The 144,179-nt window shown below is 47.7% G+C and overlaps 1 protein-coding gene across 2 annotated transcripts; it reads left to right on the plus strand.

Annotated features, from left to right (window-relative positions):
- Positions 1–51,321: 51,321 nt before the first annotated feature.
- TSEN15 (tRNA splicing endonuclease subunit 15) lies at positions 51,322–105,327 on the plus strand. Of its 2 annotated transcripts, XM_075322016.1 has the most exons (5): positions 51,322–51,536; positions 51,754–51,949; positions 63,702–63,786; positions 71,836–71,971; positions 104,773–105,327. In XM_075322016.1, the coding sequence occupies exons 2-5, from the start codon at positions 51,863–51,865 to the stop codon at positions 104,975–104,977; spliced, it is 513 nt and encodes a 170-aa protein (XP_075178131.1). In that variant the 5' UTR covers positions 51,322–51,536; positions 51,754–51,862; the 3' UTR covers positions 104,978–105,327. The 2 variants fall into 2 exon arrangements, with proteins under 2 accessions (XP_075178131.1, XP_075178130.1); XM_075322015.1 differs by lacking the exon at positions 51,322–51,536 and having other exon boundaries at positions 51,695–51,949.
- Positions 105,328–144,179: the final 38,852 nt, after the last annotated feature.

The following is a 144,179-nucleotide window of genomic DNA, read 5'->3' on the forward strand; positions in this document are numbered from 1 at the left end:
TGTGGATGAAGAAGTGGTGGAAGCGGTCAACCGTGAGCCAGAACCAGTGCCAGTGCCCAGGGATGAACCTGTGCCCAGCTCCCCTATGCCTCCGCCTGTCCCACATGATAGCAGGGAGGAGGAACCGGTTGTTCCCTCTACCCCACTGCCCAGTCCTACTGACACCGGACCCCGGAGGTCCACCCGTTCCAACCTAGGTAGACCCCCACTTAGGTACAGGGAGACCGTCCTTTAAAAAGGGGATCGGGAAGTCAGTGTGTGTTTGTTTGAAAAAGTTGCAAATGATAAGAGAAGATGAAACCGAGAAGTAACCTGATTGTCTAACCGTGATTTGAAAACCGGCCGTTGCCGACACCGTTGTCCCCGTGGGGACCGTTTAAAAAGTTGCATGGAGGACTTTCCATGGACAAGCCCGTGAACTTGCAGGGCAACCACAGACGTTAGCGGCTTGTAAATAAGTTGTTTTACCATTACCGTTTCCGCAGTTGCCGCCTCCGGAGAGGCAGGTTGGAGGGAGGGCCCTCAGCAGTGCAGGCTGGGGCCCAGCCACCACAGGAACCGGTGGCTACCCTCTGGAGGGGAAGGACAGATCCCGCTCGGGTAACTTGTGCTGGATTTGGGTCAAGGGGTGCTGCCTGGGTTTTAGGGGCAGCATCAGGGCCAGGTTGCTTGGGTGGGAGAGAGCGGAAACCGTAACCGTAAACCGTTAGTAACGTTTAAGAAATGTGCCTCCCGTTGTGGGATGTTGTCATAAATTGTATGTGTGTTATTCTTTTTACCTTTTTCAGAAAATAAAACCGGTGTTGGACGGGCAGCCCGCGGACGGTCTGCATTTTTCTAAGGGGGAATGTGACGCCCTGGGCAAGCCAGGGGTCACAGGTCATCACACCACCACACCCTACACCCCAGTTGGGAACATCAAGGCTACCAAAATCCTTGTTGCCTTCCTCCAGGGGCTGGTGTTCACACCAGGGGGTGGGCCAGGCGGTTTGCTCCGCCCACCGAGGAGTTCACAGCCCTGGAGGCGGGAGAACCAGGCAGTTCAAGTTAGGGGAGTGAAGTAGAACGAAGGAGTAGTGAGCTAAGGAGAAAAGCTGAAGTGACAGAAAAAGTGAGAGTAGTAAAGCCTGAAGTTGGTCCGGCTGTGTGCCCGGACAGTGACAGCAAGGTCAGCAGACGGCGGTGACAGTCTGGAGGGGGACTGCTCGGAGGTTGCTGGAAGGACCGCGGACGGGTAGTGACCCGGCGGTCTGGAGCAGTATACGAAGAACAGTCAGCACCAGGGCAGGGGCCTCTCAGACCCCGGCAAGGCTAGGAGTCGCCGTAAATTTGCCAAATCCGTCAGTGAAGAGGACGTCTGTCTCCAAACAACCAAGTCCCGATTGAAGACCACAGTCCGACCGTTACAGAGAGACACCGCCACCGCCAGGGCACCAGTTTCTCAGGGCCAGCGTCTGCGGGCAAAGTAGGGCTCCTCCGGCCCATATCCAAGCCGGGGAGCGGGTTACCGGTGGGAACCCATCGCAACCATTATCAACATAGGTGCAGGACAGAGGGACCGTCACCGTCACCTACTGGGGAAAGCAAGTGCAGCCGTCCGTGGGAACCGTCTTTCCAGCCGTGTGTTTTACCGAGAACTGTGTCATCGTCTCAGGCTGAGTGAGTACCACAGTGCCGCAAGGCACAGCGCTGCCCCCGCGTCCCTGCGCCCACCAAGCCCTGCATCTCCCACTTCATCACTGGGCCCCGGGATCACCAACCCCTACCCACGGAGGGGCAACACAACAACTGGCTGCTCCATACCATCCCTCCCGGGATCCCCATACAAAGCAGCGGTGGTGTCAACAAATCACCACAACCGTGGGTGGCGTCACGGACAATAAACAATCCCCACACCCAAAAACCCCCTTTCACTCATGGGCGAAGAGCGCCGTTCGAGTCCCCGGGATCCGGCCCATCGCTCGAGCCACCGAGCAGCGGCAGGCCGCAGCAGCCGCGGCAGCCGGACCCGAGCAGCAGTGGGAGAGCGCGGCGTCCCCTCCTACGCCCGCGACAGGGTGCATGGTCCAGTGAATCCACCTCCTGGGCCTACCAGTCCTCCCTGCCCTGACATATTGATCAGGCCATGGATCCCGCTGGAGCACAAACGTCTGAGCTGGCTGAACTACGCCAGGAACTGGTGCAACAGCGTGAAACCTTACACCGCATACTGAAGTTCCTGACGTCTGTGGACCACCGGTTGTACACATTACAGACCGCCGCCTCGTCTCAGTCCACGCAGCAAACTGTGTCTGGATCCGAACCTGTTGTCTCCGCAGCCTCGCAACTTCGCCTCGCTGCTCTGCCTTGGTATGCCGGGGACCCCAAGAACTGCCGGGGGTTTTTGAACCAGTGCTCGCTGCACGTCAAATTACTCCCGCACCTCTTCGCTTCCGACCAAGCCAAGATAGCCTTTGTGATGTCCCACCTGGAAGGCGAGGCGTTGGCATGGATAAATCCGTTGTGGGAGAACGAGGATCCGGTGACCACCGACATCCGGGAATTCCTTCAGGCTTTTAGAAGTACCTTCGATGAACCAGGACGTACTACCGTGGTTACCTCTTCGCTCCTCCGGCTATGCCAAGGGACCCTAACGGTTGGCTAGTACGCCATCCAGTTCCGTACGCTTGCCTCCGAGCTAGGCTGGAACAATGAGGCATTGACTGCCGCCTTCTGGGAGGGGCTCTCCGGTCGCATCAAGGACGAATTAGCCGGTCGTGATGTTCCCCGTACCTTGGATGCTTTAGTATCACTAGCTACCCGGATTGATCTCCGTTTTCAAGAGCGAACCAAGGATGTATCTCGGGAAAAACGACCAATCCGTCACATCTCCATTCCGCAGAGGTCTACCGTTCCCCCGCCATTGCCGTCCTACGATACCGCTTCCGAACCCATGCAAATCGACCGACTGAGCCTAGCTGAACAACGCCAAGCAGAGCGACTTACCCGGGGCCTGTGTTTCTATTGTGGAAGCGGTACACATCTGCTTCGATCTTGCCCGGAGAGACCAGGTAGACCCCAAGTGCAAGGGATGGTGGGAACCGCCACCCTTGGTACCGGAATCCCTTCAGTACCGGTTACACAGACTGTCCAGGTCACGACCGAGAAGACCCAGTTCACGGCAGAGGCTCACATTGATTCGGGAGCAGCGGGTAATTTCATTCTACAAGCTACAGGTGACCGTTATCGAATACCGGTCATCCTGCTTGCTAAACCCCTTTGGTTCGCCTCCGTGGACGGAAAACCACTATACGAACCCGTCCGGTACACCACCGAACCCGTGAGACTCTGTCTTGGTGCCCTGCACACTGAGACTATTGCTTTGTACGTCATCCCGAGAATGACTCCCGCGCTCCTGCTGGGTCTGCCCTGGCTACAACTCCATGACCCTGACATCAGTTGGCACTCTGGCACAATCACTCGTTAGAGTCCGTTGTGTCAGGATAACTGTCTACAGCCTGTTCCTCGGTCCCTGTCACCTGGGCCTGTCATGTCGCAACAGGAGAAAGAAGTGACGACGCAGTCCAGCGCCGTTCCGCAACTCCTGTCTCTTGTACCTGTGGTGCCACCAGAACAAGAAGAGGAGACGACGCAGTCCAGCGTCGTACCACAACTCCTGTCGCCTGAGTCCTTAGCACCACCGGGCCCTGAGGAAGAAACGACGCAGTCTAGCGTCACTTCACCGTCCCTGGCTATTGAGACTTCGATGTCACCGGCTACTGAGGATGAGACAATGTCCTGTACCCAGTCCGAGACGCCCGATCCGGTCGTTCACGACCCCGGTCCTACTTCTGTCTGTCCTCCGCTTCCCGTTGCCCCCTTTGCCACTGCTGGTAGATCTTCGGCTAAGCGTCATGCGGCCAAGAAGGCGGTACGGGGTCAGCGGTCCTTCCCCGCCTTTGCGTTGGGTCCTGGTCCGGTGACTCGATCCGGGGTGCCCCTGGGGTACTGCGCACGGAGGGGGGGGGCATAGAGAGGGGGGTACTGTCACGCTCCAGATGCATCGGCACCGATCCTTACCCGCTGATCCGGTCGCACCATCCCGGCACCGCTCCGTACCCACTGATCCGGCCTCACCGTCATTGCACTGCTCCTTAACCACTGATCCAGTCCACGTGTCCACCGGTCATGGCTGCCGCTCCCGCTCGTGCTCTCCTGTGTCCTGCTCCTGGTCTTATGAGTCTGACTCTGAGTCTTAGCCACATGGTTCTGTATAGGACCAGGCCGCGCCCACTCTCCTGGTCTTATAGGCCCAGCACACCTGAAGAAGGAAATGACATAGGGCTGTGCTGGGCATATAAGACTTGCCTTTCCATGTGGGCGGGGCCTGATCAACGTGTCTTGAAGCCTTGTCTTTTGAGCTAGGTCCTCAGGTCCCCTTGTACTGTGTCCTGTTACCTGTATCAGCATTCTGTACCGTCTTAAAGAACTCCGTGACCCTGGTGACCTGGTTATACCTGTCCCTGCCACGCCAGTGCTCCGGCTGCCGTGTACCCTGCCCTCCGGTGGGGTGCATGGTCCAGTGGATCCACCTCCTGGGCCTACCAGTCCTCCCTGCCCTGACACTAGCAAACACTGAGTAAACTTAGTGGCATCCTAAACGTGGCTGTTGGACTTCTGTATTGTCCCACTAGTGCAAAGATATTTGCAGCACGTCTGCCTGCATTGCACACTCAAACTCATTGTTACTAAGCCATTATACTAGCAAACACTGAGTAAACTTAGTGGCATCCTAAACGTGGCTGTTGGACTTCTGTATTGTCCCACTAGTGCAAAGATATTTGCAGCACATCTGCCTGCATTGCACACTCAAACTCATTGTTACTAAGCCATTATACTAGCAAACACTGAGTAAACTTAGTGGCATCCTAAACGTGGCTGTTGGACTTCTGTATTGTCCCACTAGTGCAAAGATATTTGCAGCACATCTGCCTGCATTGCACACTCAAACTCATTGTTACTAAGCCATTATACTAGCAAACACTGAGTAAACTTAGTGGCATCCTAAACGTGGCTGTTGGACTTCTGTATTGTCCCACTAGTGCAAAGATATTTGCAGCACGTCTGCCTGCATTGCACACTCAAACTCATTGTTACTAAGGCTAAGTTCACACATCCTGTGTTTTCAATCCGTCAGGTCCGTCAGCAACGGATCAGTCATTTTCAAGATGTCAACTGATGCAACTGATGTGTTTTTCACAGGATTCCTTTCACAGGAATCCTGTGAAAAAACGGATCAGTTGCGTCCGTTACATCCGCTGTGCATCCGTTTTTTGACGGATCAGTCATGATCCGTCTGTGTTTGGGACAGCCCAGTGGGCGTGCCAAGCATGCTGGGCATGCTCAGTAGAGCATGACGGAATCCTGCACTGGATTCCGTTGTAAGACGGATTACGACGGAATCCAGCACCATAGACATGCATTACAAGCTTGACGGATGGCGACGGATTCCTGCGCGGCGCGTTAATTTTGACGGCCCGAAAAACGTTACATTCTGCGTTGCTACCCGCTCGGCGGTCAGTCAAAAACGACGGACCGCGACGCAGCGGATGCAACGCAGGGTCATCAGTCGCAATCCGTCGCTAATAGAAGTCTATGGGGAAATACAGGATTCCTGCAAAATATTTTGCAGGTTACCGTAATTCCCCAAGGCGACGGATTGTGACTGATGCAAAACACAGGATGTGTGAACTTAGCCTAAGCCATTATACTAGCAAACACTGAGTAAACTTAGTGGCATCCTAAAAGTGGCTGTTGGACTTCTGTATTGTCCCACTAGTGCAAAGATATTTGCAGCACGTCTGCCTGCATTGCACACTCAAACTCATTGTTACTAAGCCATTATACTAGCAAACACTGAGTAAACTTAGTGGCATCCTAAACGTGGCTGTTGGACTTCTGTATTGTCCCACTGGTGCAAACCTATGTGCAGCACCTCTGAATTGCACACTCAAACTCATTGTTACTAAGCCATTATACTAGCAAACACTGAGTAAACTTAGTGGCATCCTAAACGTGGCTGTTGGACTTCTGTATTGTCCCACTAGTGCAAAGATATTTGCAGCACATCTGCCTGCATTGCACACTCAAACTCATTGTTACTAAGCCATTATACTAGCAAACACTGAGTAAACTTAGTGGCATCCTAAACGTGGCTGTTGGACTTCTGTATTGTCCCACTAGTGCAAAGATATTTGCAGCACATCTGCCTGCATTGCACACTCAAACTCATTGTTACTAAGCCATTATACTAGCAAACACTGAGTAAACTTAGTGGCATCCTAAACGTGGCTGTTGGACTTCTGTATTGTCCCACTAGTGCAAAGATATTTGCAGCACGTCTGCCTGCATTGCACACTCAAACTCATTGTTACTAAGGCTAAGTTCACACATCCTGTGTTTTCAATCCGTCAGGTCCGTCAGCAACGGATCAGTCATTTTCAAGATGTCAACTGATGCAACTGATGTGTTTTTCACAGGATTCCTTTCACAGGAATCCTGTGAAAAAACGGATCAGTTGCGTCCGTTACATCCGCTGTGCATCCGTTTTTTGACGGATCAGTCATGATCCGTCTGTGTTTGGGACAGCCCAGTGGGCGTGCCAAGCATGCTGGGCATGCTCAGTAGAGCATGACGGAATCCTGCACTGGATTCCGTTGTAAGACGGATTACGACGGAATCCAGCACCATAGACATGCATTACAAGCTTGACGGATGGCGACGGATTCCTGCGCGGCGCGTTAATTTTGACGGCCCGAAAAACGTTACATTCTGCGTTGCTACCCGCTCGGCGGTCAGTCAAAAACGACGGACCGCGACGCAGCGGATGCAACGCAGGGTCATCAGTCGCAATCCGTCGCTAATAGAAGTCTATGGGGAAATACAGGATTCCTGCAAAATATTTTGCAGGTTACCGTAATTCCCCAAGGCGACGGATTGTGACTGATGCAAAACACAGGATGTGTGAACTTAGCCTAAGCCATTATACTAGCAAACACTGAGTAAACTTAGTGGCATCCTAAAAGTGGCTGTTGGACTTCTGTATTGTCCCACTAGTGCAAAGATATTTGCAGCACGTCTGCCTGCATTGCACACTCAAACTCATTGTTACTAAGCCATTATACTAGCAAACACTGAGTAAACTTAGTGGCATCCTAAACGTGGCTGTTGGACTTCTGTATTGTCCCACTGGTGCAAACCTATGTGCAGCACCTCTGAATTGCACACTCAAACTCATTGTTACTAAGCCATTATACTAGCAAACACTGCTGCCAGTTTAAGGGCCGTAGTTGCATTGTCAGGGATAATTATTGTTGTTTATTCTGCTGTTAATAAAGCTAGACCACCGCTGCAATCTACACCATCTCTCAATTTTTACTACCACATTTTAAGGCACAATCTTGTCGCAATCAAAATGAGTGGCAAAATGACAGATGCTGGTGGAAAGGGGAAGAGGCGTGTTGGAAAAGGAAAAAAAGGGTTTGTCCGTGGGGAAGGTGGCAAAGCTCCTTTAACATCTGCTGAAGATAGACCATCTTCCAGCAAAAGTAAGATGTCTACTACTTTCCGTGGACGTGCTCCCTTTTTTACGGACAAGAACAACTGGAACAAAAGGTAGATGATGGCCAAAAAAGGAAAATGCTTGAATGGATCTCAAGTGGTCCAACAAGTGCCCTATCCGCCACCTCAACTACCGCATCCAAAAAAGACCAGTCCTCTGAATTGTCAGCCCAATCACACTTGCATTCTCACAGCTCTGAAGTCTCCATCCGCCCTGCACAGTATTGTGGAACAGAGATGGCTGAGTCTGCAGAGCTGTTCAGTCACACTATAGCCTGGGAATCAGAGGTCTGCTCCCAAGCTACATTGAGTACAGACCAGGAAATGGTCTGCAGAGATGCCCAGAACCTTTGTGACTCAGATTCAGGCCGTGATGACCAAGTTACTGAGCATAATGTTGACCCTTATTCACAAACTGAAACACCTGTGGTAATAGACAATGAGGAACATACTGATGACGATGAGACGCAGATACCAGATTGGGATGACAACTTAAATATTCGGTCAGGGCAAGAAGAGGCTCGGTCTGAGGGTGAGGGGAGTGCAAACACAACAATTGATGAGGAAGTTCTAGATCCCACGTACTGTCAACCCACAGTCAGGCCCTCGAGGAGGTCAACAGAGACGGTCGAGGAGGATGCAACTGACGACGAAGTTACCTTCCGCCTTCCTGGACAGAGTCGGAGTACTGGTGGCACGTCTACAACTGCATCCTAAGCCACCACTGTGCCTCTGAGCACTAGTCGGGGTGGATCAGCAGGTTGCATGCCCTCTAAGCCTTGCCTAGCCTGGTCCTTTTTTGACATAGCAAAAGATCGCCCAAATTATGTGATCTGTAAAATTTGTCATGATTCTGTTAGTAGAGGGCAAAACCTCAGCAGTTTGACAACTTCTTCCATGAATCGTCACATGAATAAATATCATATGTCCCAGTGGGAAGCTCACCGTGCTGCAATGCGGCCTAGCGGAGCGAACCATCCACCGCCTGCCCCTTCCAGTGCATCCGCGCGCTCTTCATCTTCTAGGACTGTGGGGACAGCTGTCACACCTGGTTTTCCACGCACAACTTCCACCACTGTAACCGCAACAGGCAGTTTGCTTGGTAGGTCATCAGTTGGTTTGGAAGGAGAAACAAGTACGTGTGTATAGCTCTCTCAAACATCGATAGCACCAACGTTGGATGAAGGCGACATCATGTCTACACCTGCACTTTCCTCACAAAGCTGCATTTTTCCAGGGACACCCTACTCAACACCGTCTACACACAGCAGCCAGATCTCTGTCCCTCAGATGTGGACAAATAAAAGGCCATTTCCTGCGACCCATGACAAAGCTAAGAGGTTGACTTTATCCCTCTGTAAGCTCTTGGCTACCGAAATGCTGCCTTTCCGCCTGGTGGACACACAGGATTTTAGAGACCTTATGTCTGTCGCTGTGCCCCAGTACCAGATGCCCAGTCGCCACTACTTCTCTAAGAAAGGTGTGCCCGCGCTACACCAGCATGTCGCACACAACATCACCGCTTCCTTGAGAAACTCTTTGTGTGAACGGGTGCATTTCACCACCGATACTTGGACAAGTAAGCATGGACAGGGACGTTACATGTCGCTGACTGGGCACTGGGTAACTATGGTGATAGATGGTGAAGGGTCTGCTGCACAAGTCTTGCCGTCCCCACGACTTGTGTGTCAATCCTCTGTCTGTCCAAGTTCCGCCACTGCTTCTGCATCCTCCACCTCATCTGGGTCCTCCACCTCCGCCCCAAGCCTGCCTGGTCAGGCCACCAGCGTTCGCACTGCGCAGAAGGAATCACGCACCCCTCATTACTATGCTGGCAGCAGAGCGCAACGGCATCAGGCGGTCTTTAGCTTGACATGTCTTGGAAATAGGAGTCACACAGTGGCTGAGTTGTGGTCAGCTCTGCAGACTGAGTTTAATAAATGGTTGTCTCCACTCAACCTGCAGCCTGGTAAGGCCGGGTGCTACAATGCTGCAAACCTGGGTGCGGCCCTTCGCCTGGGCAAGGTGGAACACGTGCCTTGTATGGCTCACGTGTTGAACCTTGTTGTCCATCAATTTTTAACACACTATCCCGGCCTAGATGGCCTTCTGACCAGGGTACGAAAACTGTCTGCTCACCTCCGCCGTTCAACCGCCGCAGCTAAGCGACTTGCATCGCTCCAGAAGTCTTTCGGCCTGCCGGTTCATCGCCTGAAATGCGATGTGGCGACACGCTGGAATTCGACTCTCCACATGTTACAGCGCCTGTGGCAGCACCGCTGAGCCCTGGTGCAATACGTCATGATGTATAGCCTGGGCCAACGAGATGCAGAGGTGGGGCAGATCACCCTGATGGAGTGGTCTCAGATCAAGGACCTATGCACCCTTCTGCACAGTTTCGACATGGCGACGAATATGTTTAGCGCTGACAATGCCATTATCAGCATGACAATTCCAGTCATTTACATGCTGGAGCACACGCTAAACACTATTCGGAGTCAGGGGGTGGGACAACAGGAAGGGGAGGAACTACAGGAGGATTCATATGCGCAAGACACAACAACATCACCAAGGTCCAGACGTTCATCATCACCAACGCGGCAGGCATGGGACCATGGGGGACAGGGATCAACAAGGGCGCATGGTAGCAGGCGAAATGTTGAGGAAGGTGCAGGAGAACATGAAGAAATGGAGGACGAACTGTCCATGGACATGGAAGTCTCAGCGGATGAGGGAGACCTTGGTCAAATTTCAGTTGAAAGAGGTTGGGGGAGATGTCAGAGGAAGAAAAAACGGTTAGCACCTCTATGCCACAAACACAGCGTGGACTTGGTCCGCATGGCTGCGCAAGACACATGAGCGCCTTCTTGCTGCACTACCTCCAACATGACCCTCGTATTGTCAAAATTAGAAGTGATGATGACTATTGGCTTGCCACACTATTAGATCCCCGGTACAAGTCCAAATTTTGTGACATAATTCCAGCCATAGAAAGGGACGCACGTATGCAGGAGTATCAGCAGAAGCTGTTATTCGAGCTTAGCTCGGCTTTTCCACCAAACAACCGTGCAGGTGCAGGGAGTGAATCTCCCAGTTGTAACTTGACAAACATGGGACGGTCTCGTCATCTTCAACAGTCTACCCGTACCAGTAGCACCGTATCTGGTGCTGGTAACAGCAATTTTATGGAATCTTTTCATAATTTTTTTAGACCCTCCTTTGCAAGGCCACCAGAGACAACAAGTCTGACACATAGTCAACGGCTAGAGAGGATGATACAGGAGTATCTGCAAATGAACATCGATGCTATGACTTTGCAAATGGAGCCTTGCTCATTTTGGGCTTCAAATCTTGAAAAATGGCCAGAGCTCTCAACTTACGCCTTGGAGATTTTGTCGTGTCCAGCTGCCAGCGTTGTCTCTGAACGTGTCTTCAGTGCTGCTGGGTGTGTGCTGACAGATAAGCGCACGCGTCTGTCAAGTGACAATGTGGACAGACTGACGTTCATCAAAATGAACAAGTCATGGATCCACAAGGAATTTATTACCCCTGTGTCATCCTGGGGAGAGTAAATGCTTGTGGATTTGGAATGTGCTTGATGTAAATCTAGCTGTGAAGTGTACAACTGGGGCACAAGTGCTGCCACTGATGGAGTTTCTGTGTGGCCCAATTTTTGGAAAAAAGGGAGACTCCGCTTGGAGTAACCCTTGCTTACATTGTTTTTAAAAATGATCCAAGATGCACAGAGCTGGGATCAGGAAAGACTTTGCTACCTACCCCGGTGTCATGCTGGGGACGGTTAATTATGGCGTATTTTTGAATGTGCTTGATGCAAATCTAGCTGTGAAGTGTACAACTGGGGCACAACTGCTGCCACTGAAGGGGTGGGTGTGTGTGTGGCCCAATTTTTGGAAAAAAGGGAGACTCCGCTTGGAGTCACCTTGCGGTGTTTTACATGATTTTAGAAGGGCATGACATGCCTATATCTGTGTCTCCTCCTCTTTTTCCTTGTCCAGCTCTTTTGTTTTCGCATGAGTATATGTCCTTGTCACTTTCCCATGTGTTTGTGTTGTGTTGTGAGTTGTTTGTCACCTTTTGGACAACTTTGAGGGTGTTTTCTAGGTGTTTTTATGTGTTTGTGATTGCCTGCCATTGTTTCCTATGCAGTTCGAGTTCGGTTCGTCGAACGTTCGCCGAACTGAACTCGAACGAGACCTTCGTTCGACGAACCGAACTCGAGCCGAACCACGACCGGTTCGCTCATCTCTAATAATTAGTCAAATGGGGAGGTAGAAAACAAATATGATCAATAAGATATAGTAGTCATTACCTGGCCCGATATATGCTCTCTCCAGACACCCTACGTGCGTTTCGACGTGCAGTCTTTTTCCAAAGGAGAAAGTAATGATGAACCTTTAAAATTGCCACTCTTAAATAATGCATTCCGATAGGACCTTTGAATCATGTGACGCTAATACAGACGTCACTTCCTGTTGGCGCATAGCAACGCCGACGCTTCCATCGTCACTGCCGGTGGGGGCGTCACCAAGATGTGAGTGACGTGCACTGAAACAATGCACCTCCACAGTCTCAGTAAAGAGGAAGTGAGCTGGATAGACTAGGGACTTGTCAGCACGCATGCGCACAAGTGCTGTCTGAGGAGTTACCATATTCAATGTAATATAAGATAAACCAAATCATATGAAGTAGAAGTGAATCAAACAAAGTAAATTAATTATATTTAAAGGAGTTGTCCGACATTAGCTTAACAAAAATTTTTGAGTTTATCTGTGCTGTATTGTCATATAAATCACACCTACATTGTTATTTTTTGTTTTCTAACTTTTGTTCCTTTTGAATTATCCCTTTATTCTCTGCAGCTCTTGTTTACATTCAGATTCAGCAAACATGACCACTTCCTGTGCAAAACCTCAGTCAGAGCTGGCACCGCCCGGCCTCAGTGTCCAGCCCCGCCCCCTGCCTGCCCCCGGCACACACATTCCCTGTCAGTATTCTTCCCCAGCACCTGACCTGGTATCACTACAGCATTGCAAATAACAGCCCCACATCGGGCTCTGCACCGCACACGCACACATATGGCTCTGCACCGCACACGTATGCTCTGCACCGCACACATATGGCTCTGTACCGCACACATATAGCTCTGTACCGCACACGCACACATATGGCTCTGCACCGCACACATATGGCTCTGCACCGCACACGCACACATATGGCTCTGCACCGCACACGCACACATATGGCTCTGTACCGCACACACACACATATGGCTCTGCACCGCACACGCACACATATGGCTCTGCACTGCACACGCACACATATGGCTCTGTACCGCACACGCACACATATGGCTCTGCACACGCACACATATGGTTCTGCACACGGAGACATATGGTTCTGCACCGCACACGCATGGTTCTGCACCGCACACGCATGGCTCTGCACCGCACACGCACACATATGGCTCTGCTCCGCACACGCACACATATGGCTCTGCACCGCACACGCACACATATGGCTCTGCACCGCACACATATGGCTCTGTACCGCACACGCACACATATGGCTACGCACACGCACACATATGGCTCTGCACACGCACACATATGGCTCTGCACCACACACGCACACATATGGCTCTGCACTGGACACATATGGCTCTGCACCACACACATATGGCTCTGTACCGCACACGCACACATATGGCTCTGCACACGCACACATATGGCTCTGCACACGCACACTTATGGCTCTGCACACGCACACTTATGGCTCTGTACCGCACACGCACACATATGTCTCTGCACACGCACACATATGGCTCTGCACACGCACACATATGGCTCTGCACACGCACACGCACACATATGGCTCTGCACCGCACACATATGGCTCTGTACCGCACACGCACACATATGGCTCTGCACCGCACACATATGGCTCTGCACACGCACACATGGCTCTGTACCGCACACGCACACATATGGCTCTGCATACGCACACATATGGCTCTGCACACGCACACATATGGCTCTGCACACGCACACATATGGCTCTGTATCGCACACGTACACATATGGCATTGCACACGCACACATATGGCTCTGCACACACGCACACATATGGCTCTGCACCGCACACGCACACATATGACTCTGCACCGCACACATATGGCTCTGCACACGCACACATATGGCTCTGCACACGCACACATATGGCTCTGCACACGCACACATATGGCTCTGTACCGCACACGCACACATATGGCTCTGCAGACGCACACATATGGCTCTGCACACGCACACATATGGCTCTGCACCGCACACGCACACATATGGCTCTGCACCGCACACATATGGCTCTGTACCGCACACGCACACATATGGCTCTGCACCGCACACGCACACATATGGCTCTGTACCGCACACATATGGCTCTGCACCGCACACATATGGCTCTGCACCGCACACGCAAACATATGGCTCTGCACCGCACACGCACACATATGGCTGTGCACCGCACACGCACACATATGGCTGTGCACCGCACACGCACACATATGGCTCCGCACACGCACACATATGGCTCTGCACCGCACACATATGGCTCTGCACCGCACACGCACACATATGGCTCTGCACCGCACACGCACACATATGGCTCTGCACCGCACACACACACACACATATGGCTCTGCACTGCACATGCACACATATGGCTCTGCACACGCACACATATGGCTCTGCACACGCACACATATGGCTCTGCACACGCACACATATGGCTCTGTACCGCACACGCACACATATGGCTCTGCACACGCACACATATGGCTCTGCACACACACACATATGGTTCTGCACCGCACACGCATGGCTCTGCACCGCACACGCATGGCTCTGCACCGCACACATATGGCTCTGCTCCGCACACGCACACATATGGCTCTGCACCGCACACGCACACATATGGCTCTGTACCGCACACGCACACATATGGCTACGCACACGCACACATATGGCTCTGCACCGCACACATATGGCTCTGCACCGCATACATATGGCTCTGTACCGCACACATATGGCTCTGTACCGCACACATATGGCACTGCACACGCACACATATGGCTCTGCACACGCACACATATGGCTCTGCACACGCACACATATGGCTCTGCACACGCACACATATGGCTCTGTACTGCACACGCACACATATGTCTCTGCACACGCACACACACACATGTCTCTGCACATGCACACATATGGCTCTGCACCGCACACGCACACATATGGCTCTGCACCGCACAAGCACACATATGGCTCTGCACACGCACACATATGGCTCTGCACCCGCACACATATGGCTCTGCACCCGCACACATATGGCTCTGCACACGCACACATATGGCTCTGCACACGCACACATATGGCTCTGCACACGCACACATAGGGAACACATGTAGGGAGTACATCTCACCTGTCCTCGGTCCCCGCCGCTCCTGCACGTTCGCCAGCTGTCTGTGCTCTGGACATATCAGCACAGTAGTGACGTCACCGCTGTCCTGAATAGAGCACAGACAGCGGGACAGTGATGAGAAGCAGCGCTGCACTGCTTCTCATCAGCACTTTCAAATGTACCGGCATCGGTGATCTGTGATGCCGGTACATTTGAATGTGTGATCCTGAGCAGGGGGCCCGGTGCTGGCGCTGACACCACGGCAGCCGCCGCCAGGCCCCGCCCCCAGGTCACGGACCCCACAGCAGTGCAGGGGGAGGTTACTGGAGAGTAAAAGAGGTGCGGGGGAATAATTCACGCAATGGGATTTTTAGTTGAATAAGGTGCCGGTGGTCTCTACTTACCCTGACCGGTGAGCTACTATTACTATTATTATTATCATTCTTTCTACTAAGTTTGATCAGTTCACCTCTCCCACGACTAGAGGATGATATTATAACTTGCATTCCTCCCTCCCACGGCTATATTTTACCAAAATTGCTGGTCATGATACCATTTCCCTGTGACCGCTTACTCTCCCATGACTATCAGGGACTATGAATTTTTGATTCTATTGCCATATCTTAAACATCTTGGCTTACTCTATATTTCATATGTTCACCTCTCCCACAGCTACTGGCGGCCTATATATTGTATCATTTCATCATATTGTATGCCCCCCTTGACACATTGGTAGTTGTTTTTAACTTTTATTTTTTGTCTCATTACTGTTTTGTGTGTGTCTTTTCTTCAATAAACTATTTATTTTGCATATACACTCGATTATTCTCCTTTGTTGTATTCTACTACGAGTGGTGCATATATTCCGCCAGCGCAAGTGTGCTGGCGGAGTATCTACCATATGGCTCATTTTTTGGGATATGCCCTCATAAGAATTATAACATGTATAGTGTCCATAAAATGTGCACATGTGACTAAAAAAAAGATTGTAGAAACCTAATAATACAAACAGTGCATAATACAGATAGCTATGTTAAATTCAGCTAGAGTGTAAATGTATGAGTGAAATAAATAGTGAACATGTGTATATACCAAATCCCAACACATGTTCACTATTTATTTCACTCATACATTTACACTACAGCTGAATTTAACATACCGGTAGTTATCTGTATTACGCACTCTTTGTATTATTAGGTATTTACAACGGTTTTTAAATCACTGTTACGCACATAGTATGGACACTAAACACATTATAATTCTTTAGGTACCGTATTTTTCGGACTATAAGACACACTTTTTTCCCCAAAATGTTGGGAGAAAGTGGGGGGGTGCGTCATATAGTCTGAATGTAGGGCTGCAGGGAATGAGGGTCATCGGCGACACGAGCAGGCTGTAGCAGCGCCTGCCAAGACCACGTGGGCCTGCTCATTTCATATGTACGCCCATCCTCCCACCCATCATCTCTCAGCGCTGAAGCCGGCACTGACAGGTGGGCGGGATGATGGGCGGGGGGGTGCACACATAACAATCACCCCTGGCAACTACAGCCTGGAGTGATCATGTGTGGCTATATTCACTGCCCCCCGTGCATCATCATCAGCGCGGGGGCAGGGAATAAGTGCGGTATACTCACTGGCCACTGATCCCTGCAGCATCACGATGCCCTCCTGTCTGCCGGCCAGCTGATCTGTGTAGGGAACGGTGAGCACAGCGATGACATCATCCCTGTGCGCACTGCTAATCTCAACACAGGTCAGCAGCTAGACAGGAGGACGAGCGATGCTGAAGGGGAACGGTGACGGCTCCACACGGGTCAGTGGCACTGCTGCCGGCACAGAGAGGAAGACGATCAATGCTGCAGGGAGTGAGGAAAGGTGAGTATAAAAGTTTATTTTTTTCTGTGGCATAAGATACAGGCCATATAGCAGGATGGGGTATATAGCAGGATGAGAGCATATACCAGGATGGGGGTATATTCTGAGCAGGATGGGGGTATATAGCAGGATGGGGGTATATAGCAGCATGGGGGTATATAGCGGGATGGGGGCATTTATCAGGATGGGGGCTATACCATGGATAGGGACATATCACCAAAAAAAGAGAGAGCCGAACAAGGGGTCATGAAAAATTAATTATCTTTATTCATATACATAAAAAGAGCATAGTAAATATTTCATGCAAATATTAAAAAACACGACTGTTGACTAGAGAAAGAAGAAGACGGCAACGAAACGTGCGCGCGTCGGGGTGGGTGTCACTCTACCTCTCTGGAAACAGTGCTGCACAACCTGTTAGGTAAATACCCTATTGTTATGTATACTCTCTGGTGCCGATTCTGACACTTCATATATCTCCTTGGATGAATTGCCCACTGGTTGTTGTTAGGCTATGTGCGCACGTTGCGTACAGTCACTGCAGAATTTTCTGCAGCCATCTGAAGAGCACATCAAATCGCTGCAGAAAATGTCCGTAGAAAAAAAAAAAAAAAAGCCGATTCCATGCGCTCTGCCTGCAGCTCCTGCAATAGACAGAGCAGGGGCTGCCAGCAAAGCGCACGGAAGAAGTGACATGTCACTTCTTAGAACGCAGCGCTTCGGGCAGCAGCCGAAGCGCTGCGCTCTAATATGCCACGTGCGCACGGCCCCTGCACAATCTCCATAGACTGTGCAGGGGACGCAGGACGCATGCAGTTACGCTGCGCTACAAAGCGCAGCGTAACTGCATGAATTACGCACACGTGCGCACATAGCCTTACTCTGAGCAGTCTTTCCTCTGCCTATATCTGCATAGGATGTTTGGGTGATTTGCTTTGGGTGAGTCACTCTGTTTTTTTTTTTCTCTGCTGACTGCAGTTAAATATACTCCGTGGTATGACCTCTGACCACGTTTTCATAATATATGAGTTTATTTTTGAGATTTTCTGACATGTACTTTGTGATTCACCCCTGTACTTCACCCTCATCCTTTTATTAAATTATATTGATATTGATATTTATATGCAGATCAATTTGTGACCCCCTTTTCTCTAGTCAACAGTCGTGTTTTTTAATATTTGCATGAGATATTTACTATGCTCTTTTTATGTATATGAATAAAGATAATTAATTTTTCATGACCCCTTGTTCGGCTCTCTCTTTTTTTGGTGATATATATGATAAATCCGAATGGTCCTTATGGTCCAAGGTACCCCCACACCTGCTATAACTTTTTGACAGTAACTATTGTCATATATATATATATATATATATATCTGTTGGTGTGGTACGGGTTATTTTCTTATTATTGGTGTTCAGGGATAGGGACATATATACAAGGATATACAAGGATACAAGGATCCCCAGATCATATACAATGCAGGAGGATCATTACCAGGATGGGGTACCTTAGTAGAGAATTTGGGGACATTACCCCCATAACAGTGTCAGCAGTAGATCCTTGCCCCATAACAGTGTGTCATGACCACATTTTTTGCTTAAAGTGTTATTTTCCTATTTTCCTCTAAAACCAGAAGTGGGTCTTATGGTCCGGTGCGTCTTATAGTCCGAAAAATACGGTATGTATTATTATAATTTTCACTATTTGGTATATACACACAGTGTAAGCACATATCATGAGTTATATATATGTATCACTGATATTGTATACATTTGATTAGTATATGTAGACAATTTTTTGGTACATATTTCTGTCACATTTATAATTATTTTGGTTATACACATAGCGCACAAATATATATATTTTTATATATACAATTAGTTTCACACATGACATTGGACACTTATCACTTTGGTAATTATTTTATATCCATATAATAATTTTTAAATTCTTATATTAATATAGATTTAAAGATATACACATATGCACTATACTTTGCTTAGTATTTTAATAAATTTATCACTAGTCGTCTTAGGCTATGTGCGCACTAGAAAAAGGATTTTTCTCAAGAAATTTCTTGAGAAATTTCTTGAGAGTGAAGGATTAGCACACCTGCGTTAAAAAAACGCACCAATAACGCACCGAAAAACGTATGCGTTTATACCGTGTGTAATGTTGCGCCCTGCAACGTGGGGGTTTCACTCGCTTGCAGCGGTGTGAGGTAGCTTCAGCAACACACGTACACGGTCTCTTCATAGAAATTCTGGCAGTTTATTTAAAAACACTCAGCATAAACTGCCCTCAAACATAAACAATAAGTCCATAATGGAAGTTTAGCAACTTCCCCACTCTCTGGCACCTGCCAGCGTACAACTCTTGCCAAGGTTCCTTCCAGCACCCAGGGCCCTCTGCAGACCCCTGTCTGTCTCTCCTCCTGGAGAGATTCGGCCCTACAGCCCTGGCCTGGCTTGGCCGCACTCACCTCAGACTCTATATCAGAGCCTTGTGATCAGCCTCCATGCAGGCTGATACACCCAAAGCTCCTGGCTCTGCTCTCACTTGTTTCCAGTCCACACCCTGGACATCTAGAGCCAGTCTCTCTCTAGACTGCCCTAGACACACTTCATGCAGAACTCTCCCCTAGCACACACGCTGGAAGTCTAGAGCTAGTCTCTAACTAGACTGCCCTAGGCACACTCTACCCAGGTTCAGAGACAGGATTGCTTTAACCCCTGGAGCCACACCCACAGGTGGTAAGGAGTGTGTAATCAGCATCACACACCCTTCCATGGCTCTGCATGTAATGCAATCCTGTGGAACCACAAGTCCCAGCCAGCTTCACATTGCAGAGCACCCACGCTTCTGCAAAACATAACGGCCCTTTGTAATACAGCCGGTTGATACCTCACATACCCTCCCCCTCTGTTCAAACCCGTAGGGGAGAACACTTGCCAATGACCTGGGGCCGCGAGACAGGGCATCCCCGCTGCCATGCCCCACCAGTTGAGAGGGCCGTCCAAGAGCAGTAGCCCCTGAGGCATCGCCCGACACTGTCACCAAACCCTGTCTGGTCAACCTAGGGTTAAAGGACGTCCCATTTCCAGACCGTTCTCTCCCTGACCCCCTCCCAGGGTCACCGTAGTAGAGAGACATGTCCCCAGTCAAACCTACAGTCTTGTCCGAACCTAGGCTCTCGAGTACCCCCAAGGCTACTGTCGGGAACTCTAAGCTCATAGCGGCCACTATCTACAGTACATCGTAGGTTACCACTCTGTCGGCGATTCCTTTTATCGCGCGTCTGAACTACTGGACCGACACGCCATCTTCCACTTCTTTCCCCTGAACAACGGGTGGAAGACGACTGCTGTCCCCCACACAGTTGGCGAAGCTGCTCCTTAATTTTCAGGTTTTCTTGCCACAACCGCTCCATGTCACGTACATGGTGTACCCGATATCCCAGAAGGCTTCGAATGTTTCCAAGACTCTCTACAGTCCCGACACAGACAAACGGAACCATACCAGCTTCCCTGGGTATCCTGCTCTCATTAGCAGCAGGGATTCTTAATCTCACCAATCCTGATTTATTCACCATGTCTTGCATGACTCGTCCGGTTCTTCCAATGACTCTCCCCACCAGAGCCCGGGGTACTTGGACAATATCTTCCGTCAGACTCTGCGCTTTCCTTTTATACTCTAGCTGTCTAGTGGCTTCTTCCTTTTGCAGTTGGACCTGCCACTTCATACGAACACATCTGAAGTGCATGTCCTTTAGAATAGCCACCCGCTGCCCAGTAATTTCACTGGTGGACAATATCACTAACTGTTCAGCCCCTGGGGTACAGTAGACCTCACACGCTTCCACAGCTCTCTTAAATTCGTCATGCATGCACCCGGTGGCACACGCTTCTCTTAAGTCCTCAGGTATATCCACCATGCACTTGACTACAGAAGTCTCATTCATCCCTGCCACATGCTTGTCAAGTTTAGCTTCCAAAGTCAGCTCTCTTTGGGCCTCCCCTGCTTCAACATGTTTGGTCAGGATTGACACTCGCTGCTCCATCTGCTCCAAGGCTCCCTGGGACTTGGACTGGTACTCTGCCAAGCGACTTCGGAGCTCAGCCACTTCTTTCTCCAGCTCCCTTACTCGACTCTCAGTAGGCTGCCTAAGAAGTATCTCTTGTTGCAGATGGTCTTTGCTCATCCTCTTGAATGAGTCTTCACTTGCGGACCTCTCTGGTCTACGACACACTATTTCTGAGGCTTCTTCCAACTCAGCTTCAGAACATTTGGGTTTCTTACTCTTCTTACCCACGACCTTCTCTATATCCTCCATCGTAGTTTTACCAAGCAGGTCAGGCAGGCTCCCAGTCCTGGATGAGACCTTTGCTCCAGACTTCACCTCCTCAGAGGCTCTCTTCACTTCAGCGCCAGCTGTTTCTTGGGTCTTCACTGCATTATCTTCACCTTCCTCTGGGGTCTCTGCAGTGCCACCCTCAGCCTGGGTGTCACACCCTTCAACATGGCACTCTGTTCCTTTTAGAGTTTTGGGGCTAAATTCGCTGTCATCCACCCCAGCACTTGGTAGTTCACCAGTCTGCTCACCACGACTGTTGGGGATTATTCCTTCCCCCACACTCTCTAGGATTCCATTTCCTATACCACTCTCGCCTGACAGACTATCAACTTCACACTTTGAAATCACGGGGACCACCACCATTACGTCCTTGGTTGGCTCCTTCTCTGCACTTGCAGCCCGCTGATTTCTGTCGTCACAATGTGTCAGTTCAATCTCTGATTCCTCAGTCTTTTGTAGGATATCACCGTCTGAATCCACCGTAGCAGGTGTTATTAGCACCATGTCTTCATTAACCAGGCATGTCACTTTCTCTGCACCCTCAGACGGCCTACACTGTGCCCCCTCTCGGCGCTTATTACGTCTTCGGCGTCGGGAGGAAGTTTTGCCCTTCTCGCTCATCTGTACCACACTGTACTCGTTTGTCACTTTTCTAGAGTCAGTGTCTTTACTGGAGTCATCATCACTCCCCCTGGTATCCTGGACTATCATGTCCCCACTTAACCAGATATCTGCCTCCCTTTCTGGAGCTACCCCGTTTTTAACGGTCACACTATCGGTTATTCCCTCAGTCCTTATGTCACTAAGTTTTGTCCGTCCATCATTTTCTTTGGTCACCCCTAACTTAGGACAGTCAATTTTAGGAGGCGCTATCTCCTCCTTACCACACATAACTGCACAACAAGGACCCCTTTTCACCTCCCAATGTGGTGGGGTTTCCTTTGGGCTGTTCCAGCTCTTACACAAGCAACCGTATACGTCCCCCTGCTTCCACAAGTGCACAAATAATTTAGAGTCCCAACCTATAATAATTGGGTGCAGTAAATCTGAGACTACTCCAACATCATGAGAACCACTGTCCCAGGCTGTCTTAATGACCACGCTGGAGACCGGGTATCCTGTCTCATTATTGTGGGTGCAGCCGACGTGGATCTTCCTTCCAGGAATCAAGTTGACATGAGAAGTGGCCCTCACCAGGGTCACCAAGCTCCTTGAGTCTACGACCCCTGTTACAGATTCCCCATCCACTTCCACGGAACACAGACGTGGCTTCTCGTCGGATGGGTGGTCTATATTGCAAACAGGACACTTGTGGCATGAACACTGTTGTCCCTGGCTACAGTCCATCTGTGCCACTTCACCCTTGGATTTGGGATGCTCCGCACCCTTTTGGGGGACCACCCCTTTATGGGACTCCACCCCCTTATGGGCAACCACCCCTTTATGGGCAACCACCCCCTTATGGGCAACCACCCCTTTATGGGCAACCACCCCCTTATGGGCAACTATTCCCTTCTGGGACTCCGCCCCCTTTTGCGGTTTCCATGCAATGTCCTTAGCCCCCAGTTCACACCGTTTGCCCTTGTCTCCCTGGGCACCCAGTGTCCATACTGGCCCCCGAAGGGTACGCTCAAACTGGTCCATGGCTGTGACATCGCTACACACTGACAGCTCCTGCTTTCCCTGGACCAGGAACTGGTACAGCTCCTCCACAACGTCCGCAGGGACCATTCCCTCTTTTTGGCTTTTAGCCCCCACTGCTGTCACTGGACCTCCAGGCACATGCTGTTGGTGCTGCTAGCTCTTCAGCAGCTGGATCAGGACCCCCTCCATGCTGTAACGAAAAAGAGGCACAGGAGGGGCGCTCCAATGGGTAATACCCGGTGGTCAAAGACAGGGGGGGGGGGTTAGAGAACCACTAACCTTTCCGGGTTGTACCGCCCGTACAACCAGGATCTCCAGCCTGTGGTGTATCACTGCTCACCAAGCAGGGCCTTGCAATTCCGGCTGGCCTGGAACCTCCAGTCGCTGGACTCTCGCCACTGCAGCACGGGTCCCCAACGACCTGCTAATTCACCGCCAGGTGCTTGAGAGCGCTGTCCCTGTTCGTGGACCCGCCGATCCACCGCCAGCTGCTTGAGTGCGCAGACAATTTTCGTGGACCCGCCGATCCACCGCAAGCAGTCCGTATCCACAGGAATATGTCCTAGGCCGTTGCCCCTAGCAACCAGGCTGCGTTGCCCCTAGCAACCAGACCGCATGCCCGCATTCGAGACACCATATGTAACGTTGCGCCCTGCAACGTGGGGGTTTCACTCGCTTGCAGCGGTGTGAGGTAGCTTCAGCAACACACGTACACGGTCTCTTCATAGAAATTCTGGCAGTTTATTTAAAAACACTCAGCATAAACTGCCCTCAAACATAAACAATAAGTCCATAATGGAAGTTTAGCAACTTCCCCACTCTCTGGCACCTGCCAGCGTACAACTCTAGCCAAGGTTCCTTCCAGCACCCAGGGCCCTCTGCAGACCCCTGTCTGTCTCTCCTCCTGGAGAGATTCGGCCCTACAGCCCTGGCCTGGCTGCACTCACCTCAGACTCAATATCAGAGCCTTGTGATCAGCCTCCACTCAGGCTGATACACCCAGAGCTCCCGGCTCTGCTCTCACTTGTTTCCAGTCCACACCCTGGACATCTAGAGCCAGTCTCTCTCTAGACTGCCCTAGACACACTTCATGCAGAACTCTCCCCTAGCACACACGCTGGAAGTCTAGAGCTAGTCTCTAACTAGACTGCCCTAGGCACACTCTACCCAGGTTCAGAGACAGGATTGCTTTAACCCCTGGAGCCACACCCACAGGTGGTAAGGAGTGTGTAATCAGCATCACACACCCTTCCATGGCTCTGCATGTAATGCAATCCTGTGGAACCACAGGTCCCAGCCAGCTTCACATTGCAGAGCACCCACGCTTCTGCAAAACATAACGGCCCTTTGTAATACAGCCGGTTGATACCTCACACGTGTTTTTGGTGCGTTTTTTTGCAGATTGGTCCCTGCGTTTTTTAATGCTTTAATAGCAATAAATAATATAGATAGATAATTGATAGATAGATAGATGCATAGACAGACAGATAGATAATGGCTAGATAGAAAGATGGATAAATAAATAAAAAAAAAACCTAAAAAAAAAAAAACCGACGTGGGGTCCCCCATATGTTTTGTAGCCAGCTAGGGTAAAGCAGACGGCTGCAGCCTTCAGACCACAGCTGGCAGCTTTACCTTGACTGGTAATCCAAAACAGAGGGCACCCCACGCTGTTATTTTACATTAAATAATTTAAAACAAAAAACGTGGGGTCCCGCCCAAATTGGATCACCAGCCAAGGTAAAGCGGACAGCTGTGGCCTGGTATTCAGACTAGGGAGGTCCACCGGTATTGGACACTCCCCAGCCTAAAAATAGGCCACAGCCCCCCCAGTAGTGGTGCATCCATTAGACGTGCCAATCCTGGCGCTTTTCCCCAGCTCATCCCATTGCCCTGTTTCGGTGGCAAACGGAGTAATATATGGGGTTGATACCAGATTTGTATTGTCACCTGGCATGAAGCCCTGGGGTTAGTGATCTCACACGTCTATCAGATACCTGACATCACAAACCAAGTCAGTAAGAAAAAAAAAATAGACAACAAAAAAAGTTTTATTTGAAAAAACACTCCCCAAAACATTCCCTCTTTCACCATTTTATTGAAAAGAACAATCACATCCGGGTCCGGCGTAATCCAATAAGGGGGTTCCACGACGATCCATACCATAGTTACTGTCCCAGTCAATGAAGAATAGAATGTTCCTCGTTGGCTGGGAGAGTAGTGCAGTGACCTGAGCTAACATCAATAGGTCAGCCCAGGTCACTGCAGGGGATGACGAGCGCTGCTGTCAGGAGGTTAGATGATATCATTACCTGCTGTCACGATCTCCTGCACTCCTGACGTCAGCACTGTCACTGACTTCTATTGCCGCCGCAGTATCGTGAGAGCCCATGACGTCACCGCTAGTGACAGTCTCGGGCCACCAGCGAGACGTGACGTGAGAACGCAGCGGACAATGGAAGGCAGTGACAGCGCTGACGTCAGAAGTACAGGAGATCGTCACAGCATTTAATGATCTCATCTAACCTCCTGACAGCAGCGCTCGTTATCCCTGCAGCTGCCCGCACTGCAGTGTGAGAAGCTGCTGATACTACAGTGTGGGCAGCCGCGGGGCTGGCAGGGAATGGGACACAGACTGCACGGGCACCCGACGGAGGTCACACGGAAGTGCTTCCATGCGGCTTCAAGGGATTGAGTGTGATATGTGTGTGTGTTTACTCTTTGCTTAGCTTCCTCTTCCTGTCATAATGACATCACTTCCCTGCTGCAAAACGCAGGGCAGTGATGAACATTATGTCCCGAAAACCGTGAAATAACGCAGGAAAACGCAATGAAACACAAAAAAATTGCTACCTGCGTTATTCCCTGCGTGATTTTATGATTACATTACAGTTAATGGAGTGAATAACGCAGTTAGCTGCAGAAAAGAAGTGACATGCACATTCTTTTTCTCAAGAAAATCTACTGAATTTTCTTAAGAAAAAAACGCATTGTGCGCACAAGCTAATTTTTTTTGCCATAGGTTTTGCTGGGAAATGTCTGCAGAAAGGTACAACCATTTTCTCAAGAAATGTCTGCAGCAAAAACGCAGGAAAAAATGCAGTTAAAAACGCAGTGTGTGAACATAGCCTTACTGATAGATACAGATTTTCAATTTTTATTCATCCTTTTAATTCCTTTTTATTTTTTTTCATTTTTCATTTTATTTCATATATTTGCACATAGTTCAGCACTTTAATAGTTGCCATATTTATACAATTTGGTGTACGTATTTATATATACACTTGTATTATTATGGATGTTTATAAATATGATGAGTCTTTTATTCTGTATTATTTATATGTTATTTTGATAATTTAGGTATGGCTATTGTGCAATATCCACCTCTATTGAGTATTATTCCCTTACCTTACTAAAAATAATTAATTTACTTTGTTTGGTTCCTTTCAACTTCATTATATATGATTTGGTTTACCTTATATTACATTGAATATGGTAACTCTTCAGACAGCATGTGTGCGCATGCGTGCTAACAAGTGCCTCGTCTATGCAGCTGACGGCATCTTTACTGAGACTGTAGCGGTGCTACAGTCAATGCACGTCAATGCACGTGGTTCAATGCACGTCACTCACATCTTGGTGATGCCCTCACCAGCAGTGATGATGGATGCGTCGGCATTGCTATGCGCCAACAGGAAGTGACGTCTGTATTAGTGTCACATGATTCAAAGGTCCTATCAGCGGTCGGTCTGCATTATTTAAGAGCGGCAATTTTAAAGGTCCGTCATTACTTTCTCCCTTGGAAAAAGACTACACGTCGAAACGCGCGTAGGGTGTCTGGACAGAGCACATATTGGGCCAGGTAACGACTACTTTATCTTATTGATCCTATTTGTTTTCTACCTCCCCGTATGACTAATTATACATTGATGAGCAGTACACTTTAACCTGTTGTGTGGATTGGATGGTGATTCTACCTTTATTATTGATACGTTACTTTATTGCCCTTAGCTGTATATGTGCACACTCTGTAGTGGTGGCAATAATATTCATATTTTCCGTTGTCTGGTCCATTTGCAGAGTTATGGAGGTTTCATGAATATATATCTGGTGGCAGTATTACCCCATTTACTACTCACACTTGGTTATGTAATTCTATGTATTATGGGGTTTTTCTGTTTCATTATGATTTTGTTCATTCATAACGATTCCATGTGATGTTGTTATTTCTATGGATTTTTTCATCTGTCAATTTATGCCTGCCCTTTTATATTCTTTTGTCCTTACTTTTTCCACTCCTGATTTCATGTCCACTTAATAATTTTTTAATTATATTATTAATTAGCAATTAACCTATTAGTCAAGATGTTTTCAGGCCCATTTTTTCAATATGAGTTTCACTTGAATGTTGCAGAAACCCCCCAGATGGGAAGAGGCATGTGGAAACTAAATTAGTCATTCCTGATGGAAATAGCTGTGAGACAGTCTTTTGAGGATTTTCTTCAGGGCTGGGGGCCGTTGGTGGATCTCTGTAAGGCTATGTGCGCACGTTGCGTAAATACATGCAGTTACGCTGCGCTTTGTAGCGCAGCGTAACTGCATGCGTCCTGCGTCCCCTGCACAGTCTATGGAGATTGTGCAGGAGCCGTGCGCACGTGGCATATTAGAACGCAGCGCTTTGGCTGCTGCCCGAATCGCTGCATTCTAAGAAGTGACATGTCACTTCTTCCGTGCGCTTTGCCGGGAGCTCCTGCTCTGTCTATGGCAGGAGCTGCAGGCAGAGCGCATGGAATCGGCTTTTTTTTTTCTCTACGGACATTTTCTGCAGCGATTTGAAGCGCACGTGTGCTCTTCAGATCGCTGCAGAAATTTCTGCAGGGCTAGTACGCAAGGTGCGCACATAGCCTAATAGTGAGTCTCAGTGGTGGGAAATGTTTAAGCGCCAGGTGGCGAGGTTCTTCCGACAGCTCTCCAACCTTAGAAGCCTGAACAGGGATCATCTGTATCACAGAATCATTAGTATAAATAATACAAATTTTATTGAATGCATTGATGCCTCGGTTTTCATTGATAATCTGAATACAATCAATGAAAACCGAAATTGACTAAAACCGAAGCAATTATTTCCATAGGAATCAATGTAAATCCAACTAATTCGTTTTAGATACTCTAAAATACATAAAAAACCCCCCCACATTTTATAGGGAATAACGATAGTGTTTAATACTGAAAACAATAAAAAAATGAATATAAAAGGAATAGTAAATGTATATAAAACACAAATACATTTCATCTTACATTTCTTACATAGAATTTGAAACTGACAAGCAGGGTGACACTCACATAATGCCACATAGAGCCGGAGAATGCATGGATCACCCTTTGTAGCAAAAATAGCAGCATCGTCACATGGGTATACAGACAAAAACAAATGAAAATTGAGGCAAATTTTTAGTGTAAACAAATCAACGAAAACGGAAAACAACGATAACTGATGTCAACAAGGTATGACTGCATATTAAAAATACAAAAACACAGACCATTATAAAATAAGATAAGATCTCTGGGTGTGTTGAGATGCATGGATATTGAATAGAAAAATGGCACATATCCATTATATCAATATATATTAATGAAATTTAGAAAGATGTAATAGAATACAATTAAATACATGGATGCATGAAAATCCAATAAGATTGTCCCTGTGATATCACACATCTGCTATGGGATCGCAGAATAAGTATACATAGTATTCAAAAGTATTTATATAAGCACAGTTTAAATATATTACTGGTGGCTCTATGCTTACTAATGAGGTGTTAATCCAATCCCTTTAGCATTCACACAACAGAATTTACATAGTAGAACACCCAAATGCCATGGTATTCTATTACATCCTTCTAAATTTCACTGATATATAGGATATGTTCCATTTTTTTATTCGATGTCCATGCCCCTCAAGACACCAAGAGATCTTATTTTATAATTGTCTGTGTGTTTTTGTATTTTTAATATATTCAATAAAATTTGTAACAAGACACAAGTCCAGACAATTATCATTCAAAACTTTAGCTGGTAAAATTACCAAGAAAATTACAATCAACAAAAGTATAAACCACATTTAAAAAGCGAAAACATATAAGCTGCAGGGCTATCGTCTCTTCTTCTGAGCTGCTTGGTGGACAGGTTGCTCAGCTTTCGGTGGCCATGCTTGTTCCTGGTCTTCCCCTACAAGTGGATTCTGAAGTCCAGGAGGCTGCCGAGGGTCAGTCTTCCCGCCCTGCAGCTCCTCTTCATTTGCAAAGGGATCAGAATTCCTTGGCGTTATGTTGCCTTCAGTTCAGGAAAGCAAAGAGGAAAAAATGTGATGTACTAACAAGAAATATAAAAATCATACATGAAGTATCAAGAAACACTGCAAGCTGCACAGAAAATGACCCACATTAAGTGTTGCAGCGTTAAAGAGCATGGAAAGCACATGACATAAAAAATCTGTTACACTGCTGCTCACCATTATTAGCACCCCTTCATCTTTTTATAGATTGTACAATATCTTCAGAAATAAATGGAAATGTGCAAAAGTTATATACTCAGGACTTTTCAATTAGTGATCCAAAGTAATACAACCCCTGGCAAAAATTATGGACTCATCTGGCTCTGAGGATATTCATTCAGTTGTTTACTTTTGTTTAAAAAAAGCAGATCACAGACATGGCACAAAACTAAAGTCATTTCAAATGGCAACTTTAAGCTTGGCTTTAAGAAACACTAAAAAAATCATGAAAATATAATGTGCTAGCCAGTAACTGTTACTTTTCAAGACCAAACGGGGAAAAAATTATGGAATCACTCAATTATGAGGAAAAAGTCATGGAATCACCCTGTAAATTTTCATTCCCAAAACTAACACCTGCATCAAATAAGATCTGCTCGTTAGTCTGCATCTAAAAAGGAGTGATCACACCTTGGAGAGCTGTTGCACCAAGTGGACTGACATGAACCATGGCTCCAACACGAGAGATGTCAATTGAAACAAAGTAGAGGATTATCAAACTCTTAAAGAGGGTAAATCTTGTAGATCCAAGATGGCCGCCGTCACTACTGGACGTGTGTGAGGGAACTCCTGGTATTGCAGACTCAATCCACCCCATCCATCCTCTGCAGAGCTCCCTCGATCATCCCGTCCCTCTTCCACATCATCAGGACACCTGGGGGACCCCAGTGGTGAGATTTTGGCCCCCTTTCCTCAGCTGTAATCATCTGGAGGGCCACCCCAGGACCAGTCTGCGGCTGGAGACTCTCTTGTTGCCCTTCCCCAGAGACTGCAGAGGGAACTGATCAGGCAGAAGGAGCCTACACCATTCAAATCGGCAACCCACAACCCGGTAAGCCACAACCCCCATACCTGGCGTGTGAAGTCCTGGGAAGAGAAGCTGCCATTTTAAGAGAAATTGGGTCTGCCCCTGGTGTCTGCAGTGAAGTGATCAGGTGGTTTGGCCTCCCAAGTGGTATAAGCCTCCCTGGTCTAAAGGCAGCCTGTTGTGTCTGATCTCTGCAGCATCCAGGCATAAAGCCAGTGGAGGGGAGAGATCTGAGGCCCAGCAGAGCTGTCAGAGCTGGAGGACTGCTCACTCGGGGGCTGTCTCAGAAGCCGGCAGTCAGTGGAGAGACTTCAGTGTGCTCCCCTGGATGTGAGATATTCTCCCTGCATCGGGCACAGATGTTGCCATGTGCCTGACAGAGTAAACATAATAAACAGCTCTGGTAGAGCAAAGTCAAAGTTACAGCTGCAATAATCTCTTAAGGTACTGTCACACATAACGAGATTGCTAGCGAGATCGCAGCTGAGTCACGGTTTATGTGACCCAGTAGCGATCCCATTAGCGATCTTGTTATGTGTGACACCTACCAGCGATCAGGCCCCTGCTGTGAGATCTCTAGTCGTTGCAGAATGGATCAGGCCATTTTCTTCAAAGGCGATGTCCTGCTGGGCAGGACACATCGCTGTGCTTGACACTGTGTGACAGGGTCACAGTGACTGCTGAGATAGTTATACAGGTCGCTCCTGCGACCTGTGTTATTCCTGCATCGCTGGTAAGATCTGACTGTGTGACATCTCACCTGCGACCTCCCAGCGACTTACCTGCGATCCCTATCAGGTCGCATCGTTTTCGGGATCGCTGGTAAGGCTAAGTTCACACATCCTGTGTTTTCAATCCGTCAGGTCCGTCAGCAACGGATCAGTCATTTTCAAGATGTCAACTGATGCAACTGATGTGTTTTTCACAGGATTCCTTTCACAGGAATCCTGTGAAAAAACGGATCAGTTGCGTCCGTTACATCCGCTGTGCGTCCGTTTTTTGACGGATCAGTCATGATCCGTCTGTGTTTGGGACAGCCCAGTGGGCGTGCCAAGCATGCTGGGCATGCTCAGTAGAGCATGACGGAATCCTGCGCTGGATTCCGTTGTAAGACGGATTACGACGGAATCCAGCACCATAGACATGCATTACAAGCTTGACGGATGGCGACGGATTCCTGCGCGGCGCGTTAATTTTGAAGGCCCGAAAAACGTTACATTCTGCGTTGCTCCCCGCTCGGCGGTCAGTCAAAAACGACGGACCGCGACGCAGCGGATGCAACGCAGGGTCATCAGTCGCAATCCGTCGCTAATAGAAGTCTATGGGGAAATACAGGATTCCTGCAAAATATTTTGCAGGTTACCGTAATTCCCCAAGGCGACGGATTGTGACTGATGCAAAACACAGGATGTGTGAACTTAGCCTAAGTCGTTGTGTGTGTGACTGGGCCTTTAAGGCCACAAACTAAAACATTATCTCCCCTGGATCTTTGTTCCAGGTGAATGTGAAAAACCTGTGCAGATTGCTCTGCTGCAGACCCCTGCAGGGCTCAGTAAACAGAGATAAGGTGTTGCTTTTTGTTTTTTTTTCCCCCTATCAAGAGTCAATAAAGCATTATAGTGGTCAAATTTGCTAATTCCTGGTGCAAACTCAGCATTGAAACTGCATCTTACCATCCAGTGGCCATTTTATGTACTGCATCTCAAGGATTAATCCTTTACTTTATCAAACTAGAATGCTGATCATCACTATTAACTTTTTGTGGCTTCCAGTTCCGGCTGGCTATGTGAGGACTCACAAGTTATGTCCCTCACCCTTCGCTAATACCGTACTACATTCCAGAGCTCAATATACCTAACGGCTTGCTGCAGTACATGAGACCAGAGGTGTATTATTCTTTGATCCCTGACATCTTCATTTATGGAACGTTACCTTCTCCGTAGTGGGCAGAAGCATCACCCAACTTCACGTAAATCTGCTCCAGGAGTCGTCCCTAAGATGACGCCATTACCGCCACAGGAGGATCAAAATTTACACAATGATGTTAGTGAAGAGATTGTTTCACCATCAAAATCGCCTTTATACTCTACAATCACGGATATTGAGGTTGACAGCTCCTCAGCTGGAGGCACGTGTATCAACTATTGAGGACGACTCTTGCAGTGACCATAAAAAATTGATGGCCCTTTCCAAAGGGAATACCATTTTGAAGGACCGCATAGAAGACCTTGAGAATCGCTCCCGCAGGAGCAATCTACGCCTCGTGGGCCTACCAGAATCTTTCCAACAGAAGGACCTAAAAATGCTGCGTGAGAATGACCTCCCAAAAGCTTTACACTTGCCCGAAAGCAGAAAAGTTGAGAGTCCACAGGGTGGCCCCCCCCCTCCAGCTACTTCAGATAAACAGGCCTCCCGGAGGCCACGCCAAGTCATCATGAAGTACTTGGACTTTAACGACAAATCAGATATCATACAGGCGTATAGAAAGCAGAGACAACCTCTGATATTGTGTGGTCATAAAATCCTTCCTTTTGAAGATTTCTCTCCTGAGGTGTCCAGAAAGCGAAAGCCTTCAGCCCTATCTGCACAAGGATGATATCCGTTTTCAATTAAGATATCCTGCAGTCTTGATAATAAAGGGAAACAATTGCTCTTTCCACACCTTCACATCTCTAGAAAAGGCGGACATATTTACAAAGCAGCTCCTTACACCTGAAAGACCCGGAAAGTGAGTCTCACCTTCTCCAGGAGGGCAACAATCGTCATTACTCAAAGAATCCAATTGAACTCTCAGGCCAAAGCTCTCCAAAAGAGCAAAGGCTGAGTGTGCGACAAACAAAAGGTAGCAAGTGACTTTCATAGTCTTATACTTAAGTCTGGTTTCCTACTTATTATAAAACCAATATGCCCCCCCTCAAAAAGAAGAGAGGGGAAAAGGGAAAAAAAGATAAAGAATGTAGAAAATCATATCTCCCTTTCTCAGCTATTGAGCTGCAATATTAGACAAGGGCGAGGGGAATGAGGGACTTTCTCTTGCAGAGTCGGGTAGAAGTGAAGCCCATGATTCTTTTTTTCCTAGCGAGGTGGAGTCGGAAACTCCAACTCCTGCTAGGGGATTTGTTTTTGATTGTTTTGTTGAATATATGTCGTGAAGGTTTATTATCTTTAGATAAGTTCCTTTCTGTTTTTAACAGCCATCTCATATTTGTTTATATGATATTGCCCCTCACTGGTCGTCACAGGTTGGGTTCGAATCTATATGTCCATGCAATTAGAGCTCCTTCTTTAGAGACCGATTATGATAATTGTTACATGGAATGTCAAGGGGTTGCGTTCCCCCCAAAAACGCATGAAAGTTCTCAGACAATTGAAAAAAAATTGTTTAAAAGAACAGAGAGTCCTCAGTGGTTGATACCTTTTAATGGCTAACTGAAAAGATGGTAATAATTGCAAGCTTTCGAGACTACTCAGGTCTTGCAATTATTACCATCTTTTCAGTTAGCCATTAAAAGGTATCAACCACTGAGGACTCTCTGTTCTTTTAAACAATTTTTTTTATCTCTACTGGCTAACACGGTACAAAGATATATTTTACTTGTATCAGACAATTGAAACGCTTTAAGCCAGATATTGCCCTTTTGCAACAAACTCATCTTCTTGAAACTGATTTTATTAGGATGCGTAGGCTGTGGGTGGGCAATGTCTATGGCTCCTCATCAGTGCTCAGAAAAGCAGGTGTTCTGATCCTAATAAGCATTTTACACATCAGGTAATCGATTGATACAATTAACACTATCCACGCCGAATGGTGGCATTTCTTTATATAATGTATACACCCCTAATGTAGTCAATAAGTCTTTTTTTAAACAAATAGAAACCACATTACTTCATGACCCCACATCCCATAAGATAGTAGGAGGGGATTTTAATTCAGTTGTCTCTGTTCCTGAAGATAGAAAGAACATGGCAACCCATCCGCAAATAACCACAACCCATGACAGGGTCTTTCCCCCAATGCTATCCTCATGTAACTTGGCCGACTCCTGGAGATTTCTCCATGCAAGTGATAGGGAGTATACGCACTACTCGCACGCTAATAATGCCTGGTATCGTATAGATTATCTGTTGATCTCCCCGCCTCTGCTATCCAAACTAATGCGCGCGAATATAGATGACATTGTCATATTGGACCACTCCCCATTGATAATGGAATTAGCAAACTCACACCCCAAAGGTCAGGAGTTCCTGTGGAGATTCCCTAATTATAGATGAGTCTTTCATCTTTTCCCTTAAAACATGGTGGCAAGAATTTCTAAAAGATAATGAGATACACCAAAATAATCCTTCTCTACTTTGGGAAACAGCTAAGGTAGTTTTGCGGGGAAAGATTATGGCACATGTTTTCGCCCACAAAAAAATTACCATGGAAAAATATGGGGACCTGTCTGCCGAACTTAATCAAGCTTACACCAACTTCTTATTGAATCCTTTTCCCACAAATAAAGACACCTGGGTGCTGAAACAGTCTGAATTCAATCTTTATAATAAGATAAGACCTGGCTCAACTATCGTTAGTCTTAGGTGCTCTGGAGAAAAACAATAGACACTCCAAGTATACTCCGGCACACTAACAAGTAATAATTGAAAATACCGAATGGTGCTGAAAAAATTATTTTATTGTGATGTATTTTTTGAAAACATTGTCCCAGGTTTTAACCCTATCCGGGTCTTTCTCAAGGACTTTTGTCTATCAATACAAGGAATATTGTACAAGGAGCACCACAAAAGAGATGATTCCATACCTCCCAACTTTTAAAGAAGGGAAAGAGGGACAAAGTTTGCGGCGCACAACGCGTGCCGTGGCAATTTGTAGGCCACGCCCCTAACCACACCCATTTTACAAACGGCCACACCCATATCCACTCCCCATCTACACCCATCCAGCAAACTGAAACTGTAGAAGCTGTCCGTAATCGCTCTGAGCCACCACAGATCAGCAATGTGCAGAACAGGCAGGGAGTTAACTACAGGGTGTGCAGGCGGCTAGGACCCAGGAGGAAAGCTGAACAGGGTGTGCAGGCAGCTAGGACCCAGGAGGAGAGCTGAACAAGGTGTGCAGGCAGCTAGGACCCAGGAGGAGAGCTGAACAGGGTGTGCAGGCAGCTAGGACCCAGGAGGAGGGCTGAACAGGGTGTGCAGGCAGCTAGGACCCAGGAGAAGAGCTGAACAGGGTGTGCAGGCAGCTAGGACCCAGGAGAAGAGCTGAACAGGGTGTGCAGGCAGCTAGGACCCAGGAGGAGAGCTGAACAGGGTGTGCAGGCAGCTAGGACCCAGGAAGAGAACTAAACAGGGTGTGCAGACAGCTAGGACCCAGGAGGAGGGCTGAACAGGGTGTGCAGGCAGCTAGGACCCAGGAGGAGAGCTGAACAGGGTGTGCAGGCAGATAGGACCCAGGAGGAGAGCTGAACAGGGTGTGCAGGAAGCTAGGACCCAGGAGAAGAGCTGAACAGGGTGTGCAGGCAGCTAGGACCCAGGAGGAGAGCTGAACAGGGTGTGCAGGCAGCTAGGACCCAGGAGGAGGGCTGAACAGGGTGTGCAGGCAGCTAGGACCCAGGAGGAGGGCTGAACAGGGTGTGCAGCTAAGGGTATGTTCACACATCAGGTTTTTGCTGTGCGGCACAATCCGGCGCCTTGCGGGAAAAACGCATCTGTTTTTTTTTGCCGCCGGGTGTGGTTTTTCCTCATAGACTTTTATTAGCGCCGGATTGTGCTGTATGTACTTGCGTTTGATCCGGTTTTTGCCTGATGCTGCAAAAATCGTCACTCCGGCGGCCGCACAGGACGCAGAGAGGAACGTTTTTTGCCAGCGGCAAAAAAATGCCTAGCGCCGGGTGCGGCATGGTGCATAATGAAAGTCTATGCGAGCTGGATACGGTGTCATGCTTCAAATGCCGGAAGCATGTACCGTATCCGGTTTTTACTTCTGAGCATGCCCAGAAGTGATATAAATTCATTGCTTGTCAGAAAATCAATCTCTCACTCTCTCTCAAACTCTCTCACTCACTGACTGACTCATTCACTCACTCTCACCCACTCACCATCATCGGCGCAGGGCTGCACGGCTGTCGCAAAGCTCCGACGGCTTCTCCTGATTTGAAAATGCCGGCCGCTCATTATTCAATCTCGTATTCCCTGCTTTCCCCGCACACCGGCGCCTATGATTAGTTGCAGGCAGACACGCCCCCACGCTGAGTGACAGCTGTCTCACTGCAACCAATCACAGCCGCCGGTGGGCGGGTCTATATTGTGCAGTAAAATAAATAAATAATTACAAGAAAAACGGCGTGCGGTTCCCCCCCAATATTGATACCAGCCAAGATAAAGCCACACGGCTGAAGGCTGGTATTCTCAGGATGGGGAGCTTTACGTTATGGGGAGCCCCCAGCCTAAAAATATCAGCCAGCAGCCGCCCGGAATTGCCGCATCCATTACATGCGACAGTCCCGGGACTCTACCCGGCTCTTCCCGAATTGCCCTGGTGCGGTGGCAATCGGGGTAATAAGGGGTTAATCATGGCAGGCGTCTATGAGACACCCCCAATGATTAACCTGTAAGTGAAAGTAAATAAACACATACACCCAACAAAATCCTTTATTTGGAATAAAAGACAAAAAAACACCCTCTTTCACCATTTTATTAAAATCAGCAAATACCCCTCCAGGTCCGACGGAATCCACAGAGGTCCCGCGACGCTCTCAGATCTACTACATGAAGCTGACAGGAACGGCAGTAGAACACCGCCTCTCTCAGCTCCACGCAGCAACTGAAGGGAGTCGCGCTGTCAGCGGTGACGTCACTGAGGTAATGCCGGGTTGTGTGCGGTGAAGATGCATGCAGGGTAGTGCCTGCATGTGTGGTGATGATGTGTGCTGGGTAGTGCCGGCGTGTGCGGTGATGATGCATGCGGTAGTACAGGGGTGTGTGGTAATGATGCGTGCTGGGTAGTGCCGGCGTGTGTGATGATGCGTGCTGGGTAGTGCCTGCGTGTGCGGTGATGATGCATGCTGGGTAGTGCCGGCGTGTGCGGTGATGATGCGTGCGGTAGTGCAGGGGTGTGCGGTGATGATGCGTGCTGGGTAGTGCCGGCGTCTGCGGTGATGATGCGTGCTGGGTAGTGCCGGCGTGTGCGGTGATGATGCGTGCTGGGTAGTGTCGGCGTGTGCGGTGATGATGCGTGCTGGGTAGTGCCGGCGTGTGCGGTGATGAAGCGTGCTGGGTAGTGCCGGCGTGTGCGGTGATGATGCGTGCTGGGTAGTGCTGGCGTGTGCGGTGATGATGCGTGCGGTAGTGCAGGGGTGTGCGGTGATGATGCATGCTGGGTAGTGCCTGCGTGTGCGGTGATGATGCGTGCTGGGTAGTGCCGGCGTGTGCGGTGATGATGCGTGCTGGGTAGTGCCGGCGTGTGCGGTGATGATGCGTGCTGGGTAGTGCCTGCGTGTGCGGTGATGATGCGTGCTGGGTAGTGCCTGCGTGTGCGGTGATGATGCGTGCTGGGTAGTGCCTGCGTGTGCGGTGATGATGCGTGCTGGGTAGTGCCTGCGTGTGCGGTGATGATGCGTGCGGTAGTGCCTGCGTGTGCGGTGATGATGCGTGCGGTAGTGCCTGCGTGTGCGGTGATGATGCGTGCTGGGTAGTGCCGGCGTGTGCGATGATGATGCGTGCTGGGTAGTGCCGGCGTGTGCGGTGATGATGCGTGCTGGGTAGTGCCGGCGTGTGCGGTGATGATGCGTGCGGTAGTGCAGGGGTGTGCGGTGATGATGCGTGCTGGGTAGTGCCGGCGTGTGCGGTGATGATGCGTGCTGGGTAGTGCCGGCGTGTGCGGTGATGATGCGTGCTCGGTAGTGCCTGCGTGTGCGGTGATGATGCGTGCTGGGTAGTGCTTGCGTGTGCAGTGATGATGCGTGCTGGGTAGTGCCTGTGTGTGCAGTGATGATGCGTGCTGGGTAGTGCCAGCGTGTGCGGTGATGATGCGTGCTGGATAGTGCCGGCGTGTGCGGTGATGATGCGTGCTGGGTAGTGCCTGCGTGTGCGGTGATGATGCGTGCGGTAGTGCCTGCGTGTGCGGTGATGATGCGTGCGGTAGTGCCTGCGTGTGCGGTGATGATGCGTGCTGGGTAGTGCCGGCGTGTGCGATGATGATGCGTGCTGGGTAGTGCCGGCGTGTGCGGTGATGATGCGTGCTGGGTAGTGCCGGCGTGTGCGGTGATGATGCGTGCGGTAGTGCAGGGGTGTGCGGTGATGATGCGTGCTGGGTAGTGTCGGCGTGTGCGGTGATGATGCGTGCTGGGTAGTGCCGGCGTGTGCGGTGATGATGCGTGCTCGGTAGTGCCTGCGTGTGCGGTGATGATGCGTGCTGGGTAGTGCTTGCGTGTGCAGTGATGATGCGTGCTGGGTAGTGCCTGTGTGTGCAGTGATGATGCGTGCTGGGTAGTGCCAGCGTGTGCGGTGATGATGCGTGCTGGATAGTGCCGGCGTGTGCGGTGATGATGCGTGCTGGGTAGTGCCTGCGTGTGCGGTGATGATGTGTGCTGGGTAGTGCCGGCGTGTGCAGTGATGATGTGTGCTGGGTAGTGCCTGCGTGTGCGGTGATGATGCGTGCTGGGTAGTGCCGGCGTGTGCGGTGATGATGTGTGCTGGGTAGTGCCTGCGTGTGCGGTGATGATGCGTGCTGGGTAGTGCCGGCGTGTGCGGTGATGATGTGTGCTGGGTAGTGCCTGCGTGTGTGGTGATGATGCGTGCTGGGTAGTGCTGGCGTGTGCGGTGATGATGCGTGCGAGGTAGTGCCTGCGTGTGGGGTCTCTCTCAGCATAAAAAAAAAAAAAAACGGATCCGTCGCATCAGTTTTTTCACAGTCTGAGACGGATCCGTTGCATCAGGCACAAAGCAGATTCTGCCTGATTGGGGAAAAACTGATGTGTGAACAGCAGCTCTGCCAGGCAGGGGATCAGTGGCCGGTAGCTGATAGAAGCATTGGCAATGCTTCTATCTTTGCATATTACCGGCCAGTGCTGTGCACCTGCAGGAGAGGACACAAGTCAGTGGTAAGTACACACTGTGTCCTCTCCCCAATGTCCTGATCTACCGTGGTGTGCCTGCAGCATTGAGAAGCAAACACTGTTTGATTCTCAATGCTGCAGGGCAGGCACATACGATAGATAAGGACACAGTGAGTCATAGAAATAGCTTGAGGATCTCACTGTCCAGCCGGGGAGTGGGGGTGGGGGGTGAATCAGCGCTGGGGAGATTCAGTTTTCATACCTTAGCAGCAGCACAGAGCAGACAGAGACTAGTTTCGGGCAGCGCGCTCCGCTCTGTTATACTCAGGTCACGTGTTAGGATGGTAGGAGGGAAAAGCAGCGATCCGGTATTGGATTTCTGTTGTGACGTCGGGAGCGCGCGCGGTCACAACAGGACTGGAGAACAGCTGATCTTACCGATTAGCTGCAGCAGACGATATCGTAGCACACGTCTGCTGCAGCTAATCGGGGTAAGGTCAGCTGTTCTCCAGTCCTGTTGTGACCGCGTGTGCTCCCGCCGTCACAACAGATCTGAAGAAGCGAGGGCGCATGCGCCGCCCTCTCATGCACAATAGTGTGGGCTTCAGAAACACGGCGCCGGAGATGAGCGCTATGTGCAGGCGCCAACTCCGACGCCGTGTAACTGAAGATTAGAAATTTACATACAGCCAGAGAGAGGGAGGAACAGGCGGTGGGAATCCACGTGCATAACCCGCCCGGACATTATCAGCAGAGGTGCGCACGTCAATCAAAAACATTATGAATTTTCAAACTTTATATACTTGGATTTCACAGCCTAAACATCCGAGCTGCCCACTAATGGTATGTACACAATGTGCCTGATAGTGCCAGTACTGCACTGGCTGCACCTTATATAGGAAAATGCTGATGTTTGGTTCCCTTTAACTTTTTTTTTTAATTTTACTAGGTCCCTTAGGATCACAGCTACAGAGATGAGATCTACAGATATGCTGCTTTACTTTCAATGCTGGCACTATGGCATTGAGAGCAAGTGACTCATGTTCGCTACATGCGTCATCACATGACCCTGTGCTACCATGGCAACCACCGGAAGTCACGTGATCACATCACGTGCTTTTCGATGGGGGCGGGGTAAGTCATAATCATGGCTGCCCGCATATACATCTCGCTGCCAGATTTTGGCAGCAAGATGTAAGGGGTTAATAGTCGCGAGTGGAAGCGATTTCACTCACGACTAACAGGCACACATGTCAGCTGTTGAAATCCGCTGATGTGTGCGGATCCGCGGTCCGCCCACGGTAGGGGGCGGGGATTAACCTCACACAATCCATGACGTACGTCATGAGTCGCTAAGGGGTTAATGTGCTGTTCTACACACACATAAACCATTCTTCTCACCTGTGCCCCGTTCCCTCGGCTGCCTCATCTCTCTGCTTCTTGCTCTCTGCTGGCCGCGGCCCCTGTCAGAGATTTATGTCAGATGAATGTTTTGCCGGTGCTGCGCGTGCAGAGTCAACCTCTCTGTGCACGTTTCCAACGCAGCCGTAGCCGTCCACCAATCAGAGGTAAGCAGCTGAGGTCAGGCAGTTTCCATTGGAGGAAAGGTTGTGCACAGAGCACTGGACTCTGAAAGCACAGCGCCAGCAAAACATTCATCTGACATAAAGCGTAACAGTAGCTGCAGACCCTGCACCAGCCGCGATAGTTAACAGGGGCACGGGCCTGGGGGCCGCACGAAGCAGCCTGGGGGGCTGCATGTGGCCCGCAGGCTGTGTGTTTAAGACCTCTGGCCTAGACAAAGCTACTCGCAGATGCAGTAGCAAAAACCTGCGGACAGTGGGAGAAGGAAGATATAGCTGATAGATACTCTTGGATTCTGGACAGCAGAGAGGGGATGTTTGGCCCAAAGAGGTAGATCAGAGTGTCATCAGCGTATACGTGGGACTGGTATGGGACAGTATGAGTTGTCCCAGGCCAAAGGTAGAGATGGAGAATATGGTTCCCAAGACAGTCTTGCGGGACACTGACAGATGGCGGGATAAGGAGGTAGTAAGGTAAGGAATAGATCCAGGAAAGAGGGAGATCTTTGACACCAAGGGAAATGAGGATTTGTAGTAGGAGGGAGTAGGCGACTATGTCGAAAGCATAGGACAGGACTAGAAGAATAGTGAATTGTCTATTAGCTTTGGCAGTAAGTCATTAGTAATTTTGTGGGGATGGAAGACAGGTAATAACTTGTTTTTACCAGACAAATAATTTAAGGGGTCAAGTCACTAAAATAATAATAGAACTACAAAGTTTGGTATCACCATAATCGTACTGACCTGGAAAATCACATAACCAAGTCATCTTCATTGCTCAATAAATGCCATTAAAAAAAACAAAACTCAAAAGACGATGTGGAATTTCATTTTTATTTTAAACATATCACTCTAATGTATTGAAAACCGGTAAAAAAATTCAATTAAAGCAGTTATCCACTGTTCAGTCAACGCCTTCTCAATCACTATGATCCCCAATTATCAAATAATAGCACGTACAAACACAGCACTGCTGCATGCAAAGTACACACACAGTTTTGCTACACAGCACTGCTGCATGCCAGATGCAAGCTACACAAACAGCATTAATGCATGTGCAGTAAACAGCACTGCAACATCAACAGTAAACACACACACACACACACACACACACACACCTCTCCTGCAGTTACACACAGCACTCCCCAACGAACTTAGGGTATGTGCGCACTAGGCGTTTTTTTCACGCTGCGTTTTTATGTGCGTTTTTGTCTAAAAAACGCACCCGCGGCTAAAAAAAAAGCGGCAAAAACGCATGCGTTTTTGCCGCGATTTGGTGCATTTTTTTCTGCGTTTTTGCTCACTGCGTTTTTAATCAGTGCACAATGCCATTAAAGATTGTTGATGAAAAAAAAAAGGTCTGATGTCATTTCCTTCTTCAAAATGTTCATTGTATGCAGGAGAGCAGACAGCTGCAGAACTAGTGTATGGAGGAGAGCAGACAGCAGCTGCAGAACTACAAGTCTCAGCATCCTCCATTCACTAGTGTATGCAGGAGAGCAGACAGCAGCTGCAGAACTACAAGTCTCAGCATCCTCCATTCACTAGTGTATGCAGGAGAGCAGACATCAGCTGCAGAACTACAAGGCTCAGCATCCTCCATCCAGGACTGTATGCAGTTTTTTGCCCAAAAAGAAAAAAAAAATGACGTAGGCTTCGCCATATTTTTGTATGCTAGCCGGGTACAGCAGGCAGGTACGGGCTGCCCCCAACCCCCAGCTGCCTATTTGTACCCGGCTGGGAACCAAAAATATAGAGAAGCCCTTTTTTTTTAATTATTTCATGAAATAATTAAAAAAAAAAATGACGTTGGCTTCGCCTAATTTTTGAGTCCAGCCGGGTACAACTAGGCAGCTGGGGATTGGAATCCACAGTGCAGGGTGCCCATGCTTTCTGGGCACCCCCACTGCGAATTGCAGTCCGCAGCCACCCCAGAAAATGGCGCTTTCATAGAAGCGCCATCTTCTGGCGCTGTATCCAACTCTTCTAGCTGCCCTGATGCCGGGTGGCTAGCTAGGTAATAATGGAGTTAGGGCTAGCTGTATAGCTGGCCCTAAGCCCGAAATTCATGGTGTCACGCCAATATTAGACATGGCCACCATGAATTTCTAGTAATGATAAAAAAAAAACACAACACACAGAAAAATATTTTTATTAGAAATAAAACACAACACAATTAGTGACTCCATCTTTATTGAAATAAACCCCCCTCCGCAGAAATCCTGGGTCAGGGTCCCGCGCCGTCCAATCCGGATCCAATATCATCTGATCGGTTTGCTGGAAGGCAAAGCGATCAGATGATGTGTCAGGTTCAAGGATGTGAATCACATCACACATCAGCTGATTGTATAAAAGCCGGTTATACAATCAGCTGATGCATCAGTGCAAAAAAAAAAAAAATAATACTCACTTATGTGCTGTGCTGATTACCGGGAGCTCCTGGAGCGATCGATTGGACAGGAGTCTGATCCTATACGATCGCTGCCGGTAATCAGCTGATGAAGTCCCCTGACGGCAGGATCAGCTGATAGCCGGCCGGCGCGAAAAAGCCGGCGAGACTACGATCAGCTGATGCGTCAGGTGACTGCATCAGGTGATCAGCGCCAGGTCCTGCAAGCAAGGTCCTGCCCCGGGGAGACTGCACACAGCCAGAGCGGCGGGACCGGGAGGAGATGGGAGCGGGCATGGCATCGGGACCCTGCGGACAGGTGAGTATATGACATTTTTTTTTTTCTACTGTTCACTTTGGTTTTCGCCGCTGCCTCCACCTCCCGCCCAGACATGACGCCGCACGGAGCTGACATGGCACCGGACGGGAGGTGGACGCAGCGGTGACGGTACCGGGAGGATTCATGCTTCTGTGTTTACCAACAGAAGGAATCCTCTTCCTGTACACGTCACTGTAGTACCCACCCCTTGCGTTTATAGCTGCGTTTTTAGTCATAGAAACGCGGCTATATGCGTTTTTCATTGCGTTTTTAACATCTCATTGAATTCAATGAGTGAAAAACGCAGTGGAAAACGCAGAAATAATTGACATGCTGCGTTTTTGTGGTCACCACAAAAACGCAGCTAAAAAAAAACGCTGTGTGAGGACAGCACTTCTGAAAACCCATTGACATTGCTGGGGAAGCAATGTCACTGCGTTTTCAGCACAAAAACGCGGTAAAAAACGCCGCTAAAAACGCAGCAAAAACGCCTAGTGCGCACAAGGCCTTAGACAGCTTTCCTGCACAGTGTCACACACACACACACACACACCTCTACTAAACAATCACAGACACACCCCTAGGCACAGCTCTGACTCAGATACACACACAGAGCTCTCCTGAAGACTCTCTCTCACACACACAGACACACACAGAGCTCCCCTCTGAAGTTGCACACACAGCGCTCCCCTGCATAGTTACACACACAGAGCTTTCCTGCACACTCACGAAGAGCTCTCCTGCAGTTATATACACACACACACAGCTCTCCTGCACAGTAACATACAGAGCTCTCCTGCATACAGTCACACACACAGAGCTCTCCTGCACAGTCACACACACAGAGCTCTCCTGCACAGTCACACACACAGAGCTCTCCTGCACAGTCACACACACAGAGCTCTCCTGCACAGTCACACACACAGAGCTCTCCTGCACAGTCACACACACAGAGCTCTCCTGCACAGTCACACACACAGAGCTCTCCTGCACAGTCACACACACAGAGCTCTCCTGCACACAGTCACACACACAGAGCTCTCCTGCACACAGTCACACACACAGAGCTCTCCTGCACAGTCACACACACAGAGCTCTCCTGCACAGTCACACACACAGAGCTCTCCTGCATAGTCACACACACAGAGGTCTCCTGCACACAGTCACACACACAGAGGTCTCCTGCACAGTCACACACACACAGAGCTCTCCTGCACACAGTCACACACACAGAGCTCTCCTGCACAGTCACACACACAGAGCTCTCCTGCACAGTCACACACACAGAGCTCTCCTGCACACAGTCACACACACAGAGCTCTCCTGCACACAGTCACACACACAGAGCTCTCCTGCACACAGTCACACACACAGAGCTCTCCTGCACAGTCACACACACAGAGCTCTCCTGCACACAGTCACACACACAGAGCTCTCCTGCACAGTCACACACACAGAGCTCTCCTGCATAGTCACACACACAGAGCTCTCCTGCACAGTCACACACACAGAGCTCTCCTGCACAGTCACACACACAGAGCTCTCCTGCACAGTCACACACACAGAGCTCTCCTGCACACAGTCACACACACAGAGCTCTCCTGCACAGTCACACACACAGAGCTCTCCTGCACAGTCACACACACAGAGCTCTCCTGCACAGTCACACACACAGAGCTCTCCTGCATAGTCACACACACAGAGGTCTCCTGCACACAGTCACACACACAGAGCTCTCCTGCACAGTCACACACACAGAGCTCTCCTGCACACAGTCACACACACAGAGCTCTCCTGCACAGTCACACACACAGAGCTCTCCTGCACAGTCACACACACAGAGCTCTCCTGCACAGTCACACACACAGAGCTCTCCTGCACACAGTCACACACACAGAGCTCTCCTGCACACAGTCACACACACAGAGCTCTCCTGCACAGTCACACACACAGAGCTCTCCTGCACACAGTCACACACACAGAGCTCTCCTGCAGACGCAGACACACACACAGAGCTCTCCTGCATAGTCACACACACAGAGCTCTCCTGCACAGTCACACACACAGCTCTCCTGCAGTCACACACACAGAGCTCTCCTGCACAGTCACACACACCTCCCTTGCACTCACACACACAGAGCTCTCCTGCACAGTCACACACACAGAGCTCTCCTGCACACAGTCACACACACAGAGCTCTCCTGCACACAGTCACACACACAGAGCTCTCCTGCACAGTCACACACACAGAGCTCTCCTGCACACAGTCACACACACAGAGCTCTCCTGCACACAGTCACACACACACAGAGCTCTCCTGCACACAGTCACACACACACAGAGCTCTCCTGCACACAGTCACACACACACAGAGCTCTCCTGCACACAGTCACACACACAGAGCTCTCCTGCACACAGTCACACACACAGAGCTCTCCTGCACACAGTCACACACACAGAGCTCTCCTGCACACAGTCACACACACAGAGCTCTCCTGCAGACGCAGACACACACACAGCTCTCCTGCAGAGAAACACACACACACCTCTCCTGCAGAGAAACACACACACACCTCTCCTGCAGAGACACACACACACCATTCCTGCAGTCACACACACACAGCTCTCCTCCACAGAGCTCTCCTGCACAGTCACACACATCTCCTGCACACAGTGAACACACAGAGCTCTCCTGCAGAGAGACACACACACAGCTCTCCTGGAGACACACACACACACACACACACACACACACACAGCTCTCCTGCAGAGACACACACACACACACAGCTCTCCTGCAGACACACACACACAGCTCTCCTGCAGAGAGACACACACACACAGCTCTCCTGCAGAGAGACACACACACACAGCTCTCCTGCAGAGAGACACACACACACAGCTCTCCTGCAGAGAGACACACACACACAGCTCTCCTGCAGAGAGACACACACACACAGCTCTCCTGCAGAGAGACACACACACAGCTCTCCTGCAGAGAGACACACACACACAGCTCTCCTGCAGAGAGAGACACACACACACAGCTCTCCTGCAGAGAGAGACACACACACACAGCTCTCCTGCAGAGAGACACACACACACAGCTCTCCTGCAGAGAGACACACACACACAGCTCTCCTGCAGAGAGACACACACACAGCTCTCCTGCAGAGACACACACACACACAGCTCTCCTGCAGAGACACACACACACACAGCTCTCCTGCAGAGAGACACACACACACACACAGCTCTCCTGCAGAGAGAGACACACACACAGCTCTCCTGCAGAGAGACACACACACAGCTCTCCTGCAGAGAGACACACACACACAGCTCTCCTGCAGAGAGACACACACACACACAGCTCTCCTGCAGAGAGACACACACACACACAGCTCTCCTGCAGAGAGACACACACACACACAGCTCTCCTGCAGAGAGACACACACACAGCTCTCCTGCAGAGAGACACACACACACACAGCTCTCCTGCAGAGAGACACACACACACACAGCTCTCCTGCAGAGAGACACACACACACACAGCTCTCCTGCAGAGACACACACACACACACACAGCTCTCCTGGAGAGAGACACACACACACACACAGCTCTCCTGGAGAGAGACACACACAGCTCTCCTGGAGAGAGAGACACACACACACACAGCTCTCCTGGAGAGAGACACACACACACAGCTCTCCTGGAGAGAGAGACACACACACAGCTCTCCTGGAGAGAGACACACACACACAGCTCTCCTGGAGAGAGAGACACACACACAGCTCACCTGGAGAGAGACACACACACAGCTGTCCTGCAGAGAGACACACACACAGCTCTCCTGCAGAGAGACTCACACACACACAGCTCTCCTGCAGAGAGACACACACACACACAGTTCTCCTGCAGAGAGACACACACATACACAGAGTCACATGCAGAGCTCTGCTGCAGTCTCTCACACACACCTCCCCTCCAGTCTCTTTCTCGCTCTCACACACACAGCTCTCCTGCAGAGACACACACACAGCTCTCCAGCAGAGAGAGACACACACACACAGCTCTCCTGCAGAGAGACACACACACACAGCTCTCCTGCAGAGAGACACACACACACACAGTTCTCCTGCAGAGAGACACACACACACACACACAGCTCTCCTGCAGAGAGACGCACACACAGCTCTCCTGCAGAGACACACACACACACAGCTCTCCTGCAGAGAGACACACACACACAGCTCTCCTGCAGAGACACACACACACACAGCTCTCCTGCAGAGACACACACACACACAGCTCTCCTGCAGAGAGACACACACACACAGCTCTCCTGCAGAGACACACACACACACACACACACAGCTCTCCTGCAGAGAGACACAGACACACACACAGCTCTCCTGCAGAGAGACACAGACACACACACACACACAGCTCTCCTGCAGAGAGACACACACACACACAGCTCTCCTGCAGAGAGACACACACACACACAGCTCTCCTGCAGAGAGACACACACACACACAGCTCTCCTGCAGAGAGACACACACACACACAGCTCTCCTGCAGAGAGACACACACACACACAGCTCTCCTGCAGAGAGACACACACACACACAGCTCTCCTGCAGAGAGACACACACACACACAGCTCTCCTGCAGAGAGACACACACACACACAGCTCTCCTGCAGACACACACACACACAGCTCTCCTGCAGAGAGACACACACACACAGCTCTCCTGCAGAGAGACACACACACACAGCTCTCCTGCAGAGAGACACACACACACAGCTCTCCTGCAGAGAGACACACACACACAGCTCTCCTGCAGAGAGACACACACACACAGCTCTCCTGCAGAGAGACACACACACACACACAGCTCTCCTGCAGAGAGACACACACACACACAGCTCTCCTGGAGAGAGACACACACACACAGCTCTCCTGCAGAGAGAGACACACACACACACAGCTCTCCTGGAGAGAGACACACACACACACAGCTCTCCTGGAGAGAGACACACACACACAGCTCTCCTGCAGAGAGACACACACACACAGCTCTCCTGCAGAGAGACACACACACACAGCTCTCCTGCAGAGAGACACACACACACACAGCTCTCCTGCAGAGAGACACACACACACACACACAGCTCTCCTGGAGAGAGACACACACACACACAGCTCTCCTGGAGAGAGACACACACACACAGCTCTCCTGGAGAGAGACACACACACACAGCTCTCCTGGAGAGAGACACACACACACAGCTCTCCTGGAGAGAGACACACACACACACACAGCTCTCCTGGAGAGAGACACACACACACACACAGCTCTCCTGGAGAGAGACACACACACACACAGCTCTCCTGGAGAGAGACACACACACACACAGCTCTCCTGGAGAGAGACACACACACACACAGCTCTCCTGGAGAGAGACACACACACAGCTCTCCTGGAGAGAGACACACACACACAGCTCACCTGGAGAGAGACACACACACACACAGTTCTCCTGCAGAGAGACACACACATACACAGAGTCACATGCAGAGCTCTGCTGCAGTCTCTCACACACACCTCCCCTCCACAGTCTCTTTCTCGCTCTCACACACACAGCTCTCCTGCAGAGAGACACACACACAGCTCTCCAGCAGAGAGAGACACACACACACAGCTCTCCTGCAGAGAGACACACACACAGCTCTCCAGCAGAGAGAGACACACACACACACTCACACAGCTCTCTTGCAGAGACACACACACACACAGTTCTCCTGCAGAGACACACACACACACACAGTTCTCCTGCAGACACACACACACACACACAGTTCTCCTGCAGACACACACACACACACAGTTCTCCTGCAGAGAGACAAACACACACACACAGCTCTCCAGCAGAGACACACACACACAGCTCTCCTGCAGAGAGACACACACACAGCTCTCCTGCAGAGAGACACACACACAGCTCTCCTGCAGAGAGACACACACACACAGCTCTCCTGCAGAGAGAGACACACACACACAGCTCTCCTGCAGAGAGAGACACACACACACAGCTCTCCTGCAGAGAGAGACACACACACACAGCTCTCCTGCAGAGAGACACACACACACACAGCTCTCCTGCAGAGAGAGACACACACACACACACAGCTCTCCTGCAGAGAGAGACACACACACACACACTCACACAGCTCTCTTGCAGAGACACACACAGTTCTCCTGCAGAGAGACACACACATACAGAGTCACATGCAGAGCTCTGCTGCACAGTCTGTCACATACACCTCCCCTCCAGTCTCTTTCTCGCTCTCACACACACAGCTCTCCTGCAGAGAGACACACACACAGCTCTCCAGCAGAGAGAGACACACACACACACAGCTCTCCTGCATAGAGACACACACACACACACACACACACACACCTCTCTTGCAGAGACACACACACACACTTCTCCTGCAGAGACACACACACAGAGTTCTGCAGAGAGACAAACACACACAGCTCTCCTGCAGAGACACACACACACAGCTCTCCTGCAGAGACACACACACACAGCTCTCCTGCAGAGACACACACACACAGCTCTCCTGCAGAGACACACACACACACACACACACAGCTCTCCTGCAGAGACACACACACACAGCTCTCCAGCAGAGAGACACACACACACAGCTCTCCTGCAGAGAGACACACACACACAGCTCTCCTGCAGAGACAGAGACACACACACACACACACAGCTCTCCTGCAGAGAGAGACACACACACACACAGCTCTCCAGGAGAGAGAGACACACACACAGCTCTCCTGCAGAGAGACACACACACACACACACACAGCTCTCTTGCAGAGACACACACACACACACACACACACAGCTCTCTTGCAGAGACACACACACACACACACACACACACACACACACACACACACTTCTCCTGCAGAGACACACACACAGAGTTCTGCAGAGAGACAAACACACACACACACACAGCTCTCCTGCAGAGAGACACACACACAGCTCTCCTGCAGAGACACACACACACACAGCTCTCCTGCAGAGAGACACACACACACAGCTCTCCTGCAGAGACACACACACACACACAGCTCTCCTGCAGAGAGACACAGACACACACACACACAGCTCTCCTGCAGAGAGACACAGACACACACACACACACAGCTCTCCTGCAGAGACACACACACACACACACACAGCTCTCCTGCAGAGACACACACACACACACAGCTCTCCTGCAGAGACACACACACACAGCTCTCCTGCAGAGACACACACACACACACACACAGCTCTCCTGCAGAGAGACACAGACACACACACACACACAGCTCTCCTGCAGAGAGACACAGACACACACACACACAGCTCTCCTGCAGAGAGACACAGACACACACACACACAGCTCTCCTGCAGAGAGACACAGACACAGACACAGCTCTCCTGCAGAGAGACACAGACACACACACACACACACACACAGCTCTCCTGCAGAGACACAGACACACACACACACACACACACACACACACACACACAGCTCTCCTGCAGAGAGAGACACACAGTCACATGCAGAGCTCTGCTGCACAGTCTCTCACACACACCTCCCCTCCACAGTCTTTCTCGCTCTCACACACACACAGCTCCCTGCACAGTGACGAACACACAGAGATCCCCTCCAGTCACATACATACTTCACGCTTCTCCTCTTTCCCTTACAGGCGCTGACATTACGGCAGAAAAAAAACCCACAGCATGACTCGGCCCACACGTGGCAACGTAATCGTGACATCATCACAGGTTCTTTCGCTTTTGAGCCTAGAATGTACGGGCTGCAGTCAGGTCATGGGCGTGACCGGCTTGGTTGATGGGCGTGACTGGGTTGGGGGCGTGGCGATGTTTTTTGCTGTTTACTATAATCATGCAGGGGGGGTCTTACCCCCAGACCCCGCTCCTATTATAATCAACTCTATGCCCACGTGGACTCGGAATAAACATTGTTTTTCTGTCTGGAAAGGTCGGGCTGGAAACATCAGGCTGCATCTTGAACACGCCCCATCACATGGCAAGTTACATCTGTCAGGAGCCCGTACATTCTAGCGTCTGCCGTGAAGTGAAGGGGGATCATGACATCCATTCCCATGGACTGTTCCGATCCGTTACCTGCTGGTGCCCGGGAGGGGGAGGAGCCATGGATAGAACAACACCCGAAGGTGAGGTCCCGCCGTGTGCCGCCCACATGTGCTCGGTTGGAGCACTGAGAGGAGCCGGGACTCGTCGTCACGTGACCGCTCTCGCCCACTGGCTGACATCGGTCCTGTACCCCGCACTCTGCGCTCTGGGCGTTTTCCTCTAGTCCGCTGGCTCCGGAGCGCAGCAGAGGACGTGCCTGGGATCTTGTGGTTGAGCTGTGCTGCTTCCTGCGCAGTGTTTTCTTGTAAGATACAATTTGGCCCTAATCCATACACAGGTGTTCACATGCCTCCCCACATATAAAGATGAGAGAGGGATGAAGTCTGCGCCGCGGCAATTTTAGGACACGCTTCTAACCACACCCATTTTGCAATCCGTCACGCCCACATCCAATCCATTTCAGCTCTGCTGATCACATTGTTTAAGGCTATGTGCGCACTAGGCCGTTTTTACCCGCAGATTTACCCGCAGTTTTGCTGCGGAAATTTCTTGAGAAATGCTTGTGATCTTTCTGCAGACATTTCCCAGCAAAACCTATGGGAAAAAAAATAGCTGTGCGCACACTGCGTTTTTTTCTCAAGAACATTCTTTGTGAAGATTTTCTTGAGAAAATTTCTCTAGAAAATGTGCATGTCACTTCTTTTCCGCAGGTAGCTGCGGTATACCCCCGGTATTTCACTCCATTCACTGTAATGCAATCGCGAAATTCCGGGGGTATACCGCAGGTAGCAAATGATGTGCGGTATACCCCCGGTATAGCCGCGATTTACCTGCGGTAATGCTCATCGCTGCCTGCGGTTTTGCAGGTAGTGATGTCATTATGACAGAAGAGGAAGCGGAGCAGAGTAAACACACAGATCACACGCACTGGACGCCGCACAGAAGCGCTTCCGTGTGACCTCCGGCGAGTGCCCGTGCCGTCTGTGTCCCACTCCAGCCCCGCGGCTGCCAGCACAGCAGTGTCAGTGTCTGCCCGCAATATCAGCAGCTTGTCACCCTGCAGCGCAGGCAGACACTGACACACAGCAGTGCGTGCAGCTGCGGGGATGACGAGCGCAGCTGTCAGGAGGTTAGATGAGATCATTACCTGCTGTGACGATCTCCTGACGTCACCGCTGTCACTGCCGTCTATGCCCGCGGCCCGAGACTGTCACTAGCGGTGACGTCACGGGCTCTCGCGATACTGCTGACAACGCGGCGGGCATAGAAGTCAGTGACAGCGCTGATGGCAGGACTGCAGGAGATCATCACAGCAGGTAATGGTCTCATCTAACCTCCTGACGGCAGCGCTGATCATCCCCTGCAGTGACCTGGGCTGACCTATTGATGTTAGCTCAGGTCACTGCATTACTCTCCCAGCCAATGGGGAACCTTCTGTTCTTCACTTACTGGGACAGTGACTATGGTATGGATCGTCGTGGGACCCCCCCCCCTCCTTATTGGATTACGCCGGACCCGGATTTGATTGTTCTTGTCAATAAATTGGTGAAAGAGGGAATGTGGGGAGTGTTTTTTCAAATAAAACTTCTTTTTTTGTTGTCTATTTTTTTTATTTCTTACTGACTGGGTTGGTGAAGTCAGGTATCTGATAGACGCGTGACATCACTAACCCCAGGGCCTGATGCCAGGTGACATTACACATCTGGCATCAACCCCATAAATTACCACCTTTGCCACCGCACCAGGGCAACAGGATGAGTTGGGGCGAAGCGCCAGGATTGGCACGTCTAATGGATGCGCCACTTCTGGGGCGGCTGCGGCCTGCTATTTTTAGGCTGGGGAGTGTCCAATAACAGTGGACCTCCCTAGTCTGAGAATATCAGACCACAGCTGTTCGCTTTACCTTGGCTGGTGATCCAATATGGGCGGGACCCCACGTTGTTTGTTTTAAATTATTTATTTAATGTAAAATAACAGCGTGGGGTGCCCTCTGTTTTGAATTACCAGCCAAGGTGAAGCTGCCAGCTGTGGTCTGCAGGTTGCAGCCGTCTGCTTTACCCTAGCTGGCTACAAAAGATGGGGGAACCTCACGTCATTTTTTTTTTTTTTAAATTATTTATTTATTTTTTTGGCTAAATACAAGGCTAGGCACCCTTTAGTGCCACATGAAAGTCACTAAAGGGTGCCAGCTTAGAATATGCAGGGAGGTGGTATATTATATAGGTCTTTCTCATCTATCTATCTATTCATCTATCCATCTTTCCCTCTATCCATTATATGTCTATCTATCGATTATCTATCTATTATCTATATTATTTATTGCAGTTCAGCAAAAATCACTTTTCTAGTGCGCACATAGCCTAAGGCTATGTGCGCACGTTGCGTATTTTCATGCAGTTACGCTGCGATCTGCACCGCAGTGTAACTGCCTGCGTCCCCAGCATAATCTATGAAGATTGTGCAAATTCCATCCCCATGTTGCGTTTTAGAACGCAGCGTTTCGGCTGCTGCCAAGACGCTGCGTTCTAAAAAGCAACATGTCACTTCTTTTGAGCGTTTTGGTTGCAATGTCTCTGTCTCCCTGTCGGTCGGTCTCTCTCTCTGTCGGTTTATCCCTCTCCCCCCCCCTCTCATACTCACCGATCACTGACCGAACACTGGTGCGGCGCTGCACGGCGTTCACACTGCTCCGGCGGCTTCTCCTGCTTTTGAAAATCACAGCTGCCCATTATTCAATCTCGTTTTCACTGCTTTCCACGCCCACTGGCGCCTATGATTGGTTGCAGTCAGACACGCCCCCACGCTGAGTGACAGATGTCTCACTGCAACCAATCACAGACGCCGGTGGGCGGGTCTATGTTGTACAGTAAAATAAATAAATAGATAATTAAAAAAAAAAAACGGCATTGCGGTCCCCCCCCCAATTTTGATACCAGCCAAGATAAAGCCACACGGCTGAAGGCTGGCATTCTCAGGATGGGGAGCCCCACGTTATGGGGAGCCCCCAGCCTAAAAATATCAGCCAGCAGCCGCCCGGAATTGCCGCATCAATTATATGCGACAGTCCCGGGACTCTACCCGGCTCATCCAGAATTGCCCTGGTGCGGTGGCAATCTGGGTAATAAGGAGTTAACGGCAGCCCATAGCTGCCACTAAGTCCTACGTTATTCATTGCAGGCGTCTATGAGACACCCCCAATGATTAACCTGTAAGTGAAAGTAAATAAACACAAACACCCGAAAAATCCTTTATTTGAAATAAAACAAAAAAAAACACACCCTCTTTCACAAGTTTATTAAAATCCCCAAATACCCCTCCAGGTCTGACGTAATCCTCACGAGGTCCCGTGACGGTTTCAGCTCTGCTACATGAAGCGGACAGGAGCAGCAGTACAACACGACCGCTCTCTATTAGTTCCATGCAGCAACTGAGGTGAGCCGCGCTGTCAGCGGAGACATCACTTAGGTTACCCGCGGCCACAGGTCTCAGGGTGGAGGACTCGAGCTGGCCGCGGGTAACCTGAGTGATGGCACCGGTGATCGCGCGGTTCACTGCAGTCACTCAGGGGATTTGCGGTCACCGGTGAGTGGTTCACCTGTGATCGCAAATCAAGCCGCGGCACACAGACAGAGCCGCGCGATCACAATGAAGTAGGGTGAAGTTCATCCGAGTTCATTCTGATCACGCGGCACTGTCCCGCAGCCAGCCATGCTCCTTTTTGACAGTGCGGTCGGCTGTGCTACAAGTCTATGGGGATGCAGCAGAGACGAGTGGGACCGCACTGTCAAAAATGTGCGTTCTGGAAGCATCCAGAACGCATGAATTCAGCAGGAATTCTGCAGTCACAATGTGTCTCAGAACACAGCTTTTTCGGCTGCGTTCTGAGACGCACATGCAGTGACTTAAACGCTGCGTAATAGAACGCAACGTGTGCACATAGCCTAAGGCTTTTTTTTTTTTTGTGTTAGGTAGCGCAAATGTACGGAAAGCGGGGACGCGTCACCCACGAACCGCACACATGCGCAGGCGATGATGACGCCGACAGAGCTGGGCCAGCAGGTCACTGATGCAGCCGTGCCGACGGGGGGAGGAGAGGCGGGAGCGAGCATAAGTAGAGAAGGATAAATAAATATGCAATGTAACAGTAATAAGAGAACATCAACTGTGACAGTCTTAAATGAATGTAACTTGAAAGGTCCTAGCCGTGACCCAAGAGGAAGATACATGATAAATATCAAGGATATACATAGGTAATTATGGACAATGTGCCACTGATAAAAAGACATATATTATAACATCAAACCCTCAATATTAATACAAGTGTCATAGTCGTGGTACAGAGAGGAAGGTAATCAATGCATAATACATGAGTTCCATATCAAAGTTAAACTAAATAAATATGAACAGTATAACACATAAGGAGATCATATACTGTAGCACAAATTGTGCAATATCACAAAAAACATCCCAAGTCGTGGCACAGGAGAAGATTGACCAATGTATAATATACATAAACTTCATTTCACAAGATGTTCAATGTAAATTGAGATCTCCTAGTCGTGGCACAAGAGGGAAATAATCATTATACAATAACTCCATGATAAAAATGAAAATATGAATATAAACACCGTGACACTGGTGAAAAAACATAAGTATAACATAGAGAATACAATATTGCTTCAGATGTCCCAGTCGTGGCACAAGAAGGAAGATAATCAATATATGAAAAAAATCCATGTCGATGTTCAATGTCAGAAATGTGGTTCCAGAAAAGTGCCAGCAGAAAAAATCAGTGAATCTAAAATAAAAATAAAAATAAAAAAATAAAAAAATTGTATAACATTAAAAACAAGGCACAAAAACCAGGAAGGTCAGAGAAGAGAGCAGTCATCGTAAGAAAGGCGCAAAACTCAGATGCTCATTAAGCCCCCTCGGGGACAGTGTACCTAAGGTATAAATCCAGCGTGTTTCACGTTGGGCGAGTATTTTGCGTATATTCCCACCCCTCGCCCCCCATGTATAACATCAATACCCCTGACTTTCAGGGATGTTGGATCACAGTCATGAAAAACACGAAAGTGGCGAGGGAGGGTTTTAAGAGTGGAAATGTCAACCACTGTCCGGGCGGCAGCAATGTCCCTCACATGTTCCCTCACCCTCTTGCGCAGCTCCCTACTAGTAAGGCCCACATATATCATGTGGCACCCGCATGTGGCATAATATACCACGTTGCTGGTACCACACGATACATAGTGGCGTATATCGAAGCTGCGCAAACCATCAGCAGAGGTGAAGGAAGAAATCTGAAGAACATTGCTGCAGGCCAGACAATGACCGCAAGGGAAACAGCCCCTAAGGGGGGTACCAAGGTCAAGAAAGGTGGTGGGTCGATTAGGAACGTAGTGACTCCGTACAAACATGTCACGCAAATTACGTGACCTGCGAGGCGTCATTGAGGGGCTTTTGGGTAAAAGGTCACATAGAACAGAGTCAGAAAGGAGAACATTCCAGTGCCTGCTCAAAATAGATCGCATATTGGACCACTCGTGATTATAGGTGGAAATAAAACGGATTTGGCTAGGATTTGAGGAACCGCCGGATTTCGCCCCACTACTATATAAAAGAGTAGATCGAGGGGTATGCGTCGCTCGTAGATAAGCCCGCTTAATACTCCTATTGCTGTAGCCCCGCTCTTGAAACCGAATTTGTAAATTTGCCGCCTGTTCCTCAAACAGAGAGTCAGACGAGCAGATACGTTTCATGCGTAAAAATTGACCAGTGGGGATGGCCCGAATAGTGCACTGATCATGGGATGGCGAGGCATGAAGGAGGGCTTTTCGGCTGCGTTCTGAGACGCACATGCAGTGACTTAAACGCTGCATAATAGAACGCAACGTGCGCACATAGCCTAAGGCTGTGTGCCCACGATCAGTGTTTGCAGAATTTTGGATGTAGCGTGTTTTTGCTGTGTCCAAAATGCTGCGTTGTACAGTACAAACACAGTGGAGGGATTTCTAGAAATCCCGTGCCCACTAGGCTTGTTTTTTCTGCAGCAAACACTGACCTGCGGAGCGTCTTTCCAGACTGCAGCATATCAATTGTTTGCTGCAGTTGCATGCGTCCTCCGTAGGGAGAACACAGCAGGAGCCCGCAGAGCACTGAACCCTGATCGTGGGCACAGGCAGCTGTGGTCTCCTGCGGAGGAGACGTGCAGCCCCGCAGGTCAGGACCTGCTGCCTCCAGGACACAGTGAGTCCTGATCGTGGGCACAGGCATACGCACATATACGGTACATATTTGAAGACAAATTCCCTAAAATACATAGAAACAGACAAATCTATACACAGTCATCTACAATGACATACATAGATCTATACATCATACATATACACACATTGGAGGTAATAATATGGGGAAGCCGGCAGCAGCCGCACTCACCTACCCCGCTTGTCTCTATCCAGCTCCTCCTCGGCATGTGATCACTTGGCATCACTTTAACAGACCTAGACACTCACAGTGCACCAGTGCACACTGACACCACTGTGGATGTATCACAAGGGAGGATGGGGGTTTTATATATATATATATATATATATCTATATATATATATATATATATATATATATATATATATATATATATATATATATATATATATATATATATATATTATATATACACTGTACATATATACAGTATATATCACAGGAGGGGCTGGGGGCTACAGTATATACATCACAGGAGTGGCTGGGGACTACAGTATATACATCACAGGAGGGGCTGGGGGCTACAGTTTATTCATCACAGGAGGGGCTGGGGTATAGTGTATACATCACAGGAGGGGCTGGGGTTATAGTGTATACATCACATGAGGGGCTGGGGGCTATAGTATATACATCACAGGAGGGGCTGGGGGCTACAGTATATACATCACAGGAGGGGCTGGGGCTACAGTATATACCTCACAGGAGGGGCTGGGGGCTACAGTATATACCTCACAGGAGGGGCTGGGGGCTACAGTATATACAGCACAGAAGGGGCTGGGGGCTACAGTATATACAGCACAGGAGGGGCTGGGGGCTACAGTATATACAGCACAGAAGGGGCTGAGGGATACAGTATATACAGCACATGAGGGGCTGCAGTATATACAGCACATGAGGGGTTGGGGTTATAGTATATACATCACAGGAGGGTCTTGGGGCATAGACAGTACTTGAGGGGGCATACATATTAGGCCTGTTTCAGATGTCAGTGATTCTGTTATGTATGTGCTAGTTATTATACATACCAGAATCACTGACCTATGCAGACCCATCGTAATCAATGGGTCTGCACACACATCAGTGATTTTTCACTGACCGTGTCTCCGTTCGGCGTACATGCGTATCCGTGAATGCCGCACAGAAACATGTCCAGTTTTTTTCTGGCATCACTGATGTCCCACAGACCACACTATGGTGTGATCCGTAAAACACATACCAGAAAAACACAGACATTTAAAATAAAAAGCTTTTTCAACTCCCCTTCTCCAACGATGCTGAGTTCGGCAGCTGCTCTCTGCTTCTACCTGCCTGGTTCATTATGGCATGCATATTCATTTATGCAGCCAGAGCCGACCCAAAAGTAGCTGCAGAGGTGAGAGAGCGGTGGCTGGATGCTGAATCGCGGGACTCTTCAGCACCACGGAGAGCAGGAGCGGGGGCAGGTGAGTATATGTCCATGTGCAATCACGGCGTACGGATCACGGATTGCACATGGACAACCACTGTGTGCCGTGAATCACGGAGTATGAAGGGACATTTGCGTGTTGAACACGTCAGTGAAGAACGTCTGTGTTTTTCACTGAGGGGCATACACGTTACTAAGGGGTATACACATTACTGGGGGAAATACACTTTACTGTGGGGCATACAGGTTACTTGTAGCATAGATATTACTAAGGGGCATATAGCTCTGGTGTTGGGGCTTATACAGCTCTGGGGGCACATACAGCTCCGATGGGGGGGCTGGGGGCATACAGATCTGGTGGGAGGGGGCTGGGGGCATACAGATCTGGTGGGAGGGGGCTGGGGGCATACAGATCTGGTGGGAGGGGGCTGGGGGCATACAGATATGGTGGGAGGGGGCTGGGGGCATACAGATATGGTGGGAGGGGGCTGGGGGCATACAGATCTGGTGGGGGGGGCGGGGCATACAGATCTGGTGGGGGGGGCTGTGGGCATACAGATCTGGTGAGTGGGCTAGGGGGCATAAAGATCTGGTGAGGGGGCTGGGGGACATACAGATCTGGTGGGGGGGCTGGGAGGCATAAAGATCTGGTGAGGGGGCTGGGAGGCATACAGATCTGGTGGGGGGGCTGGGAGGCATACAGATCTGGTGGGAGGGGGCTGGGGGCATACAGATCTGGTGAGGGGGCTGGGTCACATACAGATCTGGTGGGGGGGTGGCTGGGGCATACAGAGCTGGTGAGTGGGCTGCGGGACATACAGATCTGGTGAGGGGGCTGGGTCGCATACAGATCTGGTGGGGGGGTGGCTGGGGGACATACAGATCTGGTGAGGGGGCTGGGGGGCATACAGATCTGGTGAGGGGGCTGGGGGACATACAGATCTGGTGGTGGGTGGTGGCTGGAGGCATATAGCTCTGGTGAGGAGAGGGTTGGGGCATACAGCTCTGGGTAGGTGGGGGGGTCACATACATCGTTCCTTGGTGTTGCAGCTCCTCCTCCTCCAGTCTCTTCATCTGTGGACAGAGCTCAGCATGTTGCGCGGTAGCTCCGCCCACAGATACACTTCCGTACACAAGCAGCCCAGCAGTGAGTGGTGCACTGGGCTGAAGGTGCCGGATTTAAAGTGCCGGCAGCCAGGAAAGTGCTGCTGCCGCCTACCCATAACAGCGGCAGCACAGAGCCAGAGCAGTGAAGTAGGCTCTGCTCATGTGGATAGGAGGTGGAGAAAGTCAGATGGGGAGAGAGCGGGTGGGTGGAGCCACGGGACACATGGCTCACGATCGGGACACATGGCTCACGATCGGGACACCCGCTCAAATCTGATACAGTCCCGCTGTATCCGGGACGGTTGGCAGGTATGGTTTTCAGCACAATTTTTTTTGGAAAATAAATGCTGTAAAATGTCTGCACAACTTGTTGGACAGAAATGTTGGCACTCTGCATTTTCACTCCATTCCTAGAGTGAGGCATTGTGGAAGCGGGCACGGCGGCAGATTAAAGTTAATTTATACGACAAAAGTGTTGGAAATTGTGACAAAATTGTCCTGCGGGAGCAGGATGCGGGGTACAGACGGGTTCAGGATGTGGGGTACAGACGGGTTCAGGATGTGGGGTACAGACGGGTTCAGGATGCGGGGTACAGACGGGTTCAGGATGCGGGGTACAGACGGGTTCAGGATGCGGGGTACAGACGGGTTCAGGATGCGGGGTACAGACGGGTTCAGGATGCGGGGTACAGACGGGTTCAGGATGCGGGGTACAGACGGGTTCAGGATGCGGGGTACAGACGGGTTCAGGATGCGGGGTACAGACGGGTTCAGGATGCGGGGTACAGACGGGTTCAGGATGCGGGGTACAGACGGGTTCAGGATGCGGGGTACCGACGGGTTCAGGATGCGGGGTACAGACGGGTTCAGGATGCGGGGTACAGACAGGGTCAAGATGCGAGGTAAAGATGGGGGCAGGATGCGGGGTACAGATGGGGGTAGGATGCGGGGTACAGACGAGGGCAGGATGCGGGGGCTGGAAGTGCAGTACAGACGGGCAGGCCGCGAGTCACGGACGGAGCAGGACTCGGGGCACAAAAGGGGACAGGACGTGTGGTACGGACAGGGGCAGGCTATGGGGTATGGATGGGGGCAGGCCGTGGAGTGTGGACAGGCGCACAAGCTTTGTGCCATTGAATCTAATGTAGCACCCCTTCAGGTCCAGGTGCCACAAATGTGAACGTGGAAACCCAAACCCCGGAGTATCCGTGCCAGTCAACACACCAGCACCTTCAGGCCACATACACAACCCCAATTCCAGACTGGGAGACCTAGCAACAGGTAAAAGGGATGAGCACTGACTGGATAGTCGCCACCCAATCTTTAGGGAGAGACCCAGCAAGGGGAGGGGCCAGTGGTCAGTTGGGAAGTTGGCGGGAGGAAGTGTTTAGTGAGTTGAAGGAAAAGGAGTTAGGAGTGAGGAGTAGTGATGGGCAGTCCGGCTCTTTTTGGTGAGCCGGTACCTATGACTCCGTTCACCAAAGAGAGCCGGCTCTTTCAGCTCGTTCTCGGCTCCTTATTAAATATGTGTTCACCCCAGGGGAACACATATTTAAAATTATAGTGATGCCGCCAAAGCCCCGCCCACCCGTGGCTAAACCCTGCCCACTTACAAGCGCCCAATTAGATTGCTGAGTAGGCGGAGTTTAGCCGCGGGTGGGCGGGGTTTGACTGCGAAAAGAGCCGTTTAGATATTTTTAGTGGCTCATACTAGTGATCCGGCTCCTGTCGTTCACAGCAGGGAGCCAGATCTTTGTGTCGGATCGTTCGAGACCGACACATCACTAGTGAGGAGAGTTGAAAGGTGGAAGTGAAGGAAAGAAATGAAAGGTGTAACAACGGAGTGCTGTAACAGGAGTGAAGGGACCGTGGGTTACCTGTGGAAGTGGAATATTCCAGGAACCGCGAGACGCCTGTGGAAGTCTGGAACCAAGGCTCACAGGACTCAGCACGAGGCGGGATGCAGACCCTAGGACAGCGGGACACTTTATGGTCAACTGTTAAATCTGCCAGGTGAGAAGATCTCCAGGGTTCATCGCCAATCAAAGAGTTTGAAGCATCAGCAGCAAAGAGGGGACCGGGGATTGACCCCCTTAAATAGTTCAGGCTGCCTGCAATAGGATCAAGACAGAAACGGAGGAGTTCCCCAGAAGCTCTAGGCCACAGGAGCCCATCAACAACAAGTGTGCACGGAGGACAGCTACCCCAAGTCACAGCTGGCATGGAGAAAAAGGGGAGCGAGAACACCTGGGACAGGCACCAGCGGGTCCCGGTACAAAGCCCAAAGTAAAAGGCAAGTTAAAACTGCAATACTGGTGTGGACTGTTTCCTTCTCGCCTCTGTACACGTACATTGACTGTTTCTTACTACAACCCCCAACATTCACTGCTGGGGGTCATTTACCTCTATAATAAATCGTCGAGTTGCCATTACTTTGCTGATTGCACTGAACTCAGCACCCACCACTCAGCATCTACTTGAATCCTTGGGCCGTAAAGTGCATTACTGGGGTAAACATGGGGGTCCTGACAGCTGCTCAGTACAGAACAGATACTGTAGAATTGTCCGGGCTTGGGCCAGAAGTCTGCAGTCTCTCACTGACATCAGGCTGCCTAATCATATTCCCCATAAGACTGTGCGGCCTCGTGACCTGATGGATGTGATTTTCATACTTGCGGTCACAGGATGACTAGACTCTGGTTTCTCTCAATTCACTTCTATTGAGAAGAACTGAACACGTCTAGTTGGCCCATGACAGCAAGTATGAAAATCACATCCATGAGATCACGAGGCCGCGCAGTCTCATCGGGAACAGTGGGGAATCGTATCTGCAGACTTTGGTCAGACAGACAGCACTTTTGGGCATTGAAATTTGACAGGAAGTGTCTGATCTGTCTCCTACCCGGACCTGGAGCTGCCCTAACACGTAGAGATCCTCTAACTGCCATTAGCCCACAGGCTGTTTGCTCTTCTGCTCCAGATTGGCTTTTCTGTTCTACAAAAAAAAATGACAAAAAGTATTCAGGTTAATTTTATTATCTTTATATTTTGCAGTTCAAGGAGATGATGATGATGATGGACGTGGCAGAAAGTACACAAGTTTATGCAGCCTTTCTAGTGTACATGGATCTTCTAGAAGGTAACCTGTGTGACCATTAAAGGGAAGGTGTCAGCTTCCTGCCACCATGTGTTTATTCGTGCCTTTACTCCCTCACTGTCAGGCCTCCTTTAGGGGTGCTTCACACACAGCGAGCTCGCTGCCGAGATCGCTGCTGAGTCACGCTTTTTGTGACGCAGCAGTGACCTCATTAGCGATCTCGCTGTGTGTGACACTGAGCAGCGATCTGGCCCCTGCTGCGAGATCGCTGCTCGTTACACACAGCCCTGGTTCGTTTTCTTCAAAGCCGCTCTCCCGCTGTGACACACAGATCGCTGTGTGTGACAGCGAGAGAGCGACAAATGAAGCGAGCAGGGAGCAGGAGCCGGCGTCTGACAGCTGAGGTAAGCTTGTAACCAAGATAAACATCGGGTAACCAAGGTGGTTACCCGATATTTACCTTAGTTACCAGCCTCCGCAGCTCTCACGCTGCCTGTGCTGCCGGCTCCGGCTCTCTGCACATGTAGCTGCTGTACACATCGGGTTAATTAACCCGATGTGTATAGCAGCTAGGAGAGCAAGGAGCCAGCGCTAAGCAGTGTGCGCGGCTCCTTGCTCTCTGCACATGTAGCTGCATTACACATCGGGTTAATTAACCCGATGTGTACAGCAGCTAGGAGAGCAAGGAGCCAGCGCTCAGTGTGCGCGGCTCCCTGCTCCCTGCACACAGCGCTGGTAACTAATGTAAACATCGGGTAACCATACCCGATGTTTACCTTAGTTACCAGTCTCCGCAGCTTCCAGTCGGCGGCTCCGTACAAGCGCAGCGTCGCTTGCACGTCGCTGCTGGCTGGGGGCTGTTCAGTGGTCGCTGGTGAGATCTGCCTGTTTGACAGCTCACCAGCGACCATGTAGCGATGCAGCAGCGATCCTGACCAGGTCAGATCGCTGGTCGGATCGCTGCTGCATCGCTAAGTGTGAAGGTACCCTTAGTCGCTTATTCGTTCAGTGGTCACTAGTGGGGAGGAGTTGTTTTTCCTGGACTAATTGTTCCACTAATCATATTATCTTGCCCGTTAGTGTGAGTAACGTGAAGAGCGACATCACCACTGGCTCTTTTTAAACCTCGGCCTCCCTGACATTTTGCAGTAAAGCTGGGTGTAAGTACCACAGCTACATTGGCGCTCTGTGTATGCCCAGGGAGGCCGTGGTAGAGTGGCACACTGTCATCCGTGTGATTTGCAGAGCCCTGGCTCACTGCTGCCTCCATGGTCATACACAGTGCACTCATGAATCCGGGAAACATAAACCCGGCTCATTGCCAGGGAGGCAGAGATGTGCAAAGAGACAATGGTGACTCCACTCTTGCAAATCATGGCACTTGGGCCCACAGGAGCGTGATAACATAATTAGTGGGTGATTAGTGTGGAGAAAACAACACCCACAACTAATCACCCACTAATAAGCCTATCTCCAACTCCACTAGAGAATAGATTTTAGGTATACACAGAAATCGGTAGCTGGGTCCTGAGGAAGCTGAGCCTTTCTCTGTAAACATTTCATTTCATTCAAATCCTGGCTATCTATGTACATATTGTGCCTCTGTTCTATTTCTTGGTCACACCACTCCTGAACCTGCATTATGATCTGGCCATAATTACATTATTCCAACCAGCCACGTGGTGTACAGTCCCCCTAAAGCAGGGCCTGTAGATGGGACCTCATCAGTGATGTCCCATGTTGGGCTGTGTTTGGCGGTGTCTCACGCGGGTACATAATGCACACATGCCGAGTGTGGACTAGAGTCCTGTTCTATAAAGGTTAGACTGAACAAGTGCAGTGAAGTCAAAGATATTTGTATCCCGATCTTCATCACTCAGCTGTGGGATGGACGTACGAGGCAAAGGTGAAATAAACCTGTATTGTAATGTTAATCACAGAAGAGAAATTTACTCCTAAAATACATAGTTTATTAAAGTACAAACTTAAAAGATAAACAAAATGAAAAAAACCAAAAAAAACAAGTAACAAAGGGGAGAGAGCGCCCACTATCCAAAAAGGAGAGGGATATGGTGAAGAAACCGGCTGGTTGAAAGTGAACCAGTAGGTGATATATCTGGATAAGGATAATTATATCACAACTAGAAGGTGGCCCGATTCTACGCATCGGGTATTCTAGAATTTACGTATTGTGTAGTTCATGTATGATTTTTGTTTATATATATATATATATATATATATATATATAGATGTTGTTGTGTGTAGTTACCAAGTGTTTGTGTAGGGCGCTGTACATGTTCTGGGTGTTGTCTGGGTGTGACGGGGGGTGAGAGCGGTGTTGTATGTGTGTTGCGTGTGTTGCGTTGTTTGTGGAGCGCTGTGTGTCTGTAGCGTTGTGTGTGTGTTGCGCGGTTTGTGTGTGTGGTGTGTTTTGGGGGGAGGTATGTTTTGTGCAATTAGTGTGTTGTGCGGTATGTGCGTATATTTGTGTGTGCCGCGGTGTTTGTGTGTTGGGTGTTGTGTGTGTGTGCAGCGTTGTCTGTGTGTGTGGGTGTCTGTGTAGGGCAGTTGTTTGTGGTTCCCAGTGTGTGTGTGTGTGGTGTGGTGTGTTGTGCAGTGCGCGCGTGTGTGTGTGTGTGTGTGTGTGTGTGTGTGTGTGTGTGTGTGTGTGTGTGTTGGGGGGAGGTGCGCACTCCCAAATGTGCTCCATCCCCCATGCAGCGCACTCCCCATCGTGCTCCATCCCCCATGCAGCGCACTCCCCATCGTGCTCCATCCCCCATGCTGCGCACCCCCCATCGTGCTCCATCTCCCATGCTGCGCACTCCCAAACGTGCTCCATCCGCCATGCTGCGCACTCCCAAACGTGCTCCATCCGCCATGCTGCGCACTCCCAAACGTGCTCCATCCGCCATGCTGCGCACTCCCAAACGTGCTCCATCCGCCATGCTGCGCACTCCCAAACGTGCTCCATCCGCCATGCTGCACACTCCCAAACGTGCTCCATCCGCCATGCTGCGCACTCCCAAATGTGCTCCATCCGCCATGCTGCGCACTCCCAAACGTGCTCTATCCGCCATGCTGCGCACTCCCAAACGTGGTCCATCCGCCATGCTGCGCACTCCCAAACGTGGTCCATCCGCCATGCTGCGCACTCCCAAACGTGGTCCATCCGCCATGCTGCGCACTCCCAAACGTGCTCCATCCGCCATGCTGCGCACTCCCAAACGTGCTCCATCCGCCATGCTGCGCATTCCCAAACGTGCTCCATCCCCCATGCTGCGCACCCCCCATCGTGCTCCATCCCCCATGCTGCACCAGCATCAGCCTCTCTACCCGCAGCATCAGCCTCTCTGCCCGCAGCATCAGCCTCTCTGCCCGCAGCATCAGCCTCTCTGTCCGCAGCATCAGCCTCTCTCATCCCAGCATCAGCCTCTCTGTCCCCAGCATCAGCCTCTCTGTCCCCAGCATCAGCCTCTCTGTCCCCAGCATCAGCCTCTCTGTCCCCAGCATCAGCCTCTCTGTCCCCAGCATCAGCCTCTCTGTCCCCAGCATTAGCTTCTCTCATCCCAGCATTAGCTTCTCTCATCCCAGCATTAGCTTCTCTCATCCCAGCATCAGCCTTTTCTGTCCCCAGCATCAGCCTTTTCTGTCCCCAGCATCAGCCTCTCTGTCCCCAGCATCAGCCTCTCTGTCCCCAGCATCAGCCTCTCTGTCCCCAGCATCAGCCTCTCTGTCCCCAGCATCAGCCTCTCTGTCCCCAGCATCAGCCTCTCTGTCCCCAGCATCAGCCTCTCTGTCCCCAGCATCAGCTTCTCTCATCCCAGCATCAGCCTCTCTCCTCCCAGCATCAGCCTTTTCTGTCCCCAGCATCAGCCTCTCTGTCCCCAGCATCAGCCTCTCTGTCCCCAGCATCAGCCTCTCTGTCCCCAGCATCAGCCTCTCTGTCCCCAGCATCAGCCTCTCTGTCCCCAGCATCAGCCTCTCTGTCCCCAGCATCAGCCTCTCTGTCCCCAGCATCAGCCTCTCTCCTCCCAGCCTACCCCAGCCTCAGCCTCCCCCAGCATCAGCCTCTCTCCTCCCAGCATCAGCCTCTCTCTTCCCAGCATCAGCCTCTCTCCTCCCAGCATCAGCCTCTCTCCTCCCAGCCTACCCCAGCCTTAGCCTCCCCCAGCATCAGCCTCTCTCCTCCCAGCATCAGCCTCTCTCCTCCCAGCCTACCCCAGCCTCAGCCTCCCCCAGCATCAGCCTCTCTCCTCCCAGCATCAACCTCTCTCCTCCCAGCCTACCCCAGCCTTAGCCTCCCCCAGCATCAGCCTCTCTCCTCCCAGCATCAGCCTCTCTCCTCCCAGCCTACCCCAGCCTCAGCCTCCCCCAGCATCAGCCTCTCTCCTCCCAGCATCAGCCTCTCTCCTCCCAGCATCAGCCTCTCTCCTCCCAGCCTACCCCAGCCTCAGCCTCCCCCAGCATCAGCCTCTCTCCTCCCAGCATCAGCCTTTTCGGTCCCCAGCATCAGCCTCTCTCCTCCCAGCCTACCCCAGCCTCAGCCTCCCCCAGCATCAGCCTCTCTTCTCTCAGCCTCCCCATCCCAGCCTTCCCCAGGATCAGCCTCTCTCCTCCCAGCCTCCTCCAGCACGCCGTGCTCCTCTGCCGACACTCACACACACCCGATCGCATACACTCACACACACCCGATCGCATACACTCACACACACCCGATCGCATACACTCACGCACACACACATTGACGATATTGCACATACGCGCTCATACTCACAACATCCGGAGATACCACATGCTTCTGGCCATGTGATCCTCCGGCAGGTCCTGGAAGCTCACAGCACAGTATCGCCGCCGAGAAGCAAGCGATATCCCAGGATGTTGTGAGTATGTGGATGCGATGTGATGTGTGTGTGTGTGTGTGTGTGTGTGTGTGTGTGCGTGTGCTGTTATGTGTGTGCGTATGTTCCGCCGCTGCAGGACCTTGATGTGTGGATGCGATGTGATGTGTGTGTGTGATGTGTGTGTGTGAGGTGTGTGTGAGAGTGAGTGTGATCTGATGTGTGTGTGTGTGTGTGTGTGTGTGTGTGTGCTGTTATGTGTGTGCGTGTGTGTATTTTCCGCCGCTGCAGGACCTTGATGCGCTGGTAACTATGCTACCATGGTTACCAGCGTATCTCGTCCCCCGCTCGCACGGGAGCCCACACCAGCATACGCCGGCCAGCCCCAGCAATGCGAGGGTATGTGTCGGCTGGTTTGGCGGCGTACTCTGATGTGGGCTCCCAGGGGTACAGTACTCACCTGGTAGTCGTGGCTCCGTGACCGTGTCGGTTCGGGGAATGCGTGGGGGGGGCGGGGCCAGAGCTAGCGTGCATTGCGTGAGGGGGGCGGGGCGTGGCCGAGTTGCCAATGCCTGCAGGGTGCCGGGGCGAGAGGCCAATCTGTGGGGGGGGCGGAGCCTGGGCGAGCGGCCGGCCAATCCGTGTGGGGGCGCAGCCTGGGCGAGCGGCCAATCCGTGCGGGGGGCGGGGCCATGGCGAGCCCAGCGGCCAATCAGCTTTGTGTCACCGTAAGGACACAATTTTGGAGCAAGACAGACAGACAGACAGACAGACAGAATAAGGCAATTATATATATATAGATACTGGCTAACTAATGCTAATATCTTAATATCCAAGGTAAACAAAAGTTACCACCACCAGATAATCACCCTCAAAGCCATTCAAACCAGTTGATATTACAATAGTTGGACATGGACACTGTTGTCCCAGGTCTGTCAGTCGGTCAGTTCAGTCTATGATGCATAGTCATCAATCCAATTGAGTCCAATATCTAAATTAAACATCCCAAAGAAATAAGGAGCGAGAAAACATCAAGAAAATAACTCAACACGTTTCACCTCTCAAAAGAGGTTCATCAGGGGTATATATATATATGGACTAGAATATGTGATCTCTTTATGTACTCATAGATAGATATATTCATAGATATATGTTCTTTCATAATATATGAGAGAATTTAGATATTAGACTCAATTGGATTGATGACTATGTATCATAGACTGAATTGACCGACTGACAGACCTGGGACAACAGTGTCCATGTCCGACTATTGTAATATCAACTGGTTTGAATTGCTTTGAGGGTGATTATCTGGTGGTGGTAACTTTTGTTTACCTTGGATATTGAGATATTAGCATCAGTTAACTAGTATTGTGATATAATTATCCTTATCCAGATATATCACCTACTGGTTCACTTTCAACCAGCCGCTTTCTTCACCATATCCCTCTCCTTTTTGGATAGTGGGCGCTCTCTCCCCTTTGTTTGTTACTTGGGGGTTTTTTTTCCATTTTGTTTCTTTTAACTTTGTACTTTAATAAACTATGTATTTTAGAAGTAAATTTCTTTTCTGTAATTAATTTTTCTGTTTGGTTTCTCCAACTTACCGATTCCTGTGAATATACTGTTTTGTAATATATTGTCAGGGGGACGCTGGGCTGGTGTACTGCACACGGTGGGACAGGGACAAGGAAGCTAAGATGTAGGGGATGGCTGGAGTCCATCTAATAGGTCCACAGCTTAGTCCAGTGGCCACATCATCATTTAATGCACACACAATGTTACCCCGGGGCAATTGATCCTAAAGTGGCCAGTAGGCAGGAGGAGGTTCACAGAACTATTTTTTCTCAGCCCTAGGGGCAGCAGGGTACGAAAACTCTGGGGCTTGAGGAGACTCCTGGAGGGTGGGTTGGTGACTATGTTCTATATGATCATTTTGTACTCCCTGAGCCTTATGTAAGATAAGGGAAAGGCTGTAAACCCCTCTACCCCCTTCACGGTCAGGGCTCCTGGTCATTGTCCCTACTCTAAATGTGTATAAATAAAAATAATTTTCAAACTGTAACAATCATCCCACAACTCCTACCTACAGTATATGTTTCCTAAAAGTAGGCACAAAACCACAGCTGCCCCGTACAATATACAGCGCTTTATGCAGGTGACGGCCATTGTACCTGTCCCCTGCATCCACAAGTTCTTTCTGTCTTCGTAGCGTCAGTACACAAGATCTTGTACATTTAATGTAATATTTTTTGAGAATCCAGTAACTGACTTGATAGTATTTGGGGCCCATATACGTAATGGTTTGGTGCGGAGCAACCGCCTGTCACACACAGCCCCAGAAGTGACATAAGACAGACCCAAACGCCCCTACTGCTGGAGATACATATGCACCACTCGACCTGGACGCTCCCCTGCTACAGATTGACATGCACCACTCGACCAGGACGCCCATACTGCTGCAGATACACATGCACTGCTCGACCAGGATGCCCCTACTGCTGCAGATACACATGCACCGCTTCACCGCTCGACCCGGACTCCTGCTACTGCTGCAGATACACATGCACCGCTCGACCCGGACACCCCTACTGCTGCAGATACACATGCACCGCTCGACCCGGACACTCCTGCTGCAGATACACATGCACCGCTAGACCCGGACTCCCCTACTGCTGCAGATACACATGCACCGCTAGACCCGGACACTCCTGCTGCAGATACACCTGCAGCACTCGACCCGGATACCCCTACTGCTGCAGATACACATGCACCGCTAAACTCGGACTCCCCTACTGCTGCAGATACACATGCACCGCTCGACCCGGACACCCCTACTGCTGCAGATACACATGCACCGCTCGACCCGGACACTCCTGCTGCAGATATACATGCACCGCTAGACCCGGACGTCTCCTACTGCTGCAGATACACATGCAGCACTCGACCCGGACGTCTCCTACTGCTGCAGATACACATGCACCGCTAGACCCGGACTCCCCTGCTGCTGCAGATAGACATGCACTGCTTGACCAGGACTCCCCCTACTGCTGCAGATACACATGCACCACTCTGCAGAAAACCTTTCCTTTCTGTTGCAGTGACCACAGCTATAATGTGAATTCCCCTGTCCTAATTTCTTTTGTTCTGTATAGTCTTGCTTCTGGATTTTACTACAGACCATAAATTGTCTTCGGATTATTATTTGCATTATCTCTTACTTGTACATCTTTTTTCTTTTTTTTTTTAGTAAGAAACTGGAACAGTGTGCAGATTTTGAGTTCACCAGAACTTCATCTCATTTACCTGTGTGGGAAAGAGAAGGATGCCGACACTCCTCAGGTCATAGTCCCCACCCCTGTCACCATGTCGTTCTGCCACCTGAGGTACGCTGTCTGTGCTCGAAAACAAAAAGCAATGGTCCTCTATCTTTGAATGAGTGATCAGTGCGGGAGCAGAAAGAGGGGGGTTTCTCTAGTGATATATTTTATTATAGAAATCCACCACTATTTGATCTTGGACTGCTCATTCATTCTAAAAATTCTCAGTTCATGAATATTCTCATTACACGTGGAAATACAAAGATTATACTATATAATATTATGTAATATTACAATTTTTTTTATTTTCATTTATTTTCACTTGCAGTATTAATTTATGGAAAAAATGAATATGATGGTTACTCTTCTGTATTTTATAGTGAACCCCTCTCGCCTTTGTAGCATTTGTCACAAAAAGTGAAATCATTATTATTTATATATTTTCTATGTATAATATATTTTGGGGCCTCTCTTCACTGTGGACATGACATCAGTGGATCCTCACCTCAGAGGTGTATATGATGCATATATACAACCACTTCAAAGGGCCATAATCAGAGTATAAGAGGTTTCCAGTAATTTCCATGTATGGCCTATGCACAGGGTATGTGATAATCGTCTGATTGCTGGGGCCGGTGGCTGTGACCTCCCCATTACTAGGACACCGGCCCTGCACTATCCAGCTGCGGTCACAGTTGAATGGCGGGGTATGGTCATCGTTGTCTACAGGTCTGACAGCCGAGCGTGCATCAGCTCCAGACATAGGATCCTTCTCCTTCCTCATAATGCCAGATTTCTTGTCCTTTATATTATGGCAGTCTTGTGTTTTGTGAATGGGATTAAGACATTGTACTGATCCATCTGTCGTCTACCAACACGTTGCAAGGAAGTCATGGGGCACAGACAAGGTGGTCGTTCCTGTACTGCTTGTTTCATGCTACAGTGGGTACAGAAAGTATTCACACCCCTTTAGATTTTTCACTCTTTGTTTCATTGCAGCCATTTGGTAAATTCAAAAAAGTTCATTTTTTTCTCAGTAATGTGTACCCTGCACCCCATCTTGACAGAAAAAAAACAGAAATGTAGAATTTTTTGCAAATTTATTTGCTTCCACTGTATATGACATTTTCCAGCTGCTCTGTGACAACAGAAGTAAGGTGGCAGTATATGCCTCCTGTGGCCATGTTTTCTAATGATCCAAATTACACCTTGGGCAGGAAAGGCAATAACACTGGACTCTGATCAGTCTGTATTATAATGTCAGATTCCACTGAGATGTCTGTACAGCGGCAGGGATTACTGCATCTATTTTCCCCTTATAAATTCTGTGCTTTACTTGAAGTATAAATGAATCCATCCCATCAAGGATGATCTTATGCAGAAAACCGTTTTACATATTCACTATTTTCACCTGCACACGTGGTGTTAGACCTCATGCACACAGGAGTATGACACTAACGTTACATGTAATCTCAGAGTTGTGGAGAGCCGAACTAATAGGCTGAAAATGATTCTGCTCAATATTATTATTTTATATTAATATTCATTGTCTCACTTGCTATTGAGCAGAAGGGGAGGGTAGCGGTGGGGAGAGCAGGGGGAGGGTAGTGGGGGAGTGGGAGGGTAGCGGGGAGAGCGGGGGACGGGGGGGGGTAGCAAAAGAGGAGGGGGAGGGTAGCGGTGGGGAGAGAAGGGGGGAGGGTAGTGGGGGGAGAGCAGGGGGCGGGGGGAGGGTAGTGAAGGAGGAGGGAGGAGGGTAGCAGCGGCACGGAACCGGTACTCACACATACCGGTGGGTGACGGGGGAAAGTACAGCACACAGCATACGCTGTGAGCTCCACAGAGATGGCACTGATCTGCTCCCTCTGCTGTGATCTGGACAGCCCAGGGAGCGCGTCAGGTCACAGCACAAGCTGTCTCTGTGTTCCAGAATATGGTCGGAACCCGACAACTAACTCTTTTTGCCCAGGAAACTGCTGTATTTGACGTGAGTAACTGTCGTTACATACAGCAAATCCAAGATGGCAGCCCCCAGTGCTTCAGTAAAACTAAAATTAAATAAAAACGAAATATACAGTGAGTTTAATTTTGTATTAAAAATACGTGATTTCATAATCACTATTATTAATACAAAAATAAAAAAACACGACACCTTTCCTTTAATATGATGCCCCCACAGTTTCCCCTCACAAGTAGTGACAGTAAAAAAACAAAGCAAACCCCCCTCACCCCCTCAAACACTACCGTCTTAGCTCCGATGCGCTGCTCTGGTCAGACTGAAGCTTCGCACAGCAGGTGTGGTTTTGTGACATCATTGCACCTGCTTCACTGAAACTCTCTCACACACACACACACACACAGACACACACACACACACACACACACACACACACACACACACACACACACACACACACACACACACACACACACACACACACACACACACACACACACACACACAAGCTGAATGGTGGACTAGGGAGCCGTTGGCAAATGCAGATGCCATTGATATTGAAATATAGACTGCAGGCTGGGCAATCTCAGTGCCATTTGGCACCGGTTTTCCCCCCCAACTCACAGGCGGTGCAACACTGTTTCTAGCCGTTTGCTGTCCTTAGCCACACAGGAACACTCAAAGGGCTGACTATGGTTAGCAGGCTGCAGTTTGCCCAGGTTTGTATTCTAAAATATTAACCCCTTCACGACCCTTGACGTACAGTTATGTCATGGCGATCGTGGGGGTTCATGTGCTGTACCCCCGTGATCACTGCTGGGTCACTGGTTGATATTACAGCTGGGACCCAGCTCTCACTCCCAGGAGGGGTGCCTGTGTTGTTCCTAGCAGATTAACCCCCTAAATGCTGCAATCCCCTGGTGGAAAGGGTCCCTGTGCAAGAAGAATATCTGGGCCCTTTCCAGCCTAAGAGAAATGGGCCCCGTTACCTCTTGGGGTTGCACTAATTGTATGTCCGCCCCTGCTCCTTCCCCTACTTGTGCTACTGCTAGGTACTGTAGTCAGGCTGATACCTCTGCAGGAGTCAGGAGAGGTGTCACCTGCAGAGGTGCCAGTATCAGTCTCATCTCTCCTGCAGAAGTGCCAGTCCAACTTCAGTACAAAGCACTGGCACAGCAGTGGAAGGAGGGAGTGTGCTGATATGGATGCAAATTAGCACAGCTGTATTAAATGGCACCTCTACTAGGTATCAATCTGATTGGCTCACATCATTAAGTGGCAGTGACATAACTAGAGTCCGATGTGGACCCCGATGCAAGAGATTTAGACCTTTCCCCTCCCCCCTTGTTAGTCAGATGTATGAGATCTTGTAGCATTTTAAATCCTTGAAAGATATGTGTTGTCCCCCCTCCCATTATGTATTAATGGCCCCCATCTTGTACTAATGCCACCCATCCCGGGACCGTTCCCGGCATATCAGTCCCCCATCCTGGGCTCATTCTAGTATTTATGTTCCCCATCCTGGTATATAGAGTGAGGCTAAAAAGTATTTAGTGAGCCACCAATTGTGCAAGTTCTCCCACTTAAAAAGATGAGAAGAGGACTGTAATTGACATCATAGGTTACACCACAACGATGAGAGACAAAATGAGAAAACAAATCCAGAAAATCACCTTGTCTGATTTGGAAACATTTTTTCTTGCAAATTATGGTGGAAAATAAGTATTTGGTCACCTTAAAAACGTGCAAGATTTCTGGCTCTCACAAACCTATAACTTCGTCTTTAACCCCTTCACCCCCGGCCACTAAAACACCCTAATGACCGGGCCATTTTTTGCAATTCTGACCAGTGTGACTTTGACAGGTTATAACTCTGGAACGCTTCAACGGATCCTGGCGATTCTGACATTGTTTTTTTCGTGACATATTGTACTTCATGTCAGTGGTAAATTTAGGCCAATATTTTTTGCGTTTATTTGTGAAAATTTCGGAAAATTTTGAAAATTTCGCAATTTTCAAACTTTGAAAATTTATGCCCATAAATCTGAGAGATATGTCACACTAAATAGTTGCTAAATAACATTTCCCACATGTCTACTTTACATCAGCGCAATTTTCGAAACAAATTTTTTTTTCGTTAGGAAGTTAGAAGGGGTCAAAGTTCATCAGCAATTTCTCATTTTTCCAACAAAATTTACAAAATAATTTTTTTAGGGACCACATCACATTTGAAGTGACTTTGAGAGGCCGAGGTGACAGAAAATACCCAAAAGTGACCCCATTCTAAAAACTGCACCCCTCACACTGCTCAAAACCACATCCAAGAAGTTTATTAACCCTTTAGGTGCTTCACAGGAACTAAAGCAATGTGGAAGGAAAAAATGAAAATTTTACTTTTTAACACAAAAATGTTACTTTAGCCATAACATTTTCATTTTCACAAGGGAGAAAAGAGAAAGTGCACCATACAATTTATTGTGCATTTTCTCCTGAGTACGCTGATACCCCATATGTGGTAAAAATCAATTGTTTGGGCGCACGGCAGAGGTCGAAAGGGAAGGAGCGCCATTTGAATTTTTGAACACAAAATTAGCTGGACTCATTAGTGGACGCCATGTCGGGTTTGAAGACCCCCTGAGGTGCCTAAACAATGGAGCTCCCCCACAAGTGACCCCATTTTGGAAACTAGAGCCCTCAAATATTTTTTCTAGATGTTTGGTGAGCACTTTGAACCCCTGGGGGCTTCACAGAAGTTTATAGCATTGAGCCGTAAAAAGAAAAAAAAAAATTTACCACAAAACTGTTGCTTCAACTAGGTAGCTTTTTTTTCACAAGGGTATCTGGAAAATTGCACCATAAAATGTATTGTGCATTTTCTCCTGAGTACGCAGATACCTCATATGTGGTGGAAATCAAATGTTTGCGCATACGGCATGGCTCGGAAGGCAAGGAGCGCCATTTGAATTTTTGAGTGCAAAATTAGCTGCACTCATTAGCGGACGCCATGTCGGGTTTGAAGACCCCCTGAGGTAGCTAAACAATGGAGCTCCCCCACAAGTGACCTCATTTTGGAAACTAGAGCCCTCAAATAATTTTTCTAGAGGTTTGGTGAGCACTTTGAACACCTGGGGGCTTCACAGAAGTTTATAATGTTGAGCTGTAAAAAGAAAAACATTTTTTTTTTACCACAAAACTGTTGCTTCAACTAGGTAGCTTTTTTTTTCACAAGGGTATCAGGAAAAAATGCACCATGAAATTTATAGTGCATTTTTTCCTGAGTACGGCGATACCTCATATGTGGTGGAAAGTAATTGTTTGGGCGCATGGCGGGGCTCAGAAGAGAAGGAGCGCCATTTGACAGCAAAATTGGTTGGAATCATTAGCTGATGTAATGTTGCATTTGGAGACCCCCTGAGGTGCCTAAACAGTGGAGCTCCCCCACAAGTGACCCCATTTTGGAAACGAGACCCCTCAAGGAGTTTATCTAAATGTTTAGCGAGCCCCAAGGGGCTCCACAGAAGTTCATAATGTTGAGCCATGAATACAATTTTATTTTTTTCACCACAAAACTGTTACTTGAACCAGGCAGCTTTTTTTTCACAAGGGTATCAGGAAAAAATGCACTATGAAATTTATAGTGCATTTTTTCCTGAGTACGACGATACCTCATATGTGGTGGAAAGTAATTGTTTGGGCGCATGGCGGGGATCAGAAGAGAAGGAGCACCATTTGACATCAAAATTGGTTGGAATCATTAGCGGACGCCATGTCACGTTTGGAGACCCCCTATGGTGCCTAAACAGTGGAGCTCCCCCACAAATAACCCCATTTTGGAACTAGACCCCTCAAGGAATTTATCTAGATGTTTGGTGAGCCCCTTCTACACCCAGGGGCTCCACAGAAGTTTATAACGTTGAACCATTAAAATTTATTATTTTTTTTTTTACCACAAAATTTTTGCATCAATCAGGTAGCTTTTTTTTTTTTACAACGGTACCAGGAAAAACTGCACCATAAAACGTATTGTGCAATTTTTCCTGAGTACGCAGATACCTCATATGTGGTGGAAAGTAATTGTTTGGGCGCATGGCGGGGCTCAGAAGAGAAGGAACGCCATTTGACTTTTCAAACGCACAGACGCGGTGCACTGATCGGCCGCTGCAGGACGCATGGACGGATGTGATACAAAAAGCGTCGGGGATACGGAAAAAAGTCACGCGACAAATTTAGCAGGGAAGCCGATCCGTTATGTGCATCCCTGATCATCGCTCGGCGGGACGCACAGACGGATGCGATACAAAAAGCGTCGGGGATACGGAAAAAAAAGTCACGCCAAAAATTGAGCAGGGATGTAGATAAGTTATGTGCATTCCTGATCAGCGCTCGGCGGGACGCACGGACGGATGCGATACAAAAAGCGTCGGGGATACGAGAAAAAATAAAGTCCCGCCGAAAACGGATTACGGATGCAGATAAGTTATCTGCATCCTTGATCAGCGCTCGGCGGGACGCACGGACGGATGAGGTGTAAAAATGGACAGGGGATACAGAAAGAAAAAAAAAAAAGTTATACTCACAGTACCCAAAGGATTAGCAGGAGGATCACTGACCAGAAGAACTGCAGGAGGAACAGAAGGCAAGCGAGATGGACGGCTTTACAGGAGCAGCAGGCAGGACGTTGGACAGCTCTGCAGAATACCCAGGAAGGACCCAGCGATGGAGGCAGATGTGATCGGGCCAGTGAAGACCTCGGACGACCTGGTGAAGACAGGTAAGAGGACGTCGGGGGAGAGCAGAGGGGGAGGGGGGTAGAGCAGAGGGGGAAGGGAATACCGGAGAAGGAGCTGCAGAAGCAGAATAGAAATAATGAGGGAGGCAGTCAGATTGCGGGGGGGAGCAGATCGGGATGTTGGGAGGGCAGATCGCAGGGAGGCACGGGCCTTCACGGGAGCGCGCAGGGGCACCATGGGAGCGCGCAGGGGCATCGCGGGAGCGCGCACGGGCTGCAAGCTGAGCACAGTACTCACGTGCAGCAAGAGCGGTGACCCCAGCGGCGGCAGCAGCAGCGATGGCGTGATACCACAAGTACCAGCCAGTGCACGCTGCAGACATGTTGGGGGAGGCTCCCCAGACCAGCACAGGCCTGGGGAGGGCGGCCACCTGCAGATCAGACCGCCCCACTGCACATTGATTGGAGCGATTGCGCGTCATAGTACAATCGCTCCAATCAGTGCTGCAGGGGCTGGGGGCGACATGTTAGAGCTCCAGCTATGATGTGGTGAAGCTGATTCAGCCCCTCATAGCTGGATCTCACAGTATCGCACTAATTCAGGCATTATTTTTGCCGAAATTAGTGCAAACGATGTGGTTGGCGGTTCAGATTTGAACAGCCAATCACATCGATCGTCGATGGGGGGTGGCGATGCCACTCCCCCTGGGGTTAAGATTGCTCTTGGTAGTGTGTTCCAGAGCATAAGCGCAGCTCATGAGAAATCTTGAAGACGGGAGTGGGAGGTTCGAATTGTTGAGGATGTCAGTCTTAGGTCATTAGCAGAGTGGAGGGCACAGGTGGGGTGATAGACAGAGATGAGGGAGGAGATGTAGGGGGGTGCGGAACCGTGGAGAGCTTTGTGAGTGAGAGTGATAAATTTATGTTGGATTCTGTAGTGGATAGGCAACCAGTGCAATGACTGGCACAGAGCAGAGGCATCAGTGAAGCGGTTGCAGAGGAAAATGATCCTGGCTGCGGCATTCAGAATGGATTGGAGAGGGGAGAGTTTAGTAACAGGGAGACCAATTAATTAAGAATTACAATAATCCAGGCGAGAATGAATGAGAGCGACAGTAAGAGTTTTTGCAGAGTCAAGGTTAAGAAAAGGTCGAATTCTAGAGATGTTTTTGAAGTGGAATTGACAAGAACGAGCGAGTGAACGAATGTGGGGAGTGAAGGAGAGATCAGAGTCAAATATAACCCCAAGGCAACGGGGGCGTAATCGTAGAGCCACACACAGAAATGGTAATATTGGGTTTCAGAAGGTTAGGAGAGGGAAGAAACAGAAGTTGTTCAGTTTTTGATAGGTTCAGTTTTAGATAGAAGGAGGACATGATGTTGGAGACAGCGGACAGACAATCGGTAGTATTTTGTAGTAGTGCAGGGGTGATGTCAGGAGAAGATGTGTACAGGTGGGTGTCATCAGCATAGAGATGGTACTGGAAACCAAATCTGCTGATCGTTTGTCCAATAGGGGCTGTGTATAGAGAGAACAGGAGGGGGCCTAGGACTGAACCCCGAGGAACCCCGACCGCAAGGGGAAGAGGAGAGGAAGAGGAGCCGGCAAAGGATACAGTGAATGAGCGGTCAGAGAGGTAAGAGGAGAACCAAGAAAGAACGGTGTCCTTGAGCCCGATAGAGCGGAGCATAGTGAGGCGGAGCTGGTGATCCACAGTCGAATACAGCAGAGAGATCCAGGAGGATCAGCAGGGAGTAGTGACCCTGGTAGCACTCACCTTTTTGTTCTCCATACAATCATTCTTACACAATATATCAAACAGTCTGAAGGAGGCTTCATCGAAGAAATAACTTTGCAGGATAGCTGGGATTGGACTGCAGAGCACTTGGGTATTTTCTCTGATTAAGCTTCCTGCCTACTGTTAGAGGCTTTTGAAAGAATGATTGTCCAGAGAAGAAAAGATGAGCGTTAGGCCTAAGCCATACGGCGAGAAAAACAGTGCTAGTGGAGTGCTATAAATCATCGCATTCCACTCGGACCAATTCTAGCCTGTGTGTGAGCACACATGAGCGATTATTTTCTCAGCCCTAATCGGACTGAGAAAACAATCGCAGCATGCTGCGATTGTAATGTGAGACTCTTTCTCTCGCACCCATTCAAGTGAATGGGGCGAGAGAAAAATCGCACTGCACTCGCGGTACACCGGTGTACCGCTAGTGCAGTGCGAGAATGGCAATAGCCGGCTATGCAGGAGAGAGGGAGAGAAATCCCTCCCTCCCCTCCTGAGTGCCGGCCCGCCCCCCCCCCAGCTGAGGTCTGCTCGCACGAACGGACCTCAGTAGCAAGGACACACGCATGACACTCGGCTCTGTTGTACTGCCAGCATGAGCCGAGTGTCATGCAAGGGGATCGCAGTAGTCCCCGTGTGGCCCCAGCCTTACCATGAGTCCTGTGTCATGTTAACAGTAAAGCATCCTCAGACCATTCATGTGTGGGGTTACTTTCCATCCAAGAGAGTATTCACTGACAAAAAAAAATCACTGCTATAAATAAAGAATAATTTTTAACCCCTCTGCAGAGAAAACGTCTTTGCAGTGTGCAGATGTTTAGAGTCGGCACTAAGCACCCTTGGGTTTTCTGTAATGAATGTGTATTCCCTACGCACCGTGCTTTATAAAGTGTCGTAGTAAGACTTCAAAGCATTGGGTGTCTAAAAAGTAAGCTCAAATCCGTATTTTCCTGGCTACATCAGTCTCTTGCAGCGAAGACTGAGTGAAATTCCTGGATTTACTAGAGTAACAAGCGTTTCATTGAGGAATTCCAGTGAGGTTACTGGTGTTTTCTGTCAGTATGACGCTGAGAGGGGATCGTCTATGTTTATCGGGAGCAGAGGAGGTTTCTGCTTTGTTGTTTTATGTAAAACTTCCCTCTTGTGGCTGTAGTCCCATATTGTAACAGGATTTTGTGGTGTGGTTTTCAAAAAAACTACATTTTCCAGCAACGTTGCCAGGCAAAATGGCATTAATACTGCAATGTGGTGGGTAAACCCTTTAGGCGCTTCAGAATGACATGATGAAGTTTATATTGAATTTTGGAGCATAGAATACCAGCGTCTTCTGCACCACAGTCTTTGATTCCTAAAAAATGTTTTAAATACAGTTTGAAAATAGAAAATATTTGTTGGCAATGGCAAACTTTATGATAGACCGTCCTGTATAAAAGACGGAAGTCCAGGAAGGACAAACTGTATTGTGTAACATTTTGAAACACCTAAGCTATGGAATGGGAACCTTTCAGCCCTCATGTTGTCCTTCTTGAGGGTAGTGACTTTCAGTGATTTCACTGGCCTGTCATTTGTGTGCGCTTATGTGCAGTACTTTAACAAGGGGTCCCAGCTATGGCTCATGGGTCCCGGATATGTGGGTTGTGACTAGAGTTGAGCGCGGTTCGAGGTTCTCCAGTTCGCGGCTCGAGTGATTTTGGGGGCTGTTCTAGATCGAACTAGAACTCGAGCTTTTTGCTAAAGCTCGATAGTTCTAGATACGTTCGAGAACGGTTATAGCAGCAAAAAGCAGGGCTTTTTACAGCTTCAGTGTGCAGGAGCCTTCACTGGCAGCCTGCCAGAAGCTGGTAACCAAGATAAACATCGGGTATACAAGCAAAGCGCTTTGGTTAGTAACCCGATGTTTATCCTAGTTACGTGCAGGAAGCCCACACTTCCCTACTCAGCTCACTCCGCCCCCTCCTGCACGCGGCATGTACACACACACACACACACACTCACCTGTCCCCAGCCAAGCAGTCCACAACACTGACGTCCTCAGCGCCACCCACTTCGCACTCCGCCGCCAGCACACATGGCTCCGCCCACCTGCACTCTGCACACATGGTCCCGCTCGGCTTACCTGCGGTGATGAAGTCCCGACCTCAGCACTGTCACTGTCCTCCATGGCCGCCGCTTGTCACATCACCTTCTCTCGCTTCCGACCCGAGACTGACTAGCGGTGACGTCACGGGCCGCTCGCGATACTTGGCTGTGAAGGCGGCGGTCATTGAACTCAGTGACAGGTGCTGTCAGTGTGCAGGAGATCAGCGCAGGTAATGTACCTCGTTGACAGCAGCACTTGTCATGCCCTGCAGTGACCTGGGCTGACCCATTGATGTTAGCTCAGGTCACTGCACTGCTCTCCCAGCCAATGGGGAACATCCTGCTCTTCATTGACTGGGACATCGTGGATCGTCATGGCAACCCCTTGGATTACACCAGACCTGGATTTGTTTTTCTTTATAATAAATTGGTTAAAGAGGCAATGTATTGGGGAGTGTTTTTTCAAATAAAAATGTGTTTGTCGTCTATTTCTTTTTATTACTGACTGGGTTGGTGATGTCGGGTATCTGATAGATGCCTGACCTCACCAACCCCAGGGCTTGATGCCAGGTGACATTACACATCTGGTATTAACCCCATATATTACCCCGTTTGCCACCGCACCAGGGCACGGGATGAGCTGGGGCGAAGCACCAGGATTGGCACATCTAATGGATGTGCCACTTCTGGGGCGGCTGCGGCCTGCTATTTTTAGGCTGGGGAGAGTCCAATAACCATGGACCACCCTAGTCTGAGAGTATCAAACCCCAGCTGTCTGCTTTACCTTGGCTGGTGATCCAATTTTGGGGGGACCCCTACTTTTTTTTTAATTATTTATTTAATTTAAAATAACAGCGTGGGGTGCCCTCAGTTTTGGATTACCAGCCAAGCTGAGGCTGCCAGCTGTGGTCTGCAGGCTGCAGCCGTCTGCTTTACCCTAGCTGGCTACAAAAATAGGGGGAACCCTATGTCATTTTTTTTTCATTTTTTTGGCTAAATACAAAGCTAAGCACCCCTTAGTGCCACATGAAAGGCACCAAAGGGTGCAAAATTACAAAATGCAGGAGAGTGGGACATTATGTGTCTTTCTGCCATTATAATGACAGAAAAGACTGATATGAAGTGCACAAGCACAAGAAAATCACCAGAGCGCTCTACGCTGTGAAAAGCAGTAGAAAATGGCACTGGAGTGAACATGTGACCGCCTCATGTAGGATGAAGCTATGGATCCTGGGTAAATTTATGTATTTTCCCTCCTTCAGTTTTTTTGCAGTACACAACAAAAAACGGAAGGCACACGGATGACAAACAGATGACATACGGACCATCTACGGAACGGAAACGGATGCCACACGGATGCACCCGTGAAAAAAAACGGACTGTTTTTTTGCAGACCGCAAAAATGGATCGGTCGTGTTAATGTAGCCTTATTCTGATCTGCCGTTTATAAACAGCAGGCATAAATAAGTGAATAACGCCCCCCAGCGTCAAAAAATCTCCGGGGTTTCAGGGCTAGCTGAGGCCCTGGAGATCATGATTCAGGACGGTTTTTCCGGTCCCCGCTCACGTGATCACAGGTATACACCGTACACCGATGATCACGTTACAGTAAATAACAGCGCCGGTAAAAAATTATTTATCTCCCATCTGGCATGAACAAACATAATAAATCTCCTCCCCGGTCCCCCGGTGTCGCCAAAGTGCCCCCCCTGATGCCCTCCCAGAAATCCAAGATGGCCGCGCGCACAGCAGCGCGCCGGCCGCATTCACCCTACTCCTCTGATTTTCTGTCGCATGTGCCATGACACATGCGACAGAAAACTCCTCCCCAGGCCCTGCCAGGTCACCCCCTATAACCCCACCGGTGTTCCCCGGTGTCCCACGGTACCTGTGCAGCGTTGATCCCCCCACGGCCCTCTCCTTCACAATAGACGCTGCCGCATGCACAGAGCGGCTGTCAGCTCAGCTTCCTGTGTTCAGACAAGTGAGTGGTGGTTATGCATCTGTAAGCTAAATGGGCGGCACGGTGGCTCAGTGGTTAGCACTGCAGTCTTGCAGCGCTGCGGTCCTGGGTTCAATTCTCACCAAGGACACCATCTGCAAGGAGTTTGTATGTTCTCCCCGTGTTTGCGTGGGTTTCCTCCGGGTACTCTGGTTTCCTCCCACACTCCAAAGACATACAGCGCTATGGAATTAATAACGCTATATAAATGAATAAATTATTATTATTACTGCAATGCCCTGCTCATGAGGTAAGGAACATAATTGATCAAGAGAGCTATATACTATATTTCCAAATGGAGGGATTTGCTTTTATAGTTTCCCTGCTGAACGACTACCAAACATGAGAGTCCGTTATACGCCACAAGAAAACACATCTAAATAGCGAGCTCTGTTGTTGTTCAGCTGGATAACTGGACTTAAAGGGGTATTCCATCTCCAAGATCCTATCCCCAATATATAGTAGGTGGAATATCAATAATATCAGCAAATACCAATATTTGGAAATGTAGAATAGTTCTCCTGATTAGGCATGCCCTTACCTCATGAGCAGGGCATTGCAGCTTTTGTAGCAACCATTACGACATGGACTCTGCTGCTGTGGACCCGGGGAAAGTGAGTGCAGATTCATTGCACCCACACTCCTCACATGAAGGGTCTGCACTCCTAGAAAATGGGGGATACGTTCCCTGAGTGTCTCCCCCCCATATTCTAGACCAGGGGTGGGCAATTAATTTTCCCATGGGGCCGCATGAGAAATTGGGATTGGTTTAGAGGGCCGGACTAATATAATTACCTCAGTTCTACCCAATATACTACATCACTACACCCCCTCCATATACTACACCTGTAATAAACTACACCACTACACCCCTATATACTACACCTGTATTATACTACACTCCCTCCATATACCTGTAATATACTACACCCCCATATACACCTGTATTATACTACACCACTATATAATACACCTCCGATATACTACACCTGTAATATACTACATCACTACACCCCATATACTACACCTGTAATATACTACACCTCCATATAGCACACCTGTAATATACTACATCACTACATCCCATATAGCACACCTGTAATATACTACAACTCCATATAGCACACCTGTAATATACTACAACTCCATATAGCACACCTGTAATATACTACAACTCCATATAGTACACCTGTAATATACTACACCACTACACCCCTATATACTACACCTGTATTATACTACACTCCCTCCATATACCTGTAATATACTACACCCCCATATACACCTGTATTATACTACACCACTATATAATACACCTCCGATATACTACACCTGTAATATACTACATCACTACACCCCATATACTACACCTGTAATATACTACACCTCCATATAGCACACCTGTAATATACTACATCACTACATCCCATATAGCACACCTGTAATATACTACACCTCCATATAGCACACCTGTAATATACTACACCTCCATAGAGCACACCTGTAATATACTACAACTCCATATAGCACACCTGTAATATACTACAACTCCATATAGTACACCTGTAATATACTACATCACTACACCCCTATATACACCTGTAATATACTACATCACTACACCCCTATATACACCTGTAATATACTACATCACTACACCCCTATATACACCTGTAATATACTACATCACTACACCCCATATACTACACCTGTAATATACTACACCTCAATATAGCACACCTGTAATATACTACACCTCCATATAGCACACCTGTAATATACTACATCACTACACCCCTATATAGCACACCTGTAATATACTACACCTCCATATAGCACACCTGTAATATACTACATCACTACACCCCTATATAGCACACCTGTAATATACTACACCTCCATATAGCACACCTGTAATATACTACACCTCCATAGAGCACACCTGTAATATACTACGCCTCCATATAGCACACCTGTAATATACTACGGCTCCATATAGCACACCTGTAATATACTACATCACTACACCCCTATATAGCACACCTGTAATATACTACGCCTCCATATAGCACACCTGTAATATACTACACCTCCATAGAGCACACCTGTAATATACACCTTCATATAGCACACTTGTAATATACTACACCTCCATATAGCACACCTGTAATATACTACACCTCCATATAGCACACCTGTAATATACTACATCACTACACGCCTATATAGCACACCTGTAATATACTACGCCTCCATATAGCACACCTGTAATATACTACATCACTACACCCCTATATAGCACACCTGTAATATACTACGCCTCCATATAGCACACCTGTAATATACTACACCTCCATAGAGCACACCTGTAATATACACCTCCATATAGCACACCTGTAATATACTACACCTCCATATAGCACACCTGTAATATACTACACCTCCATATAGCACACCTGTAATATACTACATCACTACACCCCTATATAGCACACCTGTAATATACTACGCCTCCATATAGCACACCTGTAATATACTACACCTCCATAGAGCACACCTGTAATATACACCTTCATATAGCACACCTGTAATATACTACACCTCCATATAGCACACCTGTAATATACTACATCACTACACCCCTATATAGCACACCTGTAATATACTACGCCTCCATATAGCACACCTGTAATATACTACACCTCCATAGAGCACACCTGTAATATACACCTCCATATAGCACACCTGTAATATACTACACCTCCATATAGTACACCTGTAATATACTACACCTCCATATAGCACACCTGTAATATACACCTCCATATAGCACACCTGTAATATACTACACCTCCATATAGGACACCTGTAATATACTACACCTCCATAGAGCACACCTGTAATATACACCTCCATATAGCACACCTGTAATATACTACACCTCCATATAGCACACCTGTAATATACTACACCTCCATATAGCACACCTGTAATATACACCTCCATATAGCACACCTGTAATATACTACACCTCCATATAGGACACCTGTAATATACTACACCTCCATATAGCACACCTGTAATATACTACAACTCCATATAGCACACCTGTAATATACTACACCTCCATATAGTACACCTGTAATATACTACACCTCCATATAGCACACCTGTAATATACTACACCTCCATATAGTACACCTGTAATATACTACACCTCCATATAGCACACCTGTAATATACTACACCTCCATATAGCACACCTGTAATATGCTACACCTCCATATAGCACACCTGTAATATACACCTCCATATAGTACACCTGTAATATACTACACCTCCATATAGCACACCTGTAATATACTACACCTCCATATAGCACACCTGTAATATACTACACCTCCATATAGCACACCTGTAATATACTACACCTCCATATAGCACACCTGTAATATACACCTCCATATAGTACACCTGTAATATATTACACCTCCATATAGCACACCTGTAATATACTACATCACTATACCCCCATATACTACACCACTATATACACCTCCATATAGCACACCTGTAATATACTACACCCCCATATGTCACACACCCTGCTCCCCATACAGCCTGCACCCCCATATCACACACACTACACCCCATACAGCCTGCACCCCCATATCACACACACTACACTCCCATATGTCACACACCCTGCCCACATATCTCACCCTGCCTGTACCCCAACTTACCCCTCTCAAACACTCTGCACCCCTTCACATCCTTCTGTCAGTCTGCAGCCCTCATATGCCACTCACCCTGCAGCTCCATCTTCCCTCATATGCACTCACCCTGCAGCCCCCCTCCCCCTCATGTCCCCTCTTTTCTTATTACCAGTCATCATGTGTCCACATCTCCTTCAGGATTCACTATCTTTGCTTTCTGCCCGGCATCCTGTGTCTCCTCCCACACAGTCACATGGGCGTGACATCATCGCAGGTCCTGGAAGATGAATTATTCCGTCTGCTCTGCTGTGCTGCTCCTTCTCCTGCACTGACTGTGCGGACCTGCACAGGATCTCTCCCTGCTCGGCACGCTGCAGCCCGGCTCCACTGCACCGGCTGAAGACAGGCGGGCCGGTCACAGAGAGCAGGCGGGCCGGATGTGGCCCGCGGGCCGCCCCTTGCCCAGGTCTGTTCTAGACGGTCCAGAGTCGTCGTGGGACCCCTTTATTTTTTTTCTTACAATAAATTGGTGAAAGAGGAAATGTTTTGGGGACTGTTTTTTCAAATAAATTTCTTTTGTCGATTTTTTTTTTTTTTTTTTTTTTTTTTTTTGTTAGTACTGACAGTTTATGATGTTGGGTATCTAATAGACGCCATGACATCACAAACTGCTGGGCTTGATCTCAGGTGACTTTACAGCTAGTATCAACCCGATTTATTACCCCGTTTGCCACTGCACCAGGGCACGGGATGAGCTGGAGTGAAGCGCCAGGATTGGCGCATCTAGTGGATGCGCCACGTCTGGGGTGCCTGCGGCCTGCTATTTTTAGGCTTTGAAGGCCCAATAACTATGGACCTTCCCACCCTGAGAATACCAGACCACAGCTGTCCGCTTTACCTTGGCTGGTGATCGAATTTGGGGAGGACCCTACTTTTATTGTGTATTTATTAATATTTATAAAATAATTATAAAAAAAGAGCCTGGGGGGACCTCCACATTGGATCCCCAACCACGGTAAAGCTGCCAGCTGTGGTTTTCAGGCTACAGCCGTCTGCTTTACCCTAGCTGGCTATCAAAAATGGGGGGCCCCAACGTCATTTTTTTAACTATTTTTTAAATAGAAAAAATTAATGGGCTTCCCTGTATTTTGATTGCCAACCAAGGTAACGGCAGGCAGATGGGGGTGGCAACCCATAGCTGTCTGCTTTATCTGCGCTGAGAATCAAAAATACCGCGGAGCGCTACGTCATTTTTTTAAAGATTTATTTTTACAGCACTGTGATGTCCAGCAATCAAAATACAGGGAAGCCCATTTTGTTTTTAGTTATTTAAATAAATAATTAAAAAAAATATATATGGGGTCCCGCTGCATTTTTTGTATTTCTAGCTAAGGGTAATCCAAGCAGCTACTGGCTGCTAACCCCCACTGCTTGGTGTTACCTTCACTGGCAATGGAAAATCCAGGGAAGCATTTTTTTTTTTTTGCCAAAAAACTACAAAAAAAGGACGTGAGCTTCGCCATATTTTTGTATGCTAGCCAGGTATAGCAGGCAGGTGCTGGAAGAGTTGGATACAGCGCCAGAAGATGGCGCTTCTATGAAAGTGCCATTTTCTGAGGCGGCTGCAGACTGCAATTCGCAGCAGTTGGGCCCAGAAAGCTCAGGCCAACCTGTGCTGCGGATTCCAATCCCCAGCTGCCTAGTTGTACCTGGCTGGACACAAAAATGGAGCGAAGCCTACGTCATTTGTTTTCTAATTATTTCATGAAATTCATGAAATAATAAAAAATGGGCTTCCCTTTATTTTTGGTTCCCAGCCGGGTACAAATAGGCAACTGGGGGTTGGGGGCAGCCGTACCTGCCTGCTGTACCTGGCTAGCATACAAAAATATGGCGAAGCCCACATAATTTTTTCAGGGGGCAAAAAACTTCTGCATACAGTCCTGGATGGAGTATGCTGAGCCTTGTAGTTCTGCAGCTGCTGTCTGTCTGTATGGAGAAGAGCAGACGGCAGCTGCAGAACTACAAGGCTCAGCATACTCCATCCAGGACTGTATGCAGAAGTTTTTTGCCCACCAAAAAAATGACGTGGGCTTCGCCATATTTTTGTATGCTAGCCAGGTACAGCAGGCAGCCACGGGCTGCCTCCAACCCCCAGTTGCCTATTTGTACCCGGCTGGGAACCAAAAATATAGGAAGCCCGTTTTTTTTTAATTATTTCACTTATTTCATGAAATAATTAAAAAACAAATGACGTGGGCTTCGCCCCATTTTTGTGTCCAGCCAGGTACAACTAGGCAGCTGGGGATTGGAATCCGCAGCACAGGTTAGCCCGAGGTTTCTGGGCGCCTCTGCTGCGAATGTCCGCAGCCGCCCCAGAAAATGGCGCTTTCATAGAAGCGCCATCATCTGGCACTGTATCCAACAGCCCTGAAGCCGGGTGGCTTGTTGGGTAATAATGAGTTAATACTAGCTTTGTTTTACTAGCTAGTATTAAGCCAGAGATTCTTAATGTCAGGCACATTTGACCTGGCCATTAAGAATCTCCAATAAAGGGTTAAAAAAACACCACACAGAGAAAAAATACTTTAATAGAAATAAATACACAGACACATTAGAGACTCCATCTTTATTACCCCCTGTCAGCCCTCCATGATCCATGGTCTTCTGTCTTTCTCGTTCAACAAATGCAGCTCTGCTCCATCACTGCTGCATGGGGGAAGACGCTGCTTCCCGTGCAGAAATCACTCCGTGAAGGCTGCACGGGAAGCAGCATGCAGCCTTCACTCAGTGAGTGATCAGTGCTGCTGGCTGTTAACGGTAACAGCGGTAACGCTGACAGACGCGTTACCATAGCAACGGTGCTCCGATCATGTAATTCCCGGAGTCGCAGTTAGCGGTGACGTCACCGCTAACTGCGTTGCTATGGCAACGGTAATCTCCGTTAATGACCGGCTGTGTCAGCCGGTCCCTAACGTAACGGGGAGTCGACCGTGTGCTAGAGCATGTGGCCGGCACACGGCGATACACAAATGTGCACCGTGTACCGGAGAGTGCAATGACAGGTCCTACATGACGCGTCATAGTCATGTGACCAGTCTGTAGCCAATGAGATAACAGGCACGTGACTGGTCACATGGCTATTTTGACGTCATGATAGGTCCTGCATCACTGCTGGCAGTGCTGGTCACCGGGAGGATTCAGCGATCATCGGATGGAATAGCGGCAGGAGACAGAGTGCAGGAGGGATCGCGGGGACCGGTAAGTGTTATGGCAATGTTTATTAACTGTATGTGTACATTTATAATGCGTTTTTATGTGTTTGTGATTGCCTCCCATTATATCCTATTGGTTCGAGTTCGGTTCGTCGAACGTTCGCCGAACTGACCTTGAACGAGACCTCCGTTCGACGAACCGAACTCGAGCCGAACCACGGCCGGTTTGCTCATCTCTAGTTGTAACTGTCTGAACAAGTGAGCCTCGTCCTTAACTGTATCGCTATCTACCGGACATGGGCACCCAGGGAACTATTAATTTTTGTGCCAATCTAGGGGACATTATTCTTTTTTGATGGTACTCGGGCGATGCTTAGTGCCAAGGGGTATTATTACTTCTTAAAGAGACTTTGTCAGGAAGTTTTTGCTATGTAATCTGAAGCAAACATGTTGGCTCAGTGGTTTGTAGTGCAGACTTGCAGCTCTGGGGTCTTGGGCTCAAACCCCACCATGGGCAACATCTGCAAGGAGTTTGTATGTTCTCCCCATGTTAGTGTGGGTTTCCTCCAGGTTCTCGGGTTTCCTCCCTCACTCCAAAAAGACATACAGTTAGGGAATTTAGATTGTGAGCCCCAATTGGGACAGTGCTGCTGATGTATGTAAAGCGCTGCGGAATATATTAGCGCTATATAAAAAAAAAAAGAGGAGACTTTGTGCTGCAGGCCTTCATTGTAAGATAGCTGCTAGGAAACCACTGCTAAGGACAGGCAACAAGCAGAATAGACTTGTTTGGGCTAAAGAACACAAAGAATGGACATTAGACCAGTGGAAATCTGTGCTTTGGTCTGATGAGTCCAAATTTGAGATCTTTGGATCCAACCACCGTGTCTTTGTAGAAAAGGTGAACGGATGGACTCTACATGCCTGGTTCCCACCGTGAAGCATGGAGGAGGAGGTGTGATGGAGTGGGGGTGCTTTGCTGGTGACACTGTTGGGGATTTATTCAAAATTGAAGGCGTACTAAACCAGCATGGCTACCACAGCATCTTGCAGTGATATGCTATTCCATCAGGTTTGTGTGTAGTTGGACCATCATTTATTTTTCAACAGGACAATGACCCCAAACACACCTCCAGGCTGTGTAAGGGCTATTTGACTAAGAAGGAGAGTGATGGGATGCTACGCCAGTTGACCTGGCCTCCACAGTCACCAGACCTGAACCCAATCGAGATGGTTTGGAGTGAGCTGGACAAAGAGTGAAGGCAAAGGGCCAACAAGTGCTTAGCATCTCTGGGAACTCCTTCAAGACTGTTGGAAAACCATTTCCGGTGACTACCTCTTGAAGCTCATCAAGAGAATGCCTAGAGTGTGCAAAGCAGTAATGAAAGCAAAAGGTGGCTACTTTGAAGAACCTAGAATAGAAGACATATTTTTAGTTGTTGCACACTAAGTATTTCATTCCACATGTTTTCATTCATAGTTTTGATGTCTTCAATGTGAATCTACAATTTTTAGAGCCATGAAAATAAAGAAAACTCTGAATGAGAAGGTGTGTCCAAACCTTTTGGTCTCTCTCTCTCTCTCTCTCTCTCTTTCTCTCTCTTTCTCTCTCTTTCTCTCTCTTTCTCTCTCTTTCTCTCTCTTTCTCTCTCTTTCTCTCTCTTTCTCTCTCTTTCTCTCTCTCTAGATATAGATATATAGATATATATATTATAAAATAAGATTTATTTATAAAGATTTACTACATTTATTTTAGCACTAGCCCTCTCTTATCTTAAAGTCTGCTTTTGTTTACCTGCAATGTTAAGCTGGGTTCACACTAAGCGACAGCGACAACGACGTCGCTGTTACGTCACCATTTTCGGTGACGTAACAGCGACCTTGTAAGTCGCTGTTATGATCGCTGCTTAGCTGTCAAACACAGCAGAAGCAGCGATCATAACGTCGCTACATGTGCAGAGAGCAGGGAGCCGCGCTTAGCGCTGGCTCCTTGCTCTCCTAGGTAGAGTACACATCGGGTTAATTAACCCGATGTGTGCTGCAGCTACATGTCACAGTGCAGAGAGCAGGGAGCCGCGCGCACTGCTTAGCGCTGGCTCCTTGCTCTCCTTGCTACAGTATACATCAGGTTAATTACCCGATGCGTACTGCAGCCACATGTGCACAGAGCAGGAGCCGGCACTGGCAGCAAGGGCGGAGGCTGGTAACGAAGGTAAATATCGGGTAACCAGGGAAAGGTCTTCCCTTGGTTACCCGATGTTTACGCTGGTTACAGCTTACCGCAGCTGCCAGTGCCGGCTCCTGCTCGCTTCATTTCGTCGCTCTCTCGCTGTCACACACAGCGATGTGTGTGTCACAGCGGGAGAGTGACGACCAAAAAATGAAGCTGGACATTCAGCAACGACCGGCGACCTCACAGCAGGGGCCAGGTCGTTGCTGGATGCCACACACAGCGACAGCGACGGGACGTCGCTGCAACGTCACAGAAAATGGTGACGTAGCAGCGACGTCGTTGTCGCTGTGTGTGACACCAGCTTTAGTTTAAAGGGAACCAATCACCAGGATTTTCGTATATAACCTAAAGCCAGTGGTATACTGGCACTATCAGGCCTCAGACCCATGGCATGAAAATCGGCGCAAATAGAATGCGATAAAACATCGCATTCCACTCTGACCAATATTAACCCCTTCAGCCCCAGGGCACTTTCCGTTTTTGCGTTTTTTGTTTTTTGCTCCCCTTCTTCCGAGAGCCGTAACTTTTTTATTTTTCCGTCAATCTTGCCATATGAGGGCTTGTTTTTTGCGGGACAAGTTGTACTTTTAAATGAAACCATAAGTTTTACCATATGGTGTACTGGAAAACAGCAAACAAATTCCAAATGCAGAAAAATTGCAAAAAAAGTGTGATGGCACAATAGTTTTTGGGATGTTTTATTCACGGTGTTCACTATATGGTAAAACTGATGTGTGGGTATGATGCCTGAGGTTGGTGCAAGTTTGTAGACACTAAACATGTATAGGTTTACTTGTATCTAAAGGGTAAAAAAAAATTAACAAGTTTGTCCAATAAAAGTGGCGCACGTTTTGCGCCATTTTCCGAAACACGTAGCATTCTTATTTTTTGAGATCTATGGCTCAGTGACTGCTTATTTTTTGTGTATCGAGCTGACGTGTCGCTTCTAATGGTACCATTTTTGCGCAGATGCTACGTTTTGATCGCCTGTTATTGCATTTTGCGTAAAACTTGCGGCGACCAAAAAACGTAATTTTGGCGTTTGGAATTTTTTTGCCACTACGCCGTTTACCAATCAGATTAATTGATTTTATATTTTGATAGATCGGGCATTTCTGAACGCGGCGATACCAAATATGTGTATATTTATTTATTTATTTATTTTTTAACCCTTTAATTTTCAATGGGGGGAAAGGGGGGTGATTTGAACTTTTAGGTTTTTTGGTTTTTTTTAAAGCTTTTTTTTACTTTTTTTTTTTTATTTTACTAGTCCCCCTAGGGGGCTGTAGCGATCAGCAATCCGATCGCTATTATCTATCTGCTGATCACAGCTATACAGCTGTAAACGGCAGATACAGTCACTTTCTTTTTCCCTCTGCTCCGTGCCAAGGGAAAACTAAAGTGAAACATCATAGCTGCAGGCGTCATCACATGACCCTGTGCTACCATGGCAACCACCGATAGTCACGTGATCACACACGTGACTTCCAGTGGGGGCGACGGTAAGTAAAAAACATAAGGAATAACATTTGGAACTCCATTCTATGTCTGAACTGGGTGCAACAACCTAAAAAAACATCACTATATGGAGATAAGGTATGCACACCAGTGACTATGCAAGGGGAATACATGTAATAGCAGAAACTGCTGTGTGAATACTGACATGAAAAATTCAATAGCTATATGTGAGAATGAAATGTGAAAAATGGAATCTGCATTACTGCCATGAACATATGAATCAAGAGAAATTTAGCTACTGAATTGATCAATGCAATAGAGCCCCAACACTACGCCAAAGTATTTCTCTACGTTGGGGTCCCTAGCTTGTGTGTGTCCTCTCATGCAGTTAAAAAACTTACCGTGTATGGGAAGCTGAGACCCAGGCTATTTATGCGTATGATATGGATTGGCAATAGGTGTGGTTGGGGAGGGTTCACAAACGAAAGACTACTAACAAATAAGGAATAACGTTTGGAACACCATTCTATGTCTGAACTGGGTGCAAAAGCCTAAAAAAAAATCACTATATTGAGATAAGGTATGCACACCAGTGACTATGCAAGGGGAATACATGTAATAGCAGAAACTGCTGTGTGAATACTGACATGAAAAATTCTCTTTGTTCATATGTTCATGGCAGTAATGCAGGTTCCATTTTTCACATTTCATTCTCACATATAGCTATTGAATTTTTCATGTCAGTATTCACACAGCAGTTTCTGCTATTACATGTATTCCCCTTGCATAGTCACTGGTGGGCATATCTTATCTCCATATAGTAAGTAAAAAACATGGCCGCGCGCATTTAGATCTTGCTGCCAGACTTTGGCAGCAAGATTTAAGGGGTTAATGGCCGCTGGTGGAAGCGATTCCACCCGCGGCTAGCAGGCACACATGTCAGCTGTTGAAAACAGCTGATATGTGTGCCGACCGCCGCCGCCTGCCCGCGGCAGGGGGCAGGGCTTAACGGGACATGCTCCATGATGGATATATCCGTCCATGGTCGTGAAGGGGTTAACCCAAGTGCCAGCACCCATGAGCGATTATTTTCTCAGCCCTAATCGGACCGAGAAAACAATTGCAGCATAATTCCCTCCCTCCCCTCCTCCGCACTGGCCCACCCCTCCTCAGAGGCGGCCCGTCCCCCGCAGCTGTGGTCCGATCGGACCTCAGTCGCAGTGACACTCGCATGACACTCTGCTCCCGCTGTGCTGCCAGCGTGAGCCGAGTGTCATGCGAGGATCGCAGTAGTCCCCACGTGGCCCCAGCCTCAGGCTGATTCTCTACATACCTTTTATTGGTCAGCTCGAATGTATAGATTTTGAAATCCAAGAAAGTAAAGTTTATAAAATCAGCAGCTCCTTGAGTGACAGCAGCTGCCAATCAGATAATAGCTGGGTGGTACTCATAGTTATCCCCTTCCCCTCTTAGAGTTAGCATAAGTATTATACAATCTATTTAATTTTTGACTTGCACGACCTGTGCTGATGTCATACCCATGTGACCAGAAGGGGCGGGGCCTCAGCCAACAAAGCTGATACCAGGAAGCAACATTTTTCTCTTGAGGCACCGCCCCTGCTGGTCACATGGGTATGACATCAGCACAGGTCGTGCAAGTCAATCCATTGTATAATACTTATGCTAATTCTAACAGGGGGAGGGGATAACTATGAATACCCCCGCTCTTATCTGATCCTCAGCTGCTGTCACTCAAGAGGCTGATGATTTTACAAACTTTTTTGGATTTCAAAATCTAAATATCTGAGCTGACCAGTAAAGGTATGTAGATAGCTCATAGTGGCAGTATAGCACTGGCTTTAGGTTATATATGAAAATCCTGGTGATTGGTTCACTTTAAGCCTCTTAGCTTTATCATTAGTGAGTCTGAGTAGCCTCAGCTCTAGTCTGACTCCACCCCCTCTGTGATTAGCAGCTTTTGTCTATAGAAACCTACACTAAAAGCCTGGTGTGGGCAGGGACAGCCCCCGTAGCTCTGCTACATACAAAACCTCAAACCTCAAATCTTTCTCTGTGTCAGAATGGCTGCATACAGTACTCTAAAAGATACATCATTAGATTCAGAATCTTTTTGCCTACATCATCCTGCTCTCAGATGAGTTAGCAGAAACCTGCTGACAGATTCCCTTTAAGGGAGTACACTGGGGCTTTATTACTTTATAAAGGGCTCTGAAGATGATATTCCATGATAAAGGACACTCGGGGCAATATAACATATTAATGGGTCACTTGAGTGTCACTAATTTTGGTGTCATTTTAACTTTAACTCCAAATTTCCATGAAAGCTCTGAATTTCTGTATACACATCTACATTTGCAAGCCACACAAGTACATGATTGTTCAGGATCCTCCCTGGGGAACAGCTTCCTTTCATTTCTTACAGTCCCTTGTACAAATGCTCTGTGTTGTGTAAAGCTACTTTGTCCGTTGTCTGTCTTCGCATATTCTGGAGTTTTAGGAAGAACAGGGCTGAAGTGGAGGCTCTGGTGTTCTCTTGTGCCCGGCCATAGAGACATTACTGTTCCAATGAATGTCTTCTATTCAGCTACATTGTCCGGTTGTGTTAAGTAAGGACAGAACATGTTTTCTTTTATTCCAGTGCAGGGTATTTTAAAGGAATTCATTGTTTGATGAAATAGGAATAAAGAGGAATCAGTTTAGTATGCTGGTACTTTCCTACAAATAGGCAAAGGAGAGTGTACAAAACACCCTTTGTAATATACAGTAGTGTGCTCCATGTTGTAGCTACTAAATCATCATGTTGGATCATGTTGTCTGTAATTGGATAACAAATAATGCTTACAGAATTGTAATAAAGCTAGAAGTCCCAGAAATTTCGAGCTCCCCCCTGAAGTCCCGAAAGAGGGTCAAATGACCCTTAGTCCAAACTGAATAGTACTAACTAGAAACTAAATGGCTAAACTCAATGGAAAACGACAACCTCCTGTGGTGCGACAGTAATGGCCTTAATTACAGAACAAAAGACGGTGACTATAGGAGGTTAGCTAAAATCCTTCAGGTCATTCGACCCGTCTCTGGGTTCCAAAGGTAGAAATGTTAAATGACCCCTCTCTGGGACTTCTAGTGTTAAAGGGAATCCGTCAGAATGAGCCCCCCAAACAGTTTATTAGGTCATTTTTCTCTCTGAAAGATAATGTCATCCACACCTTTACAGATGCAATCTGATGCTGTCTGAATGGGAAAAAAAAATCCGTTTCAATTTATATTCAAATGAGGCTTAGGAGCACTTCCCAAACCTTTGTCTATCTTGCCTATTCCTTGCCCAGACCCACCTTCCTCTGCTTGACGGTCTAGCTCAGTGATGGTCTAGCTTAGTGACAAGACTGTCTTGCTTGCGGACTGTCTTGCTCGCGGACTGTCTTGCTCGCGGACTGCCTCGCTCGCTGACTAGTCAACCTAGTGAGCAGTCAGTTAAGCACAGGAAGGTTCGTCTGAGCGGGAAATAGACGAAAAAAGGGGATGGCACCTCCTGTCCGTGTGACAACAAGATATTGGGGTGCACTTTAGGTTCCAAAGCCATAAAGTGAAAGATAGACAAGGCATGGGAGTGCCTTGTCTATCTTTCACTTTATGAGCGGGAAATAGAGGCAGGGCAGCAGAGGCTTATATTGAGAGTGGTGTTGTGTTGGTTTTTTGGGGGAGAGGGGGAATATAGGGATTGAGAAGGGGCTGCCAGGTACTGGACAACCACTTTAATGGGTTATATCATTGGAACATTATCTATTACTTAAGCATGTTTTAAGTGGATTGTATTGAATTTTATATGACTATTAAGCTGATAGTTATTGTTCTGTACAGATTACTTTTCAAAAGACATCTCAGTATCCTCTCAGGCAACACTCCAATAGCAGATAAAAAGGCACCGAAAATTTTAGAACAGAAATTCTAAGGACAACCGATTGGGTCAACAATAACAATTTTATTGATTTAAAAATAATGACCGCGAACCAGCAGTTCGAGAAAGAGGGCATCACATGTAAAAAATATCAAAATCAAGCGCAGGTATTCTGCAAAAGTGCAAGGTACAAATATATGCAGGAGGAAGAAAACCAGTACATAGAGATAAATGAGTCAAACCATACACAAAGTGAATGTCAGTACAACTGCATATTGGCGGGACAAGGAAAACCAGCACTATAATTACACACGAAAAAGTGTAAAAAGTGAACAAATAAAGGGTATGCTATAAGTGTAGATGTAACCAAACGTGTTGCCATGTACTGTCCAAAGCAGTAAAGAGATAGAAAACCAGAAATTGTCCAGATGAAATGTATATACTGAAGAAAAATTGATACAGCAACTGTGTCCTCAGTATATACCGCTATATTGCAGATGGAAAAAACTGATAATGCTAATATGGTATAGAACTGCACAAAATATGATTTGAGAACAGATTATGAGACTGTGGCACATAGAATAATATAGAAAGGGGAATGGAATGAAAGCATATGCTGCTGCAATGGGTCAAAAAAAAACAAGGTAGTAGACAAGGATATCCTATAAGTATAGTGTAGATGTAACTAACTATAGTAGTGTCCAGAGCTGCCGGTAGGCAGAAAAAAGCAGAGAATGTATATACGGAAAAGAATTAATGCAGCAGCTGTGGCTTCAGTACATACCGCTATTTTGCTGATGGAAAACAGTGATAATGCTGGTGTAATTTATAACTGCACACAGTATGTTATAAGGAAAAGGTTATGTAACTATGGCATAAAACATAGTGCAGAGAGAAGTGAAATGATTATGGTTGATAGCATATGCTGCTGCAGTATGTCAAAAGATGCAAGGTAGTAAATAGAAGAAGGTAAAGAGGTAACCTCCTGGGTGTAACATGAGAAAATTTACCTGACCAGAGAGGACCTGTGAATACACGTGACGCCAACCCCGACGCGCACGTTTCAGCGTCACCTTCGTCAGGTCCTCTCTGTTCAGGTAATTTTTGGCCAAGAGGTAGATTGGGTGCAAGAATATGGTGTAAAAATATCAGCACCAAATCTACATCTCTTGGCAAAAAAAATTGCAGCTTTCTGTCAGGAGATGCAGGTCTGTGAACTCAGTGAGAGTTCATTAAGGTCACCTGGGGTCAGGCTACCTGAGATCACAGGGTGAGGACCTTGTGAACCACCAGCTGTGACCGCAACTAACCTGAGTGATGTCACTGCTCATTGAGACTCAGTCTCTGCCTGAACCTCACAGCATTCGGTCATGTACAATGTAGCTGTGCTTTCAGTAATGTAGCAGAGCTGGAATCTTCATGGGATCTCGTGTGGATTACGTTGGACCTGTAGGGGTGTTTTGGTGAAAGAGGGTGGGGTTTTTTTTTATCTTTTATTTCAATTAAAGGATTTTTTTGGTGTTTGCGTTTATTTACTTTCACTTACAGGTTAGTAATGGGGTAGTCTCATAGATGTCTGCCATTACTAATTTAGGGCTTAGTGACAGCTGTGGGCTGCGAATAACCCCTTCGGGAAGAGCCGGTGCTGGGATTGTCGTATGTAATTAGTGTTGCAATCCTAGGCAGCTGCAGGCTGGTATTTTTAGGCTGGGGGCTTCTAGTAACCATGGGTCTCCCCAGCCTGAGAATACCAGCCCCAAGATGTCGGGCTTTATTATGGCTGGGTATCAAAATTGGGGGGGGGACCGCACGCTGTTTTTTTTTTTTTTTTAATTTTTTATTTAAATAATAAAAAAAGCTGCATGCGGTTCCTCTTATTTTTATGCACAGCCAAGATAAGTGCACGGCTGGAGGTTGCAAACCCATGACAATTTTTTTTTTTTTTTAAATTTATTTATTTTTCCTGTACGATAGACCCGTAGAACGGGTCTGTGATCAGAAGTGTCAGAGACGCTGTCACTCAGTGTGGGGGCGCATCTGACTGCAACTAATCACAGATGCCGATGGGCGATGAAAGCAGTGCATATGCATGAACCTAATGCGCAAGCTTGGAAGTGAATGTGTGGTCGCGGAAGCAGTTACAGCTGTGCCGGTGACTCTGTAAGTATTGCGTGCTCACATTATTATTTTTATCCTTAGTTTTACTTTATTTTTTTGTATTACTCGAATGCCGGACCAGGATCATTAGCCGAAATTCACTGAGAACTCCGGGCCCAGGTTGAGCTCCCGGAAACGTTTGAAACCAAGCGGATCCGGACTTTTACAGGCCAAGTTCTCCCATCACTAGTAGTAATCCTTAACTTGACAGATGGCACAATACTTTATTATCATAGCCATGTATAACATGATCTGACAAATTATCAATTTGTAAAATGTGTACAGGATGAGAACCAATAACAGAAGAATACTGCACCAGAACTACCATTGGTACAGGAATACATACCAAAACTATTAGTACACAAATACATCACCAACCCTAGTACAATAATTAACTGCAATGACAGGTCAGCCCCATATAGACAGGTTAGCCCCATTGTATTGCATGAGCCTAAAAGTCCCAGTATGTCCTTAACCCTTTCACGACCAGCTGATTTTTCGCTTTCCGTTTTTTTTTTTTTCCGCCATTCTTCTTCCGAGAGACTTAACTTTTTTATTTTTCAGTCAATATGGTCATCTGAGGGCTCATTTTTTGCGGAACGAGCTGTACTTTTAAATGAAACCATAGGTTTTACCATATAGTGTACTGGAAAACGGCAAAAAAATTCCAAATGCGGAAAAATTGCAAAAAAAGTGCGATAGCACTATTGTTTTTGAGATATTTTATTCACTGTGTTCACTACATGGTAAAACTGTGTATATTTTTTCTTTTTTTAACCCTTTAATTTTCAATAGGGCAAAAGGGGGGTGATTTAAACTCAGATTTTTTTTAATTTTTTAATACTTTTTTTTTACTTTTTTTTTTATTTTACTAGTCCCCAAAGAGGGCTATAAGGATCAACAATCCGATCACTCTGCACTATCTGCTGATCACAGCTATTCAGCTGTAAACAGCAGATACGCTCATTTTCTGCTGCACTCGGCTTCGGGCCAAGTGAAACTGAAAGTAGTTCATGTGCAGTAAAGGAGTCATCACATGACCCTGCGCTACCATGACAACCACCAGAAGTCACATAATCATGTCACGTGACTTCCGGTATCGGGCAGTAAGTAAATGTTTACCACAGATGCCGTTTTAATGGCGCTGTCACATATTGACAGCGCCATTTAAGAGGTTAAATGGCACGAGCAGATAACGATACTGCTCGTGCCTGGCAGGCACACATCTCAGCTGTGAAAATCAGCTGAGATGTGCGCCGATCGCTGCATGCTGCCAGCGGCAGACCGCAGGCAATAACACTATGACCGCTAGGATGTTATATTACTGCCCGCGGTCGTTAAGGGGTTAATAATGGTAAGGAGATGCTGCGAGTTGTTGTTCTCCCATACAGTGACTACAGTACAGTGACAGCGCAACAAGCGCCGGTCACATGCTGTCATGTGACCGGCGCATGTGACCCGGAAGTTACAGCGCTGTCACTGTACTGTATTGTCTGTACGGGAGAGCGCCGGATCCGGCAAACCGGCGAAAAGCCGGATGTGTGAAACCGGCCTTACCAGCCATCATTAGGTAGCGGACCATAGAGGAATCACAGTACTGATCAGATGCCGGAAGTATCACAAATAAACATTTACATCCAGGTACTTTTTATAGATTACATATTCTCTGATTGGAATTATTCTTTTTTTTCTCCTTCAGGTTGTCTAGACACCATTGTGACTTATCATATCCACAGCTAGTCTCTGCAGACATCTCTTTTCCAGTCTTCTGCAGCACCTTCCGACTTAGTACACTTAAAAATATCAGTGTGATTTATAATCCTCCAGAATAAAAATATGTCAAGCTGTGCCACTGAATTGTCCCTTATAGTGCTGCCTGCACAAACTATGACCCCACACCATCCGTCTTATGGCACATGAGAATATGGCCTCCATACTGTCCTCTCCTTTTTAGATTTGACACACTCCCCATTATGCCCCCTCCCCACCTTCTGCATACACCATGCTGCCCCTCAGACTACCCTGTCTCCTCTGACGCATTTGCTTTCTCCTCATACTGTCTCCTCACACATTTCCCCCCTCCACCCATACTGTCACCTCACGAATTTTCCCCCCTTTTCTTTATTGTTTTTTTCACACATTTCCCCCTTCCTCCCCATGCTGTCTCCTCACATATTTCTTCCCCCCCCCCCCCCCAATTAAATTCCTGTGTGTTTAGCTCCATTAGAGCGCTTACCTTGCTGCCGAGATCCTCCTATATGGTGCAGGTATGATGTCGGTATCGTGATCAGCTGATCACCCAGAAGTGTCAGTGGTCAGGGCTTTTATTGTACTTACACATGAAAGACGTTTGTACAGTTGATTTCTGGGAACGTACAGTTTGCACCTGAGTCGGCTGTTAGTTTGACAACCAGCTTTGAGAACAACCAAATCTCATTCTAGGAGGGTGGCAAAATAATATTTATTCCTTTTATGCTTTTTTGCAAGTTTTAGGCAGAATGTCTGCATGTTAGTGGATCTGTAGGCAGTTCTACAGGAGATGCCTTGTTTCCCTGAAAATAAGACAGGGTCTTATAATATTTTTTCCTCCGAAAGATGCGCTAGAGCTTATTTTTAAGGAATGTCTTTGCCTGTGAACAACAATCCACATTTATTCTTGAACAAAAAAAATCAACATTTATTCAAATATAATCTTGTCATGACATTCTGCAACATCAACATTTTGTGTTAATCCTATTACTGGTTCAGATGCACATTTTCTTATCTGATCTGCTATTCTCATGGTGCAGAACCCATCCTATAGTGGTGGGTACATACCATATTTATAAAGGTTTAAATTACCTGCTTAAATGTATTATTCTCTCTGTACTGCTACGTTTATCCCCAAAAAGAAAGCAGACACCCCTAAAGGAATTGCACTTATAAAGACCCCAAACGATTATAGTTGGCAAGTGAATGGGCTCTCACATACAAATCTGCGTCGCTGTCAGGTCCCCCTACGTTCTACAGTGGAGGGCTCCGCTGGTGACTGGAAATAGTATCACTCACGCGGAGTGATACTGGTACCTGTTCTGTTTGTGAGAGCTGCAGTGCAATGCAGCGAGAACTTCGAGGGACCTGACAGCGACACAGATCTGTCTGTGAGTCCATCCATCATTCGCACTTGCCTTCTGTAATTGTTTGGGGTTTGGTGAGTGATCTACTGTAAATTGTTTGTTTTTGTTTTTTTTTTTTTTATGGGGGGGGGGTAGGAGGAGCAAAGCCTGCCTTCTTTTCTTGGTGTCAGCTTTCTATTGGGGTGTCTGCTTTCTTTCATTAACTTTTTTAGCTGCTTGGACACTTCTTTATGGAATAGCTACTAGGTCTAGGTTTTTTTTGGAATAGGGCTTATATTTTAACCATACTCAAAAAAAGCTCCCAAAATCCTCTAGGCCTTATTTTTCGGGTAGGTCTTATTTTGGGGGAAACAGGGTACTTGGGGTACTTGGGGCATAATCACAGACAAGATCAATTTCTACAAGTAGAAGGAAGTCTGGTAGTAGATTGTAACAATTAGTAAAAAAAGAATGGTAGGTGCTCTAAATGTAATCACTAAGTGTTTTCTCTATTTTTCAGAATTCAGGAGCTTCTGAAATTGAACGACACATCAGAAGAGGCCCAAACGTCTGAATCTTCTGCTCTTTTAGCTATTGTTGAGACAGATTCTACAATAGTGTACTACAAATTAACAGATGGCTTAGTAATGCCAGATCCCCCAGATTTTGCTGAAGATGTTGACAATAAACGTTGGAAAAAAAAGAAAATGAGGCTTTTGCGGTAACCAGAAGGTTTCTTCTATGGTGGATATAACGACTCTCCACAGTGGGATTGTGATACACACAGAGTGACAGCAGTGACTGTTTACAACTTCTCAACCCAAAATGCAAAATTATATATTTTAAATAAGATTTTGTAAGTTTTGATAGCCGAAGAAGCCAAGAAAAGTCCAAGAGTGGCTGATATATTATTGTTGAATTTCTTAGACAGCCTTCTACGCTAAAATCTTCAGTACACTGAGTATAACAAATCAAGACAAATGTGAAATTTATGCCTTACTTCAATGAGAGGTTTCACACTTTAATGGGGAATCTTTATTTAGTGACATTAATAAAGGATTATTTCCATCTTTTATAGATGAGTGTTGTTGAATAGTGTTTATAGAAACAAGCAGTTTTGCAATTTGCTGTTTATTTTCAGCCGTTGTTGAGATAGTAACATTTTTCTTTTGTTTTCAACTTGTTGTGTAGTAGACCGACCACTGCTCCTGGCTAGATTGTGAACGCTGCACGTAAACTGTTTGGGATTAAGGCCTGTTTCACACGTCAGTGAAAAACACTGACGTTTTTCACTGGCGTGTAAAACACGCACATGTCCCTGCGTGTGCCGTGATTCACGGCACACGTGGGTTGTCTAAGTGCAATCCGGGCTCCGTTCTCCGTGGCCCGTGATTGCACTTAGAAAACTACTCACCTGTGCGCGCTCCCGCTGTCCATAGTGCTGATCGCTCCCGCGGAGCAGCATCCGGCCGGTGGTGACCCCCACAGCAGCTGCTTCCGGGTCGGCTGTGTCGCGCATAATGAATATGCGCGACAATAATGAGTCGGCTCAGAAGCAGCCGGCAGAACGGGCTGCAGAGGACATCGCTGGACGCCGGGTGAGTTAAAATGTTTTTTATTTTAAAAGCATGTTTTATTTCTGGCACGTGTTTCACGGACCACACCACTGCGTGGTCTGTGGAACATCAGTGATGCCAGAAAAAAATGGACATGTCTCCGTGCGGCAATCACGCACATGCAGGTACGCCGCATGGAGACACGTGCAGTGAAAAATCACTGACGTGTGAGCAGACCCATTCATTATAATGGGTCTGCGTATGTCAGTGATTCTGGTACGTTTAAAAAAAAGCACAAACGTCCCAGAATCACTGACATGTGAAAGGGGCCTTAGAGAGAGTGCGATCCAGTGATTCCAGTTTAAAGCAGTAGATACAAGCTGAATAGAAAAGCACTTGTAAGCACTCTGCATGTACGACCACTGCTGCTAAACAGCCATGTTGGTCGGTCACCAAGGCAACAAGCTGTATTCTAAAACTTTTTAATAATAGTAAATTACTTGTTATTACAGGCATTGACAATATCCATTTATTAAGAGGAGAATACTTCTCTAAGTGAATATTGCTATGCTTTAATGTGCTGTCTGCAGCAAATAAAAGAATCAATTGTGTAGTGTGTGACTTTATTCTGAAAACTGCATATTAGGCTATGTTCACACATTTCGTTTTTTACCTGCGTTTTTGGTCCGTTTTTGCTGCAGAAATTTCTTGAGAAATTCTTGTAACCTTTCTGCAGACATTCCCCAGCAAAACCTATGGGAAAAAAAATTAGCTGTGCACACACTGCGTTTTTTTCTTAAGAAAATTCTTTCAGTAGATTTTCTTAAGAAAAAGAATGAGCGTGTCACTTCTTTTCTGCAGCTAACTGCGTTAGTTACCATAGATAATGGAACTATAACGCAGGGAGCAACCAGCGGTGAAAACGCACCAAATCGCGGTAAAAACGCAGGTGCGTTTTTGGTGCATTTTTTAACACAGGTGCGCTAATCCTTCACTCTCAAGAAATTTCTTAAGAAAAATCCTTTTTCTAGTGTGCACATAGCCTTAGCCAGTGTCCAGATTATCATAGTTGTATGACTTATAACAGAAGATCTATACACAGCAGATACCACCTGTAGTAGACAGACTGTACTGATATAAAGTAGCAGGGGGTAGACACGGACAGCTTGGGGCCCCTGTGCAAGAAATTGTGCCTGGGCCTCCCTCCTTTTATGGCGACAAAGCTACAAATATAGATATATGTGTACACATATGTATTACATAGTGTCCTCTCTTGTTATGTACAGCACCGTCCCTTACATATCAGATTCTCTTGTTATTTTTGCTATTTATTGCTCCCTGTCTTTATTTCCTCTCTTGTTAGATATAAAATTACATGACTGCTGATGGAACATGATAAAGCTTCTTTTCTGATGGACTGGTCAGATACCGCACCATCAGCAGTCATTTTATATCTAAAATGAGAGGATTGTATAATAAAGAGAGGGCGCTGTGTATAATAAAAATAACAAGAATACACTATATAAGAGAAGCTGCCATACCAAGTAAGGCCTCTGCCACACTCACGTGTAAAAAACGTACGTGTGCTGTAGTCCGTTTTTTGTGTCCGTGTTCCGTATTTTCTGTCCGTTTTTCACCTCCGTGTAGTGTCCGTATGCATATCGTGTGTCATACGTGTGTACGTGTGTGCGTTTTCCTGTGCGTGACATACGTCAGTGTGTGTTCCGTGTGCAGTCCGTTTTTGTGTGCGTGTTTCACATGTTTCACACATTGAGATAATGGTGATCAGTTGGAATTAAATGACACATAGGTGTCTGTGATTAGGACATAAATATAAGTTACCTATAAACTGTTTCCTGCTTGTATTCTGCCTTGGAGCACCTATGTGTTTTGACAAATTTTTCGCAATGCCATTATCCACGGAGGCCTTAGTGTTTTTATGTTGGATTATATCTCGTCGTTTTGGCGTTAGACGGCACATGTTGCAGTATGATAATGTAAGAAGAAACAGATTGTGGGTGCATCCACTAATCATGATGCGGCCTATGCATGGTCATTTCCATACTTTATTTATTGAGTTACGGAATTTCCCAGATAAGTTTTTTTCATACTGCCGTTTGTCAGTTGAGAGTTTTGATTACTTACTAAATATTTTACGACCTCATTTGCAACATCAGGACACTTGGATGCGGCTTTCCATTTCCCCAGAGGAGAGATTTATGGTGACTCTGAGGTATTTGTTGTTTTTTCATTCTTTTTCAAATGTGTTATGTTTCACATTGAAATGTGTAATTGATATTTCTTGATCTCATCTCAGTTTGTAATCAATGTTTGTGTTTTGTTTTGTTTGGTTTACTTTAAAAAAACATATTGCTAATTGAAAATCATTGTTTGTCTTGTGTTCATAGATTCTTGGCGACTGGTCAATCTTTTAGTGCTTTACATTTTGATTTTTTGTTGGGGAGATCAACCATTGCCGTTATAGTACGTCACACATGCGACATGATATGGCAACATTTAAAAGACCAAATGATGCCTCAGCCAAACCGAGAAGATTGGTTGAAAATCTCTAAGGGCTTCAAGGACTCTGTGGACTTTCCTAACTGCATAGGAGCTTTGGATGGCAAGCATTTCAGAGTTAAAAAACCACCAAACTCTGGTTCACGTTATTTCAATTTTCATAAGTTTTTTTCGGTTGTTATTTTGGCATTGGTTGACACAGAATACCGTTTTATTTATGCTGACATTGGGGCCTATGGTAGTGCCTCAGATGCCCGTATTTTCCGTTCATCAAGATTAGCCCAACGCCTGCAAGAAAATTCATTATTGATCCCACCCCCAGTTGCCTTACCTGGTACATCTGGACCGTTGGCACCATATGTGATGGTAGCAGATGCAGGATTTGCATTATCAAAACATGTTATGCGACCATATCCAAGGAGATCAATTGATGACAGGAAACAGTACTTTAATTATCGGCTAACTAAAGCAAGACGTTATGTGGAGTGTGCATTTGGTATTTTAGCTAACAAATGGCGCATTTATCAGACAACTATTCAGTTGCAGCCAAACTCTGTCAAATCTGTCATCAAGGCTACCATAGTGCTTCACAATTTCTGTCGGATACATGAAGGAGGAAGTTATGTTGATGATGAATCTCAGATAAACCATGTTGTTAATCCAACAGGTGAACCTATGTCTCATAATTCCGTGACATCTGGCTTACAAATTAGAAAATTATTTACTGATTACTTTAATTTTTTTGATGCTAATAATAATATTGATGTTTGTTAACATTGTTATGTGTTTTTTGTGTTAAAATTTCTTATTTGCACTTAGATGAAAATGTTTAATTAGTTTAAACAATCTAAGAGCTTAAAGCTTACTTGTATTAAAGTGAAACGGCGTTAATCACCAACTGACATTTCTGTTAACAACATGGATTTCTGAATGTTGTATGTATGTGTTTGTACATTTCTGTGTTAGTATCCTGTTTTGTTGTTTGTTGAAACTTACAAAAATAATAATGTTAATCGTCTATGGAAAAAATGCAATATTATATATAAATATAAAAAACAAACAGAATCTTTATTTCTTTGTCGCTCTATTGGGAGACCCAGACAATTGGGTGTATAGCTTCTGCCTCCGGAGGCCGCACAAAGTATTACACTCAAAAGTGTTAAGCCCCTCCCCTTCTGCCTATACACCCCCCGTGCTCCCACGGGCTCCTCAGTTTTTTGCTTTGTGCGAAGGAGGTCAGACACGCACAGCACAGCTCCACAGTTTAGTCAGCAGCAGCTGCTGACTATGTCGGTTGGAAGAAAAGTGGGCCCATATAGGGCCCCCAGCATGCTCCCTTCTCACCCCACTCTTGTCGGTGGTGTTGTTAAGGTTGAGGTATCCATTGCGGGTACAGAGGCTGGAGCCCACATGCTGCTTTCCTTCCCCATCCCCCTCAGGGCTCTGGGTGAAGTGGGATCCTATCGGTCTCCAGGCACTGAGACCGTGCTTCATCCACAACTCCTGTGGAGCCTGATGGATAGGAGCCGGGTACCGTTCAGGGACATGGCCCTGCTACGTGAAGGTACTCTGTATCCCTGTGGGGACCGCGCACGGCAACACCTCAGCTTTGCTGGGTGTGCTAGTGCACCGGGAACCGCGGCACTGACCGGGTTAAACTGTGCCATTACACACTCAGCGTCGCTGAGTGTGTTTATATGTAGGGGCTACCGCGCTAACCGCCGCTGCCATGGGAAACTGCGGCGCGGCTGGGACTTGTGGTTCGCCGGGGACTTCGGCGTCGGCCGCGCTTTTACGGCGGCCACGCTTATACTCGAGTCCCCGGCTTGCTTGCGGCCTAGTTTCCCTTTCTCCCGCCCTCAGCCCTGACAGGCAGGGGAAGGGCGGGACGCTGCACGGAACGAGCAGCACTGAGGGCTGGAGTATGATTTCCATACTCCACCCCCCTCACTGTGCACAGTGTGAGCACCTCGGCCATGGCTCCCTCCTCTCGTCAGGACGCCGCAGCCATTTCCTGTCAGCTCCTACGACGCTGCAGAGAGGGACAAACCCTGGGAGACCCAGACACGGTCTCTGGTGGCCTCATAACCGCTTTAGGCGGATGGTAAGCAGCACCTGTGGTGCTAGCCCCATGGTGCTGTAGTGTATGGATACATTATTTGTTTATAGTATATATTTTACACTGTATGAGCACAGTTCATTCTGGCTATATACCCTATTGTGTTACTCAGGGCGCCCACAAAAGGCAGGGGTGCCAAAACACAGGCTTATTATGCTGCCTGCGTCGCTTGTACGACCCAGCTGCCGGCAGGTTCCATTGACCCTCATTGTGTGCATTGTTGGGCCCCTGTGACACTTCTTCAGCCAGGGCCCCTACTAAGAGGGGCCCAGGGGGAGCCACCTGTTGACACTGTCCTAGTGACGGGGACGGAGTTTGCAAAACTCTCTGAGACTATGGCTAAGATACTAGAAGCCTTGCAGTCCAGGCCGGTATCTCAGCAAAGGGACTCTGTTGAATCATTGTTCCCTGGCCCCCCTCAGTTGGACCAAGTCCTCCCGGGGTATCTCATACATCCCAGGCTGAGGGTTCTGACTTAGACCCCAGCCCCAGACCGACTAAGTGGGCTCGCTTAGAATTTCCCTCGACATATTGTTCAGGGTCTCAGCGGGGGGAATCTCTGGTTGATGATGCGGAGACAGCTGATCAGGATTCTGATCCTGAGGGCGCTCTCAATCTTAATACTCCAGACGGGGACGCCATAGTGAACGTTCTTATTGCGTCCATCGATCAAATGCTGGATATTTCTCCCTCAGCTCCTCCGGCGGAGGAGTCAGCTTATCATACACCGAGTATGTTTCTAGACCACTCTGATTTCAGAGAGGCACTCCAGAATCATCATGCTTGTCCAGATAAGCGTTTTTCTAAGCGCCTTAAGGATACACGTTATCCTTTTTCCCCTGACGTGGTTAAAGGTTGGACTCAGTGTCCCATAGTGGATCCTCCAATCTCCAGACTGGCGGCTAGATCCATACTTGCAGTGGAAGAGGGGGCCTCGCTCAAAGATGCCACTGACAGGCAGATGGAGCTCTGGTTGAAATCCATCTATGAAGCTATCGGAGCTTCTTTTGCCCCAGCATTCGCAGCCGTATGGGCGCTACAAGCTATCTCAGCAGGTCAAGCGCAAATTGAAGCAGCCACATACACGGCCGCGCCACAAGTGGCATCCATTACCACACAGACCTCGGCAATTGCGTCTTACGCTATTATTGCTGTCCTGGTCTCTGCGAGCCGTACGGCGGTCGCGGCCGCCAATTCGGTGGTACTCCGCAGGGCCTTGTGGCTACGGGAATGGAAGGCAGATTCTGCTTCCAAAAAAAGCGCTTAACCAGTTTGCCAATTTCTGGCGACAGGCTGTTTGGCGAGCGTCTGGATGAAATCATTAAACAATCCAAGGGAAAGGATACATCCTTACCCCAGCCCAAACAGAACATACCCCAACAGAGGAGAGGGCAGTCGAGGTTTCGGTCCTTTCAGGGCGCGGGCAGGTCCCAATTCTCCTCGTCCAAAAGGTCTCAGAAAGGACAAAGGAACTCTGATGCATGGCGGTCTAAGTCACGTCCTTAAAAGGCCACCGGAGGCGCCGCTAACAAAGCGGCTTCCTCATGACTTTCGACCTCCTCTAGTAGCATCCTCGGTCGGTGGCAGGCTCTCCCGCTTTTGCGACACCTGGCTGCCACAAATAAAAGACCGCTGGGTGAGAGACATTCTGTCTCACGGTTACAAGATAGAGTTCACCTCTCGTCCCCCGACTCGATTCTTCAGGTCATCCCCGCCTCCCTAGAGAGCCGAGGCTCTTCTGCAGGCGCTGCGCACTCTGAAGGCAGAAGGAGTGGTGATCCCGGTTCCCCTTCAGTAACTGAGCCACGGTTTTTACTCCAACTTATTTGTGGTCCCAAAGGAGGACGGGTCTTTCCGCCCGGTCCTGGACCTGAAACTGCTCAACAAACATGTAAAAACCAGACGGTTCAGGATGGAATCCCTCCGCTCCGTCATCGCCTCAATGTCCCAAGGAGATTTCCTTGCATCGATCGATATCAAAGATGCTTATTTCCACGTACCGATTGCTCCAGAGCACCAGCGCTTCTTGCGCTTCGCCATAGGAAACGAACACTTGCAATTCGTGGCACTGCCGTTCAGCCTGGCAACAGCCCCACGGGTTTTTACCAAGGTTATGGCTACTGTAGTAGCGCTCCTACACTCGCAGGGTCACTCGGTGATCCAGTACTTGGATGCTGATCAAGGCACCCTCTCAAGAGGCATGCCAACGCAGTCTCGATGCTTCCCTGAAGACTCTCCAGGGTTTCGGGTGGATCATCAATTTTCCAAAATCAAATCTGACACCGGCCCACTCGCTGACATATCTTGGTATGGAGTTTCATACCCTCTCAGCGATAATGAAGCTTCCGCTGTTCAAGCAGTAGTCACTTCAGAAAGGGGTACAATCTCTCCTTCAAGGCCAGTCACACCCCTTGAGGCGCCTCATGCACTTCCTGGGGAAGATGGTGGCAGCAATGGAGGCAGTTCCCTTCGCGCAGTTTCACCTGCGTCCCCTTCGATGGGACATCCTACGCAAATGGGACAGGAAGACGACGTCCCTCGACAGGACCGTCTCCCTCTCTCAGGCGACCAGAGCTTCCCTTCGGTGGTGGCGTCTTCCCACTTCATTATCGAAGGGGAAATCCTTCTTTCCCCCATCCTGGGAAGTAGTCACGACGGACGAGAGTCTGTCAGGGTGGGGAGCGGTTTTTCTCCACCACAGGGCTCAGGGTACGTGGACCCAGCAAGAGTCCTCGCTTCAGATCAATGTTCTGGAAATAAGGGCAGTGTATCTTGCCCAGAAAGCGTTCCAGCAGTGGCTGGAGGGCAAGCAGATCCGAATTCAGTCGGACATTTCCACAGCGGTGGCATACATCAACCACCAAGGCGGCACACGCAGCCGGCAAGCCTTCCAGGAAGTCCGGCGGATTTTGATGTGGGTGGAAGCCACGGCATCCGCCATATCCGCAGTTCACATCCCAGGCGTGGAAAACTGGGAAGCAGATTATCTCAGTTGCCAGGGCATGGACGCAGGGGAATGGTCCCTTCACCCGGACGTGTTTCAGGAGATCTGTTGCTGCTGGGGGGTGCCGGACGTCGACCTCATGGCGTCCCGGCACAACAACAAGATACCAATGTTCATGGCACGGTCTCAAGATCCCAGAGCTCTGGCGGCAGACGCCTTAGTTCAGGATTGGTCGCAGTTTCAGCTCCCTTATGTGTTTCCTCCGCTGGCACTGTTGCCCAGAGTGTTACGCAAGATCAGGATCGACTGCCGCCGCGCCATCCTCGTCGCTCCAGACTGGCCGAGGAGGTCGTGGTACCCGGATCTGTGGCATCTCACGGTCGGCCAACCGTGGACACTACCAGACCGAACAGACTTGCTATCTCGAGGGCCGTTTTTCCATCTGAATTCTGCGGCCCTCAACCTGACTGTGTGGCCATTGAGTCCTGGACCCTAGCGTCTTCAGGGTTATCTCAAGACGTCATTGCCACTATGAGACAGGCTAGGAAACCAACGTCCGCCAAGATCTTTCACAGGACGTGAAAATTTTTTTTTTTCTGTCATGGTGCTCTGTTCAGGGTTTTTCTCCCTGGCCATTTGCATTACCTACTTTTCTGTCCTTCCTTCAATCTGGACTGGAAAAGGGTTTGTCGTTCGGCTCCCTTAAGGGACAAGCCTCAGCGCCCTCTGTGTTTTTTTCCAGAAGCGCCTAGCCAGACTTCCACAGGTACGCACGTTCCTGCAGGGGGTTTGTCACATCGTTCCACCTTACAAGCGGCCGTTAGAACCCTGGGATCTAAACAGGGTTCTGATGGTTCTTCAGAAACCACCATTCGAGCCAATGAGAGATATTTCCCTCTCACGACTTTCGCAGAAAGTGGTTTTTCTTGTAGCAGTCACTTCTCTTCGGAGAGTGTCTGAGCTAGCAGCATTGTCGTGCAAAGCCCCTTTCCTGGTGTTCACCAGGACAAGGTGGTTCTACGTCCGGTTCCGGATTTTCTCCCTAAGGTGGTATCCCCCTTTCATCTCAATCAGGATATCTCCTTACCCTCTTTTTGTCCTCATCCAGTTCACCAATGTGAAAAGGATTTGCACTTGTTAGATTTGGTGAGAGCACTCAGACTCTACATTTCTCGTACGGCGCCCCTGCGCCGCTCGGATGCACTCTTTGTCCTTGTCGCTGGCCAGCGTAAAGGGTCACAGGCTTCCAAATCAACCCTGGCTCGGTGGATCAAGGAGCCAATTATCGAAGCTTACCGTTCGGCTGGGCTTCCGGTTCCCTCAGGGCTGAAGACCCACTCTACCAGAGCCGTGGGCGCGTCCTGGGCTTTGAGGCACCAGGCTACGGCTCAGCAGGTGTGTCAGGCGGCTACCTGGTCGAGCCTGCACACTTTCACGAAGCACTATCAGGTGCATACCTATGCTTCGGCGGATGCCAGCCTAGGTAGACGGGTCCTTCAGGCGGCGGTTGCCCACCTGTAGGAAAGGGCCGTTTTACGGCTCTCTTACGAGGTATTAATTTACCCACCCAGGGACTGCTTTTGGACGTCCCAATTGTCTGGGTCTCCCAATAGAGCGACAAAGAAGAAGGGAATTTTGTTTACTTACCGTAAATTCCTTTTCTTCTAGCTCTAATTGGGAGACCCAGCACCCGCCCTGTTTTTTTGTGTACACATGTTGTTCATGTTGAATGGTTTCAGTTCTCCGATATTCCTTCGGATTGAAGTTACTTTAAACCAGTCTATAATTCTTTTTCCTCCTTCTTGCTTTTGCACCAAAACTGAGGAGCCCGTGGGAGCACGGGGGGTGTATAGGCAGAAGGGGAGGGGCTTAACACTTTTGAGTGTAATACTTTGTGCGGCCTCCGGAGGCAGAAGCTATACACCCAATTGTCTGGGTCTCCCAATTAGAGCTAGAAGAAAAGGAATTTACGGTAAGTAAACAAAATTCCCTTCTTTGAAAACATATTTTTTTATTAATAATATGCCTATTATTACATAAAGTAATGATGGTTTTTTGTTATTTTCCCAATAACAAATGAAAATCGTGCTCATCTTCTCTTAACTTTTACAAAGGTAAAAATTTTAATTTTTTTCTTTACAAAATTTTAAGGGACTTTACTTAAAATATTAAACTAGTCAAAATTTTTACATTGCTTGCAATGTTGGTAAATTGGCAACCAATTATGTTTGTCTCATGTTGGACATTGACATAGACATAATAATTTGAAACTTGTTTTTGAGAAGATATGAACTCATCTACCCATCAAATTAGTTGGGTACAATTGTGTTCATAAAAAAATAAACATATCCTTGGCATAAAACATATATGTCATCCGGCACCAAATATAATCACACATGCCTTATTTATTTTTTAAGACTCTGATTTTAAACATTTTTGGCAATCCTTTTTTTCTTTTTTGGTCACATTCATTGTTTGTTGAATGTAAACATTACCAAAAATGTGGATCATAAGTCAACAAGATCTAGGGAAGTAACCTCAGTGTTGCTGAGTATGTTGTTTTGGGTGGCCTCAGAAATATTTTCAGGAATGGAAGCAGTTGATTGCTGAACAACATTCCTATTACTAACTACAGTAGTGTGTGGAACAGTCTGTTGCATGCTGGTTTGTCCCAACACATTGCCTGTTGTTGAGTACACCTGTGGGTCTACATGGGTAAGTGGGTATTGTGTGTGTGTATGTTGTTGACCTTGAGGATAGTTGACTGTTGTTTGTAAGTGTGGTGTAGGTAACATAGTTGAGATTGGATAATGAGGCATCATGAATGATTGTGGGTATGTTGAACCAGGAAACATGTTAGGTAAACCACCAATATTTGTGGGTTGAGTAAAGTAACTAGTACTTGGAGTGGGTTGTAAATTCATATAGTTTATGGGTTGCTGTGAGGTAGCACTTTGTACAGTGCTTAAGGCGCCAGTATTGGTTGCAACATACCCTTGCCTAATTGGTGTTGGGAATACCGTACTTGAACCAATAGAAGGTTGACCAGATTGTTGTAATACTGGATTAGTGACAACTACTGTTGCCATTGTTGTTTGTGTTGCAATGGTATTTGGATTGTCTGTTGTGTTTGGGACTGTATGTTGTTGCATAATGGTACGCCAATTTTCTATGGCCTCATAAACTCTCACTGGTTCCTGTTCTGCCTGACTAGCTGACAGTAGGGTAAGCATAGCAGCACGTACACGTTCCTGCCTATCGGATGGAATTTTGGTTAAGCTAGTAGATAAAGACCGACAAAAACGCTCGGCATCTGTTTCGGGAATTAAAGTGTTCATTATGTGAATAATGCGTGTGTCAATTATTTCCGGTAAGGATCTCATTTCCTCAGGTCTGCGGATTCTTCTTGCACGGAGAGGTTGTGGTGCAAAACGTGGAAGTACATTTGTTTGTGTTGATTGTGTTGCTGGTGTTGTTGTTTGTTGTGTGGATGAGCCTTGGGTGTTGGTTTGTGCACTCTCTGTCCCACCCTCATGTGATTCAGTTGCTGCTGCATCTTGTTGAATCTCTTGATTTTCACTGTCTTCTCTGCCAGGTTCTTGTTCTGATGCTGAGGTGGCTGTAGCAGAGGGACCAGCTGTTGGTTGGTCATCAGAATCGTCGAGATTATCCTCCGTTCTATAATCAAATAGATAACATATTACAATCTTAACATTTATCTTTTTAAAAATAACTTCTGAAAAAAAAGTGATTAATATTAAAAAATATTGTTTGGAAAAAAATAAACATTTTAAAAAAAAAACTTACTGTGTTACTTCTAAGATGGGTGCTAGGAAGCGTATTTGTTCATAATAAACATATCTGCGTTTGCGGCCTTGGCTGGATGAGGATGGTATAGGGTTGTACTCCCTTCGGTACTGATCACGTGCTGAACGCCAACGTCTTTTGACCAAGTCAACTGTTGAATATAACAAAATATGTCACTTGCAACATTCAGCATTATTGTGCACACATTAATGACAATAATGTTTGTTAAATGTAATATACAATTATAAAAAATAAAGGTGGCCAAATACATTAGAGGAAAAATAAAAGTTTTATATATTGTTCACTTAAAAACATTTTGCTATATTCACACATAACAAAATAATATTTCTCAGAAATAAACTTTGAAGTAATTGTGATATAGATATTAAAAAGGTATGTTTTTTTATTTGCAATATAATTAATTTAAAAAAAAGAGAAATATTATTTTATTATTTTATGACATGATATAGAAATGTTATTTTACAAAAATTTTGAAAAATTTAAAAAAAAAAAATTAGAAATTGTAAAAAAAAAAAATATTGAATCACAACACATGGAATTGAAAATCACATGACAGTTTTATCTGTTTATTAATTCTTCATGAAGTTAATTAATTATCATATTACAAATTAAAGTTTACTTAGAATTATTGAACTTTGGAAATGTTAGGTAACCTTTTAGAAAATTTAACATTAACTGAATAAATAGATTAATACATATAACAATTCTTAATAAAGTTAATTTTAAGTAAAAACAACATTACAATAACAAAACATTCACAGTTTGAAATCATTTAAAAAAACAAAACAAACACAAAAATAAACAGAAAAATAATATAAAAACTTACCATATTTAGCACACTTTGAAGGCGAACATCTATCCCATGCATTATTGGGGTACACTTCCTCAGCAACTTGAAGCCAATGGCGGTCAACTGTCAGTCTGTCATGGTAACCATCAACACGTGTATCCCATAATGGTGGGTGAGTCTCGACAGCTGTTATCAGTTTCTCCGTGTCCACCCGTGGAGCCATTATTATATTTTGAAGCAGAAATTGTGCTCAAAATAGGTCTTTCACTACACAGAAATACAACTGCTTGCTTGCTCACTCCTTCTGCAAATGCCAAGTAAGTTTTGTGCAAAACAAATATGTTAGCTACGCCACCTGAAAGTATTTGAAATTGTAACAATCTTCAAATTTAAAACATGGACACGGACCACACGGATAGCATACGGAGGCCATCCGTATCACGTACGTGTAAACACGGACCCATAGGATTTAATGGATCCGTGAGGACATTATGCCGGTGGAAAACGGACATGTCAGCGCTTTTTCGGCACGGTCAAACGTAGGCACGGAACGGACACACGCTCCGTGCCAAAACACTGACGTGAGGCTATTTAGATTAAAATGACTGTGTCAACATAAGCACGTGTCTCCGGTACGTGTAAAAAATGCCAAACACGTACCGGAGGCACGGATGTGTGGCGCTAGCCTAAGAGAAAGCACTATATAATAAGGAACAACACCATACATAACTAGTGAGGACGCTAATAAGGGACAGTGTCATACATAGTAAAAGAGGAAACTATGTAATTAAGGACGGCGCTTCACATTGTGAGTGAGTGAGGGAAATAACAGCATTACTCCAAGTCATACAATACAGGAAAAATATTTCCATCCAGTGACCGCTGCCTTCTTATCTGATTAGTTTTCTGTTGTTTCTTCTCCATCTGGTCAGACCCTCATGTCGCCATCTTCGAGCCATGACTCGTCTTGTCACTGATCACCGCAGCCCTAAAAATAGCAAGGTCACATATATTGTGTATGTATACATTTGCCTCCTGAATAAAAAATCCCCCAGACTACATCCCTGAATACAAATATGTACCGCACCATTAATATACAATTAGACACACAGCATTCACAAGATACAGTGATAAATAAGCCGGCACTGTGCCCCCACTAGCTATAATCTCTGCCACCCAATAAATATAAAGTAATCAGTCTCTGTGACTCTCCCCACCAATTAATTTTAAGGCTATGTGCCACATACATACCATCACCCCATTCACCACATGCATAACATCATTCGTTTCAGCACTCAGCCTCAAACAAGTAACCGTAACATTTCAGCATGCAGCCCCCGCGCATAACATAACCCCCTTCCATATGCAGCCCCTGAGCTTGCAGCCACACGCAAGTAAACCTAACCCTTCCTCACTCAGCCTTCCAGAGCTCAGCCTCACAACTGTAACATCACCCCCTGCTTCCCCTAGTAAAAAACATCGAATTTCCTGCACAGCACGCAGCCCCATATCACCCCTTTCCCCATCTAGCCCCACATATGCAAAAATCACCCCCTTTTCTGCACAGCACGCAGCCCCATATCACCCCTTTCCCCATGTAGCTCCACATATCTAACAATCACCCCCTTTCCTACACAGCCCTCCAATATGCAGCACCTTCTCTGTGCAATCTTTCAACATGCAGCCCCATGTAGGAACATCCAGCTATACTGCGCCCCCAAAAAGCAAACACCACCTCACATTACTTACCATTAGTCCTATGTATGAAGCTTCTCAGTGTAATCTCTCCACAGCCTCATCATCTCCAGCAAACGCTAAACAGTGATCAGCTCTGTGCTGGAGGAGGAAGCCCTGCCCCTTCCAGTGACATCATCACCTCACAGGAGCAAATCCATTCTAGCCACAGAGAATAGATGACATTTTCATCACCAGCATCATCCAAGTAGCTGCCCATAATCTCGCCCCTGCGCAATAACATCACCGGTGCTCGCGATTTGAAAACAGTGTTCAGTCCCGCAATAGTGCCACTGCGCATGCGTGAGACTTCAGGAGCACTTCGGAACATGAGGGCGGCAGCCTCATCTATGTAAATGAATACTGGGGGATGGCGAACAGCGGCAGGAGGGGGAATAACTGACGAAATAAAGCCCGCCCACGGGGCCAGCAAACCTCATTACCATAGCAAAGGGTAATATTTTATAAAGTTATTTAGGTCTGAAAGGGGGGCCAGTAGCAAGATGAACCTTTATAGAATGCAGCCCAGGAGCTGCAGAAGGGGATTCGTTTAGTTTAATAGCCAAAATTCTGGTGACAGGTTTCTTTTACTATTGGCACGTTTCTGCAATTTTGAACGGACCGCTCAGGCAACAAAAATAATATCAGTGACAAGTGAACAGCCCCATAGGCTATCACATGTATGAATGCTATCTGGGAAAAATATGGATATCCTCAAACATGAAATAAAAATGATGATGCTTTGATGAAATTCACTGATGAAACAAAAAAATGACGTGTGGATAAGGCCTTAAATTAATTGTCCACTTTCATAGAAAATTAGGAGACAACTAAAACTAATCCTCTGATGAAGTCCTTACTGCTTCTGTGCTATCTCACTGCTGCTCCAGGCCAGCCTTTATTTATGGAATTGGAGCAGTGATGTTTCAGATATAACAAGTCACCACTGTATATAATCCCATTCCTATGTGTCTACCTCTACCCTGCAAATAAACCATTGCAAACCACTGGAGAGGTGGCGCAGTATACAGTGGCTTCAATAGGTAAGTAATTCTTATATTGTTATTTAAAAAGCATTAGCAACTTGGCTCCTCAGACAGTGTGGAGAGTCTTAACGACCTATTGCCCAGCGCACCAAATTCTATGGTGGTGAAGTGCAGCGAAATCCTGAGTGGCAATCAACAAACTATATGAACAAAACCTAGGGTGACAATAAAATGAGCATATACCCTGCTGTAAGTAAAAAACAATAGTGCATATAAATAAATATCATAGAGTACTTGGTAAACACTGTTTTTAATAAATAAAGCGCGTAAAAGCAGTATGGTGGACCCTAATCGGGACAGTCCTATCCTCTAATATCAGAACCTTTACCATGTGTCAGAATCGACTTCACTGTGAATAATAACATTTTATTGGACCCTGTATCCATGTGGAAGCGCCTTCCTGGGGATTTGTTTTTTCCTTACTGGATTATTTTGCTCATGTGATTCCGAATGAGGAATCATCTCACAGCATCACCCTGAAAAGCAGCACACCGCATTGATGTGATACAGATATACCAAGGGGTTTTTTACAAGTGTCTGCATGCCGCCAGCAGGTGAGTGCACTACTATTTGATATATGATTCCTTAAAATTAAAACATACTACTCTTAGGGTGGCTTTATATGGTACGATATCGCTAAAGTGATCTCGTTGGGGTCACGGAATTTGTGACGCACATCCGTCCGCTTTAGCGATGTCGTTGTGTGTAACACCTATGAGCGATTTTGAATTGTCAGAAAAACGTTCAAAATCTCTCATCGGTGACATGCCCCCCTATTCTCAATTATTGTTGCTGCTGCTTGTACGATGTAGTTCGTCGTTCCTGCGGCAGCACACATCGCTACGTGTGACACCGCAGGAACGAGAAATCTCACCTTACCTGCGGCCACTCGCAATTAGGAAGGAAGAAGGTGGGTGGGATGTTACGTCCCACTCATCTCCGCCCCTCCACTTTGATTGGGCGGCCGCTTAGTGACGCCGCTGTGACGCCGAACGAACCGCCCCCTTAGAAAGAAGGCGGTTTGTCGGTCACAGCGACGTCGCTAGGCAGGTAAGTAGTGTGACAGGTCCGCGCGATTTTGTGCGCCACGGACAGCGATTTGCACAGACAGATTCGCACAGACGATGGGGGCGGGTATGCTCGTGAGCGATATCGGTAACAATATCACAGCGTGTAAAGCGGGCCTTAGAGTTGCGCTTTGTTGTCTCCATTTTCACCTTCGTTGCAGGTATTAATGTGAATATGGGCAGAGGGGGGACCGAGTTTTAATATGGACACCCAGTGATGGGAAGCTATATACAGGTGCATTTCAATAAATTAGACTATCATCAAAAGGTTAATTTATTTCAGTAATTCAATACACAAAAAGGAAACACATATATTATATAGAGTCATTACACACAGAGAGATCTATTTCAAGTGTTTATTTCTGTTAGGGGTACTTTGCACGCTGCGACATCGCAGGCCGATGCTGCGATGCCGAGCGCGATAGTCCCCGCCCCCGTCGCAGCAGCGATATCCTTGTGATAGCTGCCGTAGCGAACATTATCGCTGCGGCAGCTTCACATGGACTCACCTGCCCTGCGACCGTCGCTCTGGTCGGCGACCCGCCTCCTTGTTAAGGGGGCGGGTCGTGCGGCGTCACTGCGACGTCACACGGCAGGCGGCCAATCGGAGCAGAGGGGCGGAGATGAGTGGGATGTAAACATCCCGCCCACCTCCTTCCTTCCGCATATCCTACGGAAGCCGCAGTGACGCCGGTAGGAAATGTTCCTCGCTCCTGCGGCTTCACACACAGCGATGTGTGCTGCCACAGGAGCGAGGAACAACATCGGACTGTCGCGTCAGCGTAATTATGGATTACGCCGACGCTGCACCGATGATACGATTACGATGCTTTTGCGCTCGTTAATCGTATCATCGAGCCTTTACACACTACGATGTCGCATGCGATGCCAAAAGTGCGTCATTTTTAATTTGACCCCACCGACATTGCACCTGCGATATCGTAGTGTGCAAAGCCCGCCTTAATGTTGATGATTATGGCTTACAACCAATAAAAACCCAAAAGTCATTATCTCAGAAAATTAGACTAGTTACCTAAAAAAAAAACCTGCAAAGGCTTCCTAATCACTTAAAATGGTCCCTTAGTCTGGGTCAGTAGGCTACACAATCATGGGGAAGACTGCTGACTTGACACACTCCACAAGGAGGGTGAGGGTAAGCCACAAAAGGTCATCATTGCTAAAGAAGCTGGCTGTTCAGAGTGCTGTATCCAAGCATATTAATGTAAAGTTGAGTGAAAAAAAAGTGTGTGGGGGAAAAAAAAGGTGCACAAGCAACCAGGATAACCACAGCCTTGATAGGATTGTTAAGAAAAGGCCATTCAAAAATTTGGCGGAAATTCACATGGAGTGAACTGCTGCTGGATTCAGTGCTTCAAGAGCCACCACACACAGACGTATCCAGGACATAGCCTACAACTGTCGCATTCCTTGTGTCAAGCCACTCTTGACCAATAGACAACGCCAGAAGCGTCTTACCTGGGCCAAGGGGAAAAAAGAACTGGACTCAGTGGTCCAAGGTGTTGTTTTCAGATGAAAGTAAATTTTGCATTTCATTTGGAAATCAAGGTCCCAGAGTCTGGAGGAAGAGTGGAGAGGCCATAATCCAAGCTGCTTGGGGTCTAGTGTGAAGTTTCCACAATCAGTGATGGTTTGGGGAGTCATGTCATCTGCTGGTGTAGGTCCACTTTGTTTTATCAAGATCAAAGTCAGCGCAGCTGTCTACCAGGAAATTTTAGAGCACTTCATGCTTCCCTATGCTGACAAGTTTTTTGGAGATAGAAATTTAGTGTATCAGCAGGACTTGGCACCTGTCCACACTGCCAAAAGTACCAATACCTGGTTTATTAACCACAGTTTAACTGTGCTTGATTGGCCAGCAAATTCGCCTGACCTAAACTCCATAGAGAATCTTTGGAGTATTGTCAAAAGGAAGATGAACGACACCAGACCCATCAATGCAGACGAGCTGAAGGCTGCTATCAAAGCAACCTGGGCCTCCATAACACCTCAGCAGTGCCACAGTCTGATCACTTCATGCCATGGCGCATTGATGCAGTAATTCAAGCAAAAGGAGCCTCGACCAAGTATTGAGTGCATTTACTGTACAGACTTTTCAGTAGGCGCCAACTTTTCTGAGTTTAAAATCAGTTTCCAGTTGATCTTATATAATATTCTAATTTTCTGATATAAGGATTTTTGGTTTTCATTGGCTGTAAGCCATAATCATGAACATTAACAGAAATAAACAATTGAAATAGATCACTCTGTGTGTAATGACTCTACACTGTGTGCAGAATTATTAGGCAAGTTGTATTTTAGAGGATTTTTTTTATTATTGATCAACAACTATGCTCTCAACCCAAAAGACTCATAAATATCAAAACTTAATATTTTTGGAAGTTGAAGTGGGTTTTTTTACATTTTTTTTCTATTTTAGGAGGATATCTGTTTGTGCAGGTAACTAATACTGTGCAGAATTATTAGTCAACTTAATAAAAACCAAATATATTCTCATCTCACTTGTTTATTTTCACCAGGTAAACCAATATAACTGCACAAAATTTAGAAATAAACATTTCTGACATGCAAAAACTAAACCCAAAAAATGTAGTGACCAATATAGCCACCTTTCTTTATGATGACACTTAACAGCCTACCATCCATAGATTCTGTCAGTTGCTTGATCTGTTTACGATCAACATTGCATGCTGCAGCCACCACAGCCTCCCAGACACTTGTTCCGACAGGTGTACTGTTTTCCCTCCCTGTAGATCTTATATTTTATGAAGGACCACAGGTTCTCTATGGGGTTTAGATCAGGTGAACAAAGGGGCCATGTCATTATTTTTTCATCTTTTAGACCTTTACTGGCCAGCCACGCTGTGGAGTAGTTGGATGCATGTGATGGAGCATTGTCCTGCATGAAAATCATGTTTTTCTTATACGATACTGACTTCTTCCTGTACCACTGCTTGAAGAAGTTGTCTTCCAGAAACTGGCAGTAGGTCTGGGAGTTGAGCTTCACCCCACCCTCATCCCAAAAAGGTTCCACAAGTTCATCTTTGATGATACCAGCCCATACCAGTACCCCACCTCCATCTTGCTGGCGTCTGAGTCGGAGTGGAGCTCTCTGCCCTTTTCTGATCCAGCCTCTGGCCCATTCATCTGGCCCATCAAGAGTCACTCTCATTTCATCAGTCCATAAAACCTTTGAAACATCAGTCTTAAGATATTTCCTGGCACAGGCTTGACGTTTTATCTTTTCTTCTTCAAAGGTGGTTGTTTTTCAGGTTTCCTTACCTTGGCCTTGTCCCTGAGTATGACACACCTTGTGCTTTTTGATACTCCAGTAATGTTGCAGCTCTGAAATATGGCCAAACTGGGGGCAAATGGCATCTTGGCAGCTTCACACTTGATTTTCCTCAATTCATGGGCTGTTATTTTGCGCCTTTTTTGCCCAACACGCTTCTTGCGACCCTGTTGGCTATTTGCCATGAAACGCTTGATTGTTTGGTGATCACGCTTCAAAAGTTTGGCAATTTCAAGATTGCTGCATCCCTCTGCAAGACATCTCAAAATTTTGGACTTTTCAGAGCCCGCCAAATCTCTCTTCTGACCCATTTTGCCAAAGAAAAGGAAGTTGCCTAATAATTAAGCACACCTTATAAACGATGTTGATGTCATTACACCACACCCCTCCTCATTACAGCGATGCACATCACCTGATTTACTTAATTGGTAGTTGGCTCTGAAGCCTATACAGCTTGGAGGAGGACAACATGTATAAAAATTATCATGTGATCAAAATACTCATTTGCCTAATAATTCTGCACACAGTGTATATAATGTTTCACTTTTTGCATTGATTTACTGAAATAAATTAACTTTTTGATGATATTGTAATTTTATTGAGATGCACCTGTAAATTAAATAAATAGCTTAGAAAAAATGGGGCCACTCCCTGTTTGTAATGAATATAAGTGACTAAAGAAAATCCGAAAAAATGATCCGCAGTATACTGTAAGTTGGTATGCATACAAGATATAAGAGTATGTTGACACTGTAAATTAAACAACCAAAACCAAAGATGAAAATAAAATGAGCATATCCATACAATAAGTAAATCTGTAAAAAGTAGTTGTGCATATAAATAAATATTATAGGGTACTTAGTAAATACTTTTTTTGTTTAAAAAAAGTGTAAAATCCATCTAAATATTAAAACCTTACCATGTACCAGAACCCGGTTGCTCTCTGCCCTTATTCACATTGAGGTCTGTCCTGACACATGGTAAGGTTTTAACCCCTTAACGACTGTGGGCAGTAAAATTATGTCCTAAGCGGGCATATTGTAATCCCCGCCACCTGCTGTCGACAGCCAGAGGAGAACCGCGCATATGTCAGCTGATTCTTACAGCTGACGTGTGCCTTGCAGGCACAAAATGGATCCGTGTTCCACCCATGCCTATTAACCCCTTAAATGGCACTGACAAAATGTGACAGAGCCATTTAAATTCCAGTAAATCTTCACTTACCCTGCTCCATCGTTGTCGCAGTGATGTAACCACTGTGAGCCGATGGTTGTCATGGTAGCACAGGGTCATATGATGACTCTTGTAGCTCACATGACTCACTTCCTATTTCACCCAGCTGGTTGCTTACAGTGACAAGAGGTGAGTGTTTCTGGTGATCACAGCTGTGTATCTGTGATCAACAGAAATAAATGAGCGATCAAACTGCTGGTCCTTAGGGGTACTTTGCACGCTGCGACATCGCAAGCCGATGCTGCGATGCAGAGCGCGATAGTCCCTGCCCCCGTCGCAGCTACGATATCCCTGTGATAGCTGCCGTAGCGAACATTATCGCTACGGCAGCTTCACATGGACTCGCCTGTCCTGGGACGTCGCTCTGGCCGACGACCCGCCTCCTTATTAAGGGGGCGGGTCGTGCGGCGTCACTGCGACGTCACAAGGTGGGTGGACAATAGGAGCGGAGGGGCGGAGATGAGCGGGATGTAAACATCCCGCCCACCTCCTTCCTTCCGCATATCCTATGGAAGCCGCGGTGACGCCGGTAGGACATATTCCTCGCTCCTGCGACTTCACACACAGCGATGTGTGCTGCCGCAGTAGCGAGGAACAACATCGGACCGTCGCATCAGCATAATTATGGATTACGCCGACACTGAACCGATGATACGATTACGATGCTTTTGCGCTCGTTAATCGTATCATCGAACCTTTACACACTACGATGTCGCATGCGATGCTGGAAGTACGTCATTTTCAATTTGACCCCACCGACATCGCACCTGCGATGTCGTAGTGTGCAAAGCCCGCCTTATAGTCCCCTAGGGGGACTAGTAAAATAAAAAAAGTTTTAAACAATTAAAAAAAATAAAAAACCTAAAAGTTCAAATCACTCCCCTTTTGCAGCATTGAAAGTTAAAGTGTTAAAAAAATAAAAAATCTATACACATATTTGGTATCACTGCGTTCAGAAATTCCCAATGTATCAAAATATAAAATCAATTAACCTGATCGTTAACCGGCGTAGCAGCAAAAAAATCCAACTGCAAAATTGTTTTTTGGTTGCTACAAATTGTGCGCAGAATGCAATAACAGGCGATCAAAACATAGCATCTGCATAGCTGTATGTTCCACCTCCCTGATCTGTATGGGGCCCTCCTCCAACTGAGATTTATGTTCCATCCCCCTCATCTGTATGGGCCCTTCCTCCATCTGAGCTGTATGTTCCATCCCCCTGATCTGTATGGGCGATTGCATGAATATTTTTTAGATATTTTATTCACAGTGTTCACTATATGGTAAAACTAATGTATCAGTTTGATGCCTCACATCAGTACGGGTTCCTAGACACCAAACATATATAGGTTTACTTTTATCTAAAAGGTTAAAAAATCAGAAGTTTGTCCAAAAAAGTGGCTTTTGCCCACTTTCCGTGACCCATAGGGTTCTCATTTTTCGGGATCTGTGGCTCAGTGATTTCTTATTTTTTGTGTCTCGAGCTGACTTTTTAATAGTACCATTTTTGCGCAGATGCTACGTTTTGATCGCCTGTATTGCATTTAGTGCAAAATTTGTGGTAACCAAAAAAGGTAATTTTGGCGTTTGGAATTTTTTTCTGTTACGCCGTTTACCGGTCAGATTAAATAATTTTATATTTTGATACATCGGGCATTTCTGAACGAGGCAATACCAAATATGTGTATATTTTTTATTTTTTTAACCCTTTAATTTTCAGTGGGGCAAAAGGGGGTTGATTTGAACTTTTACGTTTTTTTACAACTTTTTTTTTAATATTACTAGGTCCCCTAAGCTATCAGCAGTCTGATAGCTTATTCTTTTCTCCCAATCAGAGCTGCATCGCTCAGACCAGGAGAAATGATCTCTTGTAACAAGCTGCTTGGCTGTTTCTTACAGGACCTGAGTCATGTGAGCACAGAAGTCATCACCCTGTGCTACCATGACAACTACCGGATCCACGTGATCACGTCATGTGACTTCCGGTATCAGGCGGTGAGTACAGATCTACCGCTATCGCCATTAATATGTCTCTGTCATATCTTGACCGTGCCATTAATGGATTAAAAGGCATGGGAGGATAGCGATTCCGCTCGTGCCTAGCAGGGACTCATGTCAGCTGATAAATCAGCTGACATGTGCACAGACCCCTGCCTGCAGCGTGCAGGTGGGGATTAATACTATGACTGCTAGGATGTTACTTTACTGCCTGCAGTTTTTAAGGGGTTAATTCTTAGAAGATTGATGCAGCAATGAATGTGTCCTGGGACTTCTATATTTGAAGTGCACGGCTCAGGAGACAGGACTGTGACTTTCTACTGCATCTGCTCTGCTCTATGTGCTCTCACACTGCAGAGGGATCAGCCCTAGGCTATGTGCACACGCTGCGTTTTTTTGACGCTGCGTTTTTGTGCGTTTTTGGCCGCTAAAAACGCACAAAAACGCACCTGCGTCGAAAAAAACGCGGCAAAAAACGCACGCGTTTTGCCGCGATTTGGTGCGTTTTTTTGCTGCGTTTTGCTGCGTTTTTGCTCACTGCGTTTTTTATCAGTGAACAAAAAAAAAAAAGGTCTGATGTCATTTCCTTCTTCAATGTGTTCTTCATTCTCCACTAGTGTATGCAGAAGAGCAGACAGCTGCAGAACTACAAGGCTCAGCATCCTCGATCCAATAGTGTATGCAGGACAGCAGACAGCAGCTGTCGAACTACAAGGCTCAGCATCCTCCATCCAATAGTGTATGCAGGAGAGCAGACAGCAGCTGTCGAACTACAAGGCTCAGCATCCTCCTTCCAGGACTGTATGCAGGATTTCTTTGCCCCCCCAAAAAAAAAAAATGACGTGGGCTTCGCCATATTTTTGTATGCTAGCCGGGTACAGCAGGCAGGTACGGGCTGCCCCCAACCACCAGCTGCCTATTTGTACCCGGCTGGGAACCAAAAATATAGGGAAGCCCTTTTTTTTTAAATTATTTCATGAATTTCATGAAATAATTTAAAAAAAAAAATGACGTGAGCTTCGCCCCATTTTTGAGTCCAGCCGGGTACAACTAGGCAGCTGGGGATTGGAATCCACAGAGCAGGGTGCCCATGCTTTCTGGGCACCCCCGCTGTGAATTGCAGTCCCGCAGCCACCCCAGAAAATGGCGCTTTCATAGAAGCGCCATCTTCTGGCGCTGTATCCAACTCTTCCGGCTGCCCTGATGCCGGGTGGCTAGCCAGGTAATAATGGAGTTAGGGCTAGCTGTATATTATCAGCTAGCCCTAAGCCCGAAATTCATGGTGTCACGCCAATATTAGACATGGCCACCATGAATTTCTAGTAAAGATAAAAAAAAAACACAACACAGAAAAATATTTTTATTAGAAATAAAACACAACACAATTAGTGACTCCATCTTTATTGAAATAAACCCCCCTCCGCAGTAATCCTGGGTCAGGGTCCCGCGCCGTCCAATCAGGATCCAATATCATCTGATCGGTTTGCTGGAAGGCAAAGCGATCAGATGATGTGTCAGGATCAAGTGCCTGAATCACATCACACATCAGCTGATTGTATAAAAGCCGATTATACAATCAGCTGATGCATCAGTAGAAAAAAAAAAAAAAAATAATACTCACTTATGTGCTGAATTACCGGCAGCTCCCGGAGCGATGGGGCGGGAGTCTGATCCTGTCCGATCGCTGCAGCAGCTGCCGGTAATCAGGGATGAAGTCTCCTGACGCATCCGCTGATACCGGCCGGGCGCCCGCGTCAGCCCGAGACTCGATCAGCTGATGCGTCAGGTGACTGCATCAGGTGATCCATCGCCAGGTCCTGCAAGCAAGGTCCTGCCCCGGGGAGACTGCACACAGCCGGAGCGGGAGCGGCGATACCGTGAGAGGAGCTGGGAGCGGGCATGGCACCGCAAGGCTGCAGACAGGTGAGTATAACTTTTTTTTTTTTTTATTCTACTGTTAACTTTTGTTTTCGCAGCCGCTTCCACCTCCTGCCTGTACATGGCGCCGCACGGCAGCATACATGCACAGGACGGGAGATGGACGCGGCGGTGACGGTACCGGGAGGATTCATGCTTCTGTCTATACTGACAGAAGGAATCCTCTTCCTGTACACGTCACTTTACTACCCACCTCCTGCGCTTATAGCTGCGTTTTTGGTCTTAGAAACGCACCAAAACGCAGCTATTTGCGTTTCTCATTGCGTCTTTCAACATCCCATTGAACTCAATGGATGAAAAGCGCAGTGAAAAACGCGGGAATAATTGACATGCTGCGTTTTTGTGGTCACCACAAAAACGCAGCTGAAAAAAAACGCTGTGTGGGGACAGCAAAAATGAAAACTCATAGACTTTGCTGGGGAAGCAAAGTCATGCAGTTTTGAGGCCAAAAACGCACCCGAAAAACGCGCAAAAACGCCGAGAAAAACGCACCGTGTGCACATAGCCCTATTCTCATTTACACAAGGAAAGACTACAAGTAGTGGGATGAAATTGTATGGGAGGAGGATTAGCTATTAGTAAAAACTTTTTGACAGTGAGGCTATGTGCGCACGTTGCGTAAAAACATGCAGTTACGCTGCGCTTTGCAGCGCAGCGTAACTGCATGCGTCCTGCGTCCCCTGCACAGTCTATGGAGATTGTGCAGGGGCCGTGCGCACGTGGCGTTTAAGAGCGCAGCGCTTCGGCTACTGCCGAAGCGCTGCGTAAAAAGAAGTGACATGTCACTTCTTTCCTGCGCTTTGCCGGCAGCTCCTGCTCTGTCTATGGCAGGAGCTGCAGGCAGAGCGCATGGAATCGGCGCTCACTACGGACATTTCTGCAGCGATCGAAAGCGCACATGTGCTCTTCAGATCGCTGCAGAAATTTCTGCAGGGCTAGTACGCAACGTGCGCACATAGCCTAAGGGTGACAAAAGAGTGGAATAGGCTGCCATGAGAGGTGTTGAGTTCCCCTTCACTGGAAGTCTTCAAAAAGAGACTGGACAGACATCTGTCTGGGATGATTTAGTGAATCCTGCATCGAGCAGGGGGTTGGACCAGATGACCCAGGAGGTCCCTTCCAACTCTATCATTCTATGATTGTATTGTCGTGGGCGGAGGAGGGGACGCTGCGCTCTCCCACTGCTGCTGCTGCCACTGCTCTGTGGTGGCTCGAGCGGTGGGCCGGATCCCGGGAACTCGAGCGGCGCTCCTCGCCCGTGAGTGAAAGGGTGGGGATTTGATTGTGGGGGATTTGAGTATTGTCCGTGACGCCACCCACGGCTGTGGTGATATTGGTGACACCACTGCTGCTCTGGACGGGGATCCCGGGAGCGGTGACAGGGAGCAGCTTTGTTGTTAGTTCTCCCCTCCGTGGGTAGGGGGTTGGTTGTCCCGGGGCCCGGTGATGGGGTAGGAGTGGATGGCAGGCGGGTTACGGGGCCTGGCGAGGTGCAGGGTCACGGGGGCAGCGCTGTGCCGCACGGCACGGTGGTACTCACTCAGCCAATGATGAGGACACAGTTCTCGGTAAAACACACGGCTGGATGGACGGGTCCCACAGACGGCTGCGGTGTTGTTTCTCCCGGCAGGTTGATGGTGACTGCCTTTCCCTGCACCTACAGGTAGGTCCAGAAATATTTGGACAGTGACACAATTTTCGCGAGTTGGGCTCTGCATGCCACCACATTGGATTTGAAATGAAACCTCTACAACAGAATTCAAGTGCAGATTGTAACGTTTAATTTGAAGGTTTGAACAAAAATATCTGATAGAAATTGTAGGAATTGTACACATTTCTTTACAAACACTCCACATTTTAGGATGTCAAAAGTAATTGGACAAATAAACCAAACCCAAACAAAATATTTTTATTTTCAATATTTTGTTGCGAATCCTTTGGAGGCAATCACTGCCTTAAGTCTGGAACCCATGGACATCACCAAACGCTGGGTTTCCTCCTTCTTAATGCTTTGCCAGGCCTTTACAGCCGCAGCCTTCAGGTCTTGCTTGTTTGTGGGTCTTTCCGTCTTAAGTCTGGATTTGAGCAAGTGAAATGCATGCTCAATTTGGTTAAGATCTGGTGATTGACTTGGCCATTGCAGAATGTTCCACTTTTTTGCACTCATGAACTGCTGGGTAGCTTTGGCTGTATGCTTGGGGTCATTGTCCATCTGTACTATGAAGCGCCGTCCGATCAACTTTGCGGCATTTGGCTGAATCTGGGCTGAAAGTATATCCCGGTACACTTCAGAATTCATCTGGCTACTCTTGTCTGCTGTTATGTCCTCAATAAACACAAGTGACCCAGTGCCATTGAAAGCCATGCATGCCCATGCCATCACGTTGCCTCTACCATGTTTTACAGAGGATGTGGTGTGCCTTGGATCATGTGCCGTTCCCTTTCTTCTCCAAACTTTTTTCTTCCCATCATTCTGGTACAGGTTGATCTTTGTCTCATCTGTCCATAGAATACTTTTCCAGAACTGAGCTGGCTTCATGAGGTGTTTTTCAGCAAATTTAACTCTGGCCTGTCTATTTTTGGAATTGATGAATGGTTTGCATCTAGATGTGAACCCTTTGTATTTACTTTCATGGAGTCTTCTCTTTACTGTTGACTTAGAGACAGATACACCTACTTCACTGAGAGTGTTCTGGACTTCAGTTGATGTTGTGAACGGGTTCTTCTTCACCAAAGAAAGTATGCGGCGAACATCCACCACTGTTGTCATCCGTGGACGCCCAGGCCTTTTTGAGTTCCCAAGCTCACCAGTAGAGATGAGCGAACCGGTCGCGGTTCGGCTCGAGGTTGGTTCGCCGAACGGACCTCCCGTTCGAGTTCGGTTCGTCGAACGTTCGACGAACCGAACTCGAACTGCATAGGAAACAATGGCAGGCAATCACAAACACAGAAAAACACCTAGAAAACACCCTCAAAGGTGTACTAAAGGTGACAAACAACTCAAACACATTGGAAAGTGACAAGGACATATACTCATGCGAAAACAAAACAGCTGGACAAGGAAAAAGAGGAGGACACACAGATATAGGCATGGCACGCCCTTCTAAAATCATGTAAAACACCGCAAGGTGACTCCAAGCGGAGTCTCCATTTTTTCCAAAAATTGGGCCACACACACACCCACCCCTTCAGTGGCAGCAGTTGTGCCCCAGTTGTACACTTCACAGCTACATTTGCATCAAGCACATTCAAAAATACGCCATTCTTATCCGTCCCCAGGATGACACCGGGGTAGGTAGCAAAGTCTTTCCTGATCCCAGCTCTGTTCATCTTGGCTTCTTTTAAAAACACATCAAGCAAGGGTTACTCCAAGCGGAGTCTCCCTTTTTTTCCAAAAATTGGGCCACACAGACACCCACCCCATCAGTGGCAGCACTTGGGCCCTAGTTGCAAACAGGATGTTTTGATTTGCATCAAGCACATTCAAAAATACGCCATTCTTATCCGTCCCCAGGATAACACCGGGGTAGGTAGAAAAGTCTTTGCTGATCCCAGCTCTGTTCATCTTGGCTTCTTTTAAAAACACATCAAGCAAGGGTTACTCCAAGCGGAGTCTCCCTTTTTTTCCAAAAATTGGGCCACACAGACACCCACCCCATCAGTGGCAGCACTTGGGCCCTAGTTGCAAACAGGATGTTTTGATTTGCATCAAGCACATTCAAAAATACGCCATTCTTATCCGTCCCCAGGATGACACCGGGGTAGGTAGCAAAGTATTTCCTGATCCCAGCTCTGTTCATCTTGGCTTCTTTTAAAAACACATCAAGCAAGGGTTACTCCAAGCGGAGTCTCCCTTTTTTCCAAAAATTGGGCCACACAGACACCCACCCCATCAGTGGCAGCACTTGGGCCCTAGTTGCAAACAGGATGTTTTGATTTGCATCAAGCACATTCAAAAATACGCCATTCTTATCCGTCCCCAGGATGACACCGGGGTAGGTAGCAAAGTCTTTGCTGATCCCAGCTCTGTTCATCTTGGCTTCTTTTAAAAACACATCAAGCAAGGGTTACTCCAAGCGGAGTCTCCCTTTTTTTCCAAAAATTGGGCCACACAGACACCCACCCCATCAGTGGCAGCACTTGGGCCCTAGTTGCAAACAGGATGTTTTGATTTGCATCAAGCACATTCAAAAATACGCCATTCTTATCCGTCCCCAGGATGACACCGGGGTAGGTAGCAAAGTCTTTGCTGATCCCAGCTCTGTTCATCTTGGCTTCTTTTAAAAACACATCAAGCAAGGGTTACTCCAAGCGGAGTCTCCCTTTTTTTCCAAAAATTGGGCCACACAGACACCCACCCCATCAGTGGCAGCACTTGGGCCCTAGTTGCAAACAGGATGTTTTGATTTGCATCAAGCACATTCAAAAATACGCCATTCTTATCCGTCCCCAGGATGACACCGGGGTAGGTAGCAAAGTATTTCCTGATCCCAGCTCTGTTCATCTTGGCTTCTTTTAAAAACACATCAAGCAAGGGTTACTCCAAGCGGAGTCTCCCTTTTTTCCAAAAATTGGGCCACACAGACACCCACCCCATCAGTGGCAGCACTTGGGCCCTAGTTGCAAACAGGATGTTTTGATTTGCATCAAGCACATTCAAAAATACGCCATTCTTATCCGTCCCCAGGATGACACCGGGGTAGGTAGCAAAGTCTTTGCTGATCCCAGCTCTGTTCATCTTGGCTTCTTTTAAAAACACATCAAGCAAGGGTTACTCCAAGCGGAGTCTCCCTTTTTTTCCAAAAATTGGGCCACACAGACACCCACCCCATCAGTGGCAGCACTTGGGCCCTAGTTGCAAACAGGATGTTTTGATTTGCATCAAGCACATTCAAAAATACGCCATTCTTATCCGTCCCCAGGATGACACCGGGGTAGGTAGCAAAGTATTTCCTGATCCCAGCTCTGTTCATCTTGGCTTCTTTTAAAAACACATCAAGCAAGGGTTACTCCAAGCGGAGTCTCCCTTTTTTCCAAAAATTGGGCCACACAGACACCCACCCCATCAGTGGCAGCACTTGGGCCCTAGTTGCAAACAGGATGTTTTGATTTGCATCAAGCACATTCAAAAATACGCCATTCTTATCCGTCCCCAGGATGACACCGGGGTAGGTAGCAAAGTCTTTGCTGATCCCAGCTCTGTTCATCTTGGCTTCTTTTAAAAACACATCAAGCAAGGGTTACTCCAAGCGGAGTCTCCCTTTTTTTCCAAAAATTGGGCCACACAGACACCCACCCCATCAGTGGCAGCACTTGGGCCCTAGTTGCAAACAGGATGTTTTGATTTGCATCAAGCACATTCAAAAATACGCCATTCTTATCCGTCCCCAGGATGACACCGGGGTAGGTAGCAAAGTCTTTCCTGATCCCAGCTCTGTTCATCTTGGCTTCTTTTAAAAACACATCAAGCAAGGGTTACTCCAAGCGGAGTCTCCCTTTTTTTCCAAAAATTGGGCCACACAGACACCCACCCCATCAGTGGCAGCACTTGGGCCCTAGTTGCAAACAGGATGTTTTGATTTGCATCAAGCACATTCAAAAATACGCCATTCTTATCCGTCCCCAGGATGACACCGGGGTAGGTAGCAAAGTCTTTCCTGATCCCAGCTCTGTTCATCTTGGCTTCTTTTAAAAACACATCAAGCAAGGGTTACTCCAAGCGGAGTCTCCCTTTTTTTCCAAAAATTGGGCCACACAGACACCCACCCCATCAGTGGCAGCACTTGGGCCCTAGTTGCAAACAGGATGTTTTGATTTGCATCAAGCACATTCAAAAATACGCCATTCTTATCCGTCCCCAGGATGACACCGGGGTAGGTAGCAAAGTATTTCCTGATCCCAGCTCTGTTCATCTTGGCTTCTTTTAAAAACACATCAAGCAAGGGTTACTCCAAGCGGAGTCTCCCTTTTTTCCAAAAATTGGGCCACACAGACACCCACCCCATCAGTGGCAGCACTTGGGCCCTAGTTGCAAACAGGATGTTTTGATTTGCATCAAGCACATTCAAAAATACGCCATTCTTATCCGTCCCCAGGATGACACCGGGGTAGGTAGCAAAGTCTTTGCTGATCCCAGCTCTGTTCATCTTGGCTTCTTTTAAAAACACATCAAGCAAGGGTTACTCCAAGCGGAGTCTCCCTTTTTTTCCAAAAATTGGGCCACACAGACACCCACCCCATCAGTGGCAGCACTTGGGCCCTAGTTGCAAACAGGATGTTTTGATTTGCATCAAGCACATTCAAAAATACGCCATTCTTATCCGTCCCCAGGATGACACCGGGGTAGGTAGCAAAGTATTTCCTGATCCCAGCTCTGTTCATCTTGGCTTCTTTTAAAAACACATCAAGCAAGGGTTACTCCAAGCGGAGTCTCCCTTTTTTCCAAAAATTGGGCCACACAGATTCCCACCCCATCAGTGGCAGCACTTGGGCCCTAGTTGCAAACAGGATGTTTTGATTTGCATCAAGCACATTCAAAAATACGCCATTCTTATCCGTCCCCAGGATGACACCGGGGTAGGTAGCAAAGTCTTTGCTGATCCCAGCTCTGTTCATCTTGGCTTCTTTTAAAAACACATCAAGCAAGGGTTACTCCAAGCGGAGTCTCCCTTTTTTTCCAAAAATTGGGCCACACAGACACCCACCCCATCAGTGGCAGCACTTGGGCCCTAGTTGTACACTTCACAGCTACATTTGCATCAATCACATTCAAAAATACCCCATAATTAACCGTCCCCAGGATGACACCGGGGTAGGTAGCAAAGTCTTTGCTGACCCATGACTTGTTCATCTTGGCTTCTTTTAAAAACAATGTAAGCAAGGGTTACTCCAAGCGGAGTCTCCCTTTTTTCCAAAAATTGGGCCACACAGACACCCACCCCATCAGTGGCAGCACTTGGGCCCTAGTTGCAAACAGGATGTTTTGATTTGCATCAAGCACATTCCAAATCCACAAGCATTTACTCTCCCCAGGATGACACAGGGGTAGTAAATTCCTTCTGGATCCATGACTTGTTCATTTTGATGAACGTCAGTCTGTCCACATTGTCACTGGACAGACGCGTGCGCTTATCTGTCAGCACACACCCAGCAGCACTGAATACACGTTCAGAGACAACGCTGGCAGCTGGACACGACAAAATCTCCAAGGCGTAACTGGAGAGCTCTGGCCATTTTTCTATGTTTGAAGCCCAAAAGGAGCAAGGCTCCAGTTGCACAGTCATGGCATCGATGTTCATTTGGAGATACTCCTGTATCATCCTCTCCAGCCGTTGAGTATGTGTCAGACTTGTTGTCTCTGGTGGCCTTGCAAAAGAGGGTCTAAAAAAATTATGAAAAGATTCCATAAAATTGCTGTTACCGGCACCAGATACGGTCCTACTGGTACGGGTAGACTGGTGAAGATGACGAGACCGTCCCATGTTTGTCAAGTTACAACTGGGAGATTCCCTCCCTGCACCTGCACGGTTGTTTGGTGGAAAAGCCGAGCTAAGATCGAGTAACAGCTTCTGCTGATACTCCTGCATACGTGCGTCCCTTTCTATGGCTGGAATTATGTCACAAAATTTGGACTTGTACCGGGGATCTAATAGTGTGGCAATCCAGTAGTCATCATCACTTCTAATTTTGACAATACGACTGTCATGTTGGAGGTAGTGCAACAAAAAGGCACTCATGTGTCTTGCGCAGCCATGCGGACCAAGTCCACGCTGTGTTTGTGGCATAGAGGTGCTACCCGTTCTTTCTTCCTCTGACATCTCCCCCCAACCTCTTTCAACTGAAATTTGACCAAGGTCTCCCTCATCCGCTGAGTCTTCCATGTCCATGGACAGTTCGTCCTCCATTTCTTCATGTTCTCCTGCACCTTGCTCAACATTTCGCCTGCTACTATGCGCCCTTGTCGATCCCTGTTCCCCATGGTCCCATGCCTGCTGCGTTGGTGATGATGAACGTCTGGACCTTGGTGATGTTGTTGTCCCTTGCACATATGAATCCTCCTGTAGTTCCTCCCCTTCATGTTGTCCCACCCCCTGACTCCGAATAATGTTTAGCGTGTGCTCCAGCATGTAAATGACTGGAATCGTCATGCTGATAATGGCATTGTCAGAGCTAAACATATTCGTCACCATGTCGAAACTGTGCAGAAGGGTGCATAGGTCCTTGATCTGAGACCACTCCATCAGGGTGATCTGCCCCACCTCTGCATCTCGTTGGCCCAGGCTATACGTCATGACGTATTGCACCAGGGCTCTGCGGTGCTGCCACAGTCGCTGTAACATGTGGAGAGTTGAATTCCAGCGTGTCGCCACATCGCATTTCAGGCGATGAACCGGCAGGCCGAAAGACTTCTGTAGCGATGCAAGTCGCTCAGCTGCGGCGCTTGAACGCCGGAAGTGAGCAGACAGTTTTCGTGCCCTGTTCAGAAGGCCATCTAGGCCGGGATAGTGTGTTAAAAATTGCTGCACGACAAGGTTCAACACGTGAGCCATACAAGGTACGTGTGTCACCTTGCCCAGGCGAAGGGCCGCACCCAGGTTTGCAGCATTGTCGCACACGGCCTTACCAGGCTGCAGGTTGAGTGGAGACAACCATTTATTAAACTCGGACCGCAGAGCTGACCACAACTCCTCAGCTGTGTGACTCTTATTACCAAGACATGTCAAGCTAAAGACCGCCTGATGCCGTTGCGCTCGGCTGCCAGCATAGTAATGAGGCGTGCGTGATTCCTTCTGCGCAGTGAGAACGCTGGTGGCCTGACCAGGCAGGCTTGGGGCGGAGGTGGAGGACCCAGATGAGGTGGAGGATGCAGAAGCTGTGGCGGAACTTGGACAGACAGAGGATTGACACACAAGTCGTGGGGACGGCAAGACTTGTGCAGCAGACCCTTCACCATCTATCACCATAGTTACCCAGTGCCCAGTCAGCGACATGTAACGTCCCTGTCCATGCTTACTGGTCCAAGTATCGGTGGTGAAATGCACCCGTTCACACACAGAGTTTCTCAAGGAAGCGGTGATGTTGTGTGCGACATGCTGGTGTAGCGCGGGCACACCTTTCTTAGAGAAGTAGTGGCGACTAGGCATCTGGTACTGGGGCACAGCGACAGACATAAGGTCTCTAAAATCCTGTGTGTCCACTAGGCGGAAAGGCAGCATTTCGGTAGCCAACAGCTTACAGAGGGATAGAGTCAACCTCTTAGCTTTGTCATGGGTCGGAGGAAGTGGCCTTTTATTTGACCACATCTGAGGGACAGAGATCTGGCTGCTGTGTGTAGACGGTGTTGAGTAGGGTGTCCCTGGAAAAATGCAGGTTTGTGAGGAAAGTGCAGGCGGAGACATGATGTTGCCTTCATCCAACGTTGGTGCTATCGATGTCTGAGAGAGCTGTACACACTCACTTGTTTCCCCTTCCAAACCAACTGACGACCTTACAAGCAAACTGCCTGTTGCGGTTACAGTGGTGGAAGTTTTGCGTGGAAAAACAGGTGTGACAGCTGTCCCCACAGTCCTAGAAGATGAAGAGTGCGCGGATGCACTGGAAGGGGCGGGCGGTGGATGGTTCGCTCCGCTAGCCGGCATTGCAGCACGGTGAGCTTCCCACCGGGACTTATGATATTTATTCATGTGACGATTCATGGAAGAAGTTGTCAAACTGCTGAGGTTTTGACCTCTACTAACAGAATCATGACAAATGTTACATATCACATGAGTTGGGCGATCTTTTTCGATGTGAAAAAAGGCCCAGGCTAGGCAAGGCTTAGAGGCCATGCGACCTGTTGATCCACCCCGAATAATGCTCATAGGCAGAGTGGTGGCTGAGGATGCAGTTGTAGACGTGCTACCAGTGCTCCGACTCTGTCCAGGAAGGCGCAAGGTAACTTCGTCGTCGGTTGCATCCTCCTCCACCGCCTCTGTTGACCTCCTCGAGTGCCTGACTGGGGGTTGACAGTAGGTGGGATCTAGAACGTCATCATCAATTGTTGTGTTCGCACTCCCCTCCCCCTCAGACCGAGCCTCTTCTTGCCCTGACCGAATATTTAAGTTGTCATCCCAATCGGGTATCTGCGTCTCATCTTCATCAGTATGTTCCTCATTGTCTATAACCACAGGTGTTACAGTTTGTGACAAAGGGTCAACATTATGCTCAGAAACTTGGTCCTCCCGGCCTGAATCTGAGTCACAAAGGTTCTGGGCATCACTGCAGACCATTTCCTGTTCTGTACTCACTGTAGCTTGGGAGCAGACCTCTGATTCCCAGGCTATAGTGTGACTGAACAGCTCTGCAGACTCAGCCATCTCAGTTCCACCATACTGTGCAGGGCTGATGGAGACTTCAGAGCTGGGAGAAATCAAGTGTGATTGGGATGACAACTCAGAGGAATGGTGTTTTTTGGATGCGATACTTGAAGTGGCTGAGAGGGCACTTGTTGGACCACTTGAGATCCATTCAAGCATTTTCCTTTTTTGCCCATCATCTACCTTTGTTCCTCTTGTTCGTGTCCGTAAAAAAGGGAGCACATCGGATTGTCCACAATAAGTAGTAGACATCTTACTTTTGCTAGTAGATGGTCTATCTTCAGCAGATGATAATGGAGCTTTGGCACCTTCCCCACTGACAAAACCTTTTTTGCCTTTTCCACCACGCCTCTTCCCCTTTCCACCAGCATCTGTCATTTTGCCACTCATGTTGATTGCGACAAGATTGTGGACTGAAAATGTGGTAGTAAAAATTGAGAGGTGGTGAAGATTGCAGTGGTGGTCTAGCTTTATTAACAGCAGAATAATAAAGAATAAATATCCCTGACAATGTAACTTAGTTATAATTCGTTGGAGTGTGCAACGCAGGCAGACGTGCTGCAAATGTCTTGGCACTAGTGGGACTATAGCAAAGTCCAATAGCCACGTATAGGATGCCACTAGGTTCACTGAGTGTGTGCTAGTATAATGGCTTAGTTATAATTAGTTGGAGTGTGCAACGCAGGCAGATGCGCTCTGCAAATGTCTTGGCACTAGTAGGACTATAGCAAAGTCCAATAGCCACGTATAGGATGCCACTAGGTACACTGAGTGTGTGCTAGTATAATGGCTTAGTTATAATTAGTTGGAGTGTGCAACGCAGGCAGACGTGCTGCAAATGTCTTGGCACTAGTGGGACTATAGCAAAGTCCAATAGCCACGTATAGGATGCCACTAGGTACACTGAGTGTGTGCTAGTATAATGGCTTAGTTATAATTAGTTGGAGTGTGCAACGCAGGCAGACGTGCTGCAAATGTCTTGGCACTAGTGGGACTATAGCAAAGTCCAATAGCCACGTATAGGATGCCACTAGGTACACTGAGTGTGTGCTAGTATAATGGCTTAGTTATAATTAGTTGGAGTGTGCAACGCAGGCAGACGTGCTGCAAATGTCTTGGCACTAGTGGGACTATAGCAAAGTCCAATAGCCACGTATAGGATGCCACTAGGTACACTGAGTGTGTGCTAGTATAATGGCTTAGTTATAATTAGTTGGAGTGTGCAACGCAGGCAGACGTGCTGCAAATGTCTTGGCACTAGTGGGACTATAGCAAAGTCCAATAGCCACGTATAGGATGCCACTAGGTACACTGAGTGTGTGCTAGTATAATGGCTTAGTTATAATTAGTTGGAGTGTGCAACGCAGGCAGACGTGCTGCAAATGTCTTGGCACTAGTGGGACTATAGCAAAGTCCAATAGCCACGTATAGGATGCCACTAGGTACACTGAGTGTGTGCTAGTATAATGGCTTAGTTATAATTAGTTGGAGTGTGCAACGCAGGCAGACGTGCTGCAAATGTCTTGGCACTAGTGGGACTATAGCAAAGTCCAATAGCCACGTATAGGATGCCACTAGGTACACTGAGTGTGTGCTAGTATAATGGCTTAGTTATAATTAGTTGGAGTGTGCAACGCAGGCAGACGTGCTGCAAATGTCTTGGCACTAGTGGGACTATAGCAAAGTCCAATAGCCACGTATAGGATGCCACTAGGTACACTGAGTGTGTGCTAGTATAATGGCTTAGTTATAATTAGTTGGAGTGTGCAACGCAGGCAGACGTGCTGCAAATGTCTTGGCACTAGTGGGACTATAACAAAGTCCAATAGCCACGTATAGGATGCCACTAGGTACACTGAGTGTGTGCTAGTATAATGGCTTAGTTATAATTAGTTGGAGTGTGCAACGCAGGCAGACGTGCTGCAAATGTCTTGGCACTAGTGGGACTATAGCAAAGTCCAATAGCCACGTATAGGATGCCACTAGGTACACTGAGTGTGTGCTAGTATAATGGCTTAGTTATAATTAGTTGGAGTGTGCAACGCAGGCAGACGTGCTGCAAATGTCTTGGCACTAGTGGGACTATAGCAAAGTCCAATAGCCACGTAAAGGATGCCACTAGGTACACTGAGTGTGTGCTAGTATATTGGCTTAGTTATAATTAGTTGGAGTGTGCAACGCAGGCAGACGTGCTGCAAATGTCTTGGCACTAGTGGGACTATAGCAAAGTCCAATAGCCACGTATAGGATGCCACTAGGTACACTGAGTGTGTGCTAGTATAATGGCTTAGTTATAATTAGTTGGAGTGTGCAACGCAGGCAGACGTGCTGCAAATGTCTTGGCACTAGTGGGACTATAGCAAAGTCCAATAGCCACGTATAGGATGCCACTAGGTACACTGAGTGTGTGCTAGTATAATGGCTTAGTTATAATTAGTTGGAGTGTGCAACGCAGGCAGACGTGCTGCAAATGTCTTGGCACTAGTGGCACTATAGCAAAGTCCAATATCCACGTATAGGATGCCACTAGGTTCACTGAGTGTGTGCTAGTATAATGGCTTAGTTATAATTAGTTGGAGTGTGCAACGCAGGCAGATGCGCTCTGCAAATGTCTTGGCACTAGTAGGACTATAGCAAAGTCCAATAGCCACGTATAGGATGCCACTAAAAAACACTTAGTGTGTGCAAGTATAATGGCTTAGTTATAATTAGTTGGAGTGTGCAACGCAGGCAGATGCGCTCTGCAAATGTCTTGGCACTAGTGGGACTATAGCAAAGTCCAATAGCCACGTATAGGATGCCACTAGGTACACTGAGTGTGTGCTAGTATAATGGCTTAGTTATAATTAGTTGGAGTGTGCAACGCAGGCAGACGTGCTGCAAATGTCTTGGCACTAGTGGGACTATAGCAAAGTCCAATAGCCACGTATAGGATGCCACTAGGTACACTGAGTGTGTGCTAGTATAATGGCTTAGTTATAATTAGTTGGAGTGTGCAACGCAGGCAGACGTGCTGCAAATGTCTTGGCACTAGTGGGACTATAGCAAAGTCCAATAGCCACGTATAGGATGCCACTAGGTACACTGAGTGTGTGCTAGTATAATGGCTTAGTTATAATTAGTTGGAGTGTGCAACGCAGGCAGACGTGCTGCAAATGTCTTGGCACTAGTGGGACTATAGCAAAGTCCAATAGCCACGTATAGGATGCCACTAGGTACACTGAGTGTGTGCTAGTATAATGGCTTAGTTATAATTAGTTGGAGTGTGCAACGCAGGCAGACGTGCTGCAAATGTCTTGGCACTAGTGGGACTATAGCAAAGTCCAATAGCCACGTATAGGATGCCACTAGGTACACTGAGTGTGTGCTAGTATAATGGCTTAGTTATAATTAGTTGGAGTGTGCAACGCAGGCAGACGTGCTGCAAATGTCTTGGCACTAGTGGGACTATAGCAAAGTCCAATATCCACGTATAGGATGCCACTAGGT

Source organism: Anomaloglossus baeobatrachus, chromosome 8 (assembly GCF_048569485.1).
Source record: "Anomaloglossus baeobatrachus isolate aAnoBae1 chromosome 8, aAnoBae1.hap1, whole genome shotgun sequence".
Taxonomy (NCBI): Eukaryota; Metazoa; Chordata; class Amphibia; order Anura; family Aromobatidae; genus Anomaloglossus; species Anomaloglossus baeobatrachus.

Coding starts and splice junctions, on each gene's coding strand:
- TSEN15 (XM_075322016.1), top strand. CDS start 51,863: ATGACATCCATTCCCATGGACTGTTCCGATCCGTTACCTGCTGGTGCC. Junction 51,950..63,701: donor GGATAGAACAACACCCGAAG/GTGAGGTCCCGC, acceptor TATATTTTGCAG/TTCAAGGAGATGATGATGAT. Junction 71,972..104,772: donor ATGTCGTTCTGCCACCTGAG/GTACGCTGTCTG, acceptor TCTATTTTTCAG/AATTCAGGAGCTTCTGAAAT.